Consider the following 144,179-nt stretch of genomic DNA (forward strand, 5'->3'; position numbering starts at 1 on the left):
GTGTTGTTAGACTTCAGTGATGTCTCTCATGGTGCAAAGAACATACATGTCCATACCATAGGGAAGATTTTCATTGGGCCTAACCCTGAGCTTTAGACTTATGGCGAATTTCCAAATTTTGTAATGGTCGCTTTACAATGGTTGTGCTCGAAAAGTCAATATTCGTTACACCAGAGACCTATGATAGAGAAATCGCTTGTTGTTGTAATCACAAGGTTCCTATGAAAATAGTGAATGCAATTAACGTTCATACTGCTATACCTAAATCCAAAAATATTGCATTTTTACTGTTTTTTCAAATGATAATTCTTATGTTAGAATGAGTGACAATACAGAAAGTCTAAAAATAAATCTTTAAGCATATGCTGTATTGAAACAGCAGAACCTATACAGGATACAAATACAAACGTGAAACATTACGGGAACAACCAGAATTATTACAAGGTATCATCACACCCGTGAGTGAATCAGATGAATTGCCAAATACGAGCCCCGTCGTTTTAGTGACGAAGTACATACTCGGAGGAATTCAAATACGTCATTCCAAATTTGAAGCAATTAACTGAATCTATGTAATGGTACCAAATTTAACATCCATTGATCTCTCCAGCGGATTTTTCCAAATAGGAATATCACACCATTCAACTTGTTACACGGCTTTAAACACGTGCTTCGGCACATACAAATTTCAGCGAATACCGATGGGTCTGAAAACTGCCCAAAATACTTTTTAACTTTTAATGGGCAAATAGCTCCATGGTTTAAAATTTAGAACATGCCTCCGTTACTTGGATGACGTTGCTCTGCTCGGGAACAATTTTAAAACACTAAGACGACTTGAACGAAAGACTTATTGCGATCAGCAGGGTGTAAATAATAACAAAAGAGGTACCAATTTTTCTGCACATTTCGACAATCAAAGTCTCTTTACTGATGATCGAGGCCAAAATATTTGAAAATCCAAAGCTAATTAAAAAGATGAAGAGCTATAAACCAAAAAGGACAAAAATGTAGAGCCAAAGCCGGGTAAGGAATCAAGAGCTTTGTATGAGGGAGATATATTACTTAAATTCGAATAATTTCTAAAATCTTGTGACAGCAAATTTTAATAACACAAAATCCATTGAATGTAGGTCTTATGCCGGCGTCTAACATTGGCGTATAGACCGACGTGCACCTCACGTCCAGAGAAAATTGACGAAGTCCGTATACGTTAGGTTCACGTAACAGGAACGCTAAGCAATCGTTAGACGCGCGTTGCATGAGTTAAAAGTACGTCGAAATGCAAAGGTATACGCTTGGTGAACGCTTTTTTTTCACTCCAGGAAATTTGTATGCAGCATAAAAATTTTCCTCTAGCTCTAGCGTTTTTCAAGCGTATACCTGTTCGCTAAACTCACGTAATATACCCGTTACAAGCGCGTAAGAAAACGCTACAGATAAGTTTGAGACACGTTTAGGGCACGTTGTATACGCCTTTAGGATCGTTCGAATTTACTTGAACTTTTATTTGGACGTATGCGGGGCGTCTTTGTAACATACGCCTGGCGTAGTGTCAGCGCTCCGTGAACGTATAAAACGCACCTGTGGCGTATCAAAAACGTATTCTGACATTCAACGAAATTTGCTCTGAAAGTTATAAAGTGGCATATGTCCATGAATTTACATACCATGTGTATCCAGAAGTAGTTCAAACAATAATATTGAGACTGGAAATGGGGAATATGTCAAAGAGATAACAACCCGACCAAAGAGCAGAAAACAGCCGAAGGCCACCTATGGGTCTTCAATGCAGCGAGAAAATCTCGCACCCGGAGGTGGGCCTCAGCTGACCCCTAAATAAAAATGTGTACTAGTTCAGTGAAACACCCCATAATTACATGCCCCAGACACGCCAAAAGCACGGATAATCGTCCCAGGTACGACCTGGGACGCGTCTCAAATACGTTCAAGGGACGTTTACCTTCGTAGCGTGCATTTCATCTACGTTAGACATACGCCAGACATATGCCAACATACGTTACTTGAACGCCCGATAAACGCGTATGTACGCTTCTCGTACACCGTAAACACGCATAGAGCTCGTTTTGCACACGATACAGATATGATTGACAAGTTGAATGCGTCCAAAAGTACTAACGTATTGGCAGCGTACGTCGGTGCTATACGCTGATATGTGACGCCGGTATTAAGAAGTGTCGCTTTGCAATCCAGAAATGCATGTTTCTATGTCATGAACTATGAAAGGATAGTTTTCGCTTTTACAAAGACCCTATTGAGGCACGGAACCGAAAAAATATTAAACAGCTACTTTGTCTTATTGGCATGTTCTACTAGTTTAGAAATTTATTCCTAACTTAAGTGCCGTAATTTATCCACTTAATAGACTTTTGAAGAAAAATCAACGTTTTGATTGATTGATTGATTGTTGGTTGCTTAACGTCCAGTGGCAAATATTTCATGCATATTCAGGACGAGAACAAGTTCACAATAAATACAATAGGTAGGTTCTGTAATAGATTAAGGGGTTAAGGTCGGAGATATTTAGACTGCCACGGGAACTGAGGGTAAATTGGATAGGGACAGAAATTTAGCCTTCCAACAGGTCACCTACGGACCCCTCAAAGAGTTGTTGCAAGGGTTTTTAACGTGCAAAGAGCGTGGCACTCTCTTTACACGAGGCATCGGATTTAACGTCCCCATTCTGACCGGACATGGCTGCAAATTTGTACATCCCGCACAGCCAAACGGACGCCCCACTTTAGCACGGGTTTTACTGCCGGTCGGAGGAAGACCAATGGTGACCATACTTCTATTCCCCAGTCACCCTTGGGGGGTCAACGTTTTGAAAACAATGAATTGTTTTAAGATATCAGCTTTGAAAGATAAGGTCCGATAATATTCTAGAGTGCATCAGTCCCCAACGGTGATATAATTTCAAATAAAAGTGTTGTCTTAATCACCATTCAGTTAACGCAAACGCTGTATCGACTCATCAGAACCCATATAGGTTTAGCCATACAAGATTGAAATCATACGTGAACCATTGGACGGATTATTACAAGGAATCAGAACACCCGTGAGTAAATCTAAGGAATTGCAAATCACGTGCCCCATCGTTTTAGTAAAGAAACACAGTGCCATTGCCGACAACAAGGAATAACAAAACTTTTGGTTTTGCTGCAATTTTCGCCATCTTAAAACACAAACGAAGGATTTCGTAATTTAAAATTTACAAGAATTACCTGAATATATGTATGAAATTATACCCAATTTCATAACAACTATTGATCTCTCTAGCGAATCGTTCCAATTAGGTGGGAATATCAGCCGAATCACGTTACACGGCTTTCAACACGTGCGAAAAATACAAATTTCAGCGATTACCGATGGGTCTAAAAACTGAATAATTGTCAGCTTTGAATGGACAAATTGCTCCATTGTTTAGAATTTAGAATATGCCTCTGTTACATGGGTGACGTACTGCTCTGCTCGTAAACTTTTCGATCAGAGGGATTCAAGTCATATCAAAAGAAGTGTCAGTTTACAAACCAGAATGCATTTTTCTTTGTCATGAACTATTAAAGAATGGCTTTTGCCCTCTCAAAGACCGTATTCAAGCTGTAACAGATTACCCGGAACCTCAATACATGAAACAGCTACGTCCTCAACTGGTTGAGGAAATGTATTCCTTATCTAAATGCCCTGATTAATCTACTAATAGACTTTTGAAGAAAAATCAAAGTTTTGAAAACAATGAATTGATTTCAAGAGATAAGGTCAGATAATGTTCTAGAATACATCTGTCCCCAACAGTGAAATTATTTGCAATAAAATGTGTGTCTTAATCATCATTAGGTTCTTAGTCATCCCTGAACTAATTGAGTCGTCGTTTTAAATAAATCATTCCGACAAATAAACAATTAAAAGAAAAAATCCGCTTAGTATTGCATCGGATTCAAACCTTTCAAAAACATTTAAGGCTTGCCAAACTAAAACCAATCAGCGGTGAAATTGTAAAATACTGTAAAACCAATTAGTGTTTTAATCTTGTGGAAAATGTGTTTTGTTTGTTTTTTGGTTGTTTAACGTCCAGTGGCAAATGGTTCGTGCATGTTCAGGACGAGCAAGAACAAATTATCAATTAATACAATAGGTATGACCTGTATTAGAGGCCCATCGGGAATGAAGGTCGGGGAAACTTTTAATGCCACTGGAAAATTGGGGTATATTGGATTGAAATTTTGCCTTGCAACAAGCCACCTAATGGCCCCTCAAAGAGTTGTTGCGAGGGTTCTTAACATGCAGAGAGAGCAGCATTCTTTCTATATGATGCGAATTATACATCCAGCACAGCTAAACGGACGCCTAATTGGTCAAGGGTTTTACTGCCGGTCGGAAGATCAGGTGTGACCAGTTTTCTATTCCACAGTCAACTGATTTATACATCCTGTACAGCTAAACGGACGCCCAATTGGTCAAAGGTTTTACTGCAGGTCGGAAGAAGACTAAGAGTGACCAGTTTTCTATTCCCGTCACATTTGGGGTAAAATAAACTAACTGTCCGTTGAAATGTCTCATGTCACACCTTAAGACTGTATGCTAATATACGTTTTTTTTTTATGGGACTCCTTTTTCGTTAATAATAAGATCTAAAGCAGATATTCAGGACTTATTTTAAATCTATTAGTTATACACGTATGATTTTGGAAAGTCCAACATTTTACGGACTGAAGATTGTATTTGATACATGTAGCTGATATTGTTACAGTATAAAATTCACAATTTCGAATTTGACTTTTATTTACAAAACAAAAATATTTGAAAGTCGAAATTATTACTTTTGAAACTTTACCAATATCAGCAATAAAATACAATCTTGAGAGTTTCAAAACAAAATTTTGATGAAGTTTGATTATTACTCTCAAGAAAAAATGAAAAACAATACGTTATAAATTTCATGCGACCGAAGCGCTTTTCTGGATTTACCTTCATCAAAACGCTCAAAGCCGAATATTTGAAAGTCAAGGATGTATAAGAACCTAAACAGTTGAAGAGCTATATAATCAAAAAGGACCTAAAAAAAATAGCCAAATCCATCTAAGGTCAACCTTGTCTGAGGGAGTTCAAACCTTAGTTCAAGAAGTCGAAATTTCGACGTAAATTTTATATGAGACAACATTCATTTTGTAAAATAAGGTTTCAAAAGCGGTAAACTGTAAATATTGCCATACAACATTTTCTGTACACAGCTATTTCGAAGAGAGGTTATATTGTTTTATTTACAAAACTTGCAGACAATGGGTTAATCAGTAGATAATGAACATATTTTTGCCTTTGAAAGACGACCTTAAAGAGAAATTGGAAAAGTTGAGCTTTTATCATATTTAATCAGAAAGTTATTTGTCTCTAATTATAACGTAGAGGTTTCCGTCAAGGTTAATAAAGCGGTTGGTGTTTTCTCTCATTATATATTGAAATATGAATTTTACTTGTCATGTTATTCTTTCGTGTGTAACTACTCCAATAACACCATGGAACTTACCTGAAAACTTACCACAAAGTCAGTATGAAGACTATTTGTCTTCCATTCAATTCTAAGTATATATCTCAAATAAACACTAAGGCTGATACGACAGAAAAAAGAATAAACTTGATTGCATGGCATTGGATGCATTGACATGGTGAGCGGTTCACTTCCCTTCATGTCGACGACAGCCGGAACGAAATACAAACATGGCGATGTCAACTTTTCTTTGACTTGTGAGTTTTGAATGTCCTCTTGATATCTTTTGTCCTTTTTTACATATACCGGAGATTGGTAAATATGCTTCGATTCCTTTATGAGGAAACTTTTCATGCTATTTTCACATGTCTCAATCGGTGGGAGAAAAGTATTCTTCATCTCTAAGAAAAACTTTGTTCTCGGCAAATGATTGGTCGAAATTTCAATTATGACGTCAGATTTTCTTGATTTCTTCTAAATTTCTTATTTAGACGTCAAATTAAAAAGGCGACCATATCTGATGACGTCAAAACACAACTTTCTGCAAATCTTTGAAGAAGATAGATAAACTTGTTTAGATATTGTCTTAAAATAATAAGAGAAACAGATTCCACCACTACATCTCGTGTATTACGATAGTTCTCCACTCTCAACAGTTAAATTTTAAATATTTAAAGAGCTCGGCAAGCCTCGCGTTTTAAATATAAGAATTAAACTTTTTAATTTTGAAAAAAGAGGCGCAGATGATGATTGCCACTCATGCATTCCTTGTATGTAAACCAGGAATCTTTCTGACTTGAGTCCCCATAAACTTTTCAAATTCTGTGGTCAGTCTGAAACAAAATTGTTTATGGAATAGGACTTTGGTGATGACTGTGCTTCATCTGACAGGGTATAGACATCATACATTTATCTCAATAAACCAATGGAAATGAATGTTTTATTCCACTGCCTATACTTTGTTAGCTACGAAGTACCTGAACATAAAATAATAATTTACATACTTTTTTTCTGATCCGCTTTTCATAACTTAATAAAGGCAACAGTAGTAGTCATAATTCGATTAAGCAAAAACAAATCCTGGTAACAAACTAGAATTGAGGGAAACACATCTACTATCAATGGAAAACAACGGAACAACAGTAACACTGAACTACAACAAAAGCAAACGCCAACACGACATAATTTAAAACATTGATACCGATCAAAAGTTAATTACTTATTATTTTTGTTTTGATTTTAAGTCTGAAATAATTTTTTAACACGACAATGACTTTACCATCCTAATTTGAAAACGTTTGTACATTAACTGCGCGTAACGTCGCACGAGGAAGTCCCGATGTTCAGAGGGGAACACGAAGTTTTGTTCAATGTCACGGGGAATGGTTTCAAACAATCAGATATTGATTTAGCTATCAAATTTACCATACAGCGAAATATTTTCCTTCATTTCATCAATTATTTCCACCCACGAACAAGAGTGGCTCTAAAAGCTATAAGAGCAGAATTGTTTCCTCTTTTGAACATTTAAAGATACGTCTTATTTACTGATTGCAACATTTTGTCGGTATCTATTATATTATAGCTAATTTATTATGACAAAATAATTTATTAATTTATTAATAAATTTAACACCCGGCAAAAATGTATTCCTTTGCTTGGAAAGTCCCTTATCAAAGGCAAAATCAAAAGATCAAACACATCAAACGAATGGAAAACAACTGTCATATATCTGACTTGGTACAGGCATTTCCTTGTGTATAAAATGGTTTTATATCTGGCTAAACCTCTCACTTGTATGAAAGTCGCATTAAATTCCATTATATTGACAACAATGTGTATACAAAACAAACAGTCATAATAGGTAAAAATGTCAAATATAGGGGTACAGCAGTCAACATTGTGTTATAATCTTAACCACTATAAAAACAAACAAATATGCCAACAAAGAAAAACAAAATGGCATATAGACAAAGCACATAAGCAAAAATGAAAAACAAGAATACAAAAAATTACCATAGCACAATAACACAATGGCGGGATGTATAAGTACCTAGACGCGCCGAAATGTTATCACCAAAAATAGACTAAACAGTAAAGGTTAATAATTTGCAAAGACATATAAAAGAATACCGTAACACACAATTCAGATGATAAACAACGTCAGTACTTAGAATCTATACTTCAAGACCATCATGTATTATTTGTGAAGTTGATACGGAACCTTTATCAACAAGGTCTTAGGTGGAGAGAACTCATAGCAATTATAACGAGCAAAGCACATACCGTACAGTCAGCTTTGAAAGGACCCGACATGATAAAATTTGAAACAATTCAAACGAACAAAAAATAATGGCCTGATTAATTAAAAACGGTAAACGAAAAGCAGATATAACAGACAGCAAAAAACGACAACCATTGAATTATAGACATTGAAAAGCGCATTGAGCATGTGTCCGACTTTAAGCATGTTTGTGGGGGTCAGACACCCCCTTACCTTGGACAGTGGTGTAACAGCTCAGCGTAAACGTCAACTGTAAAAATCAGGTGAAAAGGTCTTGACTAATCCGATTGGAATGAAAATTAAAAATACCAATCAGTACTTGCTGTTACTGTTCATTTTGCGAATGGTACGCTAAGATGTCACTGCGAGAGAGATATTGGTCTTTTGATTGATGTTGTGATTGCTATTATGAATTATATGCATTGACAAGCGCATTAAGCATGTGTGTTCATTTTCGGAATGGTAGCCTCAGATGTCATTGCGATGGATTTACTTTTAATTAGATTCATATTAGATACCGCTTAAATGAGTCGGTCTAGACGTTAATTTGCTGTTTCCTTTGTCTACATGATTGACCTTAAGCTTGAGTGTGTGCAACTGTTATATACTTCCTTGTGCATTTAGAACCGCTGTATTACAACGTAATAAAGGCATTTATACCTCATCATGTTTTGAACAAATCAATATGTTTTTTTAAGGGTTGTTTTTATTTTACTTGAAACAAATCAAAAAGGGTTTCAGAAGGGAATATAAACGTCTAAGGGAGCAGGATAGAGATTTAAATTAAAAAAAAAAGCAGAACAAAATTTTTCATCCTAGCCTTTGAACCTAATAAAACATTGAAGAGCTGATATAAAAAATGCCAAAAAGTAGAGCAAAAACCCACATCAGGAATCTGAGCTTTGCTTGAGGGAGAAATGTTCTTTAATTTAAAATGATTTTTTAGATCTACAATTAATTCAACCAAATGTAGCTCTATTTGTATGCCATATGTGCCAGTTAAGAAATACTGATCTCCTGGGCTGGTCATGCCATCGATGGTTAACAGTCAATGTATATTTCGAAAGTTTTTGTTTGATTATGATTGGTTGTTGAACTTATATGAAAGAACTGCACTAAGTTCAACTAAATATGTAAAAGATCAAATATACCAGACTTATAATTTGATAGGCCAGACGCATTCGAATCAAAATAGTTGAAAGGCCAAATCATATATGAACCTGAAGACCATTTAAAACTGAAAATTCCGCGGGAAAACAATTGACAAATACGGCTATGGCAATCTATACCTAGAAGTAGACAAACCTTAGACTTATGATCCAACATCATGTCGATACTGTTTGCTGATACTTTAGCATTGCACAAGGTCATACGTTACTGAAGACTGTTTATGGCGTCTTTATACTTAATACGTTGGATGTGTACTGATTGATACTTTAGTCTAGGATTTATTTAATAATTGTAATTGGCTTTGGTCTAGCTTTCAGTAACTACGAGTACTCTTCTATTGGTGTTTTTTCTGTTTTATCTTAAACTAAGGGGTTTTTTTTAGGGGGGGGGGGGGGGGGGGGGGTATTTTGCGTCGTACTAATTTTTGTATAAAGCCAACTACAATTGATTTTTCAGTTTTTTCTTATGTTGTGCTGTTACACAACTGTCCAAGGTTTGGGGTATGGTTGAGCGCCCACAAACATGTTTGACCCCGCCACATTCTGTATGTGCCTGTCCCAAGTCAGGAGCCTGTATTTCAAAGGTTGTCATGTCGCTCCTATTGGTTTTTTAATAAATTATTTAATTAATGCCATTGGTTTTCACGTTTGAATTTCTCACATTTTTTCATGTCTAGACCTTTTATAGCCGACTATACGGTATGTTTTTTTTCTCATTGTTGAAGACCGTACGGTGACTTTAATTGCTAATTTCCACTTATTTGAAGTCTTGTTGATCATTGCCTCATTGGCAATCATACCACATCTCCTTTTTTATGTTAATGTTTTGAATATTTCAACAATTTATACACAGTTATATATTCTACATAGTTTCATATTTACACATATGCGTAGGAACTATCTTTTTTAAAATATGTACTACTTTCCAGTATGTTCTTTTTAGACAGGTTCCGATCTGGTGGTGTAACACCTTACAAAGTCTATCAGAATCATTTGCAAAGAATTTCCCTCAAACCGGGAGCGTCTTTAAATGGGAGTCAGGCGACAGTTTTTTTGGTTTTTTTTTTGACTCCATGTTGAAGACCTGACTGTTACTTTAAAATGAAGAACAGCAATTGAAGCGCTGTTTCATTGCTTTTTGTGTGTTTTTCGCTGTTATTGATGGATACCCTATATCCTTTGTTTTCTCTTACATTAAATTACAGAAAATAAATGATCAACAATATTTTATGTCAATACAAAGTGCTGACTACTGATATCCGTTCGTCGGTGACACTTAATGAATACCACTTTCCTAATCCTTTGCCAAAAAACCGTTCGTACATCGTAGAAAAGTTTGTAATGATATTTAGTTGTCCACACTATAGCGCCATTTTGACAAACGATCTTTGCAGGAAATATCTTTCAGCATAACGTTTTTCTCGTGACCGTTACTTCTTCTGCTTCGAGATTAAATGTTCTATAGCCCTTTTAATGTGTGCAGGTTTTTTTTCGAAATGTATTCTTTGAGATTATTATATTGCGTAGTTATAAAGCGCTAGAAGACATTCCGTTTTGTACAAAGGAGCAATATTTAAGGGGTCTCTTATTTATTTAACCTGCCAACATCCTTGATATCCTAGAAGTCAGGATTGATGCGTTTATTTGTTTTCGGATTATGTGATATTACCAGTAAGTTTGGAGTGCAAAGTAATCTTTTTATATTGTAAATTTTTAATGTATTCATATTTGTAGCAGAAGACCATTGTAAATATACAATTCGGAAGCTGATTTCGTTCTCAATTAATGAAAAAAAATCAGGTGACTTTTAAATGCATATTATAGACCTTTGAGTGATTAGTATCAATCTTGGTGAATTTTAATAACTTGAATTATTTATCATTCGTGCACAGTTAGATACATAAAAAAGAAAACTATTATTTACACTTAGACTGTTAAGAGATTTAAGACTCAAAATTAAATTGGTTACCTTATTTTTTCTTTTAATAACATGGATATGAAGTTTATTTTAATTGTGCATATATTTGTGTTTTTTTAATTTTTTTACTTTTTTGTTCGAGTTAATTCTTTAATTTCTTGTTGCTCTGATAAGCTTTATATATAACAGTTTTTAATATTGATTAATTCAAATAATTACACGGTATACATTATAAGTATTTATCTCTAAAGTTGCTCTCGTTTAGGTATGTGAACTATCTGCCACATGCTTGCAGGAAACAGAAAATGAACAAGTTGAAAATGCAATTAGTTTAAAAGCTAATGATGACTATTCAGATTCAATCCTGATGAGTGACTGATTCTGTCGGAAATTCTCCGTCGCCACCGATCATTTTATATCCGAATAAATGAAAATTGACGTCAACGAGTTTCCTTTTAATTACGAAAGATAATTTTGAACTAAAGTTTGCAGATTTTAATTGAAATTAACTTAATCTTCCAGAAAAATGTGATGGGTAATTTGCTGGTTATTCATTGTTATGCTACGATAAATCAGCACATCTGGTTAAATACTTCCAGGATAAATACTCTTTTTGTACTGAAAGTTTAAACAAAGTTGCTTTCTTTAAAAAAAAGAAAAACAATGCGTGAACCTAAGACCGCTGACTACCGGGTCACCAAAAGATTGTTGCTGAATTTGTGTTTGCTTTTGAATTGAAATATTTGAATGTGATTAGAAGAAGTCAGTTAAAAGTGTATATTTACATCTACTATTTGAATATACATTTTAAAGCTAGACTATTTTATTTAGTACTTGGGAATGTACATAATTTTCCCGATGATAACCCTTTTGCAAATCCAAATTTCTACAAACCGGATGACTTATGCAAATTGCACAAACCAATCGCAATATAAATTTATGCACTCAGTTTGCTTTATAATCTGGAATTCTGCATGCATTTATTTTATCTATCATATCTTTATATTTTGCTTCCTGCATGGACCTTCATGTTCTCAACTCGTTATTGAAGCTGTCTGTATTCATGGTAGATGTTAATTGTATAGATAAATCTAAAGTACAATTTCCATGTGCAATGAAACCTGTGGCATGCAACTAATTGGGACATCGTATAAAGATACTTTTTTGGTCTTATAAAACATCTTAAATTTTAAGGATTTCCTGATTTTACTTAAATCAATTCAAATATTCTACAGGGAAACTTGGTTTTGCCGAAGAATATCTTAATTCAGACATTTTATGAATACCTGTACATATCCTCAAAATAACCAATTTATATAAAAAGGTATGTAGATATAAAAAGATACCAGAATTAAAATGATGTTCGCCAGACGCCAGACTACAAAAAAGCATCAGTGACACTCAAACGAAAAAAGTTAAAAGGCCAAAAAAATTACAAAGTTAAGGAATCTATTCCTTGGGTAGACAATCCTTAGCTTTTCGAAAAGGTCAAAGTTTATTATAGGACAGTGACTCAAAAAAGGAACAAAAGAAAAACAGCTAGAGGTCAGAATACCGTAAGTAATGATGACCGTGCATGAAAGTCACATGTCAATCTCTTACAGCCGTGTCTTAAATTTAGATAAGAAAAACGAAAATGCGCATTCAGGAATGATATTAGTATTATTGGAATTTTTGAAAACGCAAACCGATAGTGTGTGTTTGAAATGTGATCTATAATGTGAATGAATCAAGACGTGTAGGATAGTTGAGCAACACAGTGAATACAATTTTCAAAACCGTACCATAGTACACATATGTAGATATTATAAGGTTAAACTATTAAAACAAACAAACAAAAATAGAATTGAAATTTTATAATAAACATAGTTTACGTTCTTGTAAATAATTTTTTTCCGAAATTTTATGTAATATCAATAAACACAAACGTCAAGTATTTACGGACGGACATTTTATTTATTTTATCAAATGAATCTATTTTTAAATTCTACCATTCCACTATATGAAAAGATTACTATACAAAATATGAGCAAAGACTTATAAATCCATACTAAAACAGTACAAAAAATTAACATTATGATAGTACCTAATTAAATTTTGTTATGATTATTGTAAATTATTATTACGTTTTTTTGTGAGCTGCAAGGATTTAAATCTTTTCGAATTGAAAACACACAAGTATTTTTATTCACGACCTTTTAAAATTTAAATATTTAAATAATTTATCTTACTTTCCGTTTTATGGATATATTACTATACAAAAAAATAAATAACAATTACTTGTAAAACCTTACTAAAACGGTAGGAAATAATTAACGTAGAAATATAATTATTATTGTTTATCAACATTTTGTTTTTGTATGATGCAAGGATTTATTCAGATTTAATTATTATGCATGTTTCATTTACAAATGAATATTTCAAAATACCAAAGCTGAGGATCTTGTCATATAAATACTTATTTCTTAATTGCAACTCTGAAAATATTCTGACTTCAATTTAATATTTAGTTTCTACAAAAACATAAATACAGTATATATTTTGTATATATTTCTTTGATTTCTATTGAATAAATAATATTGAATACTTTTGATAATAATATTATCTTTCTGTTTTCCGATCTAATATACACATTTAAACCAGAATGTTTTCTCCTTAGTCTATGATGAAAATACACACGTGGTTAAATCTTCAGACATAATTAGTTTACATGTTATCATGACAATGCACAGTACCACCTATAATTGACCTAGATACACACAGTGTACAGGGGTCGTTTTAAAACAAATATAATTGCGTTGTCATAATACTTGCTTAGAAACTTTCACATCAAAGCGCTTATAAACATTCACATTATTAAAAACACATATGTTTTGTGAAAAGGCAAAAAGGTTCTTATATTTAAATATCAAAGACGTAGATAACTAACTGTTTAAATGATCGAAAACTTTCGAGACGTTCCGAGAATTTAATTCCGACTTCCGGCCGAGAGATATCGAGTGGCCCATAGACACATCCAAAACTTGCCAATATATAAAAGAGGGACGAAAGATACCAGAGGGAGAGTCAAACTCATAGATCGAAAACAAACTGACAACGCCATGGCCAAAAATAAAAAGACAAACAGACAAATAATAGTACAGATGACACAACATAGAAAACTAAAGACTAAGCAACACGAACCCCACCAAAAACTGGGGGTGATCTCAGGTGCTCCGGAGGGGTAAGCAGATCCTGCTCCACATGTGGCACCCGTCGTGTTGCTTATGTTATTACAAATCCGGTAAATAGTCTAATTCGGTAAGTCACATTCGTGAAAAGGGAAGGGTATTGTAGTTACGACATAAGGAACATATCCGATATCATCTGTGAAACGGTTATTCCATAACGGTCAACCAACTCGTGATGGCGACCGTAAAATTTGACCCTCATGGGGTTTCACGCAAAAATTCGTAAGATAAAATACTCAGATAAGCAAAAACAAGAATAAGAAACTTCCTCAATAATTTCACATTTTACACTCTAAGAAGTCTTTCTTTAAAAAAAAAAAACATGTTACTCTAAAAAAGAATTTTTATTGATATGAAAGGTCAGTAAATATTACTATCCATATTATTCGTTATTGTGTCATTATTTTAATAAATAAGCTTATATCGCTTATAGTTTTGAAACCAAACTATTGAAAGGGGACTCTAAATGAAATATATAACTTTTAATATGTGAAAAAAATAGTTTAATAAGTTATCTTTATAATTTGACAAATATCTCATTTAGCTATTTCGAAAACAATTCAATTATGTATATTTGAATTTAAAAGATACAGATTCCTTTTAATTTTTTAAAGTCTGTGACGTCAATAAGTTTCCTTTTAAATTTCAAAAGGTATTTTTTAACTCAAGTTTTCAGATTCTGATAGGAAGTAACTTAAAAATTTGAATGGGTAATTTGCTGGTTATTGTAAAAAATTCTTAGATAAAATATTCAGATAAATAAAAAACAAAGAATACAAATCTTCCTGATGATTTTTAGATTGCACGAGATTGGACAACTCAAAGAAGTCTTTCTTGTCAAAAACATGTTACTCTAGAAATGATTTTTTATTGACATGAATGGTCGGTAAATATTAGTATCCATATTATTCGTAAAAGTGTCATTATTTCAATCAATATGCATATAACGTTGAAAGTTTTGAAACTGAACTATTGAAACGGAGTTTTCATAAAATATAACTATTCACATGTAAAAAAAAAATAGTTTAATAAGTTATCATTTATAATTTTACAAATATCTCATTTTCTAACTATTTCGATTACAATTTAATTACGTCTATTTAATTTTAAAAGATACAGATTCCTTTACATTTTAAAATCTGTTGACGTCATTGAGTTTTCTTTCAATAACGATATGCAATTTTGAACTTAATTTTTCAGATTCTAATTGAAATTAACTTAAACTTCCAGAAAAATGTAATGGGTAATTTGTTGGTAATTCATTTTTATGCTACGATAAGTAATTTGTACATTATCGATAAAGTATATACTATATACTGTTTGTACTATCAACTACAAAATCATTTTGTTGGCGTCTTTGTTGTGCTCCTTACGCAGAAACTGCTCAAACAGAGTTATGAGGAGGAAAGATTAAAAATGACACCCTGTAAATTTTACGGACATCATCACAAATTGATTGATCTATACGATGTGTCTGTGTCTAAACTAACTAACGACATTTTTACCACGTCTTCGATTGTGGTTTATCATCTACGTCGTCTGATCTGCTAAGTACCAAGCGTGACCTATTCCCGAATATTACTGTTTTCCCCGAGTGTGAATTCGCATTGCTATTAGACGTGGCTCGGTATTTATACATCCAACATTTATGTATTTAGTTGCGATGTTTCGTTTGTAATTCTGGATATTGTGTTATGTCTTATCGTTTGTGTTTTGAATTCTATTTTTATTTTATACATGTATGTAAAAGTTAAGATAATTAATCAGCTAGTTCATTTATATGATTTTTAGTTTTCAGCTACTATATGCACAGGATTAATTAGTTTTTACAGTTTTGATTTAAAAGTAAAAACCGACATGGTTAGAAAATACAAATAATTATACCATTACTAACACAATTCTATATCAATATTCTTGTAATGGTTAGAAAATACATAAAATAGCACCATTACAACCATAATCCCAATTTTATATTTTATTTTTAGAAATTTACCTGTGACGTCACTTTTTGTGGCTTTGATACATTCGTGTGACGCACAGTTCATAATTCTATTGTGGTGTTAATGAGAGGTGTCCGTTGTTTTTCTGTGGTTTACATGTCGTAATGTATTGTTTTATTATTGATTTATAAAATTGAGAATGGAAATGGGGAATTTCATGTTTGTCTCTGTCCTGAGTGTTCTTGCGTTTAGTTGTAATGTATTCCTGTCACGTAATGTTGTAATTTAGCTGTATTTTTAACATTGCCATATAAGCGGGAGGTTTGGCTAGCCACGAAACCAGGTTCAACCCACAATTTTTTTTCTTAAAATTTCCTGTACCAAGTCAGGAATATGGCAGTTGTTATCAAAAAGATCGTTTCTATGTATGTTGGCGTTTGTTTTTGTAGCAGTTCACTGTTTATGTTGTTCCGTTGTTTTCCTCTTATAGTTGATATGTTTTCCTCGGCTTTGGTTTGTGACCCGAATTTGTTTAAGTTAAATCGATTAATGACATGTTGAACAGCGGTATACTACTGTTGCCTTTATTTAGATTTATTTTAATGTTTGTTTGAATTTTTAATCAGTTGTTTGTATGTTTGTGATGCATGTTTACACAGTTTTGGCTGCTGTATCCCAATCATAGAAACAAATTGAAAAAAACACGTTTAATAATGTCATGCGTCCGAAGCGCTTTTCTGGATTTACCTTCATCAGGAACGCTCAAAGCCAAACATTTGAAATCCGAGGGATGTATAAGAAGAGCTATATGACAAAAATACCTTAAACAAATAGCCAAATTTATCTAACTTTGCCTGAGGGAGTTGAAACCTTAGTTTCTTTATAATTTCAAAATTTAACAACGGGTAATTTTAGAAAGGTTTGTTATAAATCATGTCAGTACCGAAGTACTGACTACTGAGCTGATGATACCCTCGGGGACTGATAGTGCACCAGCAGAGGTATCGACCCAGTGATGTAAGATTACCTAAGCTTTATTTTGCAATCGGATATTTTGGATCCTCAATGCTCTTCAACTTCGTAATTAATTTGATCTTTTAACTTTTTGAGTTGAGCGTCACTGATGAGTCTTTTGTAGACGGAACGAGAGTTAGGCGCACCCAATTTTAATCCTGCTATCTTTGATTAGTTTATTGTCACATTAACCTATTATGACTGTTTGGTTGCTCACCAACTTGTGTCAAGATAACGAACTATATACAACTGTCATACAATTTAGAGATTTAGTTAGGTATATAACCATTTTAATTACTCCTTATCAGTGACGCTCAAATAAAAACAATACCTTAAAAGGCCAAAGAAATAAGAAGTTTAAGAGCATTGAGGACCAAAAATTCCGAAAGGTCTTGCCAAATACATATAAGGGAATCTATTCCCTAGGAGGAAAATCCTTAATATTTTGAACAATTCAAAGTTTTGTAAACAGTAAATTTATAAATATGGAAATATCAATGATAATTCAGAAGTGCTGGATAATGGGTTTGTTAAACCCTGGAGGCGGAAACCTCCAAAAACAGTGGCATTGACCTAGTGGTTGTCAAAAAAAATAATCAAAATACCAAGCTTATAATTTTGTACGCCAGACGAGCGTTTCGTCTATAAAATACTCATCAGTGAGGATCGGAATAAAAAAAAATTAAAACGCACTACTAAGATCTTGTGTATTAAAATGTTTAGTAAGTATTTAGTACAGGCAAATGATTTGTTAAGTGTCTATGTCTTTATCAAACGTTTAACATACTAACCCAAATCGTAAGACATTCATTATTTAGCAGATAAATGATACACCATTCTCTTTTCATGCTTCTCTAGGAATATGTACCTCGATTAATCATTACAACTTTGTAACTGAAACATGATATTTAGACTGAGTGAAAATTCGCAGGGCGGGTGATGCATAGCAGAAGACGCCTACCCTTTCGACACAATGAGTCTCGCTTCTTTTAGAGTTCATGCGATCCCTTAGGTTTTGTTTGTTACCTTGATTTGTCTTTCCTAATCGATTTACGAGATTTGGACACTACTGTCGTCTTACTTGATTCCCCTTTTCAAATCCCCAAAGAGGAATGTTGGATTTATCTGTTGGCATTGCAACCAGTTTGATACTATGATAAACATTAGAAAATGCAAACTTTAATTGACTTATTATGATTCAAAATTAAAGTAATGCATATGTCCTTGCAATAACTTGCATCACGACATTTTTGTAACTCTAACACAAATATACTGCTATAAAGGCGATTTTTAATTTGTATCTGAATGAATCTATAGGTCTCCAAAGATGAAAGGTGAATGGAGGTACGGCACCCAGCAGTTAATCAATATATATTCTATCTGGAGGCATTTATCAAAAATCTGAGACAACATTTTGTAGCTTGTGTATGGTCAATTAGAGGGATGAAAAAGTAAAATAACAAAAATACAGAACTCCAAGGAAAATTTAAATCGGAAAGTCCTTTTTAAAATGCTAAAATCAAAAGCTCAAACACATCAAACGAATGGAAAACAACTGTCATACTCCTGACTTGGTACAGGCATTTCCTTATGTAGAAAATGGTGGATTAAACCTGGTTTATAGCTAGCTTGACCTCTCAACAATGTGTGAACAAAACAAACAGACACAACAGGTAAAAATGTCAAAAATAAGGATACAGCAGTCAACATTGTGTTAAAACCTTAATCACTATAAAAACAAACAAATATGTCAACCAAGAAAAACAAAATGGCATATAGACATAGCACAGAAGCAAAAATGAAAGACAAGAACACAAAAAATGACCACAGCATAACAACACATTGGCGGATGCATAAGTACCTAGACACGCCAAAAGGATATTACCAAAAATGAACTAGAGAGTAAAGGTTAATAATTTACAAAGACAAATAACAGAACACTTTAACACGTAATTAAGATGATAAACAACGTCAGTACCTAGAATCTATGCTTCAAGACCATTATGTACTATTTGTGAAGTTGATACGGAATATTTATCAACAAGGTCTTGATATCTTCCGGTGAACTTTTTTTCTAGAAAAAGGACGAGACGTTCTTTGACATAACCCTGGTTCATCAACATTCTGCTTAGACACTGGTGGCGTTTTATAAAGTCTGGATAACACCTGCAAGCTCTTGAATACCGAATGAGTTGGGAAATGTATATCCATATGCAGGTGCAGTTGGTATATTGCTACTAAGGTGGGGAAACAAATTTTTACTACCATTTGACCTGAATGTGCTATTTCGGAAGAGCACGTTTTTGGCAGTATATGAGCTACATTTCTAATGTATCATACCAAAAATATCTGTATCTATAGATGAAGATAGAAAAATATTCAGCTTTGAAATGAGCTAAAGATTTTAAAAAATCATTGAGTAGTTTAGGAGAAATAAACCTTTAAAGACTGTTGGTTGGAGTAAAAAAAGTCTGACTGTAGTGCTACCTTAAAGAACCATTCTAAAAGGATAAGATCTTTAGTGATTTACAGGTTATCACAGTTTCACAATAGCAAGTTACTGAAAAAATTGCTAACAAAGTGATTGACAGCATTTCGCAACCAAAATTAAAATGGAAAATTGAAAATGTTAATTAATACGTCATTGTTACAAATCGTTCTTTCATCCCACGAAATCCACAAAAATATGGCACTGATTTATCAATCACAAAAGACGGACTATCTGAGAGAAGGCTAAAGAAGATCAACGATTATCAACAGTATAGATAAGTAAACCTAAAGCCCTGAACAAAAACCAGAATGGCGGCTACGTTTCATTTCACCTATTTACGAACATAGGAATTGGTTCATTTAGAATGATGACTACAACATAAACTTGAAATGTAAAAAAGACTCTATCAAAATGATAATAGTAAGGAAACAATAAATATACTTTATTAATTCACAATTGTAAAGATCCAGTACATAGGAAAGGGTCTCATGTAAAAATCAGCACAACATTTTAAACATATGAAAAGAACAATATTTACATTGTAAAAATAAAAAGGTTGCAAGGATCAGTTGAAGTAATTATCTATATAAATGAATTGGTTTTGAACAACATATAAGTTTGTGTTTACAATCATAACAATTGTACCTTTGGGGACCTCTGATACAACTTACTATATTACTTCAGTTGGTTTTATAGGTTTTTTTTCTATTAACTGATACATGATTGTTAGACGATTCTATGAATATTAGATATTTTCCTATTCTGGTTCTGGTAACCCCGTTGACTATTCCTTTCGGTTTGATATATATACTAGTTCATAGAGAAGTTTCTAATGGAATCTGTTTTCCCTATCCAGCTCACGCTTTGTACCTCAAAACAAGACCATATTGTGTTCTAGTTATTAATGCCAGATAATTTTATCAAAAAATATGCGTACGAAATGTTTTAGTTAGAAAATTGAAAGATGACTTTTATTTCTAACTTTAAATTTGTTTATAGTTGGTGTTTTATTTTGTTTTTTAATATAGAATTGATAATTTTACAAAAAAATGCTGAAAATCGATTTATTCAGTTTTTCAAACTATCAAAACAGATGTCATAATTCTAAAATAGCACAAATGCTTTAATTCATATGGATTCATATACATAGTTAATGTTTTTATGTTTACAAATTGCATCAAATCTTTGTATCGTTATTAGTATATATTTCGTATAAGTGTTTATTAAGTACAGTCTGACATTGTACAAGTTGTACCAAATTAAAACATGACGAAGACTGTGTTATTCCGAAGAGGCATGTTTGTACTTTTAAGAATTATTTTTTAAGTGAACCATCACAGACAGGTCTCCTAAAACATATCGCGATAGTCCTTGTTGTTTAAAAATGAGAGACGTTGTAATATTGATATGACAGATCGATTGGACAAAAATGTGGGTGGTAATACATTTTGTTTTTAAGGAAATATTAATGCAAATGTATTCACACGTCTAGGAACTTGTTCGTTTATTTTATCAACTTTTTTTATTTGAAGAACATTTGAACATGTAATGATAAATTATTGTAAATATCAATTTCTTATATTCTTAGCGTTTTATTGATACTTTTTCTTGACTGGTTGATTACATCTTAAGTCAATTTTAAGTCAGCCTGTTTTCTACCTTTCTTTCGTCATAAATTATGGGTTTGCCATTGTGACGTCACAGAAAAGTGTCCTTGACTCATGACGCCTCAAAAAGACACTTTTTTATTAGGAAGAATGACCCTTGCAAAATATGATCAAGTATGACCTTCTAAAACGGTAAAACATATTCATTCTGTAGATTTTTGGAGTGTTAAATTTTAACTAATTAAAATAAAAGTTACGCAAGCTTTGCGTATTAAATTAGAAATAACTCAATTTCAAAAATATCGCACCAGATTAATTGCAATACTAGATTCTAAGTCTAACATATGAATCGATATTATATGTATTCCTACCTTAAAAAGAACAAAAACGATAACAGATTTATTCTTCACAAGGCAGCCTTGTGCGTATTTGAAGCTGTTTGCTACTGACCCCCTGCGGATTCATTGAGTGTCAGTAGCAAATCATATAACGAATTTATCGCACAGGGGACTTTTCCTGACAACTTTTGTATAAAATGTTGAAAATAAGCAATCAAACACAATAACAGTTATAGAAGACGTGACATTATGATACCCCTATGAAATATACTGACCCTCTTTGAATTCATTGGGGTCTCCACATGACGGCGTTAAACAATCACATCGTCACTAATTTACCTTAGGTGTGATAATCTAAGAAAATAGTTCTTTTCACTGCAGCCTTATATTGAAATTAAGGCTTAACAATTGCAACGCGTCTGGCGTATTAAATTATAATCCTGGTACCTTTGATAACTAATTAGAAGAAAGCTTTCATGATTTTTTAGTTTCAAAATTAGAATTATCAAAGTTATGAAAAATAAAACTATAAAGTAGCATGATTTACATCATAGGTGTATGAGGGTCTGGATGAGGTTTACAAAATGGAGATTAATTTGCAAAACATATGGAATAAAGGGCTAAAAAACAAAAATAGGGAACAATAGTCCAACAAAATATAGAGTAGAAAAAATAACAGGGTTTTAGAATAGAAACGAGAATAGAGAATATTGGGCAAAATAAAAATATAGAAAAAAAGCGTAAAAAATAAAAGACTGCAGAAATGTAGGACCCCCATCCAAACCCTCATGTATATGGAATGTAACAAGCATTTTATAGGAAATAAAGTAAATCCTGAAAATGAATTATCTATTCTTCTTTTACATGCCATTGTCCGATGAACTACACACTAAATTGTTCAATTCCTCGTAAATAGCCATCTTACTGCATGCCTGAGCTGACCCGTTCCAAGCATCACGTGTCTTTCCTGAATAAAATCAAATTAGGTAAACATTATCACTGAACATTCCTTAAAATGTAAAACATGACAGATAAAATACTAAGGAGAATTGCAACAGCTGCAAATGACATCCAGAATGATAAATTACTAATCTCAATTGTGATATAACAAAGGGAAGCTTTTGGCTGTCCAGATAACAATGTTTGATTGTTAACAATACCGTATTATTGAATAAATTAAGCCTTTGATTTTCTTATGTATGGGTCTCTTCTTCTGTAAGCCAAACAAAGAACATTGTTAATTCATATAACTTATAGGAAAACAATTTTACCATCTGCGATTAGTTAATTCAGTAACTAGATTATTCAAAAAAGTTCACCTCTTAAGATAAATACGAACAATAACATGAATTCATCAAGTGTGTTACAATTGTGTATGTTACAATACCATGTTAAGTATCCTTAGATTTTTAATGTATCTATCTCTTCTTCTGAAAGCCAAACAGAAAACAATATATATATGTATAAATATATATATCTTATCAGAAAACAATTGTACCATCTACGATAAGTTCATTCAGTAAGTAGGCCAATCAAAAATTCACCTCCAAAGATGAATTCGTGCAATAACATGAATTCGTGAAATGTTTTTTTATTGCGTATGTAACGAAGACGCTACCGATTACTTATTTACTGTTGTCATCTGAATGTGTATAATATTTTGTCCAAATATTTGTTTTTGGCATAGCGAAGAACATACTAATAGGTTTTGTGTTGTTTTTGTTTTACTTTTGTATGCAAGAATTATTGTCTTTCATCTAACAAAACGTCTATTCCTAAACTGGATTTAAAATAGTTAACACTCTTTAAGTACTTTGAGTGGTGTTCATATAAAAAAAAATACCCAAAGTCGCATTCATGTTGCAAGCAATGAGTCCATTACTATGAAATGTTCGTCATAAAAAGTGTACATTAGTGTAAAAAATCACCAATTTACCCTGTCGTCGCAACCGGTCACGTTTCTTTTTGGATTCCATGCGATTCCCTCAGTTACTTTTTGTAACTTTGATTTGTCTTTTCCTAATCGATTTATGAGATTTCAACATCGGTAATCCTGCTACTGTTGTCGTAATTTATTTCATCATAAGTTACTGCAGCAGGGTTCCATGTATCTATATTATTCAGTTACAATAAGGGAAAAAGATCAAGATAAAGACTATCGATTGATCCTGGTATGCTTCTAATAAACGAATTTGTTTGTTTTAATGGTGGAATATTTCCTATTTCGATTTGTACATTGAACTTTGTTCAAAAAGACTAAATTAATGTTGTAAATAAACTCATAAATGATACCAGGATTAAAATTTTGTACGCCAGACGCACGTTTCTTCTACAAAAGACAAATCAGAGACGCTGAAATCAAAAAATTCAAAAAGGCCAAATAAAGAACGAAGTTTAAGAGCTTTGAGGACCCGAAATTCCGAAAGGTTTCCCATATACAGCTAAACTATTCCTTGGGTAGAAAATCATTAGTATTTCGAAAAATTCGAAGTTTTATTAACATATTATATGAATTTATAGTTATCACCATATTAATGATAATTTAAGTCAACACAGAAGCGCTGACTACTGGAAACTGTTTTACCATTTGTCAACCCTTACCATTTAAGGTGAACGATGATTCCTCTTTAAATACTCTTCCTCTCGATAAACTTGTCACAACAGTTGTAGAACTATCATCTAGTCTTGACACACTTGTGTATCTCTTCTTATATAAACCAAACATCTGTTTAAAGCCTGAAAATTAACAGAACACACCTCTTAAACAATACCTCAAAATTTAATTTACTGTTTTCATTCAACAGTTTAATTTGCATCTTATGTTACACGATGTGTGCCACATCATCTGTAAACTTACCCTATCGGAGTACGTAAGTATACCGACAGTTTTGAATTGCTTTGCATTATCTATCTATATTTTTGTATTATATATAAATCATTGTGCTCTTTGCCTTTTGTATCTTTTCTTATATGTTAGTATCTGTCCAATTTCGATATACAATTTATGGTTTTTAACTTGGAATAATTATATTTTCTTTTATATTTACCTCGCTTTTACTTCAAATTTAAGAAATTTGGCATATATCAATGTATGATCACAGATCCGTTTAATAAGAACTTTTTAAAAGGTCAAGCAAACAATCATGTAAGTATCACAGTACAACAAACTATATTTCTTTAACATATCAGTCAAATTTTCTCCGGAGGTTCACTGGAGTATAGAAATATGGCAACTTCTTGCCACCGGCATTAAATTCAGCTAAAATTCGGCGTCCGTTTGGCAATCTAGATTACCCGCCCTATATTCCGATCAACCGTCTTATCAGAATACATCTATTGAATGTCTTGTTAATTTGCTCTTTTTTTTTGAATATCCATGAAATATTTGAAACTGGACGTTAGGAAAATTTCAATCAATCTGAAAATATGGTTGTCACTATATGAAATTTGTCATGCATCTGTTCAATTGGAGAAAGTTTTTTGTTGCGCCTTTGACTAGACATAATTAACAATTCAGTGATATATTTGACGTCAAGGAACACATGACATTAATCTTGGTATGAACAGAAGTCCATATTATCAAATAAAGATTCCAACTCCCTTAAGCAAAGCTGACCTAAGATGAATGTTGCTATTCTTTTAGGTCATTTTTAGTCATATAGTTTATGCATCCGGAAAAGTGCTTTCAAATGTTACCAAGAAACATATAATTTTTCCAAAAGTTCTAATGTTTTGTTTTCAATGTTGTTTTGTGTATTGTGTCTGTCTTAAAATGTCCTCTGAAATTCTTTGTGTGATATCTCTGATAATTGATTCGCTTCCCTAATCGTCTGAATGTTACATTTTATTTTATAAAGCTACAGATGATGGTCTGTTAAAGGACATTCATACAAACGGCGAATACCACTATAACTGCATATCCGCACGACCACATGAGTTCATCTCGTTTTTTGTCGAGTTGGTTTTGTTCAATTTTTTGTTTACTGTGTAGTTTTATGTCGCTTGTTGATAGCATTTTGCGGTTTTATTCCTTTGACTAGTGTCGTTTTATTTTTTTACTTCTGTTTCGTTCTTGCCTTTTTGGTAATTTTGTTCGTTTTCGTTACTAGGTATTTCAAATAGAATTTAGAAGATTGAAGACTAACTAGAAGTTAATGGACCATTAAAACAGAACTATACAGGATATGTTTTTTATATTTGATTCCAAATATCAAATATTCATAAAAGAAATTCCAGGCTACATTAAACAACATGAGGACGATAAAAATTAGCCATTGAAATATTGTATTTTCAATGTAATGTCGATTTATATTGAAAAAAGTTCAACCTTCTTCAGTACAGAAATGAACAAGACTTAATACTACTCATTTTGTGCAGCAGTATTTAATCATACGAATTAAGGAAAACTGTCAGTCGATATCTCCAAGTTGACACGAAGAACTCTGGTCACAAACGTTGAAAGTAAGTGTCAGGATAATGCACAAATAACTGTATGGATTTGTATCTGTCTGGTCCAGTTATAAACGTTATTTTATTGGATCTAATTAATATTACGTTCATTTGAGGTTGTTGACATTGGATTCATTTATATAAACTAATCAGATAGACGAAAATCATTTGAAACAGATATATGTATACAACAAACAAAGGAAAAGTTTTGTTATTTGAACATTATAACCTGCTGTTTCTGTAATGTATATCTATTTACTCAAAGAGAGACACTAAATATCACAATGTAGATATTGAAGTCAATTGGGCTTTCATAATATATATCTTAATTAAGATCCGGGGATCATGCTGTATATGTTACTTCATCGGATTCTTTATGGAACTTTAGATAAATGAAACTGCCATGTTTTCTTTATTTTGACGAGCTTACAGAGACAGTGATCAATCAGAGTTGACACATGAAGCATCATTAGGAAGTTCTACATTTCCCCAACAAAAGTTTCCGTCATAAATGTGTCGCCTTTCCAAATGATGTATATGCTATTTATTTGATAATTCACAGTTATAAGCAAAATTTATTTTTATTGGAAAAAGACCTTTGCACTTGCATCTCGGGCACATGGGCTTAGAATACATGGTTATAGCAGCATATAATACAAACAATATTTACAGTAACTGCATGAAAGTTCTTCAACAGTCTAACTGGGTTTGTACTTACATAATCAACATAACGGGACCACATATAAACAGGATATGTTTAGCGTTCAGCAGCAGCTGAGATCACCCCGGTTTTAAGTCCGGTTTGTGTTGTTCAGTTTTCAGTTTTCTTGCTAAGGTTTTTATACTGTTGTTTGTCTTTTGATCGTTTTCGTTTTATGCCATGGCGTTGTCAGTTTGTTTCAACTTATGAGTTTGAATGTCCCATTTGTATCTTTTACCTCTGTTTTGAATGGGGTTCGTTTACTTCTATTTATAAGTTTTTCTTCTTTTGGTCATAGTGTAGTTTTTCCTTAAATTTTGTTTGAATGACCGTGTTGTGTACATTTTTATGTGTCGCTGATTTATCCCCAAAAAACTAATTGGTAGGTACCGCTTACAATAAACCTTGAGATCGTCTTGGTCTCTTTATAGGATGAAAAGCGTTTTAGCATAGATCACGTTGAAGTAACTATCAGGTTGAAGAACAGCTCTTCGGACAACCTTTACATCCTTATTTCAATTATATGTTTCAAAAACGATGTAATTTGTCATATTGCGCTCTGAGTGTTACTTTAAACCTTATCAAATCCGCTGTATTTTGCAAAATTAAGCAGTTAAAACATGCTGTTTTTTTCTAAAGTACATAACGCATATTCGACTAAAAGATAATTTAACAGAACTTAGAAGAAATAACATTGCCAATCTTTAGCATTTTTGGTACTGGTAAAAATCCAAATATGAACGCACCGAGTTATGGTGCAGGGAATTCTATCATTGCATAGATTGCAAACATTCACACTTGTAATAAATCCCGAGCCATCATACAAAAAAGGCGTTGTCAGCAAAATGCAAAAACGAAGTAAGAACCCGAAGAAAAATAATTAGTCCCATATAGAAAATAAGGAGATGCGGTATGATTGTCAATGAGACAACGTTCAACCCAAGTTCAAATGAAGTGGATGTGCATAAATTTGAATTTAAAGAAATACAAAAAAAAAAAGGTAATAATGCAAACTATTAGTAGACAGCTCTCTCATCAGCAAATACCCATAGCTGTAAAGTATAAGGGCATACACTACAAGCACGGGGACACATTCTACAGCATCCACACAGCACGAGCAACAAATCCTGCATTTTCTACTTTATTTGCATTAAAAGGTAATAGAATCAATAAAGAGCAGTGTATGGCTTTTCAATATCACACCCGTATCAACCAGAGAACAAACTCTTCAGAATCTTACCTTTTTTAAAGTTGTCGTTAAAACCGGCATAAATCATTGGATTTATTGAACTGTTGGCAAAGGCAAGAACATGCGCAAAGAAACTAAGTTGTTCATACCATTGTTCAAGCTAAAATAAACAATAACTTTTTCAACATGTTATTTGATTTCAAAATAAAGAACAATTACTGATAAGTCTAGATACAATATTGTAGATGAGTAACTATTCCATATGAAAAATAATAAAAACATTCAGGTTTCTCGTTTAACTTGATGTTTAGTTAAACTAGTGTTCATTCGACGTTTCAGTTTTAAAGCCAATACAATACCCATTTATAAATCGTCATGTAGTTAGAAGAAATTATCATATATTATATTAATGTTTAAAATATTGATGGCATTCTTCTGTCACTTTCTGTTATTGTTACAGGAATGAACATATGCTATTTCATGTCAGCGTAATGAAGTAACTAAGAAAGATAAAAATAATATATAAATCGAAGTCAATTTGATGGAGTCATATATTTTCCTATAACATAATAATGAAATGATAGAAAAACGTATAAATATACGAATCCATTAATTGTGTTCCTTGTAGATTATTTTTCTAATATTGACATATTATATATGTTTTTTAATATGTTAATGTTTAATGTTTTTTGTAATAGCTTATCACGGATTCATACACATAAATCATGCAGGAAGCTCCTATAGTCTTTTATTACATTTAAAGCTAGTAAGAGAAGCACAGTCATAATTCATACGTATCAATATAGAAATCTTAGAAAAATAAGGAAGCAATTCATTTAAACAAGATTCTTATCCTTAAATGACATTTTGAATATCAGCCTTATCATGGCAATGTTATAAAGTAAGAAAGATATAAATTGGAAACAAATCGAGGTCATTTGGGTGGATTCGTATATTTTCTTATAACAAAAAATGGGAAATAGAAAAACAGATAAATATACGAAACTATTAATTAGGTTCCTTATAGATTATTTTTCTAATATTGACATATCAAATATGTTTTTTAATATCTTTAATGTTTTTTTGTTATAGCTTTTCACATATTCATACACATATCTCATGCAGAAAGCTCCTATAGTCTTTTCTTATATTTAAAACAAGTAAGAGAATCACGGTTTTAAGTCATACTTATCAATACAAAAATCTCCTAGGGTAATTTCAAATACATCTCCGTCTTATTACGACTTGAAGAAAATCGGCATATTAGTAATATAAATAAGATATAACATGATTGCCAATGAGTCAACTATCCACCAGGGACAAAAAGGGGGGAAATGTAAACAATTATAGGGTAAAACCCATACCGTATAGTCAACTATGAAAAGATATGTCATTACAAAATATAAACAATTAAAAAAATAACATCGACCTGATTTATACTAATAACAATGAACCAAAAACATATAAGACAGGCAACAATCAATGACAACCACTTAATTACAGGGTCTTGACTTAGGCGTATATCTCGAAATTTCTTCTATCCATATTAGTATAGCATTGTGGTAGCTCAGATGAATACATTTTTGTATAAGAAAACAGTTGTTTCCGATGGTAAAATCACGCAAATTAATTTAAAGTATACAAACAGAGTAGAAACAACTGATGAAATAGCTGGTTAAACTGAGCACATAAAAGGAGTGATACCGGGGGTGTCGACAGAGTAAGCGTCTCATTTTATATAACATTATTAACACAGCTTTTGTCTTGAAACAGGACACCTAATTAACCCTCAAATAAGTTGGTTTATTAACGTCCCTATACGAACTCCGCCAAGATACCAGCTTATAAAGCGTCTGATTTAACATTCCCATTCTAACCGAACGTTGATACGTATTTCTACATCTCTTACAACCAAACAGACCAGCTTCTTTAGCATTTATTTTTTGCTCCCGGATGGAAGGTCCTTGTATGACATTATTTCTATTTCTAGTCAACTATAAGACAGAATATCACATGATATAATGACAAAGAAGCTTATGAGAGAAGAAAGCAAGGCAAAAACAAGGGACTTGTCAATTTTTATCAAGGCATAGGACCTGTTCAAACGGAATGAACAAGCAATATTTCTGATAGTTTCAACTTTTTTGCTTTAGATGGTCATTAGACGTCTATGAGTTGTATACCAAATATTTATTGAATAAAGAAAAAAAAACTCTGTAATAGAATAAAGCTTTAAATGTTTAAATGAATAATAAACGTCAATGGGATAATAATAAAATGCAACAGCATACTTATTGTAGTAAAATTTATTGAGTGGAGTTAAATATGCATTTGCCTATTCAATAAACAGTATATGTTTGTTTGTTATTTTTTTTTAGATAAAATTTAACTGAAGAAAATATAAAAATAAGAAGATGTGGTATGATTGCCAATGAGACAACTCTCCACAAGAGACCAAATGACACATAAATTAACAACTATAGGTCATCGTACGGCCTTCAACAATGAGCAAAACCAATACCGCATAGTCAGCTATAAAAGGCCCCGAACTGACAAATGTAAAACTATTCAAACGAGAAAACTAACGGCCTGATTTATGTACAAAATAATGAACGAAAAACAAATATGATATACAGCAACAAACGACAATCACTGAATTACAGCCTCCTGACAGGCACATTCAGAAAGTTGGTGTGCATATTAAATTGTAAAATCAGCTAATCTTGAATCTTTATTGCAAAAGCATAGACATGCTATGGCAAAATTAACAACATATATTACATAATATAAAACATGAATAGACAGCAGAGAACAATAGTATTATAATACAATGACATATAAAGTTATGAGGCTATATAAGATCGAATATTCTATGCAGCTTTTACAAAATTACATAATTTGATCGTAAGTGACTTACTAGAAGCTTGTAGTATATTTAATAGTTTGCGATTATTAGGCCACTATTAGCTAATATTATGACTTTTATCAAATTAATATTTAAAAAAAAACCAGTGAAACGTCAAAAAAGCTCCGGAAGAAAAGAAGACGTATTGTAAAAAGGCATCCAAACAACACGAAAATCCTAAATATTGTTAAAGGTGAACATTCGCTCTTCAAAAAAAAGACAAATGTCAATACCATTATGTTGAACTCAAAATAGATCGGAGTCTAAACAAAGGCACATTCTCTGTCGAAATGATGCCAGTACTACATTTCCCTTTTATTTTTGAAATAACTTGTTCCCTTTCATTTCGATATATATATAAAAGCTCAGTGATGATAATTCAATAAATTAAGTTTACTTTTTGTTGTAACGCTTTCTTTTCTTCATAATTTTTTTTTAAATGTGTTCACGGGACAGTTGCCCCCGCTTGTAAATATACAAGAGTCGAATTTACTTCGAATTCAGCAATTTCTTCATTTATAAATGGACGACATAATTTGAGAACAGTGAGAGTGACGCCATCTTAATTCGAAATTGATCTGTATTTAGTAGTAATAAGCATTGTGTACAAGTTTCATAACATTTGGTGGAGGCACACAGAAGTTAGAAAATGGAATAGAATTTTGTGACGTTCATATGGATGAACGGGCGGACATACAAACGTTCAAGGGTAAACCTAGCACATTTAATAAAAATACCATCTAGAGTGGTGAAATCTAATGATCGTTACCTTTTTTTCTGGTTTGTATTCAGAGTACAAAATGGTGAATTGAAGTGGCACCCAACACACCGCAAAGATAATCATGATGAGCATCAAGGTTAAAACAATCTACAAGTATAGAACATCAATAAAATTAAGCCATGATGCAAAATTAGTGATAACAGAGAAAAACCAAAGCATATTCCTTCACGCACATCACGAAACAAACTTGCACAGGATCACTGTTTAAATTGTACTACTGTTTTTCTTCTCAAAGTGAGGATTTCCAACACGTTTCAAAAGCTCGAACCTCACTGCAATGTATATCAGTTGCTTGTGAGAAATCTTTGGTTGATGTCGATCACACTTAATTTGCGCATTAAAAAACATAGATGTGGGTTAATATCATCTCATTACAGCCTTATATATAATTTTTGGGGCCCTTTATAGCTTGCTGTTCGGTGTGAGCCAAGGCTCCGTGTTGAAGACCGTACTTTGACCTATAATGGTTTACTTTTATAAATTTTGACTTGGATGGATAGTTGTCTCATTGGCACTCATACAATGTACCACATCTTCTTATATCTATTATATATGCATATCTAAAAATTTTATTAGTTATCATGCTAAACTAGTCATGTTTAAAATATTTTATCAGTTATCATGCTTAAATAATTATATCTGAAATATTTTATCAATAATAATGCTCAACTTTTATGATATCTAAAATATTATATTAGTAATCATGCTTTATTCATTTTATCTTGCAATCGACCTTAAACTATAAAAATAAAACGTGACAGATAACATGAAGCGATACACGTTAGCATACGTTTAGAGTCTCCTGGTATCGCACTTCTATTGTGAGCGACTGGTTATATTCAAATTGCTATTTACGTCACAGTTCAGTTTCGGTTCCTCATTGCGGTCCGCGTTTAAATCGTTGATTTCATTGAAAACAAATTCAACGGTTGGAATGTAAAAAAAACTATACCCTAGCGCTTAAGCGTAAATGTGTTAAATTGCAGAATAAAACAATTAATTCGTACATTGTAGGAAAATATAAAATTGTTTGTAATCGCTACGAAACAAGAGAAAATATCTCTTTCCAAAGCTCGTACAAATAAATTCTATGTTTTCCTACAGATATGTTCCGGACCATATGAGTATTTGGACTACACGCGTATATACTCATATGGTCAGGGTAAGTATTACGACGAACGTTGAACAGTAAAGGCATGAAGGCATAACCCTTCAAGGTGTGAGGGATTAAGAGTTTCTAAAAATGAAATTTTGACTTAGATAATAATTTCGTAATCATTGTAACGCGATTAATGAAATAAAATGATTTTACTCACAAGTTAGAATTATAGTAGAAGCATTTTTGCATGGTCATTATTAATTTGTCTTTACGAAACACAATATGTCGACTCCGAAAATAACTAAATAAAGTCAGTTGTTTTACACATTAGCAATTGGAGCATTGAACCTCCTATTTTCTTTAACTTTAGTATTTCAATTTGTAAATTAAGATTTCTTAAAAAATTCAAATTATTTTCAGATATTCAATTTGTTTTGCTCCTTCTTTATACGATTTTACAATTACAGAAGTGTATACGTGCTGTCGCTCTATTCTTATGTAGAAACCACTCGTATGAATAAGAGAATGAAAACATCAGTTAAGTGAAAATATGTGGCAATTAGAAGAAATTGAGTAAAAATTAAACTTAACGCCGGGGACAAGAACAAAATGTCCATGCCCCAAACACCTGTGGTTTCACGTACGAACGAAACTATCGACAGGATAAAGATGCTTAAAATTGACTCTAGTTAGCGAAGGCAAGACAAAAAATATACCAAGATTCAGACAATAAAGATAAAGGATTTCAGTTAATAACTTGTGCCAACTTTAGTTTCAGAGGACGAGCTGTGTTCGTTAAGAAAGTTTTAATTTATTCGAAAAATACCTATATGGTCTAAATACTCATATGGTCCGGCCCGTTAGAAACCAAACGAGTATATACTCATATGGTCAGACCATATGAGTATAACCCATATGGGAATGACCATACGCGTACGGTCCAAATACTATATGATATATCCCCACTCTACTACTCTTAAAGTGGAGCTATACTACTATCACCTTGCCAAACACATATTTTCGTCGCACTTTTCTAAGAAACCACTGAACAGAACGACTTTATATTTGGACAGCAGCTTAACAGAGGTGAGTCGTAACGTGTGATGTAAAATTTTCCTCTCGCGTGTCTTAATAATAATTGAGCATAATAACTTCATATTAAGTTAGCAGCTCAACAATGATGACATGAAACGTATGAGCACTCTTTGGATGTGCAAGACAACTCTTCGGATCTGTAAGACAACCTATGTCATGAATTACGAGTGGGAATATGCTAAACTTGACAACACTTGCATTTTGGTTATATCTAAAATAGTTTATCAATAATCATGTTTAACTTATTATGTCTTAAATATCGTATCAGTTTTCGTGTTAATCGAAACCTACATTATTATTAAACTCTATAAAAATTACTTTACAACATGCATAGGTTGGTCTCTTGCGATACCCTATTCAACGCATACGAAAAGTTATCGTTCATGTGCAAAAGTTATAAAGATGGGCCGCGGTGAACATGTAATGTAACATAAAAGGTGCTGGCATAAGAAAATTCTTTTCAGTTATGGCCATCGGAGTCAATGTAAGTTTTATAGATTTGAGTGAGTGTTAAAAGTTATAAAAAATAACATTACAAAACGCCTCCGAAAACCACACAAGATATTTTCCATGAGTTTGCTCTAATTCGTTTCTTTTAGTTTGGTTTCTGGGAATCTGCTGCCAACGTTTATTTCAAAATGAGTCATGTTGTTAATTTGTAGGTACAAGATTTGTTGAGCAATTAATGATGTTTTAACCCCAAACTTCATTAACCAGGTGATACAAGTATATCTTTAAATACCCTGTTATGGTTTTTACTCATACTTTTACATACATTAACCTGAAATGTAAGTATGTTCCTCCTTGAAACCTTGATGCAAAGCAGCAAATGAGAACATCAGATATACCTTTACCAGATAAGTCCCCAAAATACTGTCAATATCTTTTTATAACGTTGAACCCATGTTATGCAAAAACGGTATAGCAGTGTTACATGTATATACATAATTGCATCAGGGTTTCATGGTAAAAGGCTAAAGGTTAAAGTATATATAACATGTAGTCATGCAAATATGACGGCACTAAGCTATATTTTCATTCAAATGTCAGGTAGTTTGACAGACAGACACATATTGTGTCTGCTGTCGTTCTTTAGAAACCACGAGTAAATCAAAATTTCCAATAAACAATTCAAAACTAGGCAACTTTATCCCAAAACAATTCTTACTTATTTCACGCTGTTAGACTACTTGCGATAAAAGTCTGATAGTACGTTACAAAATAAGAGAAAAATAGACGTAGGCAAAAACCCTTTGCATTTGACAAAAAATGTTGACTTTCTTTTAGTGTTGTTCTTATATTGACTCTATATGTTAACATTTTACAAAGGTTATAGTATGGGCTTTGCTCATTGTTGAAGGCCGTGCGGTGACCTATAGTTGTTAATTTGGTCTCTTGTGAAGAGTTGTCTCATTGGCAATCATACCACATCTTCTTTTTTTATATAATATGCATTTTACGATATACGTACATTGTAAGCTGATGCTGTATTGTAATACATACTAATAGTTTTGTTCATCTAATCTATCTATTAAAGTTTTGTTTAACTAAGGAACGTCAAACGGAAAAATCTGAAGTATACTTTAATCCATTTACTGGGTACTTTAGATATCGAACAGTTTAGTTGTAATGAGAATAACATTAACGGCGAACAGAGAACATAATTCACTTGTCAAAATTAAATTTAGAAACACTTACATTTTCTATCAAATTCACATATCAACTTTATGGGTTAATCGTCATTCAGCAAAGCCAGACATTACGGAAACCTATCCTTGTTGGAATAGGAACAATTAGATTAGGTCTTATGTATTTGCAGTTCATGGACACAGATTCAATAAAATTAATGTTAACCCGGCTTGAAAATCGTGACAGATAACTGTTACCATGGATCGCATTGAATGGTTATATGTTTAGGAATAAGGCTAAAATACAATGGTTACCAGTTCAAAATATTGCTATAAACGGTTGTTGATATAATTTTATGTCAATCAATTACCTACTCAAGTGACCTAATCAATCTTGAGTTTTTGACTCTAACGAGAACCATCTTTTTATTGGCCATATGAGTCCGAGTCTTTGAAAACTAGTATGCATATGTATCACTTTTGTTTTGTCTTAATCCAGAATTTCTAACTCTAACTCATACGCCATTATTTCAAACGGCAACTTGAAATAAGAAAATCAAAATGGTTTTGTAAATGATTTGTTTATGTTATGTTGCATCAGACATTTTACAATAAAACAATTCAAAATTACTTAATCCCTTAGCTGTCCATGCAATAAAAGTCTAGACCGAAGAAAATATGCAGCTGTTGCTATCTTATTTATGTATTATTTACAATTTTTATAATTTTTTTACTTATTGTTCGGTGTTCTTGTATTTAATTTTTTACATTTTTTTCTATTTTATTTATGTGCACTGAATCGGTTTTTTTTTTCATAACAATCCTACGCCGTCGTAATAATGAGTGTTGACTTGATTTTGGCTTTTTTAGACATCAACGTAACATCTTCCCGCCAGAATGATTGGTGGGTGATAAAAAGAGTTTTTTTTTTTTTTAAATAAATTGAACAGGACATAAAAGATCTACTTTTTAACAATAAGGTCTCTAAATGATATAAACATTTTGATATAATATATATTGCATTACAACCAGTAACGTTTTTGTTAATTATTTTAACAACGCATAAATACTGTAATAGCTAAACATGAAATTAACTCAAGTAACATTTTACTCCCTTCCATCATGTACATTAAGACCGGAAGTAAATATAGTTTTTAAGAATGTGAAAGTAGTTATCTACCACTGTTTAATTAAAAACAATAAAATTCAAAGATTTAATATGTTGCTACTCGTTATGTTTTCCCTACACTTCACCGTTTGTCCAACCGTCCGTGACCTTAATGTGAATTTTAGAACAGAAAACATGACAAAAACAAGTCAATAACAATTTCTAATCTATAAGGGACCAAAATGATATTACTACTGACATTAAGATAGTCTTAAATTTCAAAGGTTTGATATTTTAAACAAACATATTGTATGAAAGAGGCATGCTGAAACGCAGCTGCAATAAATATATTCAATAACAAGATGGGTCTTCTTCCTTGATCATAGATACCGATTCTCAAGAATAATTATAATTAAAATTTAAATATTGATAACGTAAAAAGTAATATCCAGTTTATCAAAAATAAAGCTATAAGGCCGATACTTTTGTTCATTTACCACGATATAGCAGTCATCAGTGAATGTACTTTAATGGTACTTTAATACACTAAGAGTTGATTGTGGTAACGAAAAACGGCCGCCTTAAATTACTCCACATGAAAGTAAACTAAATTTTGTGATATTTGGCTGAGCGGGATGTATAAACACGCAGTCACGTCCCTTAAATTGATGTGTTAACACGATGGAACGTGTGGGTTGTTGCAAGGATAAATTTATGTCCCCTCCCATCACCTAGTTCAACTTACATTAATACTCTTTATCATTGAAAATAAAAATTACACCTTTTCATGGTTGAACAACAGTGTAGAACTTGCCTATTCGATTTGTTGCAATGCAAAATATCTGCCACCGTTCTACTTGCATTAACCCCTTTTTCAGTGGAAGTTTAAATTTTAATTTGCCTGCATTTTTTCAGGTCGACCAACATTACAAAACTTACCCAGTTGATTTGTTCTCATCCTGAATATGCATCAAATATAAGTTCCTTCGGCGTCCAACAAACATCAATCAATCAATTATAAATTGATTAAAACATATTTTTTAAAAAAAGATAAGATTATCATACGATGTCGTTTCTCATATTTAATTTTGTCAATTACTGTGCATCAATTTAACTATCAGTGACATCAACTACCAAGGGAAATATTAGTGCATTAATGAGAATTGACAACATTTTAATAACAAAGAGGAACACATCGTGTCAAATTTCGTTTGATAAAATAGCCAATCTTAAAAGAGTGTATGATTTGTACATATAAGATTATACTTTGATTTAGATGTATAGATGGTACGTTGAAAAAGCCTTTAAGACTGATTAGTTTTGCCGTGATAGCTCGATCGGACTTAATGTAATTATAGATTGTTGTTTTGTGCATTAAAACTACGATTTGATGTGAAACGCTATCTTATAATTATGTCAAAAGTCAACAAAGTGTATAGACAAACAGTTCCTTTTACGGATAAAACACAAAATAAGAGATTTCATTCAAATAAAAGATAACAAAGAGTTATTAGTACATATGTTTTAGTAGCGGTAAATCGCTTTGTTTTGTGACTTTTATGTGAATGACGATCTACGAACATAAACCCGATCTATTGAATAGTTCTTTGTTATATTTGAAATTTCTAGAAGTTTAATTCTATTCAAAGGTTATTCATTGTCTCCTACATATCGACAAAGACAACGGTATTAGGTTAGGAATTGATTTCATGGTCATGACATTATATCTGTGGAACTTTTTTCACTTGTAAAATTAATTCATGGAGAGATCAAATGTATATGGTTGTTCCTTTTGGTTTAGGGAGCTGTCATTTGATTTTTAATTTTGTCCTCCATTTTTTTTTTTAGTTGTAATCTCTGTCCTGTCTTTTTATTTTTCACTGTATTCGGTCCTGCCTTTTTTTTTTTTGGTTTATCCTGACCTTTTTTTACATAATTTGTCATTCTGCCTTTTTTTTTACATAAATTGTCATTCTGCCTTTTTTTTTGCAAGTGTCTCATCCTGCATTTTTTTTTTACTCAAAACTCCTGTCCTGCCTATTTTTTTTCAAATTTCATCCTAGCCCCCCCCCCCCCCCCCCCCCCCCCCCCCCATAAAAATCAAATGGCAGCTCCCTTATATCATATAATGAAAAGTACTCTCCATAACCTTCACGAGAACGCTCAAACGTTAACTTTTTTTTTCAAAGCAATAGATGTACAAATACGTAAACTGTTAGGAGCTAAATGACCAAATGAGACCGAAAAGCACAGAAAAATTCGTCTAAGGTAAATTTTGCTTGAGTAAGTTTGAACCTTGCAAAGGGGTAAACATGGCTGAAAATATTTTCAAATCTTCAACATTTCTCCTTTCGTACAACAATTTGTCGTGTGATCTTTTGTACTTCAGATACATTTGTATATGTTGTATATGTTAGTGAACATATAATTAATAGGTAACTGCATACGGGTTTTGCTGACCACACTAGTTCGGTATTTTTGTTATTTCACTTTTTGTACTTATCTCTTGACTCCGAGAATACTTTAAGAAGACACGTTTCATGATATTTTATAACTATTGTGTATGATCAAAATTTATTAAATTGTACTGACAAATCAATAATTTGAATAACTTTGATAATACAGAAAAAATCCTTGCATTAGTCAAAACATTTTATGCGTAAGATACCATTCTAAATTTTATTATGTATTCCTCTAAGGAGTGATTACAAATCTGATTCATTAATCATAAGAATAACTTGCCTTCACATATAATACATTTGCAGAAAGAATAGATGTTGATGAACAATATCGCATACTAATAGGTTTTAACAATAACTTTATCAGTAATAATCATAGGAAAATATGAAACTATTATGTAAACAAAATGCATGAAAAGGCGAAACAATTTAAAGCATTTAATCGAAATAAAAAGTCGTTTATGGTTTTATCTGGATATTGCTTTTCACTGTTAAAATTTAGATGTAAATCAAACATCGGATACAGAAGATCATTAATGACAACATGCCAGCATATCTAATGAATTTACACGTTCAGATAAGAAATTATTAATGAAACTGACAAAGAATCAATTTCAACTTAGACCGAGTAAATATCACCCCTGCAGTGAACTTATAAGTCACCCACTAATCAAACATAGCGATTTTATTCTAATCCAAACTCCTATTATATAGTATCTTGATTTTCCCTGTCATTATAGTTGCCATAAACCCTAGTTTAATAACTGATGGCGTTGAAAAAACAATAGTTTTAAAAGCTAAAACTCCAAATTCTATAAAAGGGAAAAGAAAGGTTGAAATGTATGAATTTATGATTCCTAAGATATTGTATAAAATGGTTTAATAGCAGATGACCTCTGATTATATTTTTGAAATAATAGAATTCCCAAATTTACATCTTTAGAAGTATGTGCAGTCATCTTGTATTCAAAATCACTGTCAAGAATTTATGATTCCTAAGATATTGTATAAAATGGTTTAATAACAGATGACCTCTGATTATATTTTTGAAATAATAGAATTCCCAAATTTACATCTTTAGAAGTATGTGCAGTCATCTTGTATTCAAAGTCACTGTCAAGAAATGTATTAATAATATTAACGGTAACCACTTTACTTCACCATATGCACATTTCGACAATAGATGTCTCTTCAATAAGGCTCAAGGCCGAACTATAACAATATCCTAAACTGAACTGAACAACAATGACAGTTTGGAACAATACTAGAATTTTATATTTACCTTTCTTTTCATTCTCGTTTGAACTGTGATATCTTTTGGCACTCTTTCTCCTGGAGTCTTTGCTGCCCATAAAGTCTTAATGATTCTTGTGTACGCACAGGCCATAACTAGAATTGGTATTAAAAATAAAACCACTGATAAAGTTGTCCAATAGATTTTCCTTGCTGGTTGATGGTAAACCGGTTGACCATATTTCATATGTTTGAAAACTAAAGGCCATTCGTCATCACACCATTGTTCCAAATGGTTTTTCCACTGTCTTTGATGCAATGTTCTGAAGACCAGAAGTGGCGAAGCAAAGGCGAACGCGAAAAGCCATACGAGAATGATACTATGTCGAGCTTTTCTCTCAATAATATGTGCCTTCATGGCAAACACTACTCCAAAAAATCTGTCGCATGCTATTAATGTCAATGACAGAATGCTGGCAACAAGTGAACTGACTGAAATTTGAAGAAATATTACATTATTAATTGAAATAATTCCTATGAAAATAGCAATTAGATAAGCATAAGATAGAGATTAACAATGAGGTACCACATAGTTACAACGTCAAACAATTGATGTAAACACTAAAACATGAAACTTACTGTCTCTGCATGACATGCAGACTTTGTAGACTAATAACAAATCAGATGCGTAATTGCTTCGATATTGAAATTGGTATGGTAGTGGTCTGATTTTAAATATGCATTGTTATTTGAATTTATAGTTTTAGGAACTCTCTCAGACAAAGGTGGCTGTTCTGTTTCGGCTTTTTTTCTGTTTTATTCTCCCAAGGAACATTTTATTATGCTTGTCAAAATTTAAGTATTGTTCGTACCCGATGAGGTTATTCCAGAGCTGACGCTTTGAATTATGTTTCTTCAAATACTTCATAGTTCCATTATCAACACATTGATGTGTAATAATGTCAAAAAATATTTGTATAGAATAAAATGATAACTTTCTTAACCTAATGATCGACATATATATTGTATACTAGTAATATATATTGTATTTTAATGTATGAATGTATGAATGTTAACTGTATACATGTATTTTGTTTGAGGGCCTGAATGAAAATTAGACTACTTCTTATTGAGTTACCCTCTTTAAATAAAGAATTTATTATTATTATTATTATTATATTATTATTATTACATAAATGTCTGAATGAAAAGGTAGTCTCACGGAAATGTGAAGATATCTGTGCTGAAATAAATTTAGATATTCCGCTTATAATCAATTACGTTATGTATAAAAATAAGTAGATGTGGTATGATTGCCAATGAGACAGCTCTCCACAAGAGACCAAATGACTCAGAAATTAACAACTATAGATCACCGTACGGTCTTCAACTATGAGCAAAGCCCATACCGCATAGTCAGCTATAAAAGGCCCGAATCGACAAATGTAAAACAATTCAAACGAGAAAACAAACGGCCTAATATATGTACAAAATAATGAACGAAAAACAAATATGTTACACCGCAACAAACGACAACCATTGAATTACAGGCTCCTGACTTGGAACAGGCACATACAGAATGTGGTGGGGTTAAACTCGTTTGAAAGCGCCAACCCTCCCCTAACCTGGGACAGTGGTGTAACAGTACAGCATAAGAACAAACTATAATAATCAGTTGAAAAAGGCACAACTCATCAGATGGATACAAATAGAAATACATCTAACAAAAACACAGAATGGACGGGTACTTATGTACAGATCTAAGAGTATTCGCAGTTACTGAAAAAAAAAAAATCATGCATCCAACCGAAATATGTTAAGTAGTTAAAATTCCTCAAAACAAATCAATGGATGTAATATGTATATTAAAAACAAAAGGCACGACTGTACGTATTGCCCGCCCGATAAAAAAAGTGCCGGTCTGCCAATGAGGACCTTGATATACACGTATTAGTTATTCTTTGTGTTGCTGATCAGTATTGCACTTACTATTTTTAACCTAGCTCATAGAGTGTTTACGACAACAGATAAAATTTCACAAAACGTTATAAAGATCTACAAATCAGGGGCAACAACTCCAAATCAGGTTTTCAAATTTTCAGAATAGATAATCTTGTGTTGGTGATCTTTTTTGAATTTTACATTTTCAACCTAGCACATACCTAGTTTTCAAGATAACAGCAAAAAATTGCAAAAATCTAAAAAAAAAAAAAAAAAAAAAAAGTTATATAGGGACATTAACTCCATAATAGCTAAACAGATTCTTCTGAAACCGGTAATATCTCGCGATCATTTTTGAAGATATGAAAACAACATATATAAAATGCATGCATCCTAATCGCTTTTCTGGATTTACCTTCATCACGAACGCTCAAACCCGAATATTTGTAAGTCAAGTATGTATAAGAACCGAAACCGTTGAAGAGCTTTATAACCAAAAAGGACCTAAGTTACACTAAAAGTTGCACTTTTAACCTAACTCCTATATTTTTCAAAATAACAGCAAAAAAAAAAATCAAAAATTGGAAAAACAGTTTGGTATTTCTGGAGCAATAACTGTAAGAGTTAGTGGTTAGATTTTTCTCCAATTTCAGGGCAGATACATCTGTTGCGAAATAAAGTATCCGCGAAAATAAGTTCAGTGGTTTACAGTACTCTGACGCCTTCTGCTTTTATCCAATTGCCTTTAAAGCAAAGTGCTTTTAAAAAATGTGTTATCCAACTTTTACCGAGTTTTTTTTTATTAACATGACAATTTTGATTATAAATTTTAAAACATTCTGAGCACGTAAATCGACGCCGACAATTCATTGAAATGCATTTCGAATAAGTTGGAAATCTTCAAACTTGAATTATTAAGTCAATTATAAAACGTATTCATCGTGAAACTTATCGTGTTAAAATCTTTCTTAAAGAAATCCTTAACGTAATCGAGCAATAATATTTAATGCCCACACAATATTTTCTGCAAAGCTAGTTCAGTCTTTTATTGATAGTACATAACTCAACACAAAGCAGTACTCTGACATGTGACGACATCAACTATTTACAATCAAACAACTTGCATGTTATATTTCATCCGTCTTACGATTAAATCAGGTTTAAATGATTTGTGGGAAGATTGGAAATCAAAACACGATTCCCTATTGGACAATTAGTCTGCAGAATTTAGATACCGCACACATTTTACAGTCAAACTCATTTATATTTGTTTATTTTACCAAAAAGAGTTAAATTATCTTGTTCCTCTTAAAAATTCATTATAATGCGGAAATATATTGACTTGAAATGCTTAATGTCTTTCCCAACAGGAGAAATATAAAATTGTACGCTTGTTCAATTTTGAATGCCGACGCAAATAATCCATTAATGAAATAAACATTTTATAAATATCGTGCGTTTGAACTGCTTTTCTGGATTTACTATCATTAAGAACCGTCAAACCTAAACATCTGAAAGCGAGTGGTTCGTTAATAAGCTGCAACGTTAGGATCTGTATGATCAAAAAGGACCTAAACAGAATAGACAAATGCATCTAAAGTGAACATTTCTTCAGATATTACCCCCAGTTTTTGGTGGGGTTCGTGTTGCTCAGTCTTTAGTTTTCTATGTTGTGTATTGTGTACTATTGTTTGTCTGTTGGTCATTTTCTTTTTTAGCCATGGCGTTGTCAGTTTATTTTCGACTTATGAGTTTGAATGTCCCTCTGGTATCTTTCGCCTCTCTTTTTCTTAATTCATGAATGGGGAATTTTAGATAAATATATATTATAAATTATAAACTTGTATAAAATAGCATGAAGATACCATGGATGTAATACAATAATAATAATATGATGGTAATGATTATTGATGTTTGATTTAGACCGCCTCAACGTAAAAGACTACATATATAACGACGAGACCGTATATAAGTTATAACAAAACAGTCTTTTAAATTCAGACAAAGGATTCTTTAAAATATAAAATCAGGCGTTTTAAGATGAAATTACTTATGTACAACTGTAATTTAACACTAGACTTCTCAATAACTAATAAAACAATGCATATCGACATCAAATATTTAGATTTTGGATAATTTTCCAGACAACTTTTAAAATAAAACTATTGGCGCATTACCATATAGATCAACTATATACATGTAATATCATCTGCGTACAAATTTAATACATTTAATTAAAACATGTTCTACGCTGCATTGAAGACCCATTGGTGGCCTTCGGCTGTTGTCTGCTCTATGGTCGGGTTGTTGTCTCTTTGACACATTCCCCATTTCCATTCTCAATTTTATCTAATCTACTTGCGATTGAAAACATAAGAGTTAGAGGCTAAAGTACTTCACCGATGTTCAAATATATTAAGAATATGCAAATCAAGATAAAAAAAATAATAAAACCTGTGAAAATCGCATGAAATCCAAACGTACGAGACCGGATACATTCACAGCGTAAGCATCTCCTGTTTTGTAAGCGAATTGACTTTATGTCAAAATGTCAAATTAGGGAAATGGAGACAACATGTAAAAGAACTGATCGGGCGACTATCCTGGTATATGAAGATCTAAGACCAAAAAAGAATGTCCTCTTTGAATTGAGACACAAACATTATTAGTAACATAGTGGTGTGCTAGTGACCTAATACGGTATATATGGGGTCAGTAAATTCCATATGGGGTGAGAGCGAAAGTGTGCTAGTGACCTAATACGGTATATATGGGGTCAGTAAATTCCATATGGGGTGAGAGCACAGCTCGAATCCCCATATGGAATTTACTGACCCCCCATATATACCGTATTAGGTCACTAGCACACTATGTAACGAATTTATCTTACCGACTATCTTAACGTGTGAAAATTAGACTAGTGACCTATCAAAATGAGCAAGTCTTCAATGCCGTTAAAATTAAGAAACTTCTTCCATTGATCCTACAAAAACAGATGCCAACAATAACAGCTTGTTAGGTTTAAATGTGTTTTATGAATTTATTTCAATCTTCATCATCAATTTCTTCGTCTGTTGAAACCTTAAAGATTTTTTCTCAGTACCGTTTTGTTTTTATAAAGGGACATAACACCACTACTAACCGTGTATGAAATAAGCCCCGCCTCCCTACTAACCTAATATGGCATATACACGGATTCCACGCGGACGCTTTTAACCAATCATATTCCTAGAAATGTATAGGAGGTAAGATAAATGATAATATGGGTATTCCAATACCTGCTGGTAAAGTTTCTGCGTCTAGAACACACCACTGCTATGTATCAATTGAGATGTGTAAGCGTCATACAATGGAGTTTATGGTGTGTTACTACTGAGATATAAAATGGAAAAGTGTCACGCTCGTCCAAGATCATCTGTGTCAATATCAAGTGAGAGATCCAAATATGAAGCAAACCATCTAGTTTCGGTTGTATCCTTAATTCTTATACAGATTGATTTTTTGTGTGTTATTCTAGTATGACCAATTCGGCATATACAAATAAAACACTTATTTTTTTCGGAGAGGACAATTCTGAGCAATATAGATTCTGCCCAATCTATTAAACGGACCTTTTTCAACATATGAAATTATTTAAAGTTTTTCCAAAATTTGGTAGTATTTGATAATTTACTAACGTGAAAAAGCCTGTTGATTATGTTGTACCTGTTTTAACACATACCTTGTCAGTTCGATATTTTAGAACAAAATATTCTGGATATCTTTATTGGTTAACAACGTAATTATCAAATGGAAAATCAGCCAATGAAGATACGTTATTTATATTTAGAAAAAAAACAATGAAATTAATACCTTAGTGTTTTCATATTCTGAAACTGCTAATTTTAGAAATATTGTCTAGCTTGTGACGTTACATACACGTATACTCTAAATTTGATAAATCTTAGAAATATGACACACATACTTGTTAATGACATAATATCGGGTTTTTATTTTTACTGTTTCAATTGTATATTAACTACGCATGAAAATATATTATATTATAACGATAATCTTACATAGACAGATCTTATAGTCGAACAATCATATTTCATATAATTATTTAATACTGTACCAAGAATATGAATGATAAAAAATCATTTTTTTTATGAATGAACGAAGAAGTTCTGAAAGAAATTCAAATTATTGTGCATTTCAGGAAATTATACCACTCCCATGTAATTAATTTTATAAACTGGCAAAATGTCAAATTATTTCAACTAGAAATTAATTGTCATCAATCTCAAATCATTTTCCTTTCAATAAACGATTTAATAAAAGCATAAAGTTCAACAAGCGTATTGAAACTTCAAAAGGGTGGCGGGAAAATTTAACTAATTTGAAATAAAAGTAGACCACAATTAATAACTAATTTCCTTTACATTGCTAAGCTTGATTTGATCCATTGTTATCCTTTAAAATTTTCACCTTATTCCCATTCAGAAAATTCGTAGAGCATAATGTTTTGATTCCGTATTATATAAAATACAATCCCTTCAAGCTGACATTTCAGTTCAAAGAAAAACACAGGATCACATCCCATAATAATAATAATCAACATGATGAAAGTTTCCTTCAAACATTGATTAATTTGCGAAACGTCTAATGACAATTATCTAACATACATTGACAAGTAGTTTCATTACAACATGTATAATGTAATTAACACTTTATACAAATTTCGTGCGTCCGATGCGGTTTTCTTGATTTAAGCTCAGTCCTCAACATTTGAAAACAAAGGATGCGTAAATACGCTACTAAGGGGTGTTTAACGACATTGACTACATATGAGGGTCTCACATGGTCGGATATAAATATGTGAGGTAACAGTCGGCTTTTTTTATGAATAGTTGTATTTAAGACCAATGGAAGTCGGAAACTGCATGGCAGGACTATTCTTTTATTCATTAAAGTTGTTAGAACGGCGTTTAGAATTGAAACACATCTACAACATGTTTAGATCTAAACGTGTTTAGGAAAGCGTTTAGGATCTAAACGGATATTCACGTAAACACATTGAAACCTAAACATGTTTAGAATTTAAACGTGTTGCAGTTTTATTATCTGTGAATGTTATCAGTAAGCTAAACATTAAGTAGCATCTAAACACTTCTGAAACACTTTCTTAAACACCTAAACACATTATACCACTTCATTACTGATTTCACCTTTTTACTCGATGTTCCTTTATTTTCCAACGTATTCTGTGACACTATCTCGGTTTTATTGAAATGAAAATTATGGAACAGATAATTATATTTACAAATCAGTCCCAAGTATGAGTCAATATATATATGTTCCTGGTATGAGCTACTTATGAGAACAATTCATATCATCTTCCCCAACTGAGTTCCGCGGCCCTTTTTTGTGTTGTAAGATTATAGATTTGCTATCAATTAAAATTTCTGTATGTTAATATAAGCAATTACTTTTTTTTACTGAATCTTGATAGTATTTATAAGGAAGATATGAGTGAATATTTTCTCTAATTTCCGGAGTCGTTGTCCGACTATGATCTGATTTTATTAAACGAACAGAGTTATCTTTCTTGGTAATTTGATACAGACGCCTTCAGACCCGCCAAAGACAAACAAAATTTAAAACAATGGATCCCATCAACCAAGCAAATATATCTATGGACGATGCAACAGATACAGAACATCTTATTAGAATATTGACGGAATCAAAAGCCAGCTTAACAATTATTACAGTAGCAGAAGGTAAGCAAATCCAGATTTCGTAAAAAGGGGGGTGGGGCACAAAACAGGCTTAGTTAGGAATATGTGCATTAAACTGTTAACCTATATGTATCTCTTTAAGGTGTCCAGACCCCCTTCCCCTCATTGTTCCGACTCTGATATTGTTGATAGGAGCAAACATTTAATTCGGGGGGGGGGGGGGGGTCTTGTATCCTCGTCTCATGGGTTTTCGTGCTATTAAGAATGCTTTGTGACGTCGCTGTAAGACTTCAAAGCAAAAAAATAAAATAGCCTTTCAAGACGTCATAATTAATTGGACTATAGTAGTACCGTTGTAGTTCACTGAATTTTCAGAAGAAACAGTCAGTCCATCATGTCTATGCACACATTTTATTAATGTATGAATCTTTGGTTTTGTTTGTGAAACATCATTGAGTTTTTATTTACATTCTGTATAGGTAACAGTATTCGTCCCTGTACATAAAATCATAGTTTCATGTATTTTAACTTTGCAAGAAATAAGATCCCAATGGCCCATAGTGCAACATCTTTTACACATATAAACACTGAAATTATAGTTACACTACATTTGTTAAAGAGAAACTAAGAATACCAAAAGAACATTCAAAATCATAAGTTGAAAATAAACTGACAATACCAAAGGATCATTCAAACTCGTAAGTCAAAAATTAACCGACAAGTTATTAATATATTTTATTTAAACCTTTAAATAAATTTAATAATTTGTTTGTATGTATTTATAGGACTGTGACACAGTAGTGGGAATGAAATCCCTAGAATATAGATCAAATCGAAGAAAAGATCAGATATAAAACAATGAAGAAAGAAAAGGATGACTTAATTTCAAAAGCAGATGTAAGTAAAAATATATAAGTATATTATTAAGTAGCCAATAGAACTATAATACATTGTAATATGATTGAAAAATGAAGGTTAATTCATACTCTAGTATATATCCTGTTGAAAATAGAAAAATTGGTAATTCTAAAAAAAATATATTACAAATAAGAGAAAAGACTGTAGCTCTCAGAAATCGAGGATTTTGTTTTAAAAATATAAAAAAAACTTACATGCTATATTGTTCCCTTTGATTTATTTGTCTATCATGTGTACATGGTTTAAAGTTTTGTCTTTTTAACTACAATTTGTATTTTTCTTTTGCAAGAATCTTTTGAGAACCTTTGTTTAATGTATTTTAATATAAGAATAAGTGACTGTTGCACTACAAATGTACATGTACTTGAAGGTTTCATTTTTTCGTTTCAGTTTACAAATGTTCACCTGACAACCAAGAGCCTTTATCATTCAAAAGAAGATAGTTCCGTAATGAACAATTCCTGTATGATAGGAGATGGACTGACTATTTCTGTTTTGTTGAGGATAAAATTCATGTGATTTTACATTTTCCTGTTAATGACTATATATGGCAAATTCTCTTTATTAAATCTATTAACACTTATGAAATTGGTGATGAAAATGTTATAATTTTTCAAGGGAAAATAATGTAAACTTGTTATTGTTTCTCATAAATCTGTACAGATTATATCAAGATTTATAATTGTATTTTTTGTTTGCTTTAAGTGAGACTTTTAAATAAAATATTGAAATAATTTGAATAGATTGTATGTTATCCTCAAGTCTGGAATAAAAAAACAAAATAAAAGATCCAACCTCCATATTGTATTTAAAAAGGTAAAGGTCCATAAAACCTGACAAAATCAAACACTTGACTACATAAACCAACAGAACAAATGGAAGCAAACCTGTTATATTCCTGACTTCGTACAGGCATTTTCCTTTAAAAATAATGGTGGGTTAAACTTGGTCTTATGGTTTACAGACTTTTCTTAGGCCTCCAGGAAGAATAAAAATTAAAAATGTGTAACCCTATTATTATTGTTATTAATATCATTACCGCAGTTTTCTAGCTTTAGTATTTTGTATTGACGAGGACAAATGATGGTAAAAATAATTACAAGGACATTTAAGCAGATTTGTACACTTGAATTGTATATTCTACAATATTATACAATGCACTATTAGTATCCAATCTGTAGTGCTGTACCACTAGTAGTTCCTGTAAAATCATAGTACTAGTAGCCTAACAGAAGGTCTAAACATCTGACATCTAAACACTTGTTGGAATCTAAACACTTGTTAAAATCTAAACATGTTTAGATGCTAAACGTGTTTCAAAACGTACACAGAAAAAGTGTTTAGATTTGTGTTTAGAATCTAAACACTGTTTTTACAGTGGAAGTTTGTTTCTTACTTAAAATGTATGTATTTCTAAACTCTTATACAAGGCGCTTAGACCAAGGTAGGCAAATAAATGGTTGAAGGAATTCTTCAAAGTAATGATTTGCATGTAAACCAATTTCTATTGCAATTACTGGATTCACTTTGATCAGATTGGACAGGATCAAAGCATAACAATGCACATGCATAGGAAGTTATATGTAATCAGAAGGCTCAGAAAATTGAATGACTGCATGAACTGATCTGAAAATAACTTTGCTCAAAGAAGGTTGAACCTTTTTTCTAGTACAAATTACACAATCAGTCAATAGAGAAAGTAAAATAACAAAAAGACCGAACTCCAAGGAAAATTCTAAATGAAAAGTCCCTTATCAAATGGCAAAATCAACAGCTCAAACACATCAAACGAATGGAAAACAACTGTCACATTCCTGACTTGGTACAGGCATTTCATTAATTATAACTTATTCTTATTTTAATGTTATCTAAATACAAATTATCGGTATTGTCGAAGGCAAGGCACAATTGACTCATGGCGAATTAATACCCTCATGAACTAGCATATCAATAAACGAAAGTGCGAGATTAATGTTAAAGAATAAGCGACCCTTCGATATATAAAAAAAAAATCTAAAGGCCATATTACAGATGTCTATGAATTATGACGAGCTCTAAATTGGAACGAGACTTAAATCAAACAAATTTATAACTATCAAAGACCTGTCATCAGCACCACTTTAATTTTCCAATTACAAAAAAAAAAAATACGCAATATAAATTCAGACATCAAGTGAAGAGGTTCTGGACTTGAGACAAGCACATGAAGATGTGAAGCAGTTTTAACTAGTTTTTTTCGTAATCAAACATCCTACAATTATCTTACTTAGTAGACTCACAGGATGCAGTAATCACGATTTCAGAGACAATGATAAAAAACACAGCTTGGCTTGATGATACCATATCAAATTATTTAATAGTACTCAGAATTATTTTTAGAACCGACTTATTTCTGAACCTTTTCTGTCACGTTGTCATTTTAATAACCATTAGAGAGCTGCATGATGAGTATGAAATTTGATAATTGAACCTTTGCCCTATAAACACACTCCTTCAAGACAATACGTTGGGTGAACCTTGTTCGTTATTCAATTCGGCAGAAGGGTTCAGTAATGGATCTTTCCCATATTGACTTAGTTATGTGTAAATGACTACGACGGAATATATATCATTAATTTTTTATAGTTAGTCCCTGACGGTATCATTCTCTCAGTGGTCAATATTTTATCATAAACCATGATTTATTACGTATAATTTAAAAATCTCAGCTGATAATTTTTTTAAAGGTTACAATTTCTGTAGGTTAAGTTTCCCCAGAAGGAGCTGATTATTTTTTTGGTTATATACCTCCGCATGCATTTACAGTTGGTTAACTTCTTAGCTACATTAGTGACGGTAAATCCAGATGTGCATCGTAAGTGGCGAAAACAGTCCGTTTCACTGCGTTTCCGTACTGAAGATTTTTATTATTATTCGATAAAAAAAGAGTTTGACCCAGTTGGAAATTGTGATAAATAAGTTCAAAGGCAGTTTGATTAACATTCGGGGTCATTAAGAATAACGTGACTACAGATAGGTCGGTAAATGAACTTGGGTATCAAACTTTGTTTGCAGATATCTAACCATTTGTTAAATATATTATTACTGTCTCGTATAAATGGCCTTTTTACAGTAAGCAATAAAGTAAATTTCTTTGATCTTGGTTTTGCTATTTGCTGATAAAAGAACATCAAAATCTTACTTTTGGGATTGTCTGATTTTGTAATTTAGATTTAATAAATACTAAAAGATCTCTCCAATTTATTTGTCTGAATCATCTTACAAAAGCTTTTTTTATTTCTATCACAGCATTGCATTCTCTTTTAGGTCTTATATTGATCTTTATATAACTTTTCATGTCAATACTGGTGTCATTTACGGTACATGAAAACTGTCGTCTGGTGTCAATGCCGGTACATGAAAACTTTCGTCTGGTGTCATTGACGGTACATAAAAACTGTCGTCTGGTGTCAATGATTGTACATGGAAGCTGTCGTCTGGTGTCATTGATGGTACATGAAAACTGTCGTCTGTTGTCAATGACGGTACATGAAATCTGTCGTAATGTCTTTATCACACTCTTTTTATGTATCACCAATGATTACTTCATTTAAACAAAATAATTTATTTTTCAAAACTCTAAACGTTGTATTTGAATATAGTTTTTATGAAGTTGTGTCACATTGTTAAAGATTTCGCACCATAATAGACCACGTGGTTGCTAAAATTTCCAGCATCTAAGCAAACACCGACTTTGTTTACTTTGAAAATCCTAATAGGCAGTCTATAAGTATTGGCTATGCTATATATTAATATAAAGATCACAAACTTTCGAGATATGTTCTCAAATATTACACGTAGAGATGAAATCATTTCGCGAGATATAACCAATCAATAAATCTAAAATATTATCATTGTTTTAATAAGTGTTCAGATTACTTAGGACCGTCAGTTTATTTATAAAAAAAACTTAACATGTGAAGAGGGGCTTTCATATCTTACGGGATATAGTGTCTTTGAACATTTTAACAAGGCGTTATGGTGATATGTAGGACTTTACTACGAATGTTTTTGTCCTTTGATGGATAGTTGTTTCATTTGCAATCAGGAACACATTCTCACGAGAAGCGTCTGTTTGCTGTATGGGATGTATAAATACGCAACCACGTCTGGTCGGAAAGGATGTGTTAAATCGAGGAGATTATATAAGATATAATATATTAGCATCTTTTGTAATATCTTGTCTCATTTAGGGAGATACCACGCTCTTTGCACGTTAAAGAACAAGTGGAACAACTCTTTGAGGGGTCTATAGGTTGCCATTTGCAAGGTACACTGTTTGCCCCAATCTAATATGCCCTCTATATTTAGTGGCAATACTACTTTTCCGTCCTTCATTCCGGCCGATACACATCGCATAATCTGACCATTGTATTTGTTGTTAATGAATTCTTGTCCGGATTATGCATGAAAAATTTGCCACTGGATGTTAAGCAAACAGCTTTCAATCAATCATACAACATCCAGTTTTTATGTCATCAGTTATTTTTTCAATGAAAAATAAAGAATCTTTATGATTTAATGAATATATATATATCAGGTTAAGGAGGGATAATTGCGAATAGTACCAGTCGAGAGAAAGCAAAATTTCTTGAACCACATAAATTCTACTCAAGGCTGATATTTTACGCATATTCTCCTCCTGCACATGATATATCTGTTTAATTACACCGAATATCAATAGTGATTGTAAAAATTAAACATCAAATACACTTTCGCAACCGCACTTCATAAAGCGACCAAATTATCGAGCGATTCCATGAAAGGTAAAACAGGGAAACTGTTGTAAGGTGTATTTCTTAAATAAAATGAAAGGATAATGAATTAATTTAAAAGCGTTTTTTGTTTCTTTGTAAAAACGTTTTCAGATGCATAACTGTCAAAATTGGTTTGAATTTTTTTAAACACGTTATTTATTACAGAGATTTCCAAAAGAAACTTTACTGCATTGATAGTAACAGGAATAAAGGTTTATAAGACCAAGTGGTTTCAGAATAATAATCTTCTGAGCTTTATTAATTACTACTAAACTTCCTGTTGATGCGTAAAAGGATTGTTTTTGTTATTGACTAGGCAGTGATCTATCTACATGACAGGTTCCGACCAAACAGCCATCGACACAACCAAAGCATTGTTCTTAATACTTATACAATACAGATAACAGAAAAAAAGTATTTATTATTACCAAAGGACTGGCAAACTGAGTAAAAACACAGACAATAAACATAAGAGATAATCCTTGAACTGACAGTGTCACAGGTTTCAATCAGAACATTTATTACTGAACATATTGATGTACTTTCTGTGAATAAACCAGATAATTTAGCACATAATGTCTCTAAAAATAGTAATCTTTTACTTGTTTATTTGCGTTTTAATTGCTGTTTTATTATTTTGTAGAGAAAACAATTCACAGGAGGATTTGTTAATGGATATAGCATATAAATTTTACATGAGAATTGGAACTCATGGATAAATCGTCTAAACTATGCAATATTTCACAACAAAATACTAAACATTAATTGCATATCGTTTTTCCCACATTTAAACACCCTGAAGTCTTATGAAACCCTAGACGTTCTTATTTGCTAATTCAGATGGCTTAAACGTTTATTCCTTGAATACGTTTTAGAACACAAAAACGGCTTATTGTACACATCAATATTAACAGAAAAAAAACTAGCCTGATATATTCAAGTACTTTTTTTCTTTTCTTTTTCATCTAGATAACCCCCACCCCGTTGGCCCGTGGTCGTCTCGAGCGTTAAGGGTCATTGGTTTGATTCTCGGCCAGGTCAAACAAACCAAACGACATTTAGGAGAAAAACAAAGACTGCTCAGCTCTAATTCCGAATTATTAACGTCTCCTCGGAGACGTTATTAAGAGCTGAACGATGGACAGTCTGCGGGCTGAATGCTTCTTACTACCTGATTGGAAGATATTACTGAGACGTTAATAATTAAAGTTCGTTGATTGGTTGGGACAATCCAAACCTAGTAAATGTCTTTTAAAACCGTAGAGTATCGGACTTGAACTCTCTATTTTAGCAATTAGATTTTGCATGGTTACCAATCATGCATATCGGTACACAGTACACAGGTAACACTTATCTATGAATAGCGGAAACTCCTGAAATCCTGTAAACGCACATGTGATCTTTAATCTTAACATTCTATCCAGTCGCTCACACAGGGACTCGGTTAGCAGATTAAAATTTTGTTTATCAATGTTTTTCAAATCTTTTTTCGTATTTCCTGTCTATTTGTATTACATTATTAACGTTTTTAACGTTGGCATAAATATTTTTTGTTTTCTAGCAATGTGCAGTTTACTATGATCTACGATCCATATCCGTATACTGAAAAATCCAGGAAAAACGAAGAAGATTTGAAAAACATTGATAAACAAAATTTTAATCTGCTAACGGATAAACCGAGTCCCTGTGGTCGCTCACTGTTACGTACATCTTATGTACACATACTTAGGAAAACATCGTGCTTTTTCTTAGGTTATAAATATTTATATACTTAGTAAGATAATCCAAAGACAAACAAAATGAAAAAGGGAGATATCCAAATCAGATATCTTCGAATAAATATTAATTTAAACTGGGATCTTTATCTCGGAAAAGGGGGGGGGGGGGTGGCGACCTTTTCATGGTAAAAGCCGAGATATCTGGTATAAGAACATAGTACCCTAGAGTATGGAACGCCACAGCTGTCTTATGTGGAACTCTGATATTACTTTATGTTGTTTTATTATTACTTGATGATATTTTGTCTTTACTTAATATGGTTTTGACATTACGTAATGATGTTTTGATATAACTCAATATGGAATAGTCATTACTTAATGATATTTCGATATTACACGATATGGTTTCGTATTGACTTGATATAGTTTTGTCATTACTCATTATGGTTTTGTCATTACTCGATGTGGTTTCACCATTATTTAATGTGGTTGTGTCATTAGTCAATGTGGTTTTAAAATTACTTGATGTGAATGTGACTTAACGTTATGTAGTTGTTTCATTACATGATGTGGTTTTGTTATTTTGTAATGATGATTTGCCTATTCTTTATATGGTTTTAACATTACGTAATGATTTTTCAAAATTTGACGATTTTACACTACATGATGTGTTTGTTTCATTATTTGATGTGGTCCTGTCATTCTTTGATGTGGTTATCCCATTACTTGATGAGGTAAAATCACGTGACCAATTCGGAAAAAAATATGTTCTATTTTTAAACAGATTTCAATTTATCATTTGTTTAATGTGCTTTCGATGGGTATCGCTATCCATTGAGTTAAAGTTCAAATTAAAGTTCGAGTGTTTGTTCAGAGTTATTTGGTATGAAAAGGGGAACGGTAGACAATAATAAGAAAAAAAGTATGAAAAGTTTACAGTATTTCGTACATAATTGGGATATCAATAAGTTTTCAAACGGAAGCAGTATTTTTGTAATAAATTTGTAAAATATTCCACGGAACCCTGTGTCTCGCCTGATATTGCTGCTGTAAGTGTAAAAGTATCATGTCGATCGGCTGTACACTTATCTATACATTTATCGGTAAAAACTAAATTAAAAAAAAAATGTTTTTCTGTAGATGCTTTTTCTTGAAATTGAGGAATAACTCCTATGCAAGTTTTAAAACACTTCATGGGGGTTTACAAAGGAGTAGGTCCGGTAAGGGCCGATTTTGGCCTCAAATTTCAGGTTCATCTGACGAAAGATTTTGGACACTTTTTAAACACTTAACTGTCTATTTCAGTCGATTCAATTAGTTTATGTGAAAAATTTTAACTGATTTAGTCATTAAAAACGCTCCGATTTAAGCTTAGATATGAAAGATCTATCAAATATGACTAAAAATGGCACTTTTCAGATGGTTTTTGTCAAAAATGAAAGTGGCCGCATCCGTGTTCATCCTCAACCTTTATATATGTTATGTATTATCATCAAATACAACTTACATTTCAATATTAAGAATGAACACAAATGCGGCCACTTTCATTTAAAACGGAAACCGTCTAAAATTTAACTAAAACGCTAAATTTGTGAAAATTTCAGTAATTTAGCATGACTTGATGATTCTAGTACCCAATATATGTGCATTGAATTGTCAAAAACAGCCCATATTTATGTAGCAGAAGCATTATACTTTCCATTAAATAACTAAAAGTTTACATTTTAACAATTTTGTAAAACTGCTATATTTTGGGGCCAAAAAGGGGTCTTACTGGACCTACTCCTTTATCATGTCAAAACAGATTAATTCGGTTTTATTTAACTAAAACAAAACTGTATGGTTTTCAACAATAAGCAAAACTTATACCATATAGTAAGCTATAAAAGGTCCCGAAATGAAAAATGTAAAAAACTAGAAACCTAACGATCTATAGATGGATAGATAGATAGATACTTTATTCTCTAAAAACTAAAAACTAAAAACTAATTACAAGTTTACAGAGAAACATACAATATAAATACAGATACAATAGTTGAGGTAAACAAATACAGTATGATATTCTAAAAGTACAAAATTATGATGGCATACATGTTTAGTAACATGTATAATGAAAGGTTAAAATCAATAGAAATAAAAAAAAAAATGGAGACGCCGACGCCGACGCCACTATCGACGACGAAATATAGGTTTGTTGTGTCTCACTGCCGCTACATTGATGTCGCAGGCTCGACACAAATCAAAAGACTTGAACTTTATTGTTAAAAAATGAAACACTTTAAATCAACTCACACTAAAGTTACAGGGAAACGGGGGGAGGGGGCTCGGACTTAGCGACAAAGCATAAATACTATAAAATAAGAATTTTCCGAATTTTGTTTTAGCGAACTTATATGAATATCAATCTTTTATTTGTAATCAATTGAATTCCCTTATCTACCTCCTCGCACTAATTGAAAAATAAACTTTTTTGGAATATCTGTTTCATATGTGACGACGGACATGTTCCAGTGGTCGTAACCATAATACCGTTATCTTTTCCTTGAATGTGAACTACCAAATAAAACCAAATCACTGGATTTGTACTTCCTTGAATAACACGACGGGTGCCTTTCTGGAGCATCCGAGATCACCCCGATGGATTTATATTACCCAGTCATACCGATCTATTGAGTCAGCCAAATGAAACTGTTTTGTATGCCACCGCAACTGAAAGTTGGGGGCATATATTATCCCTGGCCGTCCGTCCGTCTGTCCGTCCCATTATGGATATATAGTTATTCCGCATAACTCCTCCTACAGTTTGAATCCTAGGAAGTTTTCACTCTGCTGGCTGTTTGTACAATTATTGAAGGTGTGCATGTGGTCAGGGTTTTTATTTTTATGATCTTTTGCTCTTTTGGGAGATAATTGAAGTTTTTTTTGTCATTTTTGGGATATAAGCGGTTAATTTAAATGAGTTGAGTGCGGGGGCATCACTTTGTCTAGTTTACATTTTTTTCTCGTTTTTTGCTGTTACACAACTGTAACAGTCCGATGTAAGGTTAGGATTTAGCTCTCACATACATGTTAAACTCCACCACGTGCACTTTCTTTATGTACCTGCCCCAAGTCAGGAGCATGAAGTTCAATTGTTGTTGTTGTATAAATGAACGTCATTTTTTTGTAGATTGTTTAAATATAAATAAGACCGTTTGTTTTGTCGTTTGAATTTTTTCACATGGTGCATGATGGCCTTTTGTAGCTGACTATACGGTGTGTTGAAGGCTGTACGGTTGCCTATATATGATTTCTTACACCCACTGCATTTAAACACTGGTGGATAGTTGTCTCATTGTCAATCACACCACATCTAACTTTATTTCAACTTCTATGTTGCGTTTTGTATACTATAACATTGTTTATCTTTTGTACGCATACCCAGGAGCCCTCTTTTCGGACACCCGAGCAAAAGTCCTTGTTCCGCGATAGAAAATTTAATTACGAACTCAAATAAGATAGCTCGAATTTCAACTCAAAATCTTAATTAATCTGAATGAGACTTAAATTCGAATCTTACTCAAACTCAAAAAGTGACTCAAATTTAATGTTGTAACTAGAACTCTATCTTTAAATGTGACTCAAACTCAAAGTTCAACTCGAAACTCAGTGCTAACAAAAACTTTAATTCTAATAATGACTTGAATTCTAAATCGAAGACTAACTCAAAGTATAACTCAAACAGTAACCCGAACTTTAATTTGAACTCTAATTCAATGGATGGCCACACTCATCCAGGGCACATACAACATGGAAATCTATCTAAAAATAGAACAGGTTTTTCCGAATTGGTCACGTGATTTTACCTCATCAAGTAATGGGATAACCACATCAAAGAATGACAGGACCACATCAAATAATGAAACAAACACATCATGTAGTGTAAAATCGTCCAATTTTGAAACATCATTACGTAATGTTAAAACCATATAAAAAATAGGCAAATCATCATTACAAAATAACAAAACCACATCATGTAATGAAACAACTACATAACGTTAAGTCATATTCACATCATTCACATCAAGTAATGTTAAAACCACATTGACTAATGACACAACCACATTAAATAATGGTGAAACCACATCGAGTAATGACAAAACCATATTGAGTAATGACAAAACTATATCAAGTCAATACGAAACCATATCGCGTAATATCGAAATATCATTAAGTAATGACTATTCCATATTGAGTTATATCAAAACATCATTACGTAATGTCAAAACCATATTAAGTAAAGACAAAATATCATCAAGTAATAATAAAACAACATAAAGTAATATCAGAGTTCCACATTAGACAGTTGGGGCGTTCCATACTAGAGATCAAATTTTTTTTTGAGGTTCAATCTTTAATCTAAGTTTGTCTTATATCACCTAATTTTCTCGACATCATCAAATATCATGAAGCTTAAATAAAGACATATTCTACCTCTCAATACAAATGATAAGTATGATAAAAGCAATTATACATGTATACTATCATATTTCAGCAGTGCTTAATTTCTATGAAAGATTTTAAAGGAGATGTGAAGTATACGTAATTAATTTAGACAGCAACCAAATTAAACATCAAACAAAACAATTTACTTCTAAAATTCAACCTACGGTCTTCTACAATGGACATGTCATTACAATATTTAAAGTTTGTAATCCTCCCGAGTCTAGCTATGATATATAGAATAGTTGTGAATACATGTGAAACTAGACAAAGCGATGACCCCGCACTCCACTCTGAAGTAACTGTTTTATAACAAAGTCAATGTGAGACTTTCTTTGAGATATTATTGTGTCTGGAAGACACAAATTATACCCCCGCAGATGCAAAGTTTTATTTTGCAATACACAAAGTTGAGCATGGAAGCATGGGGGTTTATAGTTCACTGTAGGAGGACCTCTTATACTGCAAGTAAATACTCCAAAAATGACAAAGGAGTAGGCCCAGTAAGACCCCTTTTTGGCCCCAAAATATAGCAGTTTTACAAAATGTTAAAATGTAAATTTTTAGCTATTTATTGGAAAGAAATATACTTCTGTTACATAAATGTGGGCTGTGTTTGACAATACAATGCACATGTATCGGGTACTAGCATCATTAAGTCATGCTAAATTACTGAAATCTTCGAAATTTTAGCATTTTGGTTAATTTTTAGACGGTTTCCGTCTGAAATGGAAGTGGCCGCATTTGTGTTCATTCTTAATATTTAAATGTAAGTTGTATTTGATGATAATACATAACATATATAAAGGTTGAGATTGAACACGGATGTGGCCACTTTCATTTTTGACAAAAACCATCTGAAAAGTGACATATTATGGCATATTTGATAGATTTTTCATATTTAAACTTGAATTTGAGCGTCTTAAATGACTAAATCAGTTCAAATCTTTCACATAAACTGATTGAATCGACTGAAATAGACACTTAGGTAATTAAAAAGAGTCCAAAATCTTTCATCAGATGAACCTGAATTTTGAGGCCAAAATCGGCCCTTACCGGACCTACTCTTTTCAACTATCTCCCAAAAGAGCAATTATTAATAAAAATCAAAACCCTGACCACATGCACACCTTCAATATATGTACAAACAGCCAGCAAAGTGAAAACTTCCTAGCATTCAAACTGTAGGAGGAGTTATCTGGAATAGCTGTATACCCATAATGGGACAGACGGATGGACGGAAGGACGGACGGACAGGGCTAAAACAATATGCCCCCAACTTTTAGTTGCGGGGGCATCAACATAATATCTTAATAGCAAAAAATGAATATTACTTAAAACAATGAGCAAGGTCAAGAACTAATTTCTAGTAGTTGTTTTGAGGTTTATTGACCATTTATACTATATATATGCTATATGAGAGAATGAGAAATAAAAGAAATTATAAATTTCAAATACGATTATCAAAAGATTATTTCAATCCAGTATGTTAAGCTTTGAAGGATTCGTACGATAAGGACCTTATTTGACACCCAACATTAAACGATATACTGCTTAATTACGTGTTTGGTCAAATTTGTTGATTTATAGGCAAGGCTATTCTGAATGAATTAATCTACAAAGCGAGAACACTTTCCACTTTCATCAGCTAAGAGACGGCTAGCTTTTTTAGAAAAGCTTTTACTTGTGTTGTCGGATAGGATGACATTTCATCTTGAGCACTTACTATCACGTTAAAACTCTGTCTTAGAATGTGGGTCTTATACAAACCAGGGTTCATATTAATATCACATTAACACGTTTTTGTTCTGATAAAGCATTTTATATTTGACACTGGATACTCAACAAAATTTTTCATCATCTTATAGAAAATATTTTGAAAATGAAACACCAGACAGAATTCGTAGGTTTTCACTCATCTCTGTCTCATATGTGCGATATATGTGCAGTAAAGCAAATAATTCATATTTATATACTAGTATTTAAAGATGATGATGATGATGATGATGATGATGATGATGATGATGATGATGATGATGATGATGATGATGATGGATGACTGCTTAGTCCAGCAGCAAATTGATATGCACATTCAGGACGAGAACATTCTAATGTAATATGAATGTTTACCATGCTTTCTACTAGAGTCGGATTTTTAACGTGCTAGTTCCCAGGAAGACATGTCAGCTTACCCGACACATTATTCTGACTCCGAGCCTACCAGTCTTTGCTCTTACTCCTTAATGCCGCGTGTTTAGCGGAGAAGCAGCGGTTATATTTATATATTTAAAGAGGAATGTGAGCAGTACTGAATACAGGAACTGAAGCTGACGTAGAATGATGCATTAAATCGTTTATCCTGTAATGTGTTTCAGGCTTTTGTATTGACTGATCTTGTCTGAATATGTTAGAAAAAAAATGGACCTGTATTCTTTGATAGATTGATGTTAGGTTGTCTGTACTTCAGTTTGCAGAAAAAGATTTAAATTCTTTAAAAACGACTCATTATTTAGCGATTAGTCACATAGTGAAAATAGTTTTAGTTGAAGCATTTTCTATTCTCATCACCAGCAGCTAAAAGTTAATATGTTATTGTATACACTGTCAAGTGATTCCTCAGAATGTTAGATGACATATTGGAAATTTCAGTGAGTATAAAATAAGTGTCCCATTGAACAATCAGATAAAGATCAATACTGCAGATAATAGTTGAAATAGAAACTATTTGACATTAAATCCATTTTTCATATGGTGATGTTTTAATATTCAAAATACAATGAACAGGCAGATGACTGAAGTTCGACAAAATGGTCTTATTTGCAACATTAAATATTTGAAAGTGCGATAAACATTAACAAATGTCTTTTGTTCATTCTTTGATTTGGAAATGATAACCTTGGGACTCATGTTATACTATATTAGTTTCTAAAATCAAGTTAAAAATGTCAATTATACGTATAATTAACGACTCAATGTACAGTTAAGGTACTGACTGGTTTTTTTTGTTTTTTTTTGTAGCTTTGATGATTTCCACAATACATGCAGCGTTTAAACAATACATGATTTCTGTAGAAAAAAACATTCGTCTTTTGTTTTAACACGTTTATTTTGTAGTCGTAGAGACCTTGATTTTTTTTCAAACCGCGACTTTTTTAATTAGCTCTAACGCGTCTGTCCATTGATATATCCTTAACATGCAGCCAAGTAATATAAGAATATGATATTGTATGATTGCCAATCACAACTTCCTCTAGAGACCAATGACCTATAAGTTATCAACTATAGATTTCCGAACGTTCTTCAACAATGAGCAAAACCAATACCACAAACAAGCTATAAAAGGTCTCGACATGACAAATGTAAAACAATTCCAATGAGAAAACTAACGGCATGATTTATGTACAAAACAATAAACGAAAAATAAATATGATATACAGCAACAAACTACAACCACCACAGAATTACAGGCTCCTGACTTGGTACTGGCACATAGAGAATGTGATGGATTTAAACATTTTTGAGGACGACAAACCCTCTCCAAACCTGAGACAATAGTGCAACAATATACACAAGAACAAACTGTACAAAACAATAAACGAAAAATAATATAATATATAGCAACAAAATACAACCACTGAAGTAAAACCTATCAACGAATGTTTTCTTGCAGGGGATTTATTTTTCTACATCCCACTATCCGTGGTAATACGCAGTGTTTGTTAATATAAATTTCGGAACTACGTGTAATCTTTTTGTTTTAAAATATGATTCATGAAATAAAAAAGTATAACAAAAATACCGAACTCCAATACAAATTCAAAAATGGGAAGTATATATGAACTGACAAAATCAAACTATCGATAAATGGATAAAGTGAAAAACAACTGCCAAATTCCTGACTTGGTACAGACAATTTCCGAAAAAATTGTGGGTTAAAACTGATTTTATAGCTAGCTGAACCTCCCACTTGTATGACAGTTGTTCTATCAATCAACGGAAAAAATGAAAAACAACTGCCAAATTCCTGACTTGGTACTGACAATTTCCGAAGAAAATGGTGGGTTAAAACTGGTTTCATAGCTAGCTGAACCGCCCACTTGTATGACAGTTGTTCTATCAATCAACGGAAAAAATGTAAAAACAACTGTCAAATTCCTGACTTGGTACTGACAATTTCCGAAGAAAATGGTGGGTTAAAACTGGTTTCATAGCTAGCTGAACCTCCCACTTGTATGACAGTTGTTCTATCAATCAACGGAAAAAATGAAAAACAACTGCCAAATTCCTGACTTGGTACTGACAATTTCCGAAGAAAATGGTGGGTTAAAACTGGTTTCATAGCTAGCTGAACCTCCCACTTGTATGACAGTTGTTCTATCAATCAACGGAAAAAAATGTAAAAACAACTGTCAAATTCCTGACTTGGTACAGGCAATTTCCGAAGGAAATTGTGGGTTAAAACTAGTTTTATAGCTAGCTAAACCTCCCACTTGTATGACAGTTGTTTATAGTCGTTATATTGACAAAATTGAGCAACCTACACAGAAATAATAGATTCATGTGACAATAAATGGGATTCAAATTATGTCAGAATTCTTAAAAATGTTTAACTTTAAGGAATGCATCTCATGTTGCACTTCATTTGTAGTAAAATTAATTTAAAAATATAACTCGTACAAGTATTCCTTAGACTTGAATATAACGACTGAATTAAACTATATGCTAATAATCAAGATACAAAATGCAGACGTCTTCCATACCATTTGCAGAACCTTAAATTTGTATTTTGCTTTAAAAAATCAACTTTAACGCTCACCAACTTTCCCTCTTATTAAATTATTAAAATTGGTATTGCTACATCTGGGTAAACAACGTATTCAAGGCGACCGTCTTAACAGCGGTCAATAAAACCCGTTCAAAGATCCTAATTGATTATGTCATTTACTCAAATTCTTTGTTGGAGATTTGTCAGTCATAAGACTCATAACACATCTTCTTATTTTTATACTGTTTTTTATTTTGTTCTACTATTTTATTTAGTTTATCGTCGCATGGATGATTCGGAAAGTATTAATTCTAATAATTTTCTGGCAACCAATTAGATACGATATTTTTATTATTGATTTGCTCTTATTTTTTGTTTGTTTGTTGAATTTATCATACCGGTATAAATCCTTTTTTAGTGCCCTTTTCAAATCAAGCGAGACATAGTTTTCGCGATATCAATTCTTGAAATACCAGCTTAGTCGACTAATTCATAAAGTGCCCCAAAAAATGTGCCATATTATTGGGCTATTCCATTTAATTTCTGAAAAGGGGAGTGGATGGTTACCTTGTCAAAGACCCCCTTAAGAAAATTTTTAGGCAAATTTCAATCCCTCATATGCTTGGCATTAAACGCGTCAGATGCCAAATCGTGCTATCAACCCATCATTTTTACATATATTTAGACAAGAAAAGACCCCTCAGAAACAATAAATGGGTACCTCTCAGATATATTATGAGCCAATCGGTACCCCTAAGAAATGACTTTTGATACCCCTCAGAAAAAACGTTCACCCCCTTTTTCAGATATTAAATGGAATGGTCCATTATCGTATCATTTGATTTTGTCGTATTGCGGGTGTTGCAAAGCTTATAAAAATAAGGAGATGTGGTGTGATTACCAACGAGACAACTATCCACCAAAGTTCAAATAAAGTGGTAAACGAACCTGGTATCAGTGTTTGGAGTTCATACAATGACCTTAGTTATGATATTTATTTGTCGTGGTATGTAAATTCAAAATGAATATTCTAGTTTTAAATACATCGGGAAAATGTCGTTCTTCATATTAATGTTAACTTCTAAACTTAAGCTGAATAAGTATTTGCATATTGTAAACACTCGTGTGTAATTGAAGACCGTAATCTTGACTCAAAATGTTTTTGTTGGTGTTTTCGTTGGATTGCTGTTTCATTCAAATTTTTTAGCCTTCCATTTATAAGTAATGTAACGTCACAGTACCCAAATTGCACCGAGTACCCAAATTGCACCTATTCAACAAACATAGCCGCGGAAATCTTACAAGTTTTCTTTGAGACTAAACAATTTGTATTTTTATGATTTGACATTATACACGTCTTTCAACATAGGTAAATATATTTAAATATACACAAAACGTTCACAGTATGTATCAACAGATGAAGCATTCCGTGGAAAAAGTAAATCTACAGAAACGTCGCCATGCGACGTTCTCAAAATGTCATCTTTTAAAAAAATAGCAAATTAAACATGTTACAAGGATCCATTTCTTAAAAATGAATAGAAAGCATGGAATAATGTCCATTGTTCAAAAATATTTGAAGAAATAAAACAAAAAATCTGTTACTCGATTTTTAAGGATGTGAATTTAAACATGGATGCAATTTGGGTACTCCTCATTACAGAATCATGGATCGTTTGGAGGTCGGTTCAAACCCATTTTTCTATGATTCAAAATGGATTCAAAATTAAATTAGTGTAACTATATAGTAAATAAGGATACGTCTACAAAATAAACACAGAATGGAAACTTTTGTCTGGATCATAAAAAAACGTAGGTAAAAAAATTGTCAAAATAGGTGCAATTTGGGTACCCTCACGTTATGTACGTTATGCTTACGAGTTATCGTTCCTGCTGTTGTCGACATCTTTGAAATTGACGGCAAACGTAAAACCTAATGTTTTATAATAACTTAGAACGAATTAAACAAACAATTTGCCTCAGTCTGGTATAAAATAGTTGAAAGATAAATGTTTCTTTATTTCAAATTTGCTTATATATTAAAAATACTTTCATTTTAACGCCGCTTTCTATACGTATCATATTCTATCACAAAACAAAAACCTTCGCACAATTATGTTTCAAATTAAAGAACAAAAATGAGAAAAAAAAATCACACTTAGGTGAAATATAAATAGTAAATTAACCTTTTATTTTTATTAACATTTTTAATAGTGCTTTTGCATAGATGCAGAATTTCGAAGGATTTGATGCAATACGTTATTTGAAATTGATTGTTTCGGCGCCTTCCTCCCATTCTTCTTCTTCTCATTCTTCACATTTAAATATATACTTTTTAAATGTTCTATTTCTATTGATAAGTAAGCATGTGTACGATTAATCTATATATGTTCTTATGCATAACAGACTGAGATTTTTATTCTGGGTTGAAAGTAGAAATCCAAATTATAGAAACGCATGATAATGTATGAAAATACGGGAAATTGTACCACAATTAATGCGTTTCCGCTATTAAGCCCATTCGTTTTTAAATGGTCACCGAAAAACGTCGCTAGCAAAATAGAAAAAGGAGATTTATTTGGAAAAGAATACCGATAGAATTAAGCGGAAAAACACCATGCAAGCAGACGTACAAACTCAGACAGAAACTGGTTTATTGGCATGGAATGAAAAAAGAAGAGTTGTTGAAATTGGCTCTTTGGCCGAACAATCCAGTTAATCCAGAAAAGCACTTCGAACGCAAACAAGCTACAAAACGATATTTTCATTAACCCATTTTATTCAAACGGCAAAAACAAACTGATTAAAAAAAACAGTTCCAATTTTTTATAAATATCGTTAATAGAGAAATGCAGATTTGAGAGCAAATGCAATGAAATTTCCGATATAACAATAATTTCCAAGGGGCATAACTCTTTTAAAAATATTTGATCAGCACTGAACTTCGAAATTATCCAAGACAATGCTGATATAAACCTTTAATATAAATTATTCAAAGATCTGGCAAAAATTGTACACGTGAGAGCGCTTAAAAATGCAATTTTCCATATATTAATTAATGTATCCAAGATGCATGACTCTTTTAAAAATAATTGATCGGCATTGATTTTCAAACTTGTCAGCGAAAATGCTGATATAAACCTAATATATAACCCTTTAAAAATCAGGCAAGAATTGTACACGTCAGAGAGCTAACAAGACCGGACAGACAAACGGACGCCCGGTATTTGTATGTCCACCACAACGCGCACGCGGGGACAAAAATCCAACGAGATCTTAAAATCAATTTTATTTTAGATTCATATTAATTTGCACTTTAATTTGTCTTCGGGGATGGGTGATTTTGGAGTTAAACGTGTGGGTTGTGTGCGTTGACATTTATATAACACGTGACTAATGCAGGATGGACGAGTATTTTTTTTATGCTAATTTGTAGTTTTAGTGAAGATTCGTTGGTCCCTTGTATTGGAAAGTTAATAAGTATATTTAGTATGGCAAGTATTAAATCTATCAAATTATAACATCACATGTTCACAACAAAAGTCAGATTTTAACTATAACAGCAACATATTTCAGTCTCCTAGTACGTATTTGTTAGTCTTTAAAGTTCTTGTATTTTAGGAAAAAACTCAATCGCTTATGAAATAAGGAGATGTGTTATGATTGCCAATGAGACAACTTTCCATCAAAGACCAAAAGACGTAGACGTTAGCTTGCTTACGTTGCTACATTTGAGATCTCCATATTACCATTCCACTATGAACTGCTTATTCAAAAAGACATTTTGTCACCAAATGATTTATAAAATAGAACATCATCATATATGCTAATATATATTTTGCTCCCTTGACAAAATGCTAGGAGCATATTGTTTTACCCGTGCCCTTCGACAGTACTAGTTCGTCCCTTACTTTGTATATAGAGTTTATACGGCTGATTTTTTTTAGGATTACAGTTTTAAAGCTTTAACTTTTAAATTATGTACTTGGTGTTAGTACATATACAATACACGCATCTTGTCAGATTTTAATCTTTTTTATTACAGGTTGCTGAATTTGGCGTTTTGATAATATATTGCACCAAGTTTTATTTTTTACCTATATTGCATGTATTTTCTCAGGATCACTTTTTTTTAATAATTTTCCACGAATGACAGAATGTTGAACTTTGTCTATTCAAGTGAAATTTTGCATACAGTTTGCAAGGTTTGTCTGACTAACAACGCACACAACCCACACGTTTACATCATACAGAGTATACTATGTTTATAGAATACGTATTTTATCAAGATGTTGATTTTCTTTATAATTTTCACAACTAACAGAATGTGTAATCTTTTTTGACGGCTGCATCAAATGTGTCTTTTAGACATAACTTTTCAAATTGTATTGTTACGTCTCGAAAATCCATGAAATATTTGCCACTGGACGTTAAGCAACTATCAATCAATCAATTCAAATTGTACTTCAATATCACTCTTTACATAAAATTTTTGAAGCACTTTATTTTATTCATGCATGGATACATCGGTGTCATCAGCATTGTCTAGTTTGGTAGGGTTAAGTAAAGTTGAAGATTCAGTTTTGAAAGCTAAAAGTGCACCCAGTTAGACCGAAATAAAACCAACTCATTAGAATGTTATATTGAATTATTAGGAAATTTCCGATAGGGGGAATGAAAATAAAATAACAAACACCATTCAGATCCCGTTACATATTTTTTTTCAACCCCTCTGAATAAAAATAACGTTATTCTGTATTCCGTAACGTCACATGTTTTTGTCAATTTCTAAGCGTATCGGTCATCTTTGAAGCGATTTATCTAAAAAACAAGGATGGTGACATATGTTTTTTTTTTATACATGTATGGATTTGGTGTACAATCCTGGATATTATGTTAGTTTTTAGTCTTTCTCCGTATATGAGAAAATAGCCATCCATTGAAAAATCTAGAAAAGTAAGTCGAAAAAAAGCATTTTCCCTATATATCTATGTAAATTTGGCGCCAAAATTGACATTTACTTATCAAATTTACAAAAAAAAACAAGAATGGTGACCCTCATTTTAGAAATCAGGAGATATGCCATTCGGTATCGTGTTACCTTAAACTAAGGAAAGCTGCCTAATGTATGGACAAACAGTTCTTGTTCTTGGTTTTTGGATTCTGATATTTGTGTATGTACCTGACCTAAACACTAGTCTCAGAACACCTAGAACTGTGTTATTATCGCTTTTTTGTGTATTTTTCCTTTGATCATTTTTTTGATAATTTTTCATATCTTGCCACTCGCTTGAGATAGAAAATTATCGTTAGAATCTAAGAGCGCATGTGCCGTTGTCAATGTAAACATTAACGACGTCATATGCAAAATAGCGATACACGTATTATCAATGGTCTTTCAAACTTGAGGATGTTTCTCGGCCACATCTCATCTCAGGGCTCTCAGGGCTATCGCCCTTCGATAAGATCGTAGCTGAGAAACACCGTCTTGTTTGAAAAATCATCGATAATCTATAAACACACACAAGAATATTTTACAGGTTCCACTGACAGCAAATTTATATTAAGAAAAAGAATTCTATTTTACAGCATATAGATTGAAAAGTGCTTTAATTATAATACCCACGTTCAAGCTAAAAGAAGCTTACAATCATTGTCAAGCCTATATATCAATTATTCTGTACAATACGTTTTAAGTAGGAAAAAGGCATATGCTAATCGCTTTCATGACTTTTAATTTGAGATTATATCTGCCAAGAAAATTGACATTTCGATCGACAATGGTTGTATTAGAGGATATATGCAATCAGAATATGTGACAAAAAAAACCACAAATACCATGAAGCTAAATTAATCCATTCCGGTGTATTATAAAGATTGTCTGTAATAATAGATTACTGCTTAGATTTTGAAACACAAACCGGCTACGCTATTGACAAATCCAAACAGGAAGTGTTTATGAGCATGACGGTGTTTACTACAAAAACTTGCAAATTAATTTTAAAAACATGTATCATGAAATTATTTTCTCTTCAAGGAGTGAATGAAACAACAGCGGATTTTTCTTTACGATGATTTAAGTACGGATATGTCAATTTTTCTTTTCATTCTTATATTTTGCCTTTATTAACGCCTACATATTTTTTTTAATGGTACTGCTTTTATTCATATTCAAAATAGAAAAGAATGTGCATTAAAAGCATTACAGGTAGATGCCCTTTAATAATCAGACACAGAAATGCAAGACAAATAAAACGAAATTAAGAATTGAATGCTTCTTTTGGTAAATTTATTGGGGTGTAAAAGCGTTGACCGAAGTACATTTTGTATGAAGCGCGGAAGCGCTTCATTCTAAAAATGTGCGCACGGTCAACGCTTTTACAACCCTTTAAAATTACTAAAAGAACCATTCAATACTTATAATTACATTTTTTCGCTAGTATCATGAAAACACGGTTTTCTGTCAAGTTTTTCTTTTATTTACCTGTGCACTTTATTGTGGAAGCTCGTGTCATCATGAATGTTACATTTCATTTTGAAATGAAGGTTAATTTCAGAATGACGCGGGATTGCTGTACGCCAATCAAAATAACGTATTATAATGAAACATACATGTAATGTAATTATTATACAATATTCAGCGAAACTGTAATTGCATAGAGTTGTGAATCCCTGGAAAATACGACACTGACTTTTCACTAATCATGTCCAATTTCTATAGTTCTTTTTATAAATGATCAAACAAACTGCATAATTTGAGGGGCAAAGGTAGTAAATCAATGCCCCATTCTACCAATCCTTGATTATTTATCAGACACATTTATGTTTAGTTTTGTTTCTCTGTACCACAGTACTTCTGGCATATATAAATACGGATATTGTTTTTACTTAAATTTGCTGCTAAAATTAAGTTGTATTTACACTGACAATATTTTATTCTTAAGTTTTTAAAATTTTCTTCATACGTAATGAAGGGTATTTTGTCATGCAACATTTTGAAAGTCTGATCTTAATCAATTTTGCAACGATTGTCAAATTTGATGATTCCCCACGTAAAATTTTTCTATTTGTTCAATTCTAATCTTGTTAAATCCAAACTTTTCAACTTAGATAACAAATAATGTTCATTTCAATATTTTCCTTGGAAAGAAACTTAATTTCATCTGCAAATCAAACCTATACTACCATACACTTGTATATAAAAGGATGAAGAAATAATGCGATCGATATAATCTTTGTAGTGACTGATATACCTTTGGATTTTAGCTTGGATTGAGTATTACTATTATCAGCCATGTTCACAAATATAATAGCGCTATAAAGTTAAATTTCTCTTTCAAATCTTCAAAAGAAGATGACCTACAGATGTATTTTGCTAGGGTCGCTGTCGCATTGATGTATACACCGCATCTCCTTTCATTCATTCCGAAATTAAATTAACTCTAAATGGTTTCCTAATTTGGTCAAACAATTCTCCTTTTGTCATATTGTTCATTACAAATGTATGTTTCATTTAATATGCACTTATTAAATTGTTTATGAACTGCTTACGATTCATCCTAAGCTTTTCCAAGGGGTTTGTGTTTACTTTTGATTTAGATTTTTGTTTTTGTATTTTGTGTAAACTTGTGTAATGTACTGTTATATTATTTATTTATGTGTTTCTCTGTCCTGTCTGTGTTCTTGCGTTTATTTGTACTAAATTCCTGTCACGTAATGTTGTCATTTTAGCGGTATTAACATTGCCATATAAACGGGAGGTTTGGCTAGCCATAAAATCAGGTTCAACCCATCACTTTGTTCTTAAAATTTCCTGTACTTAGTCAGGAATATGGTAGTTGTTATCAAATAGTCCGTTGCTATGTATGTTGGCGTTTGTTTTTGTTGCAGTTCATTGTTTCTGTTGTTCCGTTGTTTTCGTCTTAAAGTTGATGTGTTTCCCTCGGTTTTGGTTTGTGACCCGGATTTGTTTTCGCTTAATCGATTTATGACTATTGAACAGCGGTATACTACTGTTGCCTTTATTTAACACATGACATGGACACAATCTCATTTTTATTACTGTTTTATATCTGGATGCATAAAAGTATATAATCTACCTCAGATAGGATGCACAGTTCAAATTAACTGTTATCTTACAACTACGACAGAGATAACCAATTAACAACGTTTGAACAACTTCACCGTTTCAAAATATGAAATAAAATAAAGTTGTTAAAGTGTTAAAGACAATCCTTCCCCAAAACGGTGAATTTTTGTACAATTTAATTCCTACATTAATGTCACAAGTTGAACTAGACTCCTGGCGTCGTTTGGGTCAAGTAGTGTCACCTAAGCCATGCAGAATAACTACCATATACTGAATTAATCGTACAATGACTAGAATCATGTGCAAAACAGTGTAGCCGAGACCATTGATTGGCGCGCTAAAATATCCCATTGACTGGGTCAGATTAGGTGAACGTTCGTCTGTAACGCCCACAACTCACGACGTATTTATTATAAACATTTAAACTGTGGGGTTGCCAAAGGGTCTCAGTATATATACGAACTACAGTGCACAGTATATTATATACATATTTTATTTGCGATCATAAAATGTACGAAGTCGTCCATTACTATGTAAATTGGGTCGATTAAAAAAAAAACTGAATATGTTTCTGTTGCCAAGGATTTTTCACAAGTATAGTAGTTAGCAGAAAAGATCACCAAACTATACATTTTACCTATTCAAAAACGTAAATGCAAATTTCACAAGGCTTGATCCAAATAGCCTTTTTACTGTCTAATAACTTGCAAGTACGAAAAAGACAGGAAAGAAGTATATTTTGTCTATATGTTTTGTGTTTGCACACTTTTTAAAGCTGATCATGCATTCGTTCTAAAATAAAATTTTGACCAGATAAAAGGACATAATTGGACAACCGCAATTGTTAAATCGCTTTGACGTCCGAAAAAAAGATAATAATCAACACATCCATTGTAACTTTTAAAGCCAGTTAAATCCTTTTTTGCTGAAAGAACGTCCGATATCATAAAAATTCATTATCAAAACATAACAAAAACACAAGTAAAGAACGTTTAAGTATTCAATATAAATCAAAACACAAAGGTTATTCCTGATTAGTTTTTCGAATTATTTTATTTAGACTTTGAGACCCTTTGGTGACCCCACAGTTTAAATGTCTATAATAAATACGTCGTGAGTTGTGGGCGTTACAGACGAACGTTCACCTAATCTGACCCAGTCAATGGGGTATTTTAGCGCGCCAATCAATGGTCTCGGCTACACTGTTTTGCACATGATTCTATTACATATTTCAATGTTGTCATTTTATTCGTTTACGGTCTTGCAAATCCTTTGTCCTGAAAATTGTTTTCATTTTGATATCTTGTGCTTATATATTAGAGATGGAGAATTCACATGTACCTATGTTTATAAAGAAGAAGGTATGATAATGCAACTTCTTTGTGCCCCCTTGAAATCGAAAAAAACTATAAATCTACCAGATAACATTTTTCAGGTGTTCATAAATAATTAGTCTCTGGATATTAGTAATCATGATTTTGAATTTTGTCTTACATATTTGCATTCAGGCTTCATCTTCTTGGACTAAGTGCAAAACTACAAAAACGGGCGAAATACCCTCATTCTATATATTCATTATATTCTAATACATATTTAAATATGTTTAAAAGCTTTATCCAAAAAAATATTGTATTACAAAATGTATTTTATAAATATTAATGTGCGTAAAGTATCTTTTGGGTAAAGCCTTTGCTCATATATATTTTGCACGAAAAATATGTGTAAAATTGACAATTCTGGTCAAAATATGTCATTTTCAACATGTCTATGACGTCATAGTGACATCACAAAAAAAATAGACAAAGTGAAGCCCCACACTTCACTCTGAAGTAACTTTATTATAACAAAGTCAATGTAGGACTTTCTTTGAGATATTATTGTATCTGGGAGACACAATTGATGCCCCCGCAGATGCAAAGTGTTATTTAAAAATAACCATAACATTTAACCGCTTATACCGCAAAAATGACAAAGTTCAACTATCTCTAAAAAGAGCAAATATTGATAAAAATCAAAACCCTGACCACATGCACACCTTCAATATATGTACAAACAGCCAGCAAAGTGAAAACTTCCTAGCATTCAAACTCTAGGAGGAGGTATCTGGAAACGCTCCTCTTATGCAAGTAAATACTCCAAAAAATGACAAAGTTCAACTATCTCCCAAAAGAGCAAATATTAATAAAAATCAAAACCCTGGCCACATACACACCTTCAATATATGTACAAACAGCCAGCAAAGTGAAAACTTCCTAGTATTCAAACTGTAGGAGGAGGTATCTGGAAACGCTCCTCTTATGCAAGTAAATACTCCAAAAAATGACAAAGTTCAACTATCTCCCAAAAGAGCAAATATTAATAAAAATCAAAACCCTGTTCAATATATGTACAAACAGACAGCAAAGTGAAAACTTCCTCGGATTCAAACTGTAGGAGAAGTTATGCGGAATAACTATACACCCATAATGGGACGGACGGAAGGACGGACAGACGGACGGACAGGGGTAAAACAATACGCCCTCCATCTTTCAGTTGCGGGGGCATAAAAATGGAAACAACACTTTAAAAATTTCATGCTTTTCTGGATTTATAGTCATCAGGAACGCTCAAAGCCGAATATTTGAAAGACAAGGATGTTACAAAACATTTGAAGAGTTTAACTTATATATGGCCAAAAAGACCTAAAAATAATAGCCAACTCCATCTAAGGTCAACTTTGCCTGAAAGAGAGTTGAAACCATAGTTTAAAAATAATCTATTAATAATAAATGACTTTTTAAGAAAAGTTTGTTGTAAGTCATGTCGTGATTCCGCATTTAATTTGCCACTGGACGTTAAACAGCCACCAATTATCACCATTATACATGACAATGCCTTTGAGATATACCTGTTGTTTTGATAAGGTTGTTTAGATTTACATTTTAGTCGATTTAATGTCGTGTTCATTTTAATCTCTAGTTTTATATGCTAAATAAAGTATGCATTAGCAATTTTGTCATCTTATGTATTGGATGAATAGACAGTTGTTTAATTACTGCAGGCGATGGCGTGTGTGTGTTTTTTTGTATTGTTTTTTTTTAATTTGTCTACGATTTAGCATTTATTGCGAATATGCAATATAATTCCTATAAAAATGAATTAGACTTGTAATTGCATTTCTGCATTAGTTTTTAATGAGTATCAATAACCATTGAAATAAAGTTGGATTTTTTTTTAAATCAATTTGATTGTAACTTTTCCAAGGTAATTCCATATGAGTAGCAGATCGTTATCTAGTTGTATGTGCAATGTATAATCTTGATATTTCATTTTGGAAAAAAACATGTTTATGTTTGTGTCCATATGAAATTAAGATCTTCATACAGTGTATTAATTTACATAGAAGTGTCATCATTTATCAGCAAAAATTTCACGTTTTTGGCAATTAAACCAAAAAAAAAAACAAGATGGTACAGCGATTCATATTGCCATACAAAATCAGTGATAAGTTATCAATTTGATGACTGGAAAATAGACACAATTATGATTTCATTCCAATTCTATAACGATAAAAGAGGGACGATAGATACCAGAGGGACAGTCAAACTCATAGATCGAAAACAAACTGACAACGCCATGGCCAAAAATAAAAAGACAAACAGACAAATAATAGTACAGATGACACAACATAGAAAACTAAAGACTAAGCAACACGAACCCCACCATCTTCTAAAAGTGTTACTAAATTTGGAAAATTTGAGATAATGACATTATTCCGGTTTAATCAAAACTAATTGCTCTTTTAAGAACATAAGAAAAGATAAAATAATTATTTATTACTTCTACGTATACCAGATGAAGTCGTCTTATATCTTCGTGGCTGACGCCACTCAGATATGAAAAGACTACATCTAATACGTTTGATGTGTTTAACACAGTCGAAGATTGTAAGACGTTTCCAGATATTCTCCTAACAAAGAAATGCATCAATGTGTCTTCATAATAGGTCAGTAACTCATTTGTTTATAGTTCTAATAGGTCATCTGATCCATCATTTTCATTGTTTAATGAGATTTTTCGCTGAATATTGGTTATTCCCAAAGATAGGTCAATCTGAATATATTTTTTCGCTGTATTGGATTCAAGATATATTTGGAAATCTAGTAATTGAAAAATATAATTGTATCATCGTTCTATCTCCTTTAGCAGGTTTCATTTTGGGTTTTTTGTGATTTCTTTTGAAAAAAAAAATGGTAAAAATCGACATTTATACCGATAATTACATTATATCGTGTATGAAGCGATGATTGGATTACAAAAATTGAAATTGGAGAGAGATACATTTTCTAAAGCATATACACAAAAATGTTTTTTTTTAAGTACAGTGCTCAAAGACAGAATAAAGAGGTCAATCACCTTTTTAGATTTAAAATACGGTTTTATTCTTATTTTTACAATGATAACTTTCTCAGCCTTAAAAAGGTAAATAAAAACATTGAAAAGCTTGTGGGTCCCCAATTTTTGTTTTATTGGTCAAAGTACTATATTTTACAAAGTACTATTATATAGTATTATATGGAATGCTATTCATACGATAGCGAACCAACTGAATATAAAAGCAAAGTCGACATGTCAAGGAAAGTACACAAATAAGAACAAACAAAGGGTGTTAAGACTAATAAGAAAACAGAAGTAAAATGAACACCTACCAAAAGCAGCGATATAAAAGGAAAAAGATGAGTGGCATATTTCAAAGAAATCGTCAGCAACACACTAAAAGCCATTTTTTTTCTAAAGTGCCGACTTTTGTCAACAATAGACAAGATATCAGGTTTTAAATCGTAGAGACTTGTATTTAATACCATAAAGCTGTCATCAACAATAAATTCCATGCTGGTCAAAGATTTAGCTATAGACAACTACTGGCGTTTAAATCATGATTTATAACCATCACCCCAGTAGTAATTGTGTCTATAAATATTTTGTATTGAGGACAGTAGTTGTTTACTCGTTATGACCATGGCTTGCTAGTGTATATGTTAGTAGTCTGTCAAAAAGAGTTGTTGTAGATCGTGTTATAGATACAAGATCTATGAAAAGCAAACCGAAATACGATATGCACGCTGCACGCAGTTGCCGTAAGTAAAAATGTATATAATTTCTTAATAAAAGAAAATTCATAATTTAAAAAATACAATCATCAAGTTTGTCTCATACTTTAATGGTCAATCGTCTTTTACTTTCTATTGATAAGTTTAAGCATTTTCAGACTTTTTTCTCCAACTTTCTCTCTCAAACAAGTATCCAATGACAATTATTTTATATTAGTATGTAAAAACTTACGATGAATATCAGAGCACTTCACATTCGTTTTCACAACAGTTAGAGCTCATAAAACAGTTTATTGAATAAGCCAGATTTCATCATAAATTACCTAGAGTATTGAACTAGAAAATTCAATAATTTGGTGTCTTGACCAGGAAACATTTAATGTAATATTACCTTTTATCGATAGACAAATCAGTCTCTTGAAACCTTCTTTTACAAATATCATCCGATAATATTTCTCAACCTCAGGGAAGAATGTATCACGCTGTAATAATAATACACATGTGAAAATACTTAAATGTTTTAACTTGGATTTTTTTTCCATTTGCGTAACTGGTTTTGATTTCAAATTTTTCAGTTGTTTTTAAGTTCATTAAAAATATTTTCTTAAAAAAAAGAAATAATTTAAAACGAATACTGATACCATTTCAACAAACAACACGTTTTTGCAAAAAAGATTTTTATGAGTTGCATCCGCGTCCAGTACAACCGAATACTCTTTTTTATTTCTTAAATGATCAACAAAGTCCGGTTAAGCACATCTGCATGATTGAAATTTACTTGAGGTTTTTTTACTAGCATGTCAATAATTATAGAACGAACTGGGTTTTTTCCCCAGTAAAATAAGTATTAATGATTATCAATAGCAAAGTTCCATAAATAAGGGGACATAACCTGCGGGCGAAACGACGATAATTTGATTTTAGGGAAGAGGTAGTGGTCAAACTATGACTATAAACTACTGCCTAATAAAAACAGTACGTGAACCATATGAATCTCAGTTAATAGATTTATCATGTAAAATTCAATCACATTTCTTCTCTTCTTTTTTTCTATCTGACCTATCAGAAACACATATCATCTTTTATACTAGAATGACAAATTCTGGTTGTAATGACGTCAATGTGCCTGATGGGAGGTCATCCGTGATATTAACCTTGTAGCTGTAAATGATGTTAATCCAAAAGCTACTTCAGGCTTCAGTAGTAATTAAATAGGATGCTATATCCAGGACAATTTCGAAGTAATTACAAATGTATTTTTTTATTTCTTGTTTAGCTAACCGTATGTGCCAAGTGAGCTATTAATATGTCGTCGTCGCGTCCAGTCCGTGTTCGTGAACTTTTTTAAATATCGTGTCCTCTGATGTCGCCGGTCCAATCTGGACCAAACTTGGGCATAATTAAATAATATATTAAGGTTTCTTTTCTTTCAGTGTATCCGTTATACCTGCAGCGCATAGAACGAAGCCACCGTTGCTAAATTCAGAACAACGTACAATTGCAAGTTATCGACATATACCTTGAAAATCATTACAGAAATAGAAAAATGGATGGATTAACTATGATCAAATGATGTCAAGATCTACCTATCATCTATTTCGCGCAATATTGAAAGATTACTCTTTTTGGAGTTGTTACCCATGAATGATGATTTTTGACCAAATTTTAAAGTCTTAAACAATACTAAAGAGACAAACCGTTTACCTTTAAAACGTTTTAAATTTACCCTTTTGGCTTTTATCTAGGATAACAGAAACTGCAAAGAACGAAAATGTTCCACAAGACTGTGTAACCAAACTTTTTCACTTGACTTCTTATAGTAGTTGCCGAACATGACATTTTCTCCCACTTGTAGCATTTTAGATAGACCGAAACTGTAAACAACAATAATGTATGGTTGTTGTTAAAAAATAAAATAAAACGAAACTAACAATAATGATCAGCGAAGCAAGATGTACGAAAAGATCAATGTGACCAAAGACATATAATGACGGACATTAAAAACGCAACTCGCATTTTGTTGACTTTTTTAACCAAATCCTGGTTGATCCTTATATAACTACTAGTCATGCTTACCATACTTCTTTCTGTTTAGAAAAATTCAATATCTGACTTACCTGAGGTTATTGATCATACCGGATTATTGAAGTCGCACGAATTTCTTAAAGCGAAATTTGAAACCCACAAATGATTTTTTCAAGGTTTTTTTCTCTGTGAAACAATTTTTTCAATCCATACCCACACTTAAATCATTTTAAAAATGTTGCATCTCCATACTGCCGAGACTGAGCAATGAAAATCTGAATCAGCCCATAAGAATATTGCAGGCAGGAAAAAGTGAACGTGCTGTAACCAGACAATTTGACGACAAAATGTTTCCCATAAACTGAAATGCCAAAGAATCGACTGCAGAAAAACATTTAAAGTCCTAAAGTTTAAACCGCATAATTGCCAAAAAACACTGTAATGGGTGGGATAAAGGCAAAATCAGGAGGTACAAAACAGAACTCAAAACATGCCCAACAGAATTGGTTGACCTTTCTGACAATCATTTTGGCGTTGATTACAGGCAGTCATTGCCTTAAACGGTGACACATCCATTGATAAGGGGGAAATCAGGGTTTCAGCGCATACCACATGATTTGAACATTTAAAATGATAAATCAATTGAACTTTTGAACCGCAAATTTTTTTTAGACAATGAAGTAATGAATGAAATTTATGTTCATACATTTGTTTAACAAAAATTGCATATTTCAAAATGGGAATTAAAAAGAATAATCTAGTGTTGCGTTTCTAAAGTCGGTCAGTATATAATACAATTACATGTATATTTCTCTGACATGACCGAAATGTTAATTAACTACTAATGATAGTTATTGCCCTTAAATGACTATTTTTCTATTTTAGCTATTATTTATGGCATTTCCAAAAATAAGAATACAATATCATATATCATCAGGATAATAAAGAGATAAGCTTGGTTTAAGGGTGCAAAACCTCCTAACAATATGACACCGTCTTTCATGACTATTTATTGTTCAAAATTTTGAGACAATTAAAAAAAAACACAATACGAGCGTAATGAATAAAACACGGCCTTTAATCATGTTAATGTAAAACAGTTTATTAATCAAATGATCCAAGTCTAAATATCAACAAATGTGTAGTCCTAATATTTTGTCATCAATTGGCTTAACATGGTACTCTTTTATTTCAAGAGTTTCTCATTTTTATTATATAAATATGTTATAAATATGCAGAACACCTGATATTCTGTACTTACCAACTTTTGCCCCTCCGTCCATCCGATACTTCGGGACTTTTTTAGATAAAGAGATGTAGTTTCTACATTGGCTAGAGGTATGGGGGATGGTTGAGATCTCACAAAACATGTTTAACCCCGCTGCATTTTTGCGCCTGTTCCAAGTCAGGAGCCTCTGGCCTTTGTTAGTCTTGTATGTTTTTTAAATTTTAGTTCATTTATATGTTTCGGAGTTTAGAGTGACGTCCATTTTCACTGAACTAGTCCACATTTTTGTTTAGGGGCCAGCTGAAGCCCGCATCCGGGTACGGGATTTTCTCGCTGTGTTGAAGACCCATAGGTTGCCTTGGGCTGTTTTCTGCTCTTTGGTCGGGTTGTTGTCTCTTTGACACATTCCCCATTTCCATTCTCAATTTTATTGATTACCAGTGTGGCAACTAACCAGAGACCAAAGGACGTAGATATTAGCAAGTATATGTCACCGTACGGCCTTGAACTATAGGGAAAACCTCTACCATTATAGTAAGCCGCTCTGACACGACAAAATATGAAATAGTTCAAACAAGAAAACCAACGGCCTGAATTATGCCAAAACAATAAACGAAAAACAAGTATGACAGACTACAATCGACAACCACTGAATTACACGCTCCTAACTTTGAACAGGCATAATTATTAAGAATGTGGCGTATTAAACATGTGTGTGAGCGCTCAACACTCCTCTAACCTGGTCATAATGTATATATTGCAGATTTTTTGTTTTGCATGTACTCAAATATTGAGTGCGTGATTCGTTCTGAAGTACTAACGTTTAACAGTATCATGGAGTCCTGAAGTCATTCCACATATGGATTTAGTCTTAGATGAATGATTTTTTTATCAGTTGTTATTGGCTTTGAACTAGCTGTCAGTAACTGCGAGTACTCTCAGATCTGTACTTAATGTCTTTTTATTGTTGGGATGTACAAGTACCCGTTCACGTCCACTCTGTATTTTTGTTATATGTATTTCTATTTGTATCCATCTGATGAGTAAAGCCTTTTTAAACTGATTTTTATAGTTCGTTCTTATTTTGTACTGTTACACCACTGTTCCAGGTTAGGGAGAGGGTTGGGATCCCGCTAACATGTTTAACCCCGCCACATTCTGTATGTATGTGCCTGTCCCAAGTCAGGAGCCTGTAATTCAGTGGTTGTCGTTTGTTGATGTGTTAATTATTTGTTTTTCGTTGATTTTTTTTTTTACATTAATTAGGCCATTAGTTTTCTCGTTTGAATTGTTTTACATTTGTGATTTCTGGGCCTTTTATAGCTGACTGCGGTATGGGCTTTGCTCATTGTTGAAGACCGTACGGTGACCTATAGCTGTTAATTTCTGTGTAATTTGGTCTCTTGTGGAGAGTTTTCTCGTTGGTAATCATACCATATCTTCTTTTTTATATCAAGCGTTAGTTTACAATTTGGACTTGTCTTTTTTATTTATCAGCTAAGACTAATTGCCTGCATTGCTATATTTAGACGATGGACATGTTCATAGTATCAATACACGAATTTTTATTAAAATTAACTGCTGATCATATTTGTCGCCGTCTAATGAACCAAATCTATTTTCGGCCTTATTAGATAAGTCCGTAATTACTGAATTACGGAAGATTTAATCAAATATATCATTGTTGGCCTTTCTGGCAACATCACGACATCATATACACACCATATTTATATGACAAAAGCTAATAGATTGTATATGTTTTGCTATTTTTTAACATTTTTGTCTTCGGAAAATATAATATAAATACGTAGGTATAACAGAAGTCTATTTCCTAATTGGATCTTCAAAGAAAATGTCTTCCTGTTGATGCACGTGATAGGTATATCAGATACAAAGGAAAACAGCATGACATCTTTGGAATAGAACAATTACAGTTGTAGAAATTAATATAATGATTTATCGTGACGTTTTCGTTTTTGTGTTATTATCGCCATTAACCAAACAGCATGCAACTATCCAGTAATAAAATGAAATATAAGAAGATAAATAAAGGGGGACGGTTATGACTCCAGAAAAAGACCAACAACTATACTTTTAAAAAAACTACAAAGCACAGCCATAGCACCTAACTCGAAATATCGAAAGTATCGCTTGCTTTTAATCTATTGATATGAATAAAGGGATATTGGGTATACGCCACTGAGACAACAACCCAACGACAAAAATAAAGAATAAGATGTCAATCTATATACATTTCAGTGAGCTGGCCATAACCTTGAGTATTTTGAGCGTCAATATTAAGTTATATCAACCTAATACTCTCTATCGACTATAAATTCATCAGATTATACGAATATATATATATATATATATTTTGTTACATCTGGTGATCCGTTTATTTGGCAATCGCCATGGCAGTCAGCAGGGTTTAAGAACATCCGTTGTTCGACCTGCTAGCCAAATGCGTTTTGTTAAAATATACTCACTTTTTCACTTTTTGGTCTTTTGGAAAATGTTGTTTGTGCTGTATTTAGACCCCTCTACCAAAAAAATTAGTTTTGCATGCACACGTATAAAAATTGCGTTTTTATCCAACGAAATCATATGTTTGAACGTTGTTTTCAATTTAGACTTGTTTATATTTTTTTGTTTGGGTTTGTATTATAGTTGCCTTCAGGTTTATATAATCCGTTCATCCTATTTCGACTCTTCAAAATTCAAGAGTCAATCCTAAATTGAGGTAAATTATATGACCAACGCAATCATAGGTTTGAACGTTGTTTTCAATTTAGACTTGTATATTTACATAATAGTTATTGAAAAACTGGTCATTATCGTGATATATGGACTGCCCACGACAGTGGTATTGACTAAGAGAGCGATAATAACTGAGCCGTAGGCGATGTCATTATGGCTGTCGTAGTCAATACTACTGTCATACGGGCAGTCCATGTATCACGATAATGACCAGTTCTACAATAACTATTATGTTTATTTCATTGAGGAACCATGTTTTTAAAAATTCTCATAAATTCAAATTGTTCAAAGCAAACTCGAGTTATTGTACTATTTCTATAGGAAAGAGTGAAGACCAATCATAGCGATAACTATAAGTCACTGCCATTTATTTAAGTGTAATTTTTCAGTATATGAATACAAAATAAAGTTTTCTATAATTTTATAATTAACGAAAACATATCGCAAACAATTCAACAACTTCGATTGCGTTTAATTAAAGGGACATCACTCTAAACAAAGAAACAACGCCCCACTGGTCATTAACATGTAAAAGTCCGTTAACGACCGGTTTTCTGGTCCGTTTTTTCTGTTAAAGACCGATGGGATTTTCTACTGAAGAATAAAGAATGTCATGTGGCCCCTTGTTATCAAATAAGAGAAGCTAATTCTTAACAGATATGAAATAAATATATATATACATGTATATATATTAATTCAAGATAAGAGGCATGAATTTGACAGACACAATAAATTAAAATGACATACAGATATAGCACTATAGACATGAATAGTTACAGAAACTAAAATGATTTACATGATCACTTAAAATTATAATTTAAAAAATAAAATTATGGAAATTGTCATGATATTTTGATATTAGACTAGATTTTAATAAGTTACTTAATAAATAGAATAGATTTACACTGTAGCCTAATACCTTAGGACGACGCACAAAAGTTATTGAAACTTATTTCCAGTGGGGTATTTTTTTTCTTTAATTACTTATTGAAATAAAAGACTGCATTTTATATAAAATTGTACTTTATGAGAATTAACAAATGAATGTTCTCCAACATATACAGACAAGCTTGAAGCTTTTCAACTTAACATGTAAAGTGTATGTTAACAGTTTCATTCTCATCACTCAAGTCTTTTTTGAATAGTTATATTTCCTGTTGCCCAAAGTCAAATTGGTAAATTGCGTGATGATTTGGTGGTAATTATGAATATGTTTAGAATGTTTCAATACCATTAACATCAGTATTTACAAATCACTTTTTATTGAATTATAGTGTGATACGACTCATTTATCAACAGAACTGGACTAGCTATTAAATTGAACATGATCCATTATTGAATATACAATTTTATCTATTACTACTTCAGTGCATTGTTTTCGTCCAAATCAAAAATCAGATTTTACTTTTAGAAGCCAAACTTTTATTTTTTCAGGAACAACTCCTGCACGGCCTTCGGGATTAAGAAAACTGTACATATTTGTAAGAAAGTATTGTTACCTAATGGAAGAATTACATCAAATAAGTGAAAAACTTTGAAGAAATACATTAAATATTAACTTGTATATTCGCTTTTTTATTTCCTTAAGGTATTGGACAAAATAATATACTAGTAATGGTCTGCTGAAAGTTAAGTAATTAAAGAAAAATGGAAAAATACAGTATCATAACAATTATCGCTTAAAAACATTTGAGACCGTTTCGATGTAGGAGTTTGCATTGTGTCTAATCTCGTTTTTCAAAGTTGTTTTCGTGGATTCTTATTGTGTACTTTAAAATAGCCATGTTTCATAATACTTTTTTTCTTGCAAATTTTGTTATGAACATCTTCAGCTGTCTTAAATAACAGTTTATGGATATAGAACTATTACATACAGATAATGGAAAGATTTGCTGTAGAACTTCACAGGAAGACCTGTATTTTGTGACGTCAATAAATTCTAAATTATAGATTTCTAAATTTTGCTCATCTGTTTGTTAAAGTGAGGAATATAATTGGAAATGTTGCTCTCTATACTTAGTTTCGATCGCTAATTTTGTTTGATGAACTTATATAAGTAATCGTAATTGTGTTTAATACGACTTGCCACATTGTCACCCGCTAAAAAATTGCACTACTGCGTTGTCAAATCTATTAGAAAATTTAAAAAAAAGCGCCTCCGACACATGAAATTTAAAAATGTGTTGTTTTCATTTTTTTACAGCACTGGGTTGTTGCTGGTGGACTTTCCCGAGGATATCATCAGCTCAGTATTCAGCTTATCGATACTGATATGATTTATAACAAACCTTTTTTTAAATTGTCCGTTAATAAATGTATAAATTATTAAGAAACTAAGGTTTCAACTCCTTCAGTCAAAGATAACCTTAGATGGTTACTATCTTAGGTCCTTTTTGGTCATATATCTCTTCAACTTTTTTCGGTTCTTATACATTCTTGACTTTCAAATATTCGTCTTTGAGCGTTCCTAATGAAGGTAAATCCAGAAATGCGCTTCGAACGCATGTAATTTATAAAGTGTTGTTTTCATTTTTTTAACCCTCCTTTACATATCTAGACCACATGTCGTAAAAATAAAGCCCACATTACCACAAACTGGAGGATTATCGCTAAATGGACAATACAATACAATACAAATAGTTTATTTACGTCTCACCATTAATATTACAATACATAACATAATACACGAATACATAAAACAATATAAAATATTAATGCCATTCTAAAAAGAATTATGAGAGACGGGATTAAAAAAAATATATATATATATTGAAAATGGAACATGGAATTAGAAAACGGCACATAATTTAAAGGTCGTAACTACTGGAAGCTAGCGAAGGTAGCTTAAGCTGTTTGTTTGATACTACTGCTAAAAAAAACCTAAACAAAAAAACAATCCTAATGGGTTTCAGTAGTTAGAGTAGTTTTCACGAGTTATTGAAGAGACTGATTTTACCGCGTTTGTTCATTTCAAATTTTTCAATGGTACTTATTAATGTTAGGACTGCGGAATTATCAATGTTTTTACTCCTATGTATTCACAAATTAATGAATTTTAACATCCTCGTGTAGAACGGTTGTGTATTTTACAAGAAGTAGGACCAATATCTTTTGATTTGATTTTTTTTTTCATTTCTCGTCGAATTATGCATAATATCCAATTTTATTCAAATTACTTTAGCGTTTATTTCGCTATCAGAGCCATTTTCAAAAGTTTGGTCATAACTAAACATTTATAGTTTCACGATTGCCTGTATACACTGTATCTTTATACATGGCACACCAACACCAAATTGTACCCAATATAAAGTTATTTTCATTGATTGTACTTTATATGCAAATTAATTCATTTGATTCCAGATGTCCTCAAATGCAATTTTTTCCAAAAAATATTTAAACTTGGAGATATTCATCTTAATTGTCTATGACAGCAACGTGTAAAACGGCATAACATTTCGATTTTTATAAATACTGTAAAAATGTTGGAAAATATTACATAATATATTATTTAGATTCCATTAAGCTTGAATTGCACTACGTTTTAGAAATATTTAACAAAGAAATGATTCAATTGGAAAGCGGTACAAGGATGGGGAGCCAACATTTTTCAATTCCTACATTTAAAAAAAAATCGAAGAAAGCATATTTCGGCCTCGTACAAATGATCTTGGATCTACAAACGAAGTAAATACAGGAACATATGACCATACATAGTTCTCGAAATTAGAAGAAAGATAACAAGAGGAAATAAGATCACAATTCGAGGAAGAACACCCAAGATGTTGACCAAAGAAAATGAACGACAAGACAAACAACAATCAACTATTTGACAAACAAAATACACAGAAAACGTTAAGATTGAGCAACACAAAACCCTACAAAACCCGGTTGTGAAGTCAGATGCTCCGAAAGTATAAGTAGTTCCGGGTTAACTAGTAACACAACTAACATCTTTTTTTAGACTGGTACAGACCAATTATAAGAATTACAGATGATACTTTAAACCAAATTGAACTATTTATTTATCATTATAAAGTAAACAGCTGCTTTAACTGTTACCATTATCCCCGGAGGATTTTTTTTTTTTTTTTGCTTTTGCTTTTAGTTTTTTTATGGGATGGGAGTAACAAATATTTTATTCATTTAAACGCAATTTTATACACTCGATACTCTTTTATGACAAGCAATAATACTGGTTGTTGAAACCAGGTTAATATGGTCATTCATGTAGTTCAGTTTTCTCGATGGATAAAGCATTCTGAAATATTGGAGTACCAGTACCATCACGGCTAAGACATTATGTTTGGTCATGTATGTTTTAAAAACATTATTTGAAAGGGGGATACACTACGAACAGCACTGTCATAAATAGTCTTGAAAGCTGCAAGAAAGTCACACAAAGTTGTTGTGTTCTCGTGATACATAATATGGGATATAGGAACAGCGTTATTTCTGCTATTATTTTTCATCTTAGGTTTTAAGGGTGTCTCAAGAAATTATTACAAAATCTCCTGCAAACCAGCAGTTAAATAATACATGCAAGTCGAAGCATTGATATTTAAAAAAAACTACAACCTTTGACGATTTCGAAAGATCATTGCTTAAAACTTTTTTATAAGAAGACATGTTTTTTACCTGCAACAAGCAGTGCGTGTGATCAGCTTTAGATAAATTTGTTTTACTTGAAATTTCATGCAAGTGAACCATGATTTTAAATTGATGGAGCCTTGCACCATTAGTTCTTTTTCTTTTTATGTTTTGACACTGTTAAAGTTTTGATTAATTTTCATTATATAATATAAACAATTATATATATTATAAAAAGTATTACGCTTATTCTTGCTTGGTTGCAGAAATAAAAGATGAATAGTATATGCGACAATACTAGACGTAGCAGTTATTGCCATGCAATTATCCAATAAATATTAGTATAGGGAACTTTTGCATTTTTAATAAGCTTCACGCAGCGACATGTTCATGTGATTGACCCAAGACAAGAACATCGTTAGTAGTCATATCTTATTGTTAAGGGGACGACCATTTGATATTCAAGGGGGGGGGGTGAAAATGAACATTGGCCTGGTAAGATCTTAAAATGAAAATATTCTGCTGCACTAAATGCAGCAATTTGCAGGATACAAATTGTTTGTAAAATATGCAATACATAAGCGAGCCTCGCAAAAGGTGGAAACGAATATATTCCGTCAGAAAAACTCCTCCTGCAAAATACCTACCTCGCGATGAAATATTGGTAAGAATAAAACAAAAAATGTTTCCAGAAGATGCAAATACGCTGAGAGAATATGGTGATTTGTTTGAAGACGTTAATTAAAAAGAATCACATAACATAGAAGTTTCTTATGATTGCATAATTTTGATTGGTCAAGGCATTCCCAAAGCTATATTTTATTTCCGTTTAAAATGCAACATCAATCACTGCACTTACTTTCCGTAACAACGTTATAATGCGTAGAAACAAACGCAAGACTTGATTTAACTCGTAATTTCACGGTTGTAGCATAAAAATAAAATTGTAGGAGTTGAGTAATTTTATTGGGATGTAAAACCGTTGAAAGTGCACACAAATTTATAATGAAGAGCTTCATACATAATGTGCTTCGATTAACGCTTTTTACACCTCAAATAAAACTACATAGAGAAGACTTTTAAAAAACAAAACAGTATTCAACTTATGACATGAATATATAAATAAACAGATAGAAATACTGATTGATTGATTGATTGTTTGGTTGAACTACTTCGTGAGAAATTAATACAGCTCGATAATTCAGGAGGGTACCTGAACATACAACTCAAACTTCAACAAATTGACAAAAAAAACAGTTGAAGATACAGAGTGTTAATACATTACACTCAACTGCAATTAAGAGCCTCTGTCTGTAGGGGAATGAACTCAATTATAAACTTATCTTCTTATATCTATTAAAAAATAAATTACACACTAAAAAAACTATATTTCATGACATACCTTGAGCAAAGGTGTTGAATTTACAGAAAAAGGCTCCAAGAACAAACCCTTCTGTTAGATTGTCTACCAAGTACACCCAAGAACACCAAATCGTAACGAGTAAATCCGAAACAGCAAGATTTACAATGTAGTAATTGGTTGTTGTTCTAAGTCGTTTGTTCCACGCAACAACAACAATTATGAGAATGTTACCCGTTACAGCCGCCAAAATAATTAATACAAACAAAGCAACTTTCCATATAATTTCAGGCAAAGGAACAACTTTCAAAGTTCCAGGATAATCAATATCATCGTAATCAACCAATGTATTGGTTAAATTCATGTCATTTTTAAACTCACTTAAATTCATTTTTAACTGTTTTCAATATTGTTAATGAAAATACAAAACTTTTTGTTCCTTTGAATATCTTCCTTTAAGTCCTACTGCTCTGTCACTTCCATTGACTATCATTCTAGTTTTCTACAATCTGTGAATGACAACCTAATCAGGCCAATCAAAAACAGGTATCCGATATTACCCAATACTCGTGTCGATAAAATGGCGCCATATTGATCACTGCGTGGTTATTAATGAATGCTGTTTGATGCAGACAAAAGTAAAAAGTATTGTCAAAGATAATAATTTAATTGTTATGACATAATAGGAAAAAGATAAACTTCTTGAATAAAGACACCTGCGTTTTGCTAATGAAATCTTTGAAACATTCAACTGCTTATATTCTTTTGAATGCTTTTGGACTTTTGTTTCATTTCAAAAGTTAATCTTGAATTTATGAAATTAAACAATAGTATACAAAATGTTTAAGTAACAAAATATAAAGTTGGAATAAATCAGATTAAGGAAACATATATAAAAGAAAATTGTAATGACTAGGAAAAGAGGAGGATTGGAGAAATTGACTACATGCAGTAAGTCCACGAGAATTATTTTATTTGACAATGGGGATGGCTGTCAACTATATGCTGATAATGAATTCCGGTAGCTTTCATAAATGTGTTGAATGAAAGGTTTAAGATTTGTGTAACGTCAGTCCGATATCTTTTTAATGTTTCAATTTTTCAGAAAAGTGGAAGTTTACGCTACTTATAATTCTTGTTTTGCAATAACTTGTGTTGTTATGCATTTTTTAATTACGTCAGTGAGAACTAAGTGTCTGGAAAAGTTTTTAAAAATTGCTTTTCAATTATTCATATTGTATTGATTGTAAGATTATTTCAACACTTCACAGGAATCTAAGATTCTGAACTAATTAAAAAATATATCCTTTACTGCTTTCTTCTTTTCAAGTTCTAGTATATGAAAAAAGAGAAATATTTGCATAAAAATTATATTTATTAATTAACAGTAATTATTGTTGATAATAATTGTCATGTAAATCATTGTGCATTCCCCGTTCTTGCAGTGTTCTGCGAACAAATGGAGAGTATAGTTTATATAAATACAAGTGCTTAGTGACCATAAATGTCATACCAATTCTAATTTAAAAATCAGATACTTAATTTAACTGCAAATATTTGTATCAATTCAATCCAGTGTAAATTTTAATTATTCTGTATTATTTTATCTCAACATTACAGAGAGATATCGGTTATCAAACATACGTTCAAATCAATGTGAGATAGCTAACACTATTAGTTATTCCATATAATGCTAGTTGCAAGGTTTAAACAGCACTCGAAGACTTATCATTCGCAAACAAATATCAGAGTGAGAGAGATATAGTATTAATATAATCCTGGTATTGCTGAACAATTTTGCTAATATAAACCAACATTATATATGATGAAATAATTGGTGTTTTACGTCCAGTAGCAAATATTACATAAATATCAGGACGATGTTGATTTGATATGAATATGAATCCTGGTTTGTACTAGACGCACATGCTGAGCCTGATTTTTAACGTGCTAGTTTATTAAAAGGTAATAGACGAAAGGAATATATGTCATCTTATCCGGATACATTATTATTCTGACCACGAGTTGACCAGACTTTGCATTTCCTCCTAAATCATGAGTGTTTAGCGGAGAAACAATAAATATTCATTTTCAAGTCTTTGCTTGACCCGACCAGGATGATATTTATATTTATATGTATAATTATGAGTATTAGTTTTTTGTTTTACATTTTTTAACTCGATTAGCAACACGACGGTTGTCAATACAAATTGGAACATGACCTGCTTACCTCTTCGGAGCACCTGATTTCATTTTTGTCGAGTATTTCAAGAAAACAATCATAATTATTACCGAATCAACATTCTCTAACAGTCTACCCAATTCATCACTAATGGTGGATAACAACTTGGCTAAGAATTTTTAAAATGCTGTAATAATATCCCAGATTTTCGTTAATGACGTTGTGGTCCTTGATTTGAAGTGTGGATGTGACCATTTTAATCGTTTTTATTCATTGAAAATCGCTCCCTTTAAATTTTTAGAGTCATTTCACAGATTAAGATGAGTCTTCTTATTTCAATACTTAGTATAACAGAACACATAGAAAAATCAGTGATTATTGCGAAGTCCAACAACAAATATTTCATGTATTTCGTCCAAATCCAGGAAGAGCGCAAATTAACAAAAATAAAAAAAAAAACTTGCCCGTGATGAAAAATAAATCACATTGCCAATAGAAATCAAGGATTTATAGAGTATGGTCATAAATGTGACATTACAGCAGGTCATCTAAGGGTCATAGGGGCCTCGGTGGCCGAGTGGTCTAAGTAGTTACTACTAGCCAGTCAACACTGAGGTTGTGAGTTCGAACCCCGCTCGTGCGTGTGCACTCGACTCCAATCTTAATTGACTAGGATTGTCAGTTTTCCTATCGAAGGTCGGTGGTTTTTTCCGGGCACTCCGTCTTTCTCCACCAATAAAAACTGGCCGCCACGAAATAGCCCAAAAGCGGTGCTTAAAAGTGGCGTTAAAAACACACAAAAATTATTGTGTGTATTAAAATCATAAATCTAAGGGTCATACCAAAAAGTGTTTAATCGTGTTCTTTTAAAGAGCATGACACTATCCCAAAACGTTGATTTAACGTTCCCTAACAGACCGGAAGAGAGTGTGTATTTTTACAACCAAACACAGCAAAACAAATGAACCATTAGGACTTGCCTGACGGAAGTGGTCCAGAAATCAATATTTCATTCAACTTACTAAAATTTAAGAGGATAACTAATAGTCATTAGATATTAGATAAATGCAAACGCATCAATAAGTGTTGCTGATAATCTTATTTCATTTCATGAACTGTTGTCCTCAATTTATACACAATTCATTGTCATGGATTCCATTGCTGTTTCGGTAATTTGAATTGCTTCCTTCCTGTTTAATTAAGATTAACAAATAAATGCAGAGCGGTTCGTGTTTCTGCATTTGAAAATTCAATCCAACACTGTCATTTAATGAGTGATAAACAATTTGTTTAGTTTCGAATTGATTAAAGTTGGAAAACAAACTATCATAATACACCAGTCCTATAGCTTTGAATATCTCGATCTTGAAAACATGTATCTTTGAAAACCATTTTAACGCGGTTCAACATTTACTATTTTTTTTAGTTACAATTGGATAAAACTGGATGATAAAAAAAAATCCAAAGTCAAAGCATAGGCAATCTCTAGTTGTCGTTCCCTTTCCCCATCTTTATGCTAGTTAAAAGTGCCCCTCCCATTTTTATTTTCTTTTTTTAAAACTTCAATTATTTTTACTAAATTTTAGAAAATTGAATGATGTTTCAACGAAGTACAGCAATCGATATTAGAATATAGGACGACATAATTTCTTATCAGCAAGTTAATAAGTACTTTGAGCATGATTTCAGCAACTTCGAGCATTCTTCAATAAGGTATGCATTTTATAAATTTGTGATTTGGTTGTTTATATATATAACCAGACTATTTTCTTGTCATCAAATGAAAATTCGAGTCGGTATAGAGTTTAACAATTTAATAAACAATACAACAAGAATAAATGATGTTACAATGTTGAGTCTGGTGTTTACGGTTAGACTACCTTTCCAAAACTGAATATAAATTATTTTAAGAAGTATATAAAACATAATAATAAAGAAATGCATGTAAAAATAATCATCTAAAACTGTCTTTGACTAGTAGATACGAAGTTCATTATCGGATCAGTAGAAACATACTTTTTAAACCAAAAGATAATTATGTGGGAAAATTTTAGCTATAGATGACAATTATAAGATATAATAATAAGTTCGAAAGATGATAGTCCAAATAGTTGACATGCTTTACGTCCGGTCATAATACACTACCATTATTACAAGATAACTGTATTACTGTGTCGGTTTCTGTTCGACTTATGATTTTGATTGCTTGTTTCCCGAACCAGAGATATGCTATGTTATAATACTTTTTTAGGTTAAAAGGGTCAAACACAACGACCATTGCATACAACCTTTAACTTGTTGATAACGATTCACCTTCATATCGGCTACTATACCTTTGTATTGAATAGTCCAAGTATTGTAAGAAAAAACCTATGTAGTGAAAAATTATTGCAAAAAATTAATTCCTACCAATTTAGGTCTAATTTTAAACATATGAAAAGGGGGTATTTATCAATAAGACAGAATTCAATCCAATATAGTTCCTTCTTAATGAAGTGGAATCACAAACTAAAGGGCAAGGGGTCCGGGGGCCTTAGGCGGCCCCCAGTGGGTCCAGGGGAAACCCTCCGCATATTTAGCGTTTCAAAACAATCACAACCGTAATAAAACGTGGACATTTTTTTGTGTTTTTTTTGGTCAACTATTTGTTTAACTTCGAGTCGAATGAAGACTAAGCATTGTCGTTTGCGTTTTTTTTTTTTTGTACGCCGTGAGAGCTTTTAAACTCACGGAGATTTATTCCAAGGGTATGCTAGTATTTGTATTTAGCAAAGTAGATGTATAAAAAAAAAACAATAAACAAACACAATAATATATTATGTGGAGTTTCTGTTAGCATAAACATATTCAAAAAATGATTCAATCTTTTGAATTTCAAAGTTGCAGTCATTATCAATTCTGGTCAGAAAAAAGGTTTCCCAAACGAGGTTTCTTCCTTACAGCAAATGCGTGAATAAATTTTCCAATGTTTGTATGCGTGAAGGATGGAAAGATGGAAAGAGTGGATGGCTTTGGGTCCGCTGATATGTCCCACCTTACAATCCATCTTCATCTTCCTCGCGAAATTGTGCAACGTTGTTAACAGTAAGGTAGGTCATTTCTATACGTCTCAAATAAGATGTTGATTACTTCTTGAATAATTCCATTTAGCTTTGATGGTATCAAATATTGGGCAGAAAACCGCTCTTTGTTAGAAACCAATCTGCGTGTAAGTTCTTGTATCAGGTGATCACGGTAGGAACATTGCACGTTTCCAGTACTGGCTTTGCGTTTCAGCTGGTACATTTACGCGATGTTGCTGGTCTACCGGCACCTCTCGGCACGATAGGAACCTCTACCACGGTATCTGCAACTTGCACAGCTTTTTCAAATAACCCATCCCAGGCTTCTAGGCTGTTCCGTTTTCTGTTCAATAGTAACTTTACTCTCAGAAACAGCTTCGATGAGATCGACAGATTTCATCTGTAGCATTTCTGAAAGGGGAACGAAAGGTTGCAAAATAGACTGTGCCGCAACCAAAGTGATAATAAAGTCAAATTTCTTGATTAAACAAGCAAAGCTACGAGTTTTTGAGTTACCATGTTGCTCTAGGTTCTCTGGGATATCAACTATAACTTAAAACGCAGTAAGAAAAGTATATAACGATTCTGATCTGCTGGCCTAATGGGTTTCACAAAGGGTTTTTAATTTCTGACGTCTATCCATTTCTTCTCTTACTACTGCATTCTGTTCCAGATTTTGTTTAAAAGAGAGGACTCTTTTTGCTGAGTAATGCGAAAGCAATAGCCTGCACAGTGTTCATAAGATTTCTGATTAATGTTTCTTTACTACCATGTACAATTGACAAATTCAGGTTATGGGCTTTGCAATGTAGATAACTTGCTCCATTCTTTCTTTTATTCTCGATTGGGCGCCTTTATGTATGCCAGACATATTATCTGTCCCGTCGTAACCCTGAGCACACATATGATTTATCCCTTTCAGTTCTAATTGTTCCAGAAATAGTTCGGCCAATGCCTCTCCTGTTGTTCGGGATGTCCAAGAAATTCCTTTCGAATTGACTTTGTCGTCTTGTCAAAAAATCGTACACAGATAGACGCCTGTTCTTTGGTTAAGCAGTCAGTCGCCTCGTCGGAAATGAAACCAAAATATCTTGAATCATTACAATCCTGGACCAATGTCGAAATAATCTGATCTGCATGCAAATAATCTAATGGGTTCATTCTGGATATCTGATGATTTGTACTTTTTCTGTGGATCAGCAAAAGCCAGATTATCTGCAAGTACGATGTTATCCTTAACTCTCATGTGAAGGAGAACAACAAAATTGCTGTGTTTTTCCTTGTGACCTCTGATTGCAAGATTCTGTTTACCGCATAACAAAATAGCGTCAATAATACATGAAAGAATGTCTCGGTTTCTCTCGATTCTAGCATTGAAACTCTCTGACATTGACTCTAATATATCGGACTTTTCCCCGGATGTTATCCGAAGAAATTCAGTTGCTGCAAGCACGTGGTCGTGATGCTTACTTTTTTCATTAAGATGTCGTGAGACGCATCGACTTAGATTTCCCCAATCTGTGACTGGAGAAGATAGTAAAAATGCATTTTTCCTTTGTATCTTGTCTTTGTGGCCCAAACAAAACGCAAGGTGCACAATAGACAGCATCTTTCGCGACAGAATACCTCACCCAAGGGTGTTTTTCAAGCCAAACTCCACTGCAGCGATCTGTTGACATTTCTAATGGTCCTGAAAAGTTAAATACAATTATGATTTCCTGTTTTGATACTTTTTCTAGTTGAATTATAAAAATATAACGAAAAACACTTGAAAATAAAAGAAGAATTTTCCTGAGGACACGAATCCCCTCCCCCCCCCCCCCACTCAAGCTTTGCAATTTTCCAAGTTATAAAGGGCATAACTCTAGAAAGGTAAATGACTCACTATCCAAATTCAAATTCTGTGTGCGTGTTTTGGTTCTAAGCATTGTGTGGAAGTTTCATAAAATTTGGATGAGGCAAACTTAAGTTAGAGTACGGAAATGAAAAATTGGACGGACGGAAGGACAGTCAAGGATAACATCTAATACCCAATTCACCTAGAGGCGGGGGCATACAAATGTGTCTCTTCAATATTACTCAGTATATGTATATACAAATCGGAAAACCATATTTTATATATGTATGTAAGTTTCATGCGGGTATAGACAAATAAAAATGTCAAGACGGAAATATACCTATGTCCATGAAGGTACGACATTTTTAATACTGCAAAAATGACCTATGAGGAGCTTAACCGTCTTCATGAAATATTTCAACATGTTTTTTGGGGGAAAGGGGGGCTTTTTTTTATAAAGTTTTGAATACCAAGGGGATTCTGAAGGAGATGATTTTATTTTCATCGTACGAGGCTCTTAAGCCTGTCAACAAATGAGCTGAGTCTTTTTTGACTAAATACAAAATCGACAACTGTGAGCTATTGCTTACTAGTTAGACTAGGAAACCCTACATTACAAAGTGGTATCAGTTGGTAGACAAGAAGTAGGGTGGAAATTGACAGGTAAAAAATTTATGAAGCTTGTTACTAAATATTAGATTTCTGCCAGAAATAGTTCCTGAGAAAAATGCCACGAAAACTTCCATGTACAATGTATGACCATATGTGCAAAAATAAAAAGAGGTCGGGAAACGGGAAGTAGGAAACTGAGGAGTATTTTGCTGTGATGAATAGATGCTAAGAAAATTGTAGTTACGGACGGACGCACGGACAAAGATACACAGTAACCAGTATACCCCGTACTCCGTAGGCCAAGAAACGGGAGGATAAAAAGAAAATTACAATTCACAATAAGTGCATTATGTGGGACCAAACCAGCCGTTTTTACAGGTGGTGGCCACAGATTGCACGACCAATCTATTAACGTAGAAAATACATTCTGCACATATAGTTTAATTTCTTTATAACTGCCTGTACCAACACCATGAAATTAGAAATCCTAAAGGGCGAGTGTTTGGGTGTTTTTCTTTCATAATAAGGCTGCATTTGTTTCATTTTAACTGCAAGAACTCTATAGAAGTCCCAGGTAAAAATGGGGTGCGACCCATCCCTTTTTTTGCATCGGCCTTAACTATAGGTTGCACTTTGTAAATACAGCTGTTTCGCAAACCACGCCTCTTTTGGGTAGATATATAATATTCATAGATATGTTAATTTGTTAATGTACTGGTTCCCATTTATGATCTCTGTGTTTCATCTCATAGAGACATCACTTGGGAATGTAACCAGTATAGAAAAACATGGTAGCGCCTAAATTTTAATTCTTAGGAGGTCCAAATATGAAGGTAAGGGTAGTATAGAATTTTAGTGTAAGTTTAAACTCTTAGAAGTTCAGGGTATATAAATGTTGAAAATATACCGCACAGCCCTATATTTTGACCTTTGAATAAAATAGTAGTGCATATAAACTTTCCGTTCTGGGATATTATTTTTCACGAAACTTCATAGTAAAAGTGTCACAGTTTTAGCCGCAAAGGGAGTTCCTATGGGAAATTGCATTGTCTATATTTACAGAATTGCAACCTATATAGGGTTAAAAAATAGAACATACAGAATTTCACAAAATCTGGTTTATCTCAGAGATTTTAAAGAATTTAACTCAAATATGAAGTTTTATAAATATTTCATGAAGATTGAGAAAATCCTGAGCCTTAACTATGATGACTCAGCATAAATTCACAGTTTACAGTATGCATGGTTTACTTAAAGACCTGAATTCAAAATAAATTCATAATATATATGCCTATTTGTGATTTAAATTGTTTGGAAGTGCTTATATTTACTCTTCGCAGTCATTGCAACTCGTTGATCCTTCCTAAATAATTTTGTTAGGTTATTTTTGTCCTGTCGATAACCCAAAAGTAAGCCGTAACACCTAAATGTGTTTTTTTGTGACCGCGGCATTAAAAAGTACAAGCTACAATTACAAAAAGACCTCAATAAAACTTACAATAGTGTGTTCTATCCTAAATATATACTAAATACTCCACATTGCTGGAAACAGGGAAAATATTTAGAAAATGTGAGGCCCCAGGGGGGAAAAACAGAAAAAAATGCCTACCCTGGGTCATAAAACAGATAATTTAACTTGTAAATGCTATGATTTTATTATTTTCAAGGTCTTTTGTAAACAAAACAATAACTGTGCTGGAAAGTTATGCAAAAATAAGATGTAAGCAGTCATTTCTATCAAACTTTTAGTGAATTTATGCACCAGACTGATATCTTCTTAAATACAATTTTGCAAATATGGCTTTGTTTAGACACTTCTAGTTCATACATTAACTAACTTATGTTAGTTATATGGTTAGAGATGATACTGTTGTGACAAGAATTCTTAACTGGCCATTTGATACATAAATTGTGAACTTTCATTGACAAATAGGCATACAGTAAGATGTTGACTGGAGACACAGGCAGGATTGGATACTTTGTATAATCTTGAATGTTGGAATGATTAACTACTAAACAATACATTTATAGTATTCTAAAATGCTTTCAATTTGTTATCAGAATAGTTTCAAACATGTTTTAGACATTTCATGTCAGAAAACATGCACATAGGGTAAGCTGGCAATGATTAAAGTCTTGTTTTCAAATTCTTTAAAAAACTGAAATAGGGGTAGGGGTATAAAATGTACTGTAAAAGGAAACCTAGAGTATATGCAGTGATTTCCTTAAGGCTATAATTCTGATAAATAAGTATTAATGTGAGAAAAAGTGTTTTTAGAAGGTTTTCTATTTGAATAAATGTTTGTATAGGTTGCACTTTGTAAATACAGCTGTTTCGCAAACCACGCCTCTTTTGGGGAGATATATAATATTCATAGATATGTTAATTTGTTAATGTACTGGTTCCCATTTATGATCTCTGTGTTTCATCTCATAGAGACATCACTTGGGAATGTAACCAGTATAGAAAAACATGGTAGCGCCTAAATTTTAATTCTTAGGAGGTCCAAATATGAAGGTAAGGGTAGTATAGAATTTTAGTGTAAGTTTAAACTCTTAGAAGTTCAGGGTATATAAATGTTGAAAATATGCCGCACAGCCCTATATTTTGACCTTTGAATAAAATAGTAGTGCATATAAACTTTCCGTTCTGGGATATTATTTTTCACGAAACTTCATAGTAAAAGTGTCACAGTTTTAGCCGCAAAGGGAGTTCCTATGGGAAATTGCATTGTCTATATTTACAGAATTGCAACCTTTAAGTCGCGTTTTTACAAACACACCGATGGTAGGTCATCGTTCTTGTCGGATTGTTAGTCAATATAATTTGTATAGTGATTGATGAAGGGGAAGTTATGGGTTTTTTTAAACTGATCCTAAAGCTTGACGAAATAAATAATTTGGCCTCGATCGGTTTAAAAAAATAAATAATAATCGGATGCTTTTTTCACCAAATAAACAATGTTAAATTATGAAATAGTGTGTCGTGACGCATAGAAAAAAATTGCCTGAGAGAAAAAAAAACATATGACCCCCTTCAAGTTGTCGGTCCATAAGTTCGTTTCTCTCTCAGTCTGGACGCTTTACTCTATGTTCGGCGTTTTTGTTCTTAGACTTAGATTTACCCTTATTTGCTTAAAAATACTTTTGTTCGTAAAATTATAAATTACTATAAAGGAAACTTGTATTTTGCAACATTTTCCCATGATGTTTTTGTCAGCAAATCTAGTTTCACTCTGTTTTGTTGTAAAAATTCTAAGGAGATATTACCAATATTTGGATAATGAGGGTAGTGTAATTACGTATGAAGACAGAGTCGACGAGTCGGTTAGTGTGGGGGCGTCTCTATTGCATTGGATATTGAACTTTATGGAGTTGTAATCATCTGAGCCTCTTCCTTCAGAACGCGAAGCAGATGAGTCTGGCTTCGGTTCGAAATAAGAAAATATCTTTTTTCTAGATGACTCTGACAGCTTCATCAACACTTGTTATTAGACTGTCACACTAACATCCGGGATAGACGGAAAAGACACAAACAGTCTCCGAACGTTAAACAAATATCACGTTCCATAATAGATAATAGATGCATCACGTTCCATAATAGATAATAGATGCACCACTCTGTCCGATTCCGATTGACCAATTCCTACATGTTAACTCTCTCTCTCTCTTTTTCTTTTTTCTTTTTTGTTTTTGGTGAAAACGACGTGGATACACGTGCTTGTCGTGCCTCCATGTAGCTACGCCCCTGTAGTTTTAGAGAATACTATCCGGCCTTCGAAAATAGACACCCTGTATGACAAATCCTTATTGTCCCGAGTGTAAACACCATAAATAACCCGGAACAACCACTGACAAGATACCAAGATTCCTGAATTGGAACAGTACTACATGTATTAATACTACATTGTACTTTTGTTGTCAAGAGGAATAGTCTAGGGATATTACCCTCAACTGTTAATTAGATAATAAAAGACTAATGATGTAAAGGTGAAGGGAAGAATAGATTTGCGTTGAGAAGTTAAGTCTAAATGAAAGCTGACAGCTGAGCAAAACAGACTCTTGGGAGCCTTTAGTTACATCTGTAGGTTAACTTTAGAACTAGTAAATCAGAGATTTTTCTTCACACTATATGACCCAAGCAGATCATTTCGATTTCCTGCTTTCCAATGTGGAAGTTGTAATTACAACACGCATGGAGATGAATTTATTTTTTCGTTGTTTATTTTGTATAATTATGGAATATACTGTGCATTTCTGTTCCTGGTCTTTTTAAAATATGATATGTTTGAATTAATTTATAGAAAAAAGATAATATAAGAAATATACTTATTACTATGTTCCTGTAAATATTCACTCATGGCATCGCACACGATCATATGTCTTTCTGAATTTCTTTTGATTCTGCTGTCCGAAGTGTAGCTGCCAATATTCAGTGTAGACCGACACAATTGCGAATCAGCAGGCTAATTACTTTTACAAGGAAAAGAATGGATATGGTATGTATTTTAAACCTGCTTTCAGTAAAAGCGATCTTTGTTTGATACGGTTTTGATTAATGTTATTGCGCTTGTTCTACTGTTTTTCTGTCTGAAACCTCGCCAATGGTTATGTTTCGATTTATGCTTAATGTTTTTGGATGAAGTCAGGTCTTCTTTGTCAGTCTCTGAAAAAAAATTTCACAATTTTTCCGAGACATAAGGAGATTAAGAGCTTGATAATTGCCAATTGTTGAAGACTGTACTCTGTTGACCTCAATATGTCTTTTGGCTATTGGTGTTGTTATGTTGATGATCATTGACGTTTACCTTGAGTCCCTGTTATTCATAGAGACCATTATATAGTAACTATTTAGTGACGAAATATATATATGAAATGTAAAAATAAATGAATATTGCAAGTCGTCTGATGTTTGAGGTAGTTAAAATCTGTAATGAATGAATCAATACATTCCATTCTTATGATAGTACCTGGATTAAGTCCTCGAGAAAAAGCTCTCGAGTCTCTTACTAATACCAGGACCTATGTGGAAAATTTCCTGAAACAATCTATTACAGCATAGGTCTCACCCTTTAGAACAATTGTAATTCGAATTTGGTTGTCAACAGCTTTTTAAGTATTGTCAGCTTTGCAATCAACAAATTTTAGATTTTTTTACATAGAATAATACTTTTAATTTTCAATCCTTCATATTGCTTTGAAGATTGTCAACCTTGAAGATCAGCGTATAACAAGAACACACTAAAACTTAATACGGGTAAATACTTGAAAATTGTTATTCATTCAGTTTTGCCAATTTACTACGAGTAAACAAGACAAAATTAATCCCAGATCAATGGTCTAGGGAAAAAGTAACATAAAAAATGGAATTTCAAGATTTATTAAATTGCTCCCGTCTGATTGTATGATTAAAAAAAACATATTTTGTAGAAAGATTGGAACAATTTAGCGTTTTCATAAAGTAAAAGTCAATTTGTCAATCCTTATTTACTATGACCGTCAATTGAGTGCTCAGTTAAGTGTATTGCTTTTCTGTAGAATGCACTCTGATATAATTCTAAACCGTAGCTTTGCTGTCATTACTTATAGTAGCTTATATCACCAGAAAGTCATCAACTATAATAACTATTTCCAAGATTGCAGTGGGCGAATAAAAAACATATTGAAGAACAGTATGATATATTACACTTCAGATAGCCCATATGTGAAGGTCTTGATGGGGTCCTTCATTTCTGTATTCTTTACTTGTTTATATAAAAATAAAGAAGATGTGGTATGATTACCAATGAGACATGTAACTCACTACAAGAGACCAAATGACACAGAAATTAACAACTATAGGTCACCATACGGCCTTCAACAATCAGCAAAGCCCATACCGCATAGTCAGCTACAAAAGGCCCCGAAATGACAAATGTAAAACTATTCAAACGTGAAAACTAACGGCCTGATTTATGTACAAAACAATGAACGAAAAACAAATATGATATACAGCAACAAACGACAACCACTGAATTACAGGCTCCTGACTTGGGACAAGCACATACAGAATGTGGCGGGGTTAAATATGTTAGCGGGCGCCCAACCCTCCCCCTAACCTGGGACAGTGTTGTAACAGTACAACATATGAACAAACTATAAAAATTAGTTCAAAAGGGCTTAACTCATCAGATAGATACAAAGCAAAAACAAGTAACAAAAACACGTGGATGGGTACTTATACATCACCATAACAAAACGACACTAAGTACAGATCTGAGAGTACTCGCAGTCACTGACAGCTAGTTCAAAGCCAATAACAACTAATAAAAAAAACATGCATCTAAGTTACATCAAAAATGGTAATTTTTCCGTATTTTTTTATATTTTAGCACCTTGTTCTCTAATCTTTATTTTGTTTTGCCCTATTTTTCTCTGTTCTTTATATTTTTTGCCCTTATTCTGCATGTTTTGTCCTTTACTCTCTATTTTGTAGACCACATCCAGACCCTCATATATTGGCAATGCACTTTTACTTAAGGTATAATTCATTTACGTACAAGGAAGCTGTCCATCAACTACGAAATGAATATCTTTCTTACCAAAAGTAGTAAAAAAGACGATACCGCATAATTGAAGTGTAAACATTGTTAATTAACAGATCAAAAAAGTTTAAATAATAAAATATCACAAAGAGTTGCATAACTTCCTTAAAATTAGTATCTTTTTCATCAAAAGTAGTAAAAAAGGGGATACCGCATTATTGAAATGTAAACATTTTGAATTAACAGATAAAAATAGTTCAAGTAATAAAATATAACAAAGAATTGCATAACTTCCTTGTTAACAAAAATGATATAATTATGCCTTTTATATTACAATAAGGCGATCTTTAAACAAATCTAGATAAAAATCAAAATATATTTAGAAGAACTTCCGTTTTGATTCTCAATTCCTGCGTAAATTTTACAAACAAACATCAGATGCTTACAGTTTTAGAGCAGAGTCGCACATCTGCAACACTAGTAATCAGGTTGGTATTGAGTTGTAATTCGGATAGAGTGTAGGGAAAATAGAATGACAACTCCAAATACGGTGATTTAACCTGATTACCATAGTTACTATGTAATTCGACAAACAAAAACTTGTACCATGTGTAGCTTTAAGGCGTATTAAATACAGTGCAGAGCGTACGATATAAATACTATAGCAGTAGCTTAAAATTTCCCGAACAGACACGATTAAGGTAAATGAAAATAAGTGAGCACTTTTTGCAGCATGAAAAAAAAAATAAGTTAAACTGAAATAAGGACAAATTAAAGACATAACTACTGCTGATTTGCAAACAAGTTTATTAATATTGTAATGTTAAAAATCAAGACGTTTTGCCAGAATGAAAGATGTGTTATTTGGACTTCAAACAGTACCGTTCTAATCATGGATTTAACTCTTACTATTCAATATGAAAAGCTAACCAAAAGATACCAGGCTTATAATTTTGTACGCAAGATGCGTGTTTCGTCTAAAAAAGACTCATCCTAAAGGCTTCACTTTTTTTCCAACCCTAAAACTAAACGAAACTCTCGCACAGGAACGGTTTTATACAGATACATGTATGTCATGCTCTAAAGGTGAATATACGACAACTATTTCCCCCCTCTAAAGGTGAATATACGACCTCAATTTCCCCCCTAGAGGCACTTTAAAATTTGCCAGTATCTAATTGGACGGGATGTATTTAATAGATATAAATTCAACATGCGAGTTTTTGTGTGAATGATACATGTATGTGTAGCCTTATTGAGAACCTTCATTGAGCCCTCATTTACTGTCTAGTTGGTCTTTTGTCTTATCTTGTATCTAATTGGTTAGTCTCTACCTGATTTTAATTTCTGGTTTAACCATTTTTGTCTGCCCGTAGCTAGAATTATAATTGACCGTCATAAGGATTAAACGCCGTGTCAAGTTTACTAGTATTTGTGTGTTAACTACAGCAATTCACTCAATTCGAGACCTTTATCAAAGTTTGTGAGTGAATTGGTTGAGTTTACACACGAACAAACACTATAATGTAAAGATTGTCAGTGACTTGTTTCAACTCGTCAATAAACTTCGGAAAACAGTTGTTGCCATTACGAGTATACCACTTTTGGAGCAGGATCACCTGAGTTTCATGTTCCTCATGCATCCATTCGTTTTCTGAGTATTGTTTTGAGAACTAGTTTTGTCTTTCCGTTTCCGTTTTTGTTTTGATTTTTGTTTTTTAGGTGTTGTCTGTCTATCTTTTTTTAAATTGTGGGTGTTCATTGCCTCACCTTTTAGGAACCTTTTCCCTCTTTTTAGACAAATTCACTCACAAAATTATAAAAAATAGTGTGACTTATGGTCCGACGTACAACATACGCTTTAGAAAAGTTACAAATTATAATGTAATACCTTCAAATAAAGCAAAATAATTGTTTGCTTTTATTCAGTACTAGAGTTTTGATTTAATCGTGTGTTTATTTTAATTACTTAAAAGCTTGGATTCAAATTGATTTTTGTTTGATTTACAAATAAACACACATTTACCCTACACTTCTCTTTCTATGAAGATAAGAAGACGTGGTATGATTGCCAATGACTGGTCCAATCCAAACAAAACTCGACAGTAACACTGTAAAAAAGGTCTTTCATAAAAAGTAAATTCTTTCATTTTCATTGGATAAAAAATATAACAATTTGACAAAACTAGTAACTGATTTTGATTTATTCATTATCACATTTCTGTTCCGAAAATATAAAGCGATACTTTTCTAAAACTTTATGATAAAGACGAAAATATGGCCCTCTATAAAGATTCCTGATTTTGTGCTGGGTGAACACAAAAATTGAGGGAAATACACATAATTAATCCTATATAAAATAAAACTCTTCAAAAGATACCAGGCTTATAACGTTCTATGCCAGTCGCGCGTTCGTCTACAAAAGACTCGGTGAAGCTCGAATCAAAACAGTTGGGACGACAAATCATATAAAAAATGTTGTGCCAAATAAGGCTAAGGCAATCTATGTCTTGGGAGAAAAACCTTAGTGTTTCGTCGAATAATTCAACTTTTTAATGAAATTAACATATTAGTGATATTTCATTTCAACATGAAAGTGCTTGCTACTGGACTAGTGATATCCTCCAGGATGAAACATCCACCAGCTGTAGCGTTGACCTAGTGGCATTAAATATCAGGCTTTTAACTTTGTACACCAGACGTACGTTTTGTCTACATAAGACTCATCAGACCCTTGAATAAAAATCGTTTGTTTATCTTGTGTCTGAAAGTAACTGGATGGTCTTAACCAGACTTGCCAGAAAGGTCTTTCATAAATATTTTATTTCGTCTCGAAAATAAACATTGCCTCGGGAGACATTTCGTGATTCTAACTGGTGGATTTTAATCGATTCTTATCCCCCCTCTTTAAATTGCAGATCAAACATTTTCAACGCTTGAGGAATGCTGATCGGAACACCCTGTATATAGAATTATCAACTCGTACTGATCAGATAGCATGACTAGCGGCAGTATAGCCTTACAGTTTCATCGAATTCTATACGAACTCACATCTTTCTTTTATCTATGAAACGACATGGTGAATCTTAATCAAACATGTTTTTTTACGCGGTAGTTGTAACTGGCTTTGTAAAAGCTTTCAGTTACTCCGAGTACTCGTAGATCGGAACTCTGTGTTTAATTCTTTTTGTTAGTTGTTAATGTGCATTGTGTCGATCTGATGAGTCAATATAAACAAGAAGATGTGCTATGAGTGCCAATGAGACAACTCTCCATCCAATTCACAATGTGTAAAAAGTAAACAATTATAGGTCAAAGTACGGGCTTCAACACGGAGCCTTGGCTCACACCGAACAGCAAGCGATAAAGGACCCCAAAATGACTAGTGTAAAACAATTCAAACAGGAAAACCAAAGGTCTAATCTATATAAAAAACGAGAAACGAGAAACACTTATGAACCACATCAACAAACGACAACCACTGAACAACAGGCTCCTGACTTAGGAAGGGTGCATACAAATGCTGCGGGTTTTAACAGACACCAACCTTCATCCTAACCTGCAACAGTAGTGTAACATTACAACATAAAAAGACACACTATAAAATATCAATTGAAATGGCTCGACTCGATCAAAAAGACATATAAACAAAAACAGGTAAACATACACTGAACGAATAAGTTTGATCTATGACACAATATAAATACAATATTAATAAAAAAAAAGTTGTAGAACAATGTCAAAAAGACAACTTTAACCTGGGACAAAATGGCGTTAAATAAAATAACGTACACAGGTAAATTTAAATATAATAATTTTGTTGTTAGGAGTATGGAATTATTTTTTTCAAAATAGATAAATTTATTGTTTACAGTACGAGAACAGGAGTGAAAATTTATCGTCATACTAAATATTTATCAAAGGTGGTACATATTTAAAATAGTGAGACGACATATAACACCAAATAAGTAAACATTGAATAACAAAAATGCATTAATGGCCCTTTATAGCTTGCTGTTCGGTGTGAGACAAGTCTCCGTGTTGAAGGCTGTACTTTGACCTATAATTGTTTACTTTTTACACATTGTGACTTGGATAGAGAGTTGTCTTATTTGCACTCATACCACATCTTCTTATTTCTAATTACAAATTGTGTCAATAGGTCAAATTAGCACGAAAGTACGATTTGAGAGTACTCGCAGTTACTGAAAGCTAGTTAAAAGCCATTAACAATTAATAATAAAAAATTATGCATCAGTGACTAAAATCAATTAAAACACATCCCAGGCATTTAGTGTTTTAACGCCATGGACAGTCAAAGAAGACAAGCCTTTTTCAACTGTTCTTATAGTTTGTTTTTATGTTGTGTTGTTACACAACTGTTCCATTTTAGTAGGGGTCTGAGTGCTCCAAAACATTTTAATTCCGCAAAATTATGAGCCTTTCCAAGTATACGAGTCGTTGTCGTTGGCCTCTTTCTATCATATGTTATATCGTGTATGTTTTGAACATAAATCAGACCGTTGGTTTTATCGTTTGAATTGTTTTACATTTTTTTCATGTCGGGTTCTTGCATAGCTTTCTATACGGTATGGGGTTAGCTCATTGTTGAAGGCCATACGGTGACTTATAGATACTAACATCTAAAGTATTTGGGGTCTGGTGGATATTTGTCTCAATGACAATTAAAATACATCTTTTTATTTTTTTATATCAGGTATATCATACAGAAGATCATTTAAATATATTTCTTATTCAATGTCATTTCGCTAAAACCTTAACTAAAGTATAGAACCACTTATTCGGACACGGTCGGAAAGAACATACAAGAAAGTAGTACATATTTTAAACAAAAGAGTCCTACGCATAGCTGTAACTATGTCAATAAGTGAAATATTTTGGATAATTTTGGTATCAAATGAAAGCTTAAAAAATCACTGTAGAACCCTTGTTGAAATTTTATTTTAAATAATAAAAAAATTATATGAAATTACAATTGGAGGGTAAATTTGCCTACTTGTTCATATCAGAAATACCTGTTTTTGTACTACCAAACTCCCAGTGGGCTCTACTATGCAATTGAAGGTACTATGTTGAATTTCAGCACAAGTCAGATAAGGTATAGTTTAGACATGAAACGATTGCCTCTTTATTTGAACTTAAGACACTTTAGCCATTAATACTTGAAATTGCAGAATTTAACACAGAAAGCAATGGACTATGAAATAGGGATTGTATTACTATTAAGAAGCCATTCTTGGTTCTGAGCATTCGATAAAAAGAGGGGCGATTTGGTATGACATAAATCTGGTTATTTTTTGTATTTTCGACTAAATGGTATCGAAGAACGGCCATTGTCGACAAACACTATAGACTAAGTAGAGCGAGACATACTTTTTAGAGCTCTAGTCCGATGTGGCAGCACTTGTCAAGTTTTTTTCAAACTTAAGACGCCGTCTTGATTTATCTTTTCAGAAAAAATAAGTGTTACGTCAATGCCGAATCGTTGCAAGTCTCACGAAGATTGGTTGCTTTCATGAAATGTACAATAAAGCGACTAGCTGAGAAATATATTCTTAATATAAACTCTTAATTTGATTTAATCTTTTATGGTTTCTATAAATTGTTACTTTAAAGGTAATATCTTAGGTTATTGGCCGGGGATGATATTAAAGAGTATTACGTAATACCCTGCAATTCTGCAATAAATTCTAATTAGGCATCTGACAATTTGGACACCTTATATCCATCGCAATAAATTTATATTCTTGTTTTTCGAAATATATATAATTCAAAAGCTTGTTTTCCATTAAAAATAAAAACAACTAAACAGTAGAAAAGAATGTCCTTTGGCCCATATTGAGCGTTAGCAAAGTAATGTACAACACTAGACCTCAGATCTCAGTGAGCATAAAGATGTATACCTTCATTTGCTTGTGGCTGCACGAAAAGATGTCTTTGATAAAAACAAAACAGTTTTCCTCCTAAAGCTCGAAGATAATAGACAAAATCCGTCGTGCCGGATTGAGGATCAGCAGATATCTTTAAAAGCATTATTGTAACAAAGTTTTGACACATTACAATATAAAGCTTAATAAGTTTGTAAATAGGCAGTCTTTTAAGGTTGCACATTTGCTTTTTTTCCCACTAGTATAACCCATCAAAGATACTTGTATATTTGTGCATAAAATTATACCAAGTTTGATATATATATATGATTGGACTAGATATTTTACATTGAACACTATTGATAAGAAAAGCCATTTATGTCCCAAACAGTAGACTCATTGACACTTAAACACTGTCAATCACCAGTGTATTCGTTCGTTTTGAGAAAAGGGTATCACACAACTGACAAAGCATTTCAACTATTGAGCAGGTATACTTCCTATCCCACTTTTCAAAAGTCTTCAGATAATATTTATTAAATAATATATCGTAATCAGGGGTGTACAATATTCCCCAAAAGATACCAAAGGGACATTCAAACTCGTGTGGAAAATAAATTGACAACGCCATGGCAAAAAAAGTAAAGGACTAAAAGACCACATAGAAAACTAAAAACTGAGCAACACGACCCCCACCAAAAACGGAGGGGGGGGGGGGGGGGGGGGGTGATCTCAGGTGTTCAGGAAGGGTAAACAGATCCTGCCCCAAATGTGGCACCCGTCGGTTAAAGGGTGTTGCATATGAATCATGATATAATAATCAGCTCTTCACTTTTGTCGGGAGTCATGTTTTTAGGTGATTGAGCAAATGATTACAAAATGGAACACATTTACAACAATATAGATATATCCATTAATAAAACAATACCGTAATCAATCAAATTGACAAGTTCCAGGACAACTAAGTTCACACCAGGATTTTGATGGGGTTCTTGTTGCTCTTTACTTATTTAAGAAGTGTTTTGTTTGTTTCACGTTTTTTCTTCCTCTTTTCAAAGTTTTTATTTTTCAAAGAAGCCAACATGTGAATACTAACAAACGAATTAACATAGTACATAAAATCAAACAAAGTTGTGCAGTGAACATTATAAAAATCCATTTTAAACATGTTTACAAGTTAAATTGGGAATGGAAACGGGGAATGCGTCAGTGTTATTCTTGTTTTCTAGATTGTAATGTAACAATGACTGTCTTTCAGTATAATAAGTAATAGTATCTAGCATTCACATAATCTATTTACGAAGTTTACTTAAGTCGTTACACAAAAAAAAAACTTTTCTATATTTGATGTAGTATTCAATTCACACTTTTAGACTAAAATCCTATTTAATAACATTAATGGTACTAATTTTTCTGCGCTAGATACGCATTTAGACAATAAATGTCTCTTCAGTGATGCTCGAAGCCAAAATATTTGAAACAGCTGAAACTTATCAAAAAAATGAAGAGCTTATAAACCAAAAAGGACGAAAAATATAGCCAAAGTCGGGCAAGGAATCAGACCTTTGCATGAGTGAGATATATTCCTTGATTTAAAATATTTTTTTTAAATTTTTTAACAGAAAATTTCAATAAAACAAAATCTGCATTTACATGCCAGTACTGAAGTACATGTGTTATTAAATTTATTAACGATTGAACATTTTACATTCGTATAAGGTGTAAAGGGTACATCATAGGAATCTACATCTACTATGTAACTTGAAGGCTAAATTTCATTTTCAGATAGTACAAGTACAATGTATATTACTTATTTAGAAAATCAAACATGATCTTACTAAAGGTCTATGCTACTTCAAAATAAGAAATGAAAACCATGTCAAGTTTGAAAGACATTCAATAGTTACCAACAACATGGTTACCTCCCTTGTGATTTGTAAACATGGAAGCAAGCTTTTAAATAAATTGCTGATGTCAGAAAGTACTCTATTCTGATTGAAATAAATGAGAACTTTGCATCAGGATTGACTTTGAAGTATCAGGAATAGACGAGAACCATAACCGGTTGAGTACCCACGACCAATATTAGTAGTCTTAATTCTACATCTCATCGCAGAATTATCCATCTGACGTTTGTTTCCTTGCTAACAAGAATTGATCTCTCGGTTCACTGCAAAATATGTAATATAACACTTTTTTATGAAAGACACTGTCTATAGAATTATATTATATCAATATATCACACAATTACTTAGGTATCTACTTGAATGACAGCTTTCTGAATTAAACAAAACAAGTTCCATTAACGTACCTATTCATATAGAAAGATTTAATTGAACAACCAGGGTTATAATGGTCATTGGTGTTTTGGAGGAATTATTTTTTATTAAGGCAAACCATATATTCAACGTATGTTTTAACATTTTATTAACCATCGTATCTTGCATTCGTCTTTTGTCTACATGTATTTAACAGATATCAATGGGGTTTCTTTTCATGTCGTATTAATGAAAATAAATTCGCGTTAATTGAAAATGTGCAGTCATTTTACAACAAATATTTTTTTCTTGTTTCTTTTTGTTTTATAATTTTTTTAATTATTTTAACAATCATTATACAGTGTTTAATATGCAAAAGAGAGACGAAAGATACCAGAGGGACATTCAAACTCGCAAGTCGAAAATAAACTGACAACGCCATGGCTCAAAACGAAAAAGACCAACAGACAAACAAAAGTACACAAAACACAACATAGAAAACTAAAGACTGAGCAACACGAATCCCACCAAAACTGGGGGTGATCTCAGGTGCTCCGGAAGGGTAAGCAGATCTTGCTCCACATGTGGCACCCGTCGTGTTGCTCATGTTAGTACAAAACCGTATTGCAACATACTAGGAGGTTGTTTTCAGCACGGAATTTCGGATTTATGTCTAAATGTTGAATAGGTTATTACCTCTATAGCAGTGGTTTCGAATAATCAATAATATCATAAAATGTGTGTTGCAATCAATCTTAACAATGTAATTTTTACCCAACGTGTTATATTTTGATCTAGGGGGTGATCTCAGGTGCTCCGGAAGGATAAGCAGATCCTGCTCCACATATGGCACCCGTCGTGTTCCTTATGTTATTATAAATCCGGTAAATAGTCTAATTCGGCAGGTCACATTCGTAAAAAGGGAAGGGTATTGTAGTTACGACATAAGGAACATATCCGATATCATCTGTGAAACGGTTATTCGATAACGGTCAACCAACTCGTGATGGCGTCCGTAAAATTTACGAAGGGATGATTTCAACTGCACCATTTGGAACTCTTGGTTTAATAGCTTCCTTCTGAGCAGAGATCTTCTATCAAGGAAATCATGATAGGAAATACAAGCCCGGGAATATCGTATAAATTGGGAGATATATACTCCGTATGCAGGCGCTGCTGGAATGTTGCTACATAGAAATGGAAAGTTCACAATTGGGAAGCTGAAATCATCTCTTTTGTCGTAAAGTTTTGTTTTCAACCGACCCTCATTGTCAATTTCTAGATGTAAGTCAAGATATGAGGCAGACTTAACTGTATCTGTAGTATCCTTTATCTCTAGTTCGATGGGATAGATTCGTTCAACATAGTCACCAAATTTTGTATTATTTAGTGAGAGAACATCATCTATGTAGCGGAACGTAAAGTTAAAGGATATTGCTAACTTCTTATCTTTCTTCCTTAGAAGTTCCTGTATAAAGTCAGCCTCATAATAATAAAGAAACTAGTCGGAAAGAAGAGGGGCACAATTGGATCCGATTGGAATTCCGACAGTCTGTTGAAAAACACGTCCTCCAAACGTAACAAATATGTTGTCAATCAAGAAATCAAGCATCTTGATAATGTCAGTTCCAAAGGAGTCTCGGTGACCGAATTACTGTTTCACTGGCGTGTCAACACTGAGGTTGCGAGTTCGAATCCCGCACGAAGGTCGGTCGGGCACTCCGGCTTCCTCCACCAATAAAACCTAACCGCCAATAGTGCTGAAAGTGGCGATAATACAAATCAATCAATCAATGCATCATGTAGGATGAATTCAAATAATTTGCCTACAATAAATACAAATATGAATAATAACGAAAGTTTAATTTCAATAGGGTTGGGGTGAGAATTCTAAAATAAACTGTTTTAAGAGATATGCTGAATGCTGGTTAACTGTTCATTCTAAATGATATTTACAGTGGTATGGCATATTTCGAACAATAATTAAATTACTACAAAGTGTGAAAAAAAAATATTCGTTCCTATTCCGTATGACATTATCGTATTACAACAAAAATCAATAATTTCTTAATTCGAACTCAAGTTTTATAATTTCTTCCGAATTGTGAGAGAAAGATGCTGTATCAAGTAATGACACAAAATTGCAACACGTACTTTACAAAACCAAAGCTAAGAAAGTGTGCTTTTGTTGCTATTCTGTATCTTTTAGTCACTGTAAGGCTTTCAACACGGAGCTAGTTCTCACATCCCATCGCAAGTTGAAGATGATTCCTTTCACCGGTTTGCGCGGCATTGTTTCATAGATATGGATAAGACTACGTCTGATTTTTGAACTCAGTGATGGTGGATAATATCAACACAAAACAGGACTATCAAATTTGTACAAATTTCAACATCAAATACAGAAATAGTACAAACGTTTAGACAACCACGAGACATCAAGATAGTTATCAAATAAATTGGCCTAACTAATGAATGAATAAGGCAAATAATTCTGATTGATTGCATAAACATTTCAATAAACATGCAGACCGAAATAGAAAAGGTGAAAAAGTCCACATGAAGAATAAATACACCATAGCAATTCATAAATATTTCATTGCAATAATGGTGTATTCAACAAAACTAACTATTTCCATCTTGTTTGTGGTGGAAGGTGTGCGTGTGTGTGACGACCAGTGTCGATCTTTCGGATATTCTTCTCATATTTAGTAATAATCTCTACGTGCGACTTTGAAGGAACACATACAAGAGAAATCATAAAATATGCATCTTTTAAAGCCATTCTACCATTCATTGTCCGACAAAATGACGTAAACACCTTAAAACTAAGGAACTGTTTACCCTTCAAACTCAGTTGTTGGTGGGGTCATGTTACTCAATCTTTACTTTTCTGTGACAGAGAGGCTAAAGATACCAAAAGGACATTTAAACTCATAAGTCAGATGTAGGTGAAAATATGAGCAGGCTTAACTGTATATGTTGTATCCTTTATTTCAAGTTCGATGGGAAAGATGAGTTCAACATAGTCACCAAACGTTTTAATTATTTAGTGAATCATAATATTCCTTGAAGTTGATTGACTTAGTAAAAGTAAGAAAATTGTAACAAATCTACAAAACAGTATCACCTTCAGCAAACAGACTCATCATCAGCAGGAAGTATAACACACATTCAAAGAGATAAAACGTCAATATCAAAGTATTGGATAGTTACCAAGTACAGGAACTAAATGCCATATACGCAAATATTATAGAAAAAAAAACTTTATTCATTTCTATCTACACCTTAAGTCGTGAATACAAAACATAAATAACCAATGTAGTATGACCAAGACGACTATATTTGAACAGAGATAGAAGAGACGACACATGATAGCAATAGCAGGGTCAAACTATTGTCACTACAGCCGGTGAATAATGTCCATCTTGATAAGTCTGGTCGTTGGTCGACTTTTCCATCCTACGTAAAACTAACAAAAATAACATACTTACATTTGTACTGTACCAAATAAATTACACTTACGTTAAAAAGAGATGACGTGTAGCTACAAGAGATATATGACAGTGTTGGCCCATCCATTAACACGTGAAAACATTCGTTAATTTGGTTACAGTGATAAATTAAAGTTAAATAGTATTACCTTTCAAACTTAACTGTCTCGAACTTGAATGTCAAAAGAAATATAAAAGATATTTCTACTTTTTGTACATAAACATTGCTTCTTTTAGAAACACTGGTGTCAAAATGCCCTCATAAATTCTACAGCTTGCTGAGGAAAATGTTTATCTTATTACAATTATTGATGGACCGACTGATAACTTTCCTTTGAATGTATTATACGGCTTTCTATTTACCCTTCTAGAGGAATAACTAAAGAAAATATTTTATGTCCGTCTTGTTAATAAATGTGTCTAATCAAATAAACTACAGCGACATTTCTTGAAATAATGACCGGTCAAGAAGAACATCGACTATTATGTCTTGTTTATCAATTATGGGAGGGTTTTTTTTTCAGATTTGTAGAAATCAAAAAAAGTTTACATATACATAACATGAATGTATTATTTGTAGACTGAAAGGGGGATTCTTGCTATTCTACTGTGATAATTTATTTTATTTGGGGGTAATTCCTCTTTACTTTCTTTAATCATTGTTGTAAGTGTATTTTCCTGGTGTTTATTTGGTCAAATAAATATCGTTCCGTCTTCATCTCCACCAGGATATCACTTTTGTACCCTCTCTGCCGGAATATTTTGCCACAATGTAATTGTTTCCTTCACGGAAACGTGTGTGTATGCTATATGCTGTTTTGCCAACGTTTTGATAGCGGAACAAGAATGGAATCAAAATTCTTTTTTTAACTTAATACTCTTTTGATATTCGGAATAATTTTAACCTCTTCAAAATGATAAATGTGTTAATTAAGTTATAACTATCATCTGGAGACTTTTAAAATTTAGGATATAAGCTATTCTAGATGAATGATCGCAATGCTTTGTGAGTTGTGTGGTACCCTTTTCTCACAACTGTCGAATACACTGGTGATTATCAAAGTGTGTACGTGTCTTGGAGTCGACTGCCTGGTACTTTAGTGCAAACCGCCATTAAAATGTTGGTGTTCGCAATGAATATTTAAGTTATTCGTCAAAAAATGCTTTCAATATCAACAGTGCTCAACGTAAACTATCTAGTCCAATCATATGTATCATACTCAGTATATGCACAAAAATACAAGTATCTTTAATGAGTTATACTAGTGGAAAAAAGAAATTGTGCATCCTAAAACAAACTGCCTAAAATGTGTCAAAATCTTGTTAAAATAATGCCTTAGAAGATATCTGTTGATAATCAATTCGATACAACGGATTTGTCAATTATTCTTGGGCTGTTAATGGTACGAAATTTGCTGTGTCAGTATTTTGTAGAAATAATGTGTAGAACATTAATTTAATCTCTAAATAAGGAGGAAGACATTTCCGTTTTAATGAGAGACACCTTTTCGCGCAGCCAAAAGCAATTGTATGTTCACAGATATCCGAGATGTAATGATGTTCTCAACTTGCAAACGCACACTACAGACTAACCAAACAGTTCTGTTTTTTTTTTGGTGATGTGATCGTAAAATTCGGTTACATCTGATATCGATTAATTATAATAGCAAACTCTAGTGACATTTATACCTGAAATAAATATGATTCAGTAAATCTTTCGCATTAAAGGTTAAAGCAAGTAAACAGGTTTATATATGTACTTTGATTTTGAATTTTGATATGTATTTTGAACTATTTTTTTTTGCCGCATTTATGATCATGCAACTAATTATAATGCTTGAAAGGACGAAATCCAGAAATAAAATTCCACCGAAAGCTTAAAAGATGCGCTTTTGGTGGCAAGTTCGACCCAAAATAATATCCCTCAAATTCAATAAATCTGTTCCAAAAATAAAAACTATTGTCGGAAAGAATGCAAACTTGTCTACTATTCCAGCTGGAATATTACGCTAAAGTGTCCTCTTCTTTGCATCTGAGCATGTATTGACCTAGTAGAGTGTTATTTGTAAATGCGTCTCTTGAACTTCTGCTTATGTCAATATGCTTGCATTTTTCTAGATAGAATTAAAAAGCTAAGTATCACTCCAGTTTCCTAAATGTTTCAGGTTATTTTTTAATGCATCATAGTCGCTCTTGACTCCTCCGATCGTGAACATTTTCATATAACCAGGAAAGAAGTACAAATGAGCATCTGATTTAAGACTAGTAGGTCATTAATTTATAGTACAAACAGTAGGAGTATCATACTGAGCATTGGTGTATTCCTGTATTAAGTATTCTTAACTCTGCCTGCACTAGTAAATGAATGCTAGTCGTAAACGGTCATTTTGATCATAATATCATCTAAAAAAAACTTGCAGTCGATTCAGTACCGTTCAGTACTTTTTTCAGACAAATCAGTACGATATTGATGTGTGCAGGTAAATAACATGCACTCAACAGTCCTTATACATAGACTAAAAAGATCACAATTAACTGCAAACAAATTAAAGTACTGAATTTGTCTGAAAATTGCCCGAATGGCTGAAATTGAAAATAATTTATTGTTTAGTCTTTAAAGAGCTACATATACTAGGTACGCCTAAAACTGGGCCTTGAGGTATTCCGGAAGTAATCTCCTTCCAGTCTGATGTTTCACCATTTATTGATACTCTATGTTGTACCAATAGTGTTCCATACAGGAGGGTTTGACGTGATATGGCGCCCTGTCGTATTTTCTTGACGCCCTGCCATACTGCTCGAGTTTTTTCCCTTTCAGACGTAAACAAAATTCACTTGGGTGCCATTTTGTTAACGATTTCGTAATCAGCTGATTATCAAACTGACTGCAATATGACTTACTGAAGATAAAACGCGAAAGAAAATCAGAATCATGCCGGAAAATGCAGGAAACTTGCGTCGTTTTTTTTTTCAAAGGTTTGTAAATATTTATGACAAAAGGATGACGCAAGTTGCGTAACTGATACTTTTCTTCTGTTACGGTGTTAGTTCGGGATTATGTCAAAGGGGATAATTTAAGGTTAACGTTGAGTTAAGGAGACAAATTCAATAGCATATACTGATTAAGAATACAACTATCTTTAATTAACAATATGAAAATAATCAATATCATTAAAGCAATTTTAGAGAGCTGATTTAACAAAAAGACCAAAACATCTAGCCAAATTAAATTTGTTCCTCCAAGAGTTAAGTTTTTTTAAAGTTTTTTTTAAATTTTTTTTAAATTTTTTTTTAAGTTATAAACTCATGTTTTTGTTATGATAAATTCATATTCATGGATCCTTTGAATGTTATTAAAACTCCTACGGAAAGAAACTTTTCGGCATGGTTCTAATTATAATAAAAAATGGAAAGAGGAACGAACATGGTTAATGTGTTCCAAAAAAAATTATTAATGACGGAATTTTGTTTGAAACTATGTATTGTCAAAAATGAACAAACACAAGTCTAAATGGATCTACGATTAAGGATCAAGTAGGTTCCCAAAAATTAAGATTTGATAAAATTAAATTTAACGAAACATCATAATTATGTGAAATTTGTCAAAACCAAAAGTTTTAGTGGATCTACAATTCGACTTGAAAAAAATGAAATTTCATGAATCATCTAGTATCTACAAGCAAGCTATATCTATGGAATTAAATGACCAAACAACTGTTATAGATACTTTGTCTTATCAAATTGACAAAGAGTTTGCTGCATTAAAAGATGTTCAGAAAGTCTATTTCCTAATAAGCCACATCCTACCCCATTCCACTCTTTATAAACCTTTAGTTGAATTTTGTGTAAAACTGGGAGCAAAATAGTTCTTACACAGGACATTCCATCGTAAATGAAAGTTTGTCCTGTCAGGCTGACGTTGTTGAGAAACCTATTTAAAATGAAATTAAAATTAATCAGTCCTATGGCGTTACGGTTGATTTTTATACTTACATTAGTGATCGTGAATATCTTGCATTAGTTTGCAAGAAGTAAAATAACAAAAATACCGAACTCCAAAGAAAATTCAAAACGGAAAGTCCTTTATCAATGGCAAAATCAAAAGCTCAAACACATCAAGCGAATGAAAAACAACTGTCATATTAAATTCAACCTCTCACTTGCATGACAGTCGCATAGAATTCCATTATATTGACAACAATGTGTGAGCAATAGAAACAGACATAATTGGTAAAAATGTCAAAAATTGGGGTACAGAAGTCAACATTGTGTTATAATCTTAATCACTTTAAAAATAAAGAACTATTTCAACAAAGAAAAACAAAAGTGCATATAGACACTCTATCGACAAAATACATAAGCAAAAATGAAAGACAAGAATACAAAATTGACCATAGCACAACATCACAATGGCAGGATGTATAAATACCGAGCCACGCCAAAAGTATATTACCAAAAATGGACTAAACAGTTAAGATTAAAAATATTTTTTTTTTTTAACATTCATAAATTCTTTATTGCACTCTTTGCTGTTTTAACAAAATACTTGATGTACAGCATTCCATCAAGTATCCCTGTTATACACAATTATTACTGAATATCCAGGGAGAATATACAGTAAAACTTATTTTATTTTATACATAGTCATTTTAATACATTTCTATTTTTCTATAATTACTTTATAAATAATCATAATATCATATATATCTTATCGAAGTAAAGATGTATATAGACGCTGTGTCGTGAAACTTACGGAGAAAAATCCGTTATCGATTCTTTTAATAAAATTTTGAAACATGTGAAGTATGTGAATGAGAGACAGCGTGGTTACTGACATACTGTTTCTGATACTTTTTGTTATTTTATACCTTTGGATTTATACAAGTTTTTGGAAGTGTTGGATAATAATAAAGAATGGTAAGTTACATTTGATACTGTTTGTTTCTTATAAGCTCTTGTCATACAACTTTATTTACAAATTTGACCCCAATTTAACTACCCGTGACCTTTATATTTGTAAACATTACAATTGTACTTATTATAATTATATATATATGTTCTTATAGTTTCACATAAAAAGAAAACATTCATTAGACATATGAAAGTTAATACCATTGTACAAAAGCTTTGTTGACTTCTATAAACATGTACAGATAAGATAGGATACATGATGTACATTATATAAAAATATTTCTTTTTTTCTACAATACATTTACGCCCCCCCCCTTTTTCTTGCCAATCGAATTTTATGTTTCACTTACATACATACATAACTTTCCTACCTACATGCATGCATACACACATACATATGCATACATTCATACATATAGTTACATACATACATGTACACACATATAAAGTCATTTACAGATACATGCATTCACATACATGTATACATGCATTTGCATACATAAACACATATACATACATTATAGTAGCATATATGCTTACTGATACACTTGAACACTTGAAACATTGAAAACAAATACACAATATTAACATATTAATACATGCATTCTGCTTTTCAAGAAACTGTTTTTTCCAAAAGTTAATTTTATTTATTTTAAGATCTGTAACACCTTTTTTAACATTCTGTTTATTTCTATATTGGCCGTACAATATTATTCAACTGTACTATTGATTTCATATTTTTAAAAATTTTCAATATGTCTATTTTTTTTTCCTTATTATTGGATTTATAATGTGATTTTTAGACTGAGAAAAACATTAAACTCCGCAAGTGATTAAGTCCAAAATAAGCATCATCATGAATCTTGTATCCTATTACTAGAGAGTGTAGGCTTATTACAAGTTTGTCAATACCTAGTTTGTTAAATATATATCTCATTGATTTCCAGAAAGTTGTGTTATATGAGCATGTGATGAAAAAATGATTGTAGTTATCTTGTTCATTACAATATGAACAAAGGCTTTATCAGAAATTTTCCATTGAAATAACAGCTCTTTATTTGGCAAGATAAAGTGCATTAATTTCCACCTGAACATCTTAATTTTATTATCTTTTAGATATTCAAAAGTGAATTTTATAGTGTCTTTGAGTTCACTATTTATATTTCCTGTATGTAATACCCTTTCCCATTTTAAAAATCCAATAGGTGTTTCTGTTTTTATTCGACTTTGCACTATCTTATAAATATCTTTATTATCAATGACCAGTATATCCTCATTGTCTCTTAGTCTAATTTTTTCTCTGTTAATATTAACTATAGTTTTGCATGATCTCTCAGTTTTAAGCTTCTCCTCCCAGTGATTTGGTATGGCTTTTTTAAGTTTTGAATTCAGCAATCCAATTACTTTTGTTTTTTAGTTTTAAATTGATTACTTCTTCTGATATTTGCCCTCTGTTATCAATTATGTCGTTTATAAATAAAATGTCACTTTCAATCCATTTGTCAAAAAACAGACATTGTCCTTTAAATTTTACCAAACTATTGCCCCATATTATTTGCTTTCTGATCTCTAAAAAGTTACATATTTGATTATTTTTAGTATCATTCAAATTTATCCATGATTTTATCAGTTCTTGATAGAATAGTGGTGTATTGTTCCATATTTTTTTATCAAGTGATTTTATGTTTCTTATATTTATCTTGAAAATTAGCAAATTTTTGCCAAACTTATTCAGGTATAATTTAGGCAACAGAGACCAGTTAGCATTTTCTGATTGTATTATTTTTCTAATCCATTTTATATGTATTGACATTATATAAGACTCCAGATCAATCATTTTTAAGCCCCCTTCAGCAAATTTTTTTGTTAATATTGACCTCTTTATTTTATCTTTTCTTCCATTCCAAACGAATCTATAAATTATATTGTTTATGATTTACAACTTATCTTTTGTAATAATACCGTTAGTAGCAAAATAAGTTAAATTTGGTAGCAGAAGAGCTTTTACAATTAAAATTTTTCCAAGCAATGTTAAATTTCTTTTTGACCATCTGTCTACAAGTTTTGTAATTTTATCCAAGATTTTTTCTATGTTCAATGTTTGACATTCCTTATTATCATACCCAAAATAAATACCAAGACTTTTGACTGGTTTATTTGTCCAATTGATATTTTCATATTTATCTTTACTGCTTTTTAATCTCCCTAACCATATCCCTTCTGTTTTATTCCTATTAAGTTTCAGCCCTGATAGACTTCCAAATGTCTCTATTATACTGAGAGCCAGGCTTATATCTTTACGAGACTGAAGAAACAATGTTGTGTCATCTGCTAATTGACAGATTTTTAAATTACAAGATTGTCCATCTAATTTTATTGTTATTCCCTTAAGTTCTTTATTTTTTCTCAATCTTATTGCCATTAATTCAACTGTTATAACAAACAGTAAAGCAGAAATCGAACATCCTTGTCGTATTCCCCTATATATTTTAAATGGACTTGAGACCCACCCATTATTCAAAATACACCCTTTAATATCGCTATACATAGTTTCAACCCATCTGATAAATCCACTTTTAAATCCAAACTTTTTGAGAGTTTCTGTCATAAAAATCCATTCTAAAGAATCAAAAGCCTTACTAAAATCTAGAAATAGTACTGCTCCTTCTATATTAAATTTCTCTGAATAATCAATTATGTCTTGAATTTGTCTTATGTTAAAGCCAATATATCTATTTTTTACATATCCAGTTTGGTCTAGACTTATAATAGATGGTAAAACTTTTTTAAGTCTTTGTGCTAACACATAAGCCAGTAGTTTTGTATCTATATTAAGTAATGTAATTGGACGGTAATTATTTAATGAAAGCGGGTCATCTTTTTTATATATTAAGGAAATTGCACCTTTGTTTTGTGAATTGGTAAGTTCTTTTTTCTCATAATTTTTATTGAATACTTTAACCATAATATTTTTTAAATTATTCCAAAATTGCCTATAAAATTCCACTGTCAGACCATCCAGGCCAGGGGATTTATTTAACTTCATTTTAAAAATTGCTTCTGTACATTCTTTCTCAGTCACTTCCCCTTCACATTGATTACTTTCTGATTCATCTAGCTGCTTTGATATTTCTGTTTCTATTATGTACTTCTTAACCTCATTATCACAAGGATTAGTTGATTCATAGAGTTTTTTTATAGTATTTTACTTCCAAGTCTAAAATTTTATTTTGATTTTTGGTAGCCAAACCATTTTCATCATATAATTCAGTAACTACTTTTTTTGTTTGACGACTCTTTTCTAGCCCCAAAAAATATGCACTATTTTTTTCACCTTCTTCAAACCATTTTACCCTTGACCTTACTTTTTGCCCTTTAATCTTGTCTTTATACAAACTATCTATCTTATTTTCAACATTCTCTATTTCCTTTTGTAGTGTTTTATTTATATCAGTACTATCATTTATTTCATTATTTAGGTTATTCAACTTTGTTTCCAGAACATTTATTTCATCTTTCTTTAATTTAGCTCTTCTTTTACAATAGTCTAAACTTGCGTCCCTTACTTCTATTTTCAAATTATCCCAAAGAATCCCCAAATCATCACAGTTGGTTAATTCTTTTTCATATTTAGATATTAGCTTTTTAATAACATAACCATATTCTTCATTGTTCATTATACTAGCATTTAACTTCCAATACCCCCGTCCTTTATTTCCTCTTTCAGTATTTAATTTGAGTGACACTGCATTGTGGTCAGTTATTTTTTGGACAATAGGTCTAATATCACAACTTTTGCAGTTTTTTTGTACCTCTTTAGAAACTAAAAAATAATCAATTCTGGTAGCTTCTGTTCTATCTTTCCTACTCCAAGTAAATTGTCTAGTATTTTTATTTTTGCTTCTCCAAATATCGATTAGTTTACATGATTTTATAAGCCCTTTTAAACTTGTTACTGGTTTATCAAATTTTTTGGGAGATTTAGTTTTATTTTTTGTATCTAGCAGTGACCAAATGTCATTAAAATCACCTCCTAGAATGACTTGCCCCAGTCCGTATTTATTAATTAACACTTTTATTGTTTTAAAAAAACTATTTCTTTCTCTCAATCTGTTCGGAGCATAGATATTAACTAATGTGTAAATATTTTCATCAATTTCAATATAAATCATGATAACTCTTCCTTCTAAATCTTTATGTTCATTAATGTATTTGAATTTGGTTTTATCTTTTATCCATATTGCCACCCCACGTGAATTGCTTGTCCCGTCGCTTCTAAAAAGATTTTCACCAAATTCTTTTTCTAATGTGAACTTCATATTATTTGTAAAATGGGTTTCCTGCATGAATAGAATATCACTTTTTTTTTTATTTGACCAGCATACAATTTTACTTATTTTTTCAGGTTGTTGCAGGCCATTGGCATTGACCGTGCTTATATGTAGGTTGTTTTTCATTTTGAATTATTTGAAAATTGTCGATTAAGCATTTTATCTGGTAAGTACCATTTTCTAATCATAGTTATGAAAATATTTTCCATATATAGTATGCAGCTGTATTTATATATTTGTATATCATTTTTATATCTTGCTATTTTAGTGGGGTTTTTATTCATTTTTTGGCAGAAATATTTTACCATATTTCTAGCGTTTTTATGACACAAAAATGTATGTTCACTGAAAGCTGGGAACCGTATATATATGTTCCTGCTGAAAGGTTTTAAATAGCTTGTTCTTTTCATATACAGGTATATTTCCTGAGTGTTTACAAAGTACGCTTCATTGATTCTTGTGGATTTAAATTTTAACGATGTACCTTTAAACAATTTTCTAGCTTTTACTATCTTTGTGAACATAAGCGATTTTTTGTTATTGTTTATCCTGCTTCTGTTTCTTGTTTTGAGAGATTTCTTTTCACAGAAATTACAATGATTTACTTGCGGTATTGTGTCTTTAGAATCTGACATACAGTTTATTTTATTTTTATTTTTAAAACTAAGCATTCGGTGTTTGGATCTCAGTTTATAACACATTTTGTATTTAAAGTTTGTTTGTCCAGTTACGTATGTTCTACATTTTGACCTGCTGTTATTAATAGCTTTTCCGTTTAGTCTGATGTTTGACACTGAATCGTATTTTGATGATTGTAATGATTGATGTGATGATTTACACTCATTAAGAATTATTTTATGAGATTTAATAGACAACCATTTAAGACACTCGTCAGTGGATTTTTTTGTAAGATTCAAGAATTTCGAAAGTAAAATAGAAGTCCGTGCGAGGTCGAATGACCTGTATTTACTTGTCCACGTGACACTGTATATAAACATAAGCACGTGTTGACACACTTTTTTTACCCACAAATAATGCATGTAAACTTGGGCTCTTTTTGGCACAATATGCAGTTATCAGTACTCTTTTCATCATATCTATGATAAGAAAATTTGATCACACTACATATCACCAGAGAATATATCATTGGTGGTAACAGATATAAAAATGTCCATATATAATAACATACATGTACACATAAAATTCTTATAACAAAACCATGCAATATATAGTACACTGTTTTTCTCAAGTACACACAGTGAAAAAAAATATTTTTAGAGCTTTAAATTTTAGGTGAAATATCAAGAACATTTGCAGAAGCTAATCTAAGTGTTGAATGTGTGCTTGTTATATATTTTACAAGCAATTTTAACATTAGTAGCATTTGACAAGTCACAATTCCCTTTGAATAGAAAACATTTTTTTGGCTCAAATTTATTAAATGCAATTTATTCACTACTTTGATACACGCTTGTTCTATGACAGAATCTTCGTATTTTATTTTTACATTTTTCTTTTTCTTTTTCAGGTTTAACATTTCGAACAGAAATAACTTCAGTAGATTTAAAGAGGCTGTTGAAACTAGACCTTCTATATATATTCTCTTCGCAACTTGCTGCATTAGTATACAGCATACAACAAATTTACAGATCAAACATTTTAGATAGTAAATACTGGATGATATAAATAAAAACAGTGCTGTACAAACTATTTTGTGAGACATTTTAACATAGCAATGCATTTTTTTTTAAATGTTTATATATATGATTTTTATTAAAAGTATATCTATCTTAAGTTTGTATTGTTTATCATCATAAGCAAACTAGCGTTTCTTCTTTGGCTTCTTTGCAGCTGTTTCTCTTGTTGCATCATGAAGATTTTCAGTCGGCGTCACAGGAGATTTTTCGAAGTTTGGATTTTTATTTCTTGACTGCTTAGGAGTATCATGAGTATTATTAGTGCTATCTTGATCTCTGCCTTTTGTTGTTAAATATCTTGTTATGCTCTCTTTATGACCTGTATTTTTGTTAAGATTAAAATATGCAAAGACAAATAAAAAGAACACTTTAACATGTTATAAAGATGATAAACAACGTTAGTACCTAGAATCTATACTTTTACATCTTGGTACTTCAAGCCTATCATTTTTATGAGACACTCAAATTTCAAATGGAACTAAAGAAACAATGTTCTCTTCATTCAAACAAAATTCTTGAATGGCAGGGCTGATTTCAAATTCCAAAAGTTTACATCATTTAATAATACTGATAGACCTACAGTTATGTTGGACAACAGAAAAATCATGTCACACAATTAAAAGGGAAAATGAAAGTTTTAGACAAATAGAAAAGAAAAACAGATGACATATATCGGGAAGTCTGGATTCTCTTCAGACACTTCTAAGGGAAATAAATGAACTTGAATGTTTATTCAAATACTATCATTACAATAAAATCAGGAAGTCTGGATTCTCTTCACACACTTCTAAGGGAAATAAATGAATTTGAAACTGAAAATAATTTGGTTGTAACAAAGGCTACTCACACAAGGAGGTTGTCCCATAGAAAGACCCTTTAAACAGTGATAAAACTATATGTGGATATATCTAAAGATTTAGAAAATGCAGTATGTGAAGGCCGTGATAAAAAGATAAGAGATAATTTTGGTATACCTGCATCTTTTTTTACTAAAGTTGATGAAGTGATATGAAATGTTGTGTATCATACATTTTCTGTTGTCATGTGTGTAAAACAGTTGCATCTTTAAATCGTCTATTTAAGAGAAATTAAGTTGATTTGTTTATCATTGAGCATAAGCTTAGAGTAACGGTTGATGTGTTAGATCACAATAAATAAATCTAAAGGATGAGCCTTTCCTAAAAACAGCTGGTGTAATTGCTGAAAGTTTAAAAAAAATATAGCCCAGTGGTTTTTGGAAAGATACCACGAACCAGGAGGAAAGAGGGACGGCCATGATTTAAGAGTGCCGCAGAATGATTGAATTGTTTTAGAAACTATGTTTTGTGAAATTTCTCAAAACTGGGCCACCAAAAGTCTTACAACTCGACTTGACAAAATAAAATTTCATGAAACATCTAGTATGTAAAAGCAAGCTAAATCTATACATTCTAGAATTAAACTCAGACTGACGTCGTTTCAGATGAAAATAGAATTAGTCAAGTCCTATGGTGTTATGGTTGATTATTGTACTGCCATTAGTTTGTAAATACATTCATCTTGGTACTTCAAGCCTTCCATTTTTACAAGACACTCAAATTTCAAATGGAATTGCAGATACAATGTTCTCTTCATTTAAAAAAAAGCTTGAATGACAGGGCTGATTTGCAATTCCAATTAGCAGTATCTAAAAAAAACAGATGAAATTTTAAAAGGTTCATTAAAATACTGTCATTACAGTACAATAAAATCAGGAAGTCGTGATCCTCTTGAAACACTTCTAAGGGAAATGGATATACCTGAAACTGAAAATAATTTGGTGGTAATAAAGGCTATCCACGAAAGGTGGTTGTCCAATGAAAAGACGCTTCAAACAATGAGAAAACTATTATGTGGCTATTTCTAAAGATTTCTAAAATGCAGTATGTCAAGGTCGTGATAAAAAGATAAGAGATAATTCTGACATTCCTGCATCTTTTTTACTAAAGTTGATAAAGTGGTATGAAATGTTGTGTTCCTAAAGGATGGACATTTCCTGAAAAAGCTGGAGTTTTTGCTGAAAATTTAAATGAAGCTTAAATAACACGAAATAGCGAAGAAATAAAAAAAAGGTGAAAAATGAATTTCTTGACTATCTTGTAAGAAATATTGAGTTAAGATTAAAAAATGCAGAGATTGTACCATATTTGTCTCCCTTAGATTTAATCTTGAGTTCTAAAGAGTCAATTTCAATATTATGGAGATTCACAGATAAGTTATTTAGGTGAACATTTCAAACTGAACGAAGAGCAAACTTTACAGGAATGGAATGAGATTGACTAATTTTTAAAGAAGAAAGAAAAAAACTCTCTGCAAGACATATATCAACAAATTACCAATGTTGGGTTATATTTTTCCTAATTTTTACTTTCTGTTTGTGAAACTCTGATATTATCAACTGCACCAGTTGAATGTATCTTTTCATAAGTCTAACTGAGGTTCAAAATGCTGAAATAGACTAAATGTATCAACTGTAGTCAATCTTGTTTTAGTGTCATCAAATACCTAATCTACAAATGATTTTGATATCAGGTAATATGTCAAACTGTTTTTTAGGAAAAGGGATTTATCAGTAACAATTCATTTGCCCAAAGAGGGTATTTTTTACAATTGAGACTTTGTTCTCTCCCTTTTTAAAACCTTTTTTAAAATTTTGTTTTGTTTTAAAATTTGTAAAATGTTATTACAACTTGTTTTGATAATTGAACAGATGAATATTTCCTTTTGGGCATAATGGTATGTTTTTAAAGAATCCATTTTATAGAAATTGCCTGTTTTATCTCTATAAAGGGTGCCATAAAACTGTCGTCGCTTATTGTATCATCTGAGTTAAACTACCATGCCATTTTTAAAAGCTGCATGAACACTTATCATCCGCAAAAACGTAAGTATCTGATTTAACACTGTCTGGTAGGTCATTAATATAGAGTACAAATAATAGAGGACCTTATACTGAGCCTGGCGTTATTCCGGAAGTAATTTCCTTCCAGTCTGATGTTTCAACATTTAATGATACTCTTTGTTGAATCATCTGCAAATAAGTAAGTATCTGATATTAGTGGAGCGGTGGAGAGGGCAATTTTAGAAATTTAAATAACCTACATACCTCATGGCATTATAATAGCTTATTGGGAATCTTAAATCGTGTACCTTTTGAAAATATGTGTCGTAAATATGAAAGCAGGTGCCATCATGCCTTAAATCAAGGTCAAAGGTCATCTAGAGAAACAAACTGTATTTTTTTTCAAAATCAATAATCCATTCAATAAATTATACAAGTAGAATTATTTATCAATGCTTAACTCATTGGCACTCATACCACATCTTCTTATTTATATTAAGTTTCGACTTAGATGTGTTTCATATTTAGAAATGACGTCAGAATAACGTATTATTTAACTTTTTCGAAGGTAACACGTTTGATTAAATTTTCAAAGCATAATAAATAACTGCAACAGAATGACCTTAATCTTCGATCCTCGATAAATAGCGTTTCTAGATGAGATATTTTTTTATATAGATTAGATCGTTGGTTTTCCTGTATGAACTGTTTTACACTAGTCACTTTGGGCCCTTTATAGCTTGCAATTCGGTGTGAGCCAAGGCTTCGTGTTGAAGGCCGTACTTTGACCTATAATTGTGAACGTTTTATACATTGTGACTTGGATGGAGAGTTGTCTCCTTGGCAATCATACCACAACTAATTTATATTTGAGAATAATAGGTATTAATAGAGTATCCGAAATACATCACTGATAAAATCCAACAACATTTAAAGTTTGGTTTCGTCTCAGTTTTCCAGGATTCGACATGTCACTGAGTTTTCCTGAAAACAATTCCCACTGTTAGTCTCAATGCACGATAATTTTTCAGATGATACAAGAAGCATGAGTTACTGAAGTGACAACTTTGATTAACTTTCATTCGACGATACTGAATGCAAGCGGGTTTTATGACAAATTCAATAAGTAAGACATGACCATTTTTACATACAAAATGAAAAGTCGAAAAAATTATAGAAAGTTAAAATTCACATACGACATGAACGATGAACACCCCAATTTAGTTAGAAAATATTTCCAATAAATAATGTTCATGATATGTCATCTGTGTCATCAGCTATGTAGGCTGATACGGATACAATTACCCAAATTGTGACAAAAAACAAATACGTGTAAGAAAGATTGATTGATAGCTTGTTGGTGGCAAATAGTTTCATGCATGTTCTGGACGAGAAAACATTAAAAATATATAAATCTATTTGGTAGTTCATGTTACAGAGGTCGTCCGGGATGAAGGTCGGGGAAATTGGAACTGCCACTGGAATATGGGGGTATACTGGTAAGCGACAAAAAAATTGCCTTGCAACAGGCCACTTACGACTCTTTAACCAAGAAATCTTACGACTAATATTGATCGTAATTTATTCTGAAATGTTCATGACTTATGAGTATTTTTTCACGTAATATTGTTTAAGAGATGTGTCGCTGTTACTTGATAACGCATGCTGCCTTCACATGCTTTCCTCTTTATACGTACAATCAAGGTTTTGTAGATCTAGAGTGTCTGATGTCATTTGTCCTTCAAAGAAAACTGGCTCTTACTTGTCATTTCGACAAATTTCCTACCAAACTCACATGGCGTGCCATTATTTGGGTTGGCAGTGCCTACTCCCAAACTTTAATTTGTCATAGTGCACGTACAAAGTAGTATGTGTTGCTTAAACACTAACTCACATAGCGGAAGCTTTATACCTTATCTAATATTTATAGCAAACTGTCTTAGCAAATTTGAATTGATATGCGATAAGTTGAACTTGTATTTTAAGTCGTATAACGCAGTAACAAACACATAGCACTAACAACATCACCGTGTGCTAATGCTACAATATTACTGTTAAAAGTGGCTTGCTTTTATTCTAAGGATGTTGCAAACCGACTTTTAACCGATTCCACAAAAACTTGAAGTGGAATAAAATCCCCTCAAGGCTTCAATGATCGGCAAAATTTCGGTGACAACTGGGTCAAAAGACGAAACAGTGGCGTGAACTGGGATACATCCCTGTTATCCTTCAAGCTGTCAATTGAACTAGTCTGAACACTTAAGTCTAAATTTTGCAATTTTAAGCATCAGGTAGAAATGGAAAGCCAGAACAAAAATACTAGTACCATCTGATTTGATAGCATTTCTACCCTTACCGTCTTTTCCACCAAACATAGCATCAGCACGAAAAGTAGGTAAAATCATTGTAGTATCTGCCTCTTTATGGTTACAACGTGAAGTCGGAGAGCTGATAACATTACTGTTGTCGGCTTTTAAACAATTTTCGATTTTGCTTGATGTTATTCGCAGCGTTAAAGGCGTCGCCAATAGAAATGACGCTTGCAAATTAAATGTTCGATTTACCATGTTGTTTAGAAAAGAACACTATGCCATTCATGTAGTGCTTCCTAAGTTAAGCCTTGAGTTTAAAGTAATTGCAATAGGTCTTTAAAATGATATTTTGTAAGAAAGACTGGTACATTTTCAACATTCATAAATCAACAAGAGTCTTTTTGTCAGTAATAAGGTCTTATAATTTTAACGACTCTTTATGTTATTTGGACTTTATGCCAAGTATGTGGTCAAACATTCAGCATAATAAACTGCATTTTTGAGAAAATTCTCATGCTTTATTAGTATTCAATATATCCTATCAGCGTCGCCTGCTCTAACAGCACTATCGTTTAGATTTGCTAATCTTCCAGCATGGTATGTAATGTTTTCACTTTCTACGAGACATTTTCTTGCAAATTATACACTTAATGTTTCGAGAGGCCGAGTCAACATTACTTTCAACCAACATAGAATTAGATAAATCTGGCTTCATATCTGGTGCTTCCTTCTCAGCCGTGCTACTAATTCTAAATTCTATTTACTTTTGTAGCTTTTAAAACAGGACCTGTAATACCTAAATATGGTTGATGAGTTTACGTATCATTACATAGTTAATTGAAAAAAATAAATAAATCATCACGTCTAACTGCTGCAGCATTTATCAGACTTGTTTTTCTGGATTATGTTGGTATTCTTAAAATTTGAGCAGATACGAAATTGCAAGTAATGTATCTGTCCAACTCCAACTTTAGAGCACCTTTTCTATGCATCTGACGGAGCCAATTTCAACGAACTTTTACTTGAATATCAAGCAGATCGAACACACATGAAAACCAAACGCACCCTACAATGATTGTCACTTTCACGTTTTAATCCAACAAACACGACAAAACAAAAATACCTAACATAAATAAATCGCAAAGCTTCAGAAATTCGAAAGTTACCAAGAAATACGCGTGATAATAACTACAAATGACCATCGCAAAATTGTCAAATGTGGGCTTATAACTAGAGACCAGAACAGTGTCGGTTCATGTGTGACTAATATCCAAAATTAAAATTCTGAAAAATGCAGATTGAAGTATCATACCACGGCTTTACGGTGGTACCTTTAAAATACACGTTTATTGCACGTGCTAATAATGCTAGGTGAAAAACTGATTTTTTTGTGGTTTTTTCCACAATTTTCAGGTGTTCTGTGCTTAAAAGATGCCCTTATAATGTATGAAGTTCAAGAGTAACCATATTAACCAAGTTAGTTCACAAATCATGTTTAGAAAAGAGTTAATAATGAGATTAGTCTATCGAAACAGCAGTGGGGTCTTCGATGATAGTTGAGTAACGTCAGCTAAGGTCGTTTTTAACGCCATTGGCACCACATTTGACATTAACGACAAATATTTTTTTTTAAGTTGAACAATCGATAGACATTTTATGACATTAATATTCCATGAGGTATGTAGGTAATTTAAACTCGTTAACTAAGCGTCTTTTTCAACATTCGCCGCTCCATTATATAACATTGTCTAGTATATAGTATTTAGTAGTAACACTGTCTCATAGGTAATTTAAGTAAAGTACTAAAATCGGGGGCCTAACACGGAACATTGAGGTATTCCTGAAGTAACCACCTTCCTGTCTGATGTTTAATAGCATTTAGTATTAACATTGTCTGATGTGTCATTAATATAGAGAACAAACAATTTGGGGTCTAATACTGAGCCTTGAGGTATTTCTGAAGTAACCTCCTTCCAGTCTGATGTTTCTCCATTTAATGATACTATTTGTTGTCTATATGTAAGAAAATCTCTTATCGAATCAAATGTTGGATTAACTTTGCCATAGTTTTCAAGTTTGCTCTAAGAGTCTCATATGTGGAGTTTTATGTCGCCAATGTTACCTCAGAACTTAATTAACATAATTAAAGTTGGTTTGCTTTGACCTACATTTCCAGTGTAAAAAATCCACGATGGGGTCTAAATACGTCACTTATTTTCGTGGGAAAACTTCGATCTACAAATAACGGAAGAATAACAAGCAGTTTGGAAGCCCAGGGGTGAGCGTAAAATGGAAATTTTATGTAATCTTAAATTTTAAACATATTTCGTTTTATAGTAATACTAATAACATTGTTTTAAAGACTAAAACAACTGTTAATTAAGAAATGGCAACATTAATGAATCATAAGAAACGAATATTTGATGCAGCCGAGATGGACCTGGCTGTTGTGAATATTGCTTATTCTGTTTTGATTTCTTGTGTGTGTTTGATTTACTAAAAGAAGACGATGCATCATTTGGTTTACCTTTAAGTGTTGTTTTTTAGTATTCTGGTTAATCTTGGGTTTTGTTGATTTATTGTTGGTTTTTGACTGAGGGTATGGATGGGTTTTGCAATATAGAGAATAATGGGACAAAATGTGCAGATTAAAGGACAAAAAATATAAAGAATAGAGGAAAATAGGGCAGAAAAATAAAGAATAGAGGATAATGAGGTGCTAAAATATAAAAGAATAGAGAATAATGGACAAAATATATAAAATAGAGAAAAGTGGCTAAAAATATTAAAGAATACAGAATGGAAGGACCCCCCCCCCCCCCCCTAAAAAAAAAAAAAAAAAAATCCAGACCCTCTTGACTTGGTTCTTGGCCTTGACTGTTCAATATACTCCTTTATTTCTATATGTGTCACTGGTTCCGTGTTTACATTTCCTGCTACTATCTTATAAATGGTACGTCTTTCGTTTTGTGGATTTTTCTTGAAATTTTAGATTTTGAAGTAAAGAAAGAATGATATGCATTTTCATCTGTTTTTTCGCCATGATTTTTTTCATAAATCTGCATGTTTTAATTTTCCAATATTGTAATATTGGTTCTGCGTTTACATTGATTATATCTTCTGAATTGGACATTTACTTTCATTTGTTAATTTTCATACATAATATCTGGTGTGGCCAACATACAGAAAAAGAATGTGCTTGTATTGCATAGTACATGATTTTTTCACTTGACTGGGTTCGCTTATTATAGACCAGTCCATCTATAAGAAGGTGGAAACATGAAAAAAGTGGTAAACAAGTCAAGTTAATATTAATAATATATATAAACACCATATGTGTATTCGCAAAATAAATAGTGAGACACAGCTGTTGATTTTTTTTTGTAAAATGGAGTTAAAAAACATGTTAAAAAAAGACAGATATGAAAGTATAACTATGTCGATGGCAGTTGGAAAATATGCATGTCGCTATTTGTAACGTTTAAATGTACTTTTTTTACTGTATCTATTTCTGAAAGTTGGCGGGGGGATAACTTCCACCTCATTGAATTTCTTTTAGCACGAACAATATTAGAATGTGCAAAAAAAAAGGCAACAGAAGTATACCGGTGTTCAAAAGTCATAATTCGATTGAGAGAAAACAAATCTGGGTTACAAACTAAAACCGAGGGAAACAACACATCAACTATAAGAGGAAAACAAAGGAACAATAGGAACACTAAAATGCAACAAAACCACACGCCAACATACATAGAAACGAACTATTTGATAACAACTGCCATATTCCTGACTTGGTACAGGACATTTAAAGGAAAAATGGTGGGTTGAACCTGGTTTTATGGCTAGCCTAACCTCCCGCTTATATGACAATGTTAAAAAAAGACAACACTACGTGACAGAAATACAGCACAAACACACGCAAGAACACTCATTACAAAGAAACGCACAAAAAATAATATAATAGTCGACACAACATACGAACCGCAGAACATCAACGACAGACACCACAGGACATCGAAAACAGTGACGCACTTGCGTAAAGAACATGCAATCTCGAACTTTATACACTTATTTTCACAATACCAGTCCAAACAATTTTCATGACAATGATGGTATTGAAAAGCAATTTTATAATAATTTGGACTACGAACGATAAGACATAACACATTATCGAACCGAAACCACAACAGAAACATCAAAAATAAATACATGAATGTTGGATGTACAAAATACCGAGACACGTCGTATAGCAATGCAAATTCACACTCGGTATAATAGTTATATTCGGGAATAGGTCACGTTCGGTACCTAGCAGACAGACGACATAGATGTTAAACTACAATCTAAGACGTGGTAAAAATGTCATTAGTTAGTTTAGACACAGACACATCATATAGATCAACCAGTTCGTGATGGTGTCCATAAAATTTACGGAGTGTCATTTTTGATCTTTCCTCCTCATAACTCTGTTGGAGCAGTTTCTGCGTCAGGAGCACACTCCTGTATATGAAGTCAGTATAGTGAGAACATGCACGAGCATAACGTATCAATTGAGATATGTAAACACCATACGACGGAGCAGAGAGTATGTTACTGCTGTAAAATGGGAAATTGATAATTGGGAAGTTGAATTCATCCCGTTTGTAATAGATTTTAGTGTGAAGTCGTCCATTATTATTTTGTATTCTATATTATGTTGCTCTTGTTGCACACAATGGTGCCTGAGTGTATTAATAAACTTGTAGATTGTAGATTGTGTCAATATTGAGGAAAAGGTCAAGGTATGAAGCAGTCCTTTTATGTATCAGTAGTATCCTTAATTTCAAGTTCACTGGGATATATGAGATGCAAGTCCTGACTGAAATATGGTTTATTCAGTGATAGGACATCATCAATATATCTGAAAGTAAAATTAAAGAATTTTGCAAGGTGCTTTTTCTTTTTCTTTTAGAAGGTTTTGAATGAATTCTGCTTCATACGAGTACAAAAAACAAGTTGGCCAGAAGGGGTGTACAATTAGAACCCATTGGAATACCGACTGTCTATTGAAATATCAATCCTCCAAACTCAACAAATATATTGTCATTTAAAAAGTCCAGCATTTTGATATCATCTTCACTGTAAAAACACATTAATTTAAACTGATATTTTTATCACATATTTTTATTATATCAGACATTTGAAAATTATACAATTGAAAGTAAATAAACATTGTCATCATTGTCACTCTCAGTGTCACTGCTGTCTGCAAGATTAATTAAACTCCCCATTTGTTTGTCTATTACAATGTCTCTTTTTCTGTATTCAACTTCAACGTTTGCAACATGACAAGTTTTCTCCCAGTAAGAAAAAAATTGTTTCTGCCACTTCCTCATGTGCAAGTTTAAAAACATCGTCAATACTGTGGATTACGTTTCGAGACTCGAAACATTGATTTATTTGGTTCTATATGAGTTCTATCGGATTTAAATGTGGATGGTAAGATGGTAGACGTAAAATGGCATGTCCCCGCTCTCTAGAGATTTTTTATAAGACATATTTTGGCGTTTGATTGCTGGACTTTGCTAAAGCAAGAAGTTGTGGACGGAGAAATTTATCGTCAAAACTGTATGTCGTGTACTCAAAACCAAGCCTGAATGTGCTTTCTTAGTAATAGATGTAGGACATAAGTCAAACTGCACGGAATTGTATAAAGCACTGTCCATTATAATCAAGTTATTTCAAAAGTTATCATCATTCATCTCGTGATGGTAATTACCAGTACACGATTTCACCTTGTATATGAGCAGTGATACTGGAACATATCAGTACTTTCCTCTGCCGTGAATGATGATAGAACGTTGTTCGCGGGTTACTGTTTCTAAAACACCACACTCATCTCCATGTTGCAAACATGTCTTTGCAGTATATGCAGTGTCGATCCATGTTTCGTCTATTTATACTGAGTTCATACCCTTCTCCTGGTAATCTTTAATTATGTGCAAATACTGAATTCGCTTTTCAACGATTGCATCTTTCTCGATGATGACCTTTTTATTTGTTTAGGATCTCTACCACTTGAAAACAAGTTCTTTCACATTTTCAGAAGAAGTGATTTACTTATAGGAAAATTAATGTCACATTCAACGACGGGTGACACATGTAGCAGGATCTGCTAATCCTTCCGGAGCACCTGAAATCAGTTTTGGTGGGGTTCGTGTTGCTCAGTCTTTAGTTTTCTATGTTGTGTTTTGTGTACTGTTGTTTGTCTGATGGTATTTTTCTTTTTTAGCCATGGCGTTGTAAGTTTATTTTTGACTTATGAGTTTGAATGTCCCTTTGGTATCTTTCGCCTCTCTTTTTCAAGCGATTCATAAAGTCTATTGATAGTTGGTAGCTGACGGCGGACTGTATAAAATTCATGAATCTTCTGTCTTATAGCACATTTATCAAAATCATCAAAAGGTTTATATGGATTTCTTAGTTGCTGCCTCTCTGGTGACAAAGTCTCCCATTTTTCTCTCTCTTCAAATGTCCGTTGGTAGCCTCGCTAACCAGGATAGCTTCTGCAGTTCTCTCTGTAAAGGCTTTTACTCAAGTGGCCGTCAGATGCTGAATCCGGGACTCGAAAAACTTTGACACGTTGTAAACTATTTCTTTTCACTGAGACGAAAGTATCCTCTTAGTCTCTTTGAGGGGTCCGTAGGTGACCTGTTGCAAGGCTAAATTTCTGTCCCTATCCAATATACCCTCATTTCCCGTGGCAGTCTAAATTTCTCCGACCTTAATCCCTTAATCTATTACAGAACCTACCTATTGTATTTATTGTGAACTTGTTCTCGTCCTGAATATGCATGAAATATTTGCCACTGGACGTTAAACAACCAACAATCAATCAATCAATCAATCCTCTTAGTCTCTGCCATGATTCTTAATACAGAATTATTCACCCAATTTAGTAAGAAGCGGTTAATACACGCGTTTATTTTTTGATAGTTGTATATTATGGTCATATTAAAGGAAAAATAGGATGAAAATGTTTTATAAAGCACGTTTAATATTAATCTCAAAATTATGAAAGTTTTAAACAGAATAATGCAATAACGGATAATTTAAGACTTTAGCTATAGCACACATAAATACTATAAATTTTAAACTACATGTATTTAATTCTTCGCATATCATACACTCAGTTCTTTTGTATATCCATTTGGTGACACTGACGGGATTTGAAATCAGCAATAATAATTATAACGGCAATAATCCTTATCACAGACATATCTTCAAAATTTAATAGACTGTCTTTATGCAAATTTAAACGCAAGCACCGCCCAAAAAACAGTTGAAAAAAAAATTTGTATAGCCAGTGATATATCTCATCGAATAATTTTCAATGTACGACTGACAAATCTCTAAAATTTGACTATCCTGTTCGACTAACAGACAAATTATCACCTGTTGTGGCCCCTTCTAACAACCATTACCACACCCCCATTACCGTAGTTGTTTGTTTTTTTTTTCTCTCTCTAAAAGTAGAGGTTACATACTAGGCTAATGCCACAATATTTGGTTGTAAACCCTTCTCGCCAACGTTATAAATACTCTATGGCTTGTCTTTAAGTCCATATTTTTTTCATTATACAACCAAGTTGGCCAAAATACCTGTAAATGATTAAAATGAAGTTGCATTTGCTCTAAGTTCTGATACAGTTTTAGGTCTCCATATCTTCAATTCGGGCCATCTACCCATAAAGCTGTAGAACCAGCTCCAGTAAAGCTGTTTGTCAGCTTTTGTCTTCATGCCTATGTGAAAAGCATACTCAACTCCAAGCTTAAGACTAGTTCTTCGGCTCTGGTGTATGCATAACCTACGACACCAATTTCTGAATGGAAATTGGTTTAGGATCAGGGGTGTCAATTTTTTTTGTGAAGACCCAAGCAAAGTATACTGATAATATTTAAGTTATAAAAATATACTCCTAAAAAAATGCCTTTTTGTTTATTGTCGTTGTTCTCCTCTTATATTTGATGCGTTTCCCTCAGTTTTAGTTTCTTACCCGGATTTGTTTTTATCTCTATCGATTTATGAGTTTTCGAACAGCGGTATACTACTGTTGCCTTTATTTATCCTCAGTTTTGTTAGACTTTACATTTTCAAGATTAATGTGTAAGTCATTAATACACTTTCTTGGTTTTGATATGGATTTCATTTACAACAAAATGTAGCTCCAATTTAGGCCATAGTTTTTGTTGGTACGAATCTGTCGTCAAGATCTTTTAGAATGGTAATAAAATAGTTCCAGTGTGTATAACTAGAATTTTTGGTATGTAGTTTGCTGTTCCAATTTATGTCGGTTTAACTCTTTATTAAAATCATGATGATAATTACCATGGTTATACAGTTTTCTATCCTTGGTTTACTATTAATATGTACTTATCTGTTGAAGTCGAAAGATAGGACACTATAGTCACTTTTTCCTAGCGGGCTCATATGTTCTAGGTTGCCTAACCTCCGAATCATTTTCGTTTGTACCAAATATGATTAAATTGTTTTCCCTTGTTTTTCTTTTATTTTTTTTTTACTAAAACAGTTATTACTGTTTCCCTTTTTAGGGCCCTCTTCCACCACTTGTTGTCTCATCTGTTATTTATGCTATTGATGATGTAGCACATATTTTTGTAACGTCATTGTTTGTTTCCTTTCTTACCCTGTCTTCGTTGCAGATGTATTTTGTTACTGTTTCGTCGACTTTTTCATTGACTATCGGTTCGTTACATTTCTAATCGATCAATTTTCCCATGTTGCTAATTCTTTGTTCATATTCTCCATAATTTCCATACACATCACCTCGATTGTTATGTCCGTAACTATGTGGTCTTCCATGACTTGTCTACGTGGGACACCGAAAAACATTGTGTAAGAGTTGTATAAGATGTCATAATCTGCTTTGGTTTAATTAAGCATTTGATGGCCAAATGGTGTTTACATCTCTGTCATTCCATAAGTTTGTCATCCTGGTCTTTGTAATTGTGTTTGCATATTTTGAATCCCTACTATGATATTTTTTTCAAATTCTATCAACATGTATGAAAGAGCTACTTTATCTTTAATTTAACTCTACCTATATTTGTATTTTAGGGCTTCCCTTAAAGTATTCGGTTGTAGCATAGTACTTTCTAATTTTCGTAGGCAGATCGGATAGGCTTTCCCTATCATGATTACTATATCTCTATGTTTCTTTTTAATTGGGCTTCACTTTCTAAATCTTGTCAGTGTAGGATTCCCTATCCTATCTGTACCGTCATTTGTGTTTTCTTCAATTTTGATTAGGCTTCCTTAGCCAAAACGCAAAATAGATATTGATTTTATCCTGGCTCATATTGACCCCTTTTTCTTGTATTTGTATATTTATGCTTAATCGTCAATATATCATCCCTGTAAATAGTTCACTTGGTGTTCTAGCTTCCCGGTCATCACTTTGTCCTACTTATAAAAATAAGAAGATGTGGTATGATTGCCAATGAGACAACTCTCCACAAGAGACCAAATGACAGAAATAGTATACTTTTAGTTAAGGACTTCCCTAGTTTGAAATTCTTGTGTTGCTGATACTATAAATCTGTTAAATAAAGATTCCGTATTTCGCTTGTAACTTTATGTTTTTACAACTTTCTTATATAGTTCTAGGGCTAAGCAAATCAAATTTAGTATCCATATTTAAGCCACTGAACGGACTCTATTTAAACATTTTATTGTCATTTTAAGAAATAAATAATATGGTGAAGCGTCAAATATTTGTAACCGGAAGTTAATTATCTTGTAATAGCCTATGAGCCATTACAGCTTCTTTGTATAATCCAGTGGGTCGATATGCAGAATTAATTTCAAGTAACCAGGGTCCTGTAAGTATAGGAATTTATTGTACAGACAATAGATATTTACTTGATGTCGCCTATATTTTCCTGGGTCTATTATCAAAACGATTCATGCAGCATGGACTGTTACTAGAATAAAAATTGTCAATTATCTATCTTTAAAAAATTTGAAGATTACTTTAATAATCGATTGTTCTATTTATTTTGTCCCACACAAGTACAAACGTACTAGACAATTCTGACGTCATTCTTGCTTTGGCATAATTGATAACAGTCACGATTTTCATTTCAACTTCCTAGCATATCTCTTTTTGTTGTTTGCTTGAAAACATGAAATATCTTCCATATTTCTATTATTCTATCTCTAAGGGCAAACGTCTGAACTCAAAAATCGCCAACATATATAGATATAAGAAGATGTGGTATGAGTGCCAATGAGACAACTCTCTATCCAAGTCAAAATTTGTAAAAAGTAAACAATTATAGGTCAAAGTACGGCCTTCAACACGGAGCCTTGGCTCCAAAAATGAATAGTGTAAAACCATTCAAACAGGAAAACCAACGGTCTAATCCATCTAAAAAACGAGACACACTTATGAACCACATCAACAAACGACAACCACTGAACATCAGGTTCCTGACTTAGGACAAGTGCAAACAAACGAGGCGGGTTTAAACGTTTTAATAGGCGCCAACCTTCACCCCACCTGAAACAATAGTGTTACATCACAACATAGACTACTTTTAACTTACGTTTGAATTTATGTAATCGGAAAACGTTTTTTACCTTTCATTGGTAATGACCGTACGGAAAAACGAAATGCAACTTTTCAGTAAGGCATATAGAAACAAAGTTACTGTTTCACAGTTAACCTGACTGAAAAAAGAAGATTGCTTTAATTGATTGGATAACATTTGATACGTTTTGAATAGTTTGGCTTCTGTTTATATAATAATAATGTATATCAAGAATAAAACACTTGGTCCAAGTTCCTGTTTCCTGCGTCGTTTTGGTTTCTGTAAGTATTATCGACACTATAAACTTTAACGTTTCTTTTTCTTAATAAAGTAATTATTATTAAAAAAAAAAACGCATCTAATATACCAAACTTAAAATTTATATGCCAAACGCGCGTTTCGTCTATATAAGACCCATCATTGATGCTTGAATCAAAACAGTTGAAAGGCAAATATCAACTATTATATTCATGTAATATAGTATAACATAAAAGGTATAACACACCGTGCACTAATACCCCCTTAAATTTAAACCATATGGCAAACTTTGGGGTACTTTGCAAATTTGCATAATGGCCATATTGCCTTATGATGACGACAGCCATTACAATAGAATTATACATGTTTCTAAAATATAAATATGCCAATTCCTACGTCGAATCAACAAATTGTCCGCATATAGGTGAATTGTACATGTTTTTGCCTTACGTCGTCTATATGAACATTGTCTACATTGAAAATTTTCCGCCTTTTTAGTTTGAAAATCGGAAGCGTGATCGTAGTATAATTGCTATATAAAATAACGAATAATCGTAAATAAACAGGAATCGAAATAGAAATTAGGATACAAGAAGAGATTGTTCATGATTGGTCCGCATATAGGGAAACACCTTGCAGGTTGAATTTCAAGGTTAAATAACTTTTATCTTACCTGCTTTCTTAAGTTTTCGGCCAAATTCTTTTATAAACATACAGATTTTATCCTGCCCGTTTCGTAAATAGTTAAATTTTAAGCATGTTCCCTTAGAATTACACAACATATTTGTAAATATCCGCCAAAGGAAGTTTTCAAAGAAACATTAGTTTTAGATCCAAGACGGAAAAAGACTGGATTATCCGCAAATTTGATACAATTTATATTTTCAGTCTACAACTAAAGGAAGTAATTTATTCAAAAGGGCCAAAGTCACGTGTTGTAAATCATATGAATAAAGTACCTAGGATTTTGCCATATGCCTTGACGACAGACTTTACTTTTAAATCTTGAAAATTATAACTTAAAAACAATTACTTTTGTGTGTGTTATCTATAGTATAGTCTTCAACCTCTAAACATTTCTAGTCTATCCTTTCACGAAATATTTGAATAGAATTTTTAAGTGTTTTGTTTTTCTTAGCTTTGAACATTTCTACCTCACAACGAGTCAGACAATAATTTCAAGTTGACAAAACGCCTAAGCATAATGTGAAAACAATTATCGGTTTTCAAGAGCTAAATTGACAGAGCGTCATCTCTACAACGGCTTCTTATCAAGATTGAAAAATTAGGTGGAAAATGTGGAGACATTTTTGACGAAGTAGAGTTCTGACTAAATAATTCCAATCCTGGCTTTGCCCAATCGGGTAATACTTCAATGAACAAATAATTTATAACACAAATAATAACGTCCTCGCCGGTTCGTGTTCTATCTAATCTAAAAGGCTTCTGAAAACCAGCAAAGGCTATAGAATCATTATATATGCTAATGTCTAGATGGAACGCATTACGAACAATGATATTGTACTTACCGAGTTCACATTCGATCAATTCTTTCTTTGGTTGTAAGCTACATGCATTATTACGTATAACTTAAATATTAGAAAATGTCTTGATCTATGGACCTGGGTTCCGTTCAGTATCACTCGGTACAAGAAGCATTAGGAAATGTACGTTTATTGTAACGTCTCTGATGACACAAAATAGGACGATAAGTTTGAAAAAACAGTAAATAATACTCAAGTTG

The 144,179-nt window shown here is 32.4% G+C and overlaps 1 protein-coding gene and 1 long non-coding RNA gene across 3 annotated transcripts; one reads left to right on the forward strand and one right to left on the reverse strand.

Moving 5' to 3' along the window:
* Nucleotides 1–19,979: 19,979 nt before the first annotated feature.
* On the reverse strand, nucleotides 19,980–90,007 carry LOC127708420 (QRFP-like peptide receptor). Its single transcript, XM_052213291.1, has 6 exons — nucleotides 89,659–90,007; nucleotides 40,193–40,635; nucleotides 31,510–31,608; nucleotides 27,887–27,995; nucleotides 24,099–24,233; nucleotides 19,980–22,464 (listed from the first exon to the last, which is right to left on the reverse strand). Exons 1-6 carry the CDS (start codon nucleotides 90,005–90,007, stop codon nucleotides 22,358–22,360), a joined length of 1,242 nt encoding a protein of 413 aa, XP_052069251.1. The 3' UTR covers nucleotides 19,980–22,357.
* LOC127708033 (uncharacterized) lies at nucleotides 47,550–49,453 on the forward strand. Of its 2 annotated transcripts, XR_007985128.1 has the most exons (3): nucleotides 47,550–47,843; nucleotides 48,587–48,698; nucleotides 49,110–49,453. It is a non-coding gene; the product is annotated as an uncharacterized LOC127708033 (long non-coding RNA). The 2 variants fall into 2 exon arrangements; XR_007985127.1 differs by lacking the exon at nucleotides 47,550–47,843 and having other exon boundaries at nucleotides 47,850–48,698.
* Nucleotides 90,008–144,179: the final 54,172 nt, after the last annotated feature.

The sequence above is a fragment of the Mytilus californianus genome, unplaced genomic scaffold (assembly GCF_021869535.1).
Source record: "Mytilus californianus isolate M0D057914Y unplaced genomic scaffold, xbMytCali1.0.p SCAF_7, whole genome shotgun sequence".
NCBI classification, from domain to species: domain Eukaryota; kingdom Metazoa; phylum Mollusca; class Bivalvia; order Mytilida; family Mytilidae; genus Mytilus; species Mytilus californianus.

Coding starts and splice junctions, on each gene's coding strand:
- LOC127708420 (XM_052213291.1), bottom strand. CDS start 90,007: ATGAATTTAAGTGAGTTTAAAAATGACATGAATTTAACCAATACATTG. Junction 27,996..31,509: donor AATACAAACCAGAAAAAAAG/GTAACGATCATT, acceptor TGTTTATTTTAG/CTTGAACAATGGTATGAACA. Junction 24,234..27,886: donor TAACGACAACTTTAAAAAAG/GTAAGATTCTGA, acceptor GTTAATTTTCAG/GCTTTAAACAGATGTTTGGT.